Source organism: Macaca nemestrina, chromosome 13, assembly GCF_043159975.1.
Source record: "Macaca nemestrina isolate mMacNem1 chromosome 13, mMacNem.hap1, whole genome shotgun sequence".
Classification (NCBI taxonomy): domain Eukaryota; kingdom Metazoa; phylum Chordata; class Mammalia; order Primates; family Cercopithecidae; genus Macaca; species Macaca nemestrina.
Window position 1 is genome coordinate 12,228,117 of NC_092137.1, and position 144,179 is coordinate 12,372,295.

The 144,179-nt window shown below is 41.6% G+C and overlaps 1 long non-coding RNA gene across 1 annotated transcript; it reads left to right on the forward strand.

Moving 5' to 3' along the window:
* Positions 1 to 4,569: 4,569 nt before the first annotated feature.
* Positions 4,570 to 117,277, forward strand: LOC139358015 (uncharacterized). Its single transcript, XR_011612214.1, has 3 exons — positions 4,570 to 4,674; positions 93,427 to 93,568; positions 114,325 to 117,277. It is a non-coding gene; the product is annotated as an uncharacterized lncRNA (long non-coding RNA).
* The last annotated feature ends 26,902 nt before the right edge of the window (positions 117,278 to 144,179 follow it).

Here is a 144,179-nt window from a genome sequence, read left to right on the forward strand (position 1 = left end):
GCGTGTGTCCTGCTCACAATCTATCAGTGAGACAGAAAGGAACTCATAGTGACTTAGGCTAGGCATTTATGATTTTACTTAGAGTTTTTCTGGCAGTTAAGGAAGTGTTTCTATCTTTATTATCATTACAACTCTATAGGGCAGGTTTTCCTAACCCATTTTACAGTGGGAAACCTATGCCTTTAGAGACTTTAGGCAAGGTACGCACAGAAAATGTCAGAGCTGGTGGGGTGGAGGGCAGAAGTCTGTCTTGTTCTGCCTCGAGGGCTTGTACCGGCTACATCCCAGCTTCCTGCCTGGAAGAGCCAGCAAGACTGGGATAGAAACATGTTGTCTCCGGCCCGGTGCAGTGGCTCATACTGTAACCCCAGCACTTCGGGAGGCCGAGGTGAGTGGATCACCTGAGGTCAGGAGTTCGAGACTAGCCTGACCAACATGGCAAAACCCCATCTCTACTAAAAATACAAAAATCAGCCAGGCATGTTGGTGCGTATCTGTAATCCCAGCTACTTGGGAGGCTGAGGCAGGAGAATGGCTTGATCCCAGGAGGCCGAGGTTGCAGCGAGCCAAGATTGCGCCATTGCACTCCAGCCTGGGCGACAAGCAAAACTCCGTCCCAAAACATAAAAAAGAAAGAAAAGAAAAATGTTGTCTCCAGTGACTTGTTCTCAGGGAGGCCGCCCAGGAGGCCTGACTAAACTTGCTTCCCTCGGGCTTCCCCAGCACCCCAAGGGGCTGTCCTTCCTACCCCCAGCCCTGTGAGTCATCTTCACTGAGTTCCAAGAATCCCCACACAGCTGTGTGACTGTACATTGCATGCTGACACTAAATGAGCAGTGACCGGACGCTGCCTTCCATGTGGGACACGAGCCCTTGATGCCTGATAAAGCCTGAAAGCCACAGTCTGCCCTGGAAACCCAGCTCCAGCCTGCTTCCGCCACATCAGGAGGGGGTAGGTTCAAAACCGCGTTCAGGGCTGATGAATGAAATGCGTTATTAAAGATAATTCTTCTGAAAGCAGAGGTAATTATCCCAGCATTAACATTTATAATTTAATTCAACCCTGATTAAACTTTTTCTTTCAGAAGGAGGAAATTGAAAGTGTGAAACACCAGTGGGAGGAAAAGGTTCCTCTAACAAATGTGGTTATCAATGGGATAGAAGCTTTCTAGAGCTTATATATGGGGCCGAGTCATGCACACTTCATCATATTCACCAGGTGGGGCTTGGAGAACAGCCTCCGTCCTATATAGTCAGCTGAACTCCAACATTCTTTCCAGAGAGGAATTTTAAGAGGTTAATTTTGATTTTAGCTATCATGTGACATTCCCCTTGGCCCTCCACGCTGTGCTGGTCTTTGCTGGGCACCTCGCTGTTTCCTCTGTCCTTTGAAATCATAATTGTTTGGTTACCTCCTCTTCTTCCTCATTAGAGCCCCCCAAAGGCAGGGATAATGACGTAAGTACTTTTATATCCTCTAACTGAGAATAGTGTCTGGCATGGAGAAAAAACCCAATACATGTTTGACCAACCAATGACCGATGGCGCTGATCAACTTAAAAAGTTTCGTGTTTTCATTTACCAACATCCCTATATGCTCCAAAACAACTTATTTGTTTCTTGGTGTGAGAGCAAAATGCTTTAGCAAAGTACTTTGAGGGGAAGTGGAAATGGAGGTTAAGAAAAAAAGACCAACCCACTGGGAATAATAAAATGCAAACTTTATCTCCTGGATTTCAGAATGAAAGGTGGAGTTTCAGATCCCATTTCCCATATGAAATTCTTGGCTTGCTTTTTCCAACAGTCAGGCTAAAAAGGAACTTTTCACAAAAGAGGTATTTTTCTTCTTGGCCTGGAAAATCGATTCCAATGTTAATCTCGCTCCTTGGAATGTCCTCCCCCACCCTTTTCCACCTAGCAAAATACTCGTCTTTCATGGCCCAGCTCAGATGTCAGCTCTTCAAATAATAATCATCATTGCTAATATCTGTCGTGCATTAACTCTAGGGCAGGGGCTGTGCTAAGTGTTTTATAGAAATTATTTTACTTGCTGTTCACAAATCCGCATCAAATCAAGACTATGATTTATCATAAACTTACAGATGAGGAAGCTGAGGCCTATAAGGTGGTGTAATTGCCCAAGCTCAAGTGTGGATTTGAATGTGGGAGCCTTTAACCATGAGGACACTGCTCCCTCTGAAGTCTTCTGCCACTTTCTCCAGCCCTGCCTTTTGTGGAGATCCAGCACTGGCCCTGGCCGACACGTAATCCACATACTCTTAGGGGACCACCATAGCCTCTGATCCCCCTGACTTCAAGCTCAGCACTAGTGAACGTACCTTAAGCACCAATGCCAGGTCGATCTTCTTTGCACGCTGAACTCCCCAGCCTTGAGGTGGCTGTCCTTGTAGTTTCCTTTGCTCCATTCTCTGCTGGGCCTCTGCCCATCTGACACCGTACACATTCTGGTATTTACTTTTCTCAGCCTGGCTCTGCATCAAGAAAACAGCTTCCTGTCTTGTGTTCTCTCCCTAACACAGCATCAAGTGTGGAACACACACACTCACACACAACCACACACACACACACACTCAGCACTGTGCTAAAAACAGAGATTGGTGGACTTTAATTTTCCTCAATTCTTTGGAAGTCATTATTCCAACATAGTATTTTCACTCATTCCATCAAAACACTGATGTAGGACTAACTGCAGGGAGTTAGAGCTCATGGTAGCATTCAGGGGTCATTCTCCTGCCCAACCCTAACTTTTCTGACAAATAATTGCTTATTAGTCCAGATAAGGGTTGAGGGTTCATTTTCCTTTTCTTAAATCACATTTTCTTCATAAGACACTCTTCTTCTAGATGGTCTCACGATAGATATATTTGAGATTCTCAAGGATAAATGCATCAGCACATTAATTGTATTTGACCAAAATGCTCCCCAGGACACCACTATGAGATGTAGACAGGCAAAGCAAGAGAAAAGTCACTCTGGGCTCTGTTTTGCTGTTTCCATTGAAGACAAATATGAAGTATCCCTGAAATTCATGTCAAATTTTACCATATTGAGAAATAAATGGATAAAATGGTACTCTTTTCAGTAAATATAACCTTATAACTTGCACAATCACACGTACTTGAATTTTCCCATCTCAAATGCGTTATATAAGCCGAGCTTTTTCTCCTGTACATACTCATGCCACAGAAGACAACACAGAAGAACCATAAGACAGTGACAATGGTTAAGAAAACTGATATTCGGCCAGGCGCAGTGGCTCACATCTGTAATCCCAGCACCTTGGGATGCCAAGGCCGGTGGCACCTGAGGTCAGGAGTTCAAGACTAGCCTGGTCAACATGGTGAAACCCTGTGTCTACTAATAATACAAAAAAATTAGCTGGACATGGTGACACATGCCTGTAAGTCCCAGCTACTCAGGAGGCTGAGGCAGGAAAATCGCTTGAACCCAGGAGGCGGAGGTTGCAGTGAGCCGAGATCACACCATTGCACTCCAGCCTGGGCAAAAAAAGTGAAACTTCTGTCTAAAAACAAAAAGAAAGAAAACTGATACTTACTTACCAGCTGTGTGTCTTTGAGCAATACTTAAACTTCCCATTTAAGTCTCAGAGTTTTTATTGGAAAAGTGGAATTAGGAATGATAATATCTATTTTATTGGGTGCTTGTAAAGATGGAATGGTTTAATGTGCTCAATGTCTTATTATCACTACTAATACATGTTAGCCATTATTATGACTTAGTAGAGTCAGCACTGGATTGGGAGAAAGAAGACCTAACTCTTATCTCTGCTACTCACCAGCCATTGGTCTTAAATAAATCACTTAAGCTGGACCTGAAAGCTCTCCACAATCTGGGGCCTGCCGGCAGGTCTGGTTTCATGCTGAGCTCTTGTCTACAACACACTTGGTTTTCCAGCAACTCAAGCTGTTCCTAGGTTATCACTCTTGCCCCTGGTCCACGTCTATCCCCCCGTGGGGCCCCAGCCATGCTCACACCAGTGTGGGCTTGTGTGCGTGCATCAGCTTCAGGCTTTGCATGTCTGTGTCCAAATTTCACCTTTGTATAAGGACACCAGTCCCATAGATGGGATGAGGACCCACCCTAATGACCTTGCTTTTGCTTGTTTACCTCTGTAAAGACTCTATTTCCAAATGTGGTCACATTCTGACATGCCGAGCTTTAGGACCTCAACATATGGATGTTGCTAGGGGTAGGGGTGGGTAGGGATGGACACAATTCAACCCATGACATTTGGAGACTACGCAGACTTGGGGTTTGTAGCCTTTCTCTGGCATAGTGTTGGTGTTTTTATTATTTACACTGTTCCCCACCCCACCAGTGAGATTTCATTCCTCATGAATTTACAGAGAGGCACATGGCTTATATTTCCTGAATTCTAACTCTCTTTGTTGCTGCTGCAAAGCTGTTATTCTCTTTGGTTTCTCCTTTCATCAACCTGGCTGCCAACCAACGTCTAAAAAAAAAAAAAAAAAGTCCCCACACTGCAAGCTGAGTTCCTGCCTCGGGTCGATGTGGGTTTATTGATATTCCAGCATGGTTTGCTTCACGATTTATGCTCTGCAGTTTGTGAACCACAGACCCAAGAGGAAAAGAGATAGTGAAAGAGGGGATTTTTCGATCACTTTATATGCCGTAAGTGAATCTCAATTTCCTGCCATGTTATTTCAGAGTCCTTAAATATCCTTTTTTCTGCCTGGACATTAGAAACTATAAAAGCTCTACATTCTGTGGATGAAATATGAGTTCTGTAAGATCTATAATCAGAGCGACCTCTTAACAGTGCTGTGGTACCTGGGAACATATATATATCCCTGTGACGTGGAGTGAAGGGAGGATGCCTGTTCTGGGATGTGAAATGATACGAACATCTGCGGGTCTGTGAGAGATCTCATTATCCCTGTATCTCAAGGGCAGGAACCATACTATAACCCGCTTCCTCACTTCCCTTAGTGTACGTGCAAACTGAAAAACAGTGAAAGAATTGAACACAGTCATTGAGAATGCTGCTCTCTGTTCAGAGCAGGACTCTTAAAACAGGGCAAACCATGGTAGGGGTAATGAACTCCATAGGCATGTTTAGAATAGGAAAAAGCACACAGTGTCAGAGCCAGAGGAAGCCTTAGGAATTATTTTATGTGAGAGAAAACAAACGCCCATGACACTGTTTTTGAATGCATGTTGGTTTCATAGTGAGACAGAAAAACAAAACAAAACAACACAAAACACACACACACACACAACAAAACCAAAAAACAGGCTATTACTGGTAATGAATAAAATAGTGTTTAACATTCTATTTCTGGTAAAGCATAGAAATCATTTTAGGTGGTTTGCACAAACAGGGAGAGCAACAGAGAGGAAAAGGGAAAAGGAGGGTGGGGGATGACACTGGAGTCCCTGGACACACTAAATACAGCCCATTTGCAGCATGAGCCTCTCAAAGGGTTGATTTAAATAATGAGAACACATGAGAAGTAAAATGTGAAGTTGCCAAAGGGTTCTGCTCCGGGAGCTGCAGGTAGTTCATTTCTAAGCCTCGAGGTTTGCACAGAAATACTTATGTGCATGATAACTGCTTCAGATGCATAGCTCTTTAGAGATTTTTCTGGCTCTTGCACAGTCCTGTGAGGCGGGTGATGGGGGAGGCTCAGGGAGGCTGATTTGTTCCTGTCGTGAAGAGCACAGGTTTGGAGTCTGAGGTTCAGGTTCAGTTGGCTTTGTGGCTTTCCACTGGTAAACCCCAGGCAGATTATGAAGGAGTCCCAGGCACGACTGGAACTCGGGGCTCTTGGTCACCAGGGCAGGGCTGTGTTTCCCTTACCTTCTCCTTTTCCTCCTAACTGGGCCACGGGTTTTCTTAGGTCAGCTCTGTCCTGTGAATTCCTTGACATTGGGAGCTCTGTCTTGTTTTCCTCTGGTTTTGCCTGGTGACGTGCTGAGTAGGTAACAGAGAAATTGTACAACCTGAAGAACATCCTCCAAATTATTAATTTTTAATCTACCGCCTTTAAGATGCTCTTATATTTGTAACCAGAAACCAAAGACCATGTTCTTCAGCTAATTACTCATCATCACTCAGCTGGCTTCTTCCAAGGGCAATTCCTCCTCTGTTTTCTTCCTTTCACAATGATTTATTGTATACCTATAAGTGCTGTGTGCCCCTGATGGTGGTCCAGGCTATGAGTTCCAATCTAGTCTGCAGTATTCCACCTAAATTTACCTGATCTAATCATGCCACACCGCCAAATACAACTCCTCAGTAGCTTCTCCACCTGAAAAGTTAAAGCCCAAGCTTCTTGACAAGACAAAGTCAATAGGCTGTTGACACCAGGGCTGCTAGGGGAGCTGAAGTGGGGAAAAAGTTGGAGATGGGTCAAGGGCAGGTCGTGGAGGCCTGAGTGTGCCAGGCTAAGCAAGGCCATGGTCTTGAGAGCAAACAAGAGTCCATAAAAAGAGGAGTTGGCCTAATAATCTTGAAATACTCCATATGCTGCACACTATGCAATTTGATCCATGTTTAAAGCTTAAATCATTATACTCAGGACAACTGCCATGGGTCGAATTGTTACTGCAGTCCTGCTTTCTGCAAACTTCAATTCAGTTATTCCATTGCAGCATTGTGATGGGTGCTGGAAAATACCAAAGGAATACCTGACATGATTCCAGTCTTCTAGCAATGTACAATCATGGAAATTATAAGGGCTGCCATTATTGCTTTTAATATTGATGTATTGAAATATATGTATTGAATACTGTATGGCATTGGGTTATAATCATATTATCATTGATGCTGAAGTCAGACAATAGGGATTCAAATCCTGAGTATGACCCTTACTGTGTGACTTTAGGCAAGTCACTGATGCCCTGTTTTCTCATTTGTAAAGTGGGGATGGTAAATATCCCCCAAGAGGCAATGCCTGTAAAGTGCACAGGAAAGTGCCGGGCCCATGGCAAGCACTCAGAAATTACTTTCTTGCATTATTCTGTTATGATATATGGTGTTGGAGGTGATAGAATGTCAGGCAGACATGGTTCACATCATCAAAGGACAACAAGTAATGAGTGAATGACTATACACAGCAATTCCTATTGAAATTGGCACTGCAAAAGAAATGACAATGCTCTAGACCTTGCTCTAGAGAACAACAAGGCAGATTCTACTTTAGAAAGAATGGGGTGGCATGGGGCAAGGCCTTTCTGGAAAGGTGATATTTAATCTCCCATTTGACAGGTGAGAAGAGTTGGCCACTGGAAATGCCAGGGAGAGAGATTGCCAGCTGAGGGACCAGCAAAGCAACAAGCCTTTGAGGCAGGAGGAAGCTTGGCATGTTCTAGGAACCAGCAGAGGCTAAATGTGCCTGGGGCTTCATGAGCAGAAGGCCAGGGTGGCAGGAGATGAAGCTGGAAAGGACACTGGGACAGATCGTGCTGGGCCTTGTAGACCTCAGTCAGGAGTTTGGATGTTATTCCAAGTGGGAGGGTCAAAGCAGCAAAGTGGCATGATGTGATCTGCATGGCTTTGCTTAATATGTGCAAATGGTCGAGCTGGTGTCTTCCAGGCCCTCTGAATGAAGTAGTGGGTATGCAGTTTCCAGAAGGAGAGAACAAAACTGCAAGCCTTGGCAGTCAATGGGGATGTACTTATTGGGAATGAAAATTTCTTCATTTGTAGAAATATTACAAAGAAATAGGAACCTTCCCTCAGGAGCACCTGGCAAAGCATTCTCACTTCCGAAGGGCAGACACATAGCCATGGTTGGCTGCTTTTGGCAGGGCATAAATTAATTCTAAATGCATGCACAGGGAGAATCTAGTTTGCTATTTAGTATGCCAGGCCCTGAGCTGGGCTAAGGACACAAAGATAAACCAGACACACAGAGTTCCCTGCACTTAAGGAGCTCACTCCTCTGCTGTAGGAGACTGACTTATGGCAGATCATTAGTGTGTGGCAGGAAAGGTGGCTGTGCGGAGGGGAGTAGCTGAAAGATAATGTGTTGGCACAGAGAAAGGAGAAACCTGTTCTCTGGGGAACACAGGAAAGGCGTGACAAAGAGGTAATGAAGGAAGGTCATCTCCTTTGGGCATCTCTCACCTCCATTTATCTGGACGAATGGCTTTGCCCTCTATTCCATTTCCTCAGAGTCTAATTTTCTTCCCAGGTGAGAAAGTGCTAATTTGAGACGCTGGCCCATGTTGTGAAGGAAAACAGGCTCTGAGGATATCTTGTCTTCTCCCTCTCAAATGGAAAATTTCAGTCTGAATTGGGGCTACTTATAGCGGAAGTTCTTAGCTGAAAGATGAAAAAGTTTTATCATTGAGAATTTTTGATGTATAGCCAATAAACAGTCATGAAAGGTGAGGATGATAAGATGTTATCAGACATAAATGCTTCTTACAAATGTTTTTACATTCACATAGCATAATTTATCAGGAATACTTTTATTAATCTCATGTATTATTTGCATATCATCAATTAGCCAACATTTATTGAGTACTTGTTATAGATGAGGCATTGTGCTGATTCTGGAGGTTCCAACATGAATCAGACATCTCCACCCTTGAGGACCTCACAGTTCTAGGGATAATCAGATAAATAAACATGTCATGTTGAAGAGGAAGTCAGCACGTTCTGTATGACCCTTAAAACTCAGACCAACAAACGCAGATTGCCGGCAGATGGATTTCTACTCAGTATTAACAACAATTGTCCAACATTTGAGCTGGTCAAGAGTTGAGAGACTGTTCCTACTTCCATACAAGCTCCCTTCTCCCAAGATGGGAAGCACAAAGCAAATGTCAGCTCCTGGTACAGCTGGACCTCGTGGAGGAGCCTCTAGGAGGAACCCATCAGCAGCACATAAAGGGAAGCCCAGTGGCCACTGGCCTTGCAGTCCTGTGATTCTCAGATTCGATGACTTCTACTCTCACTAGCTGCTGTACTGGAGAAGTTTCACCTGCAAACCCAGCTAAGCCAAGACCAAGCCTTGGTATAGGCAAGAAGAAGACTCCCTGACATTCAGAAGATGAGGTTGGGTGACCCTTAAATGAAAGATGGGCAGGTACTTACAGCCCTGGGACACCTTGGGGCTTGCTGGACACCTTTGCCCCATGAAGATCCTCATGCATGGGTGAGATACACCCATTAATATGGGGAATCCTTTAAGGATCTGATGAAACGTGAACCCAGCTAGAAGCCACGTGGCTCATACATATCATTCTTATATGTATGAGAGTACAGTGAATGCAGAATAAAGACATGCTCAGGGAGGTCTTGGCAGAAAGCCCTACCTTAGCTTCTGAATATGTCTTGGGGATCAAGCCCAGGACTTTGTTATCAATCAGAAGGTTTCCCATGATTAGCTTCTACTTCTCTACCCTTTTTTGCACTTTCCGTCTGCTCCCACCCACCCTTTATGCTTTGCCCATAAGGAAGTGCTGCCTGTGCTCTACCTCCACCCAGTCCACTAAGAAGGAGCTCCTTCAGGGCAGGGAGCAAGTTCATGCCTCTTCGCTACTCTCCCGGTACCTGGAATAGCAATGAACAGAATGAGCGTCAAAAAATGTTTACATTTTTTTGCAAAGACAGGTCTCATCTTGTCTTTTAGTTATGGGTAGGGTTGTGGATGGGAAATGCATTTCTTTGAAGTGGTTCATTTCACTATTTTACCACTGAGGATCACACTGTTGAAATCAGAGATGACCTACATTTCCTCTTAATGGACTTGGGGTTGTTTAGTAGTGCTGGACCTTTCCTCTAATGGGGAGAGTAACCACTGCCATTTACTGCGGTTGTGGTGCCATGAACCCAAGTGCCTAAGCCATTCCCAAAATGGCTGTGTCGCTTACAAGCTCCTTGGGTAAAGGGTTCCCAGGATGGAAATCCTTAGGAGTTCAGAGGTGCCTGGATTTCAGGGAAGACTCTTCCCTGGACTGAATGGAGCAACAGATTTCTGGGGTTCTTTTGCTGGAAGTAAATGCTGAAATCACTTTTTTTTTTTTTTTTTTTGAGATGGAGTCTCGCTGTTTCCCCCAGGCTGGAGTGCAGTGGCACCATCTTGGCTCACTGCAAGCTCCACCTTCCGGGTTGACACCATTCTCCTGCCTCAGCCTCCTGAGCAGCTGGGACTACAGGTGCCCGCCACCACACCTGGCTAATATTTTGTATTTTTAGTAGAGACGGGGTTTCACTGTGTTAACCAGGATGGTTTCAATCTCCTGACCTCGTGATCTGCCCGCCTGGGCCTCCCAAAGTGCTGGGATTACAGGTGTGAGCCACTGTGCCCAGCCTGAAATCACATTTTAATGGATGCAATAGCTGCACATATGAATATACTGAGATTTTGCTCTCTCAAAACAACACCAAGGAAGCCAGTGCTTTAGAGTCTTGTGTTGAATGAATCCAGTGGATGTTTCAGGAGGGCTTTAGAGACCCCATTACATGATGGCAAACTTCAACCACAAGTTGGTTTAGGACCCAACTTTGCCACTTAGTAGTTGTGCAGTTCGGGACAATGCCTGTGCTTTGTGAACTGCAAGGTGGCCTCACCGCCAGCTTCCGCATCAGGTGGTGGTGAGGCCTCCAGGAGGTGCTATGCAAAGCGCCCAGTCTTGGAGGTGGTCACGGAGGGGCACAGGTGCTGTGCTGTCTCCCTCCTCCACCCCCTCCCCCTCACTTCACCACACAGGTCTAAAAGAGTTTCATTGAAACTCTGAGTTAAGAAAGGGATTCTTACGTACTGAAGGTTTATCGAGGATTCTTCATGATAATGTAAGTTCTTTTTCAGCATGTGAGAAGTCATTTCAATATTAATAGCTGTTCACTTTTGTGTGTGTGCTTCACAGTTTACAAGGTGCTTTCCTAATTCTCAATTAATTTACTTTTCAGGGTAACTTGCTGAGAAACACAGATGGAAGAGGGTGGGGCCGGGGGAGGCACGTGGGGACTAAGGGACTCTGTTACATGTTGAAGGGAGCTGGCACTCAGTCTTAGCAAGGTCTCTGCCATCAGACAGTGCTTGGGAATTGGGGCGTCTGTAGTTCGAGACCTTAGCCCACTTTTGCTTATTTGTGTGTTGCTAAGAATTCAAATCCTCCCAATCACCTTTCCTCATTTGTAAAATTGCTATATTATGAGAATTTAAAAAGTATGTCAATTCATTTCTTTAGTTCCAGAGAAATTTAAGTTGTTGATTAACCAAATAATGCGTATAAAGCATCTAGTACCTAGTGGCACTCAATGAATGAGGGCTGGTTTTACTTTTTGCTTTATTGAGCCCCTAGAAGTTTCAAACACTCTGCTTTGTATCTGAGCTCTGCTCAGTAAATGGTTACCTCCCCATTTTCCAAAAAAAAAAAAAAAAAAAAAAAAAAAAAAAAAAAAATAGGCTGAGACTTACTCAACATCACCAGCTAGTGACAGCTGTGATTGCAACCAAGTAAAGTACTTTTCCTCCTCCCCATAGTCAAAAGTTGTTCATTGATAAAAATATAATTTAGAATTGGAAAAAGGTTTTTGAGACTATCAAATCTAACTCAATAGGGAAACTGAGGTCCAGGAAAGGGAATGGCTTGTGCAAGGTCACAGGTACGTCAATATATGGCAGAGGCTAGAATCGTATGACTCCTTCCTCAGTGCTCCCATCAAAGATACGTGCTTCTGTTCTGCTGGGGTGCTTTTGGTTACATGCTTTTCTTCTAGGTTCTGGGTCATTGAAGGCCTTGACCAAACAAGGAAGGTCATGTTTATTAGATATATAAGTGGTGTCTTCCATGGATATGGCTATCCTATATCAATAGCAATGAGATATTTATAGCATTTAAAGATTCTATCTCAAAGGTGCTGTAGGTCGTATCTGAGGCAGGAAAAGCAAAAGCTCCAATACATATTGAAGCTTTTCACAAGGTATGTGATCATCTCATTGCAGTCTTAATAAATGTCAAAAGGAAAAGTGTCAGAAAAATTCTATACTCTAAAACATTTCAATGGTAGATCATTGAATGGTAGGTAGAGGCCAAGGTCCCAGCTGGCCTTTCCTCAGTAGGGGATTGTTCATGTGAGTTTTTGGGATGGGCACAGGATACAGGTGAGTGATCCAGGGCATCTATCCAGACAGAAGGGCAGGAAGGGCTCAGCTTTGTAGATTGCTGCTTGGATTTGCTTTGTGTGAACAAAAGCTAAGGGGGGTGTGAACTTAAATCAAACGCTAGGATTGCTGAGGAGGAATCTACTAAAGTCATATGTTTTAGGTTTCTTTTTTTTTGAGGTGGAATCTCACTCTGTCACCTAGGCTGGAGTGGAGTGGTGCCATCTCGGCTCACTGCAACCTCTGTCTCCTGGGTTCATGCAATTCTTCTGCTTCAGCCTCTCCAGTAGCAGGGACTATAGGCACGTGTGCCATCATGCCTGGCTAATTTTTGTATATATATATTTTTTTTTTTAGCAGAGAGAAGGTTTCACCATGTTGGCCAGGCTGGTCTCGATCAAATGGTCCACCGGTCGTGGCTTCCCAAAGTGCTGGGATTACACATGTGAGCCACCATGCCTGGCCAAATGTTTTAGGTTTCTCCTAATGTTTTTCAGATGTGCTTCTTGAATAGTACAATTGCTTTGGCTCTGTGACCATTAAGAATCTTACAGAGATAACCTCACAGCTGGGGACTAGTTGGTGGGCATTTCCACCATGGACAGGTGAAAGTGAATATAAAGCATTACTTCTCATCCCTGGCTGCACCTCATATTTACCTGGAGAGGTTTTAAAAAGAACACTGATGCCTAGGATCTAGAAAAAATATTTGAATATAATTGTTCTGGGATGGAACCAAGCTATCATTACTACTATTGTTTTTCCTTGAGTTCCTAGGAGTTTATTATGTGCATCTATCATTGGGAACTATGGCCTAAAACAAATAAGAATCAACTAGATATAGGGTAAAGCGGTGCCCTAGAGGAGATGTTGTTTATAAGAAGACAATAGTATCCTCCCAGCCAGTGGCTGGAATTAGGAAATTAAGTAATGTCTGACCGGGGTTGGTATGGCATCCGAAGCCTTCCACAGCCTGATTGTCACCTGCATTTTCAGGCTCACTTACTACCAGTCACCGCTACATCTTACGATGCAGTTACATAGGAGTATTCAATGCACTCCAAACATGATCCACATTTGTGTCATATCAACTCTGTGCTCCCAACCTAAGACCTCTGTCTACACAGCTTCACACAGTGAGCACTTATTCACTTTTTGAAGCTGATATCCACAATCCTAGAAGCCCAGATTGCTAAGAGTAAATTTCAAATGTTTTCACCACAAAAAATGTTAAGTATTTGGGGGTAATGGATATGTTAACTAGCTTGATTTAATTATTCCATATTTATTTCATGAATCCTGACAGTGCTGTGTACCCCATACATGGATGCAATTATAAACTGTCATTCTGTGATTTTTTTTTTTTTTTAAAGATAAACGAAATCTCATGCCAGCGTCAGCTTCTCTCTGAGACACTCTCTTGGTAACTGGCTTACACCTCAGAGCATGTGGTTGATGCTGAGTGGGTGCCCTGGTCTCTTGCCCCTTGATTCAGTATTCCCAGTCTCATCTGCCCTGTGGCCTATCCCAGAGTAGGCGCTTAATAAATGCACGTTAAAGGAATGAATGTGAACAACATAGCTGTCATCTCTGAGGGTGAACCATGTTTTTCCTAATACATTTTCCCATACTCCCAATCACACACGCTATGAGCCCTTCAGTCCTTGAATGTTCTGGCTCGAAGGGCTCTTTGTCTCCTCTCACAGATGGGGAAACTGAGCTTCTGAGAGGAGATATGCTTCTTCAATGACATCTCAATGGAATTGGGAAGAGGAATGTTAGACGTTTTCCTAGTTTTGGTCAGTTTTCTTGCATTCCATGAAGTGTCCTCCTCCGATGGAGCGCCTGACCATTACCTGTCCGGAGGAGCGTGGTGCACTGTGCTCTTGCAGTGTGGATGCTGCCAGTGATCTAGGATGTGAATGAGCCCAGCTCACTTCTGTCCACCCCCAGGGCTTCAACTTCTACCCCACACCCAGGCCTGCTGCGTTCAGAGATCCAGCATTGTCTTTGTTCACATAGCCAACTGCCTACAGGGCACCTTCCCTGTCATTTTCCACAGAGCCCTTAAATGCCGGAAAGGGACTCATCATCTTCTTTTTAAATTCTTTCTCCTCATTCCCTATCTCAGGAAATGAGACAGAAACATAGGAGTCATTCTAAGTCTTCCATTTCCCACACTACCCACATCTAATTGCTCGCCAGGTCTTGCTGCTGCCACTTCAGAACCACTATTTTTTCCCAATTAGGGACCTGGTGCCCTCATCTGGCCTCTTACAGCCTAGATCAATCTTTCTATTTGGGGATGCTTGTTATTTTTCCAATAAAGAGACTTTCAAAAAGTCAAAAAAGTGTTCCTCTTGCCTGGATTCACAGATGATTTCAAAAAGGATAATTACCTCTTCCATCTTCAGCTATGATTCTATTTTGGAATCCTCTTCCTCTAATTACAAAAAAATTCCCCAACTCCTAGTGCTATTTGAGTCTGAGTCATTTGTGCAGTGAAATCACCAAAGCAGCACAAATAAACGTGAAATGCAGGACTCAGGCTCCCCCGGCCTCCCCCTGGGATCGGACATCCCCACAAGATGCAGATGGTAGTTCTTGTGGTGCGCTCTCCAGATCCAGACCCAAGGCATACAAAGCATGCTGCATTTTGGGGAAAGTTTTCCCCCAAGCTTCTCTTTCAAATGCTTAGAATAGCTTCTGGCATTCAATAAATATATATTTTTCCTCCCAGCATGTATTATCCAGGGATTTAAAAATATGCATAAATACTGCTTATGATATGACTAATGCCCTAAGGCCATGAGCAGTGCCCAGTTTTCACTCTAGTGAGCATGCAGAGATGTCACCTCATCTTCTTCAATTTCATTAGTCATCAAGGAGTCATAAAAGCTAGAGTTGGGAAGCCCGTAGGGATCACCAAGCATGACCCCGATTTACACATGGGGAAATGGAGGTCGCGCACCTTATCGTCAGTTATAAAGGGGCACTGACTTTCAGAAACACACAACACATTAAATCTAGACCTTCCCGCTGGGAGAGCTAACCACAGACTGTTACATGTGACATGAGTGAAGTCGCAGTTACTTTGGAAGCACCTAAATGCGTTCTGAATTGCCAGTCATGCTGCATATATGACAGAGAGAAGGAACTGGTCTTGTTAGTTCGGAAGGAGGAGTTGGATCTTCATCAGATCGACATGAAGGGCAGAGAAGAACGAGTCAGAGGCAGGCCCAGGTTCAGCAAAGGCCCAGAGTTTAGGAAGAAAAAGTGGATGGGAGGAGACTGCATTGTAATGTTTCTATGCTTCTTTTCATACTCAATTTACTTCAACAACATTTTTTGATACCCAAAACCATCGGGCACTGTGCAGGGCATGAAATGGATCATATGTAATCACAGATGGTTGCAGCTTTGAGGAGTTCATAGATAATCAAGTAATCCTAGCACAAAGTGGCCATCTTATAATGGAACTCGCTGTGCGGTGCTGTAGAGGCAGAGGAGGGGCACTATTCCAGTTGGGGACAGCCTGGAAGACATCACAGTGGGGGACACTTGACTTGGGTGCTGAAGGATGAGTAGATTTTACCAGATATGCCCAAGAAGAGAGAGGGTAGTTCGGGAATAGGAAAGGTTTGTCCAAGGGCACAGGAGGGCTATGTGGTCCAGCGTATCCCTGGAGTGTAAACAGTAGGTTTGAGGCAGGAGTGGGCGGTGCTAAGAGGCGAGGCTGGGATGAGATGGTGCAGGAACTTAGACACTGGACATTGTCATGAACTAATTAAGAGGCAACACCAACACTGCTTCAGCAGAGGATGCTTCCCCTGTGTCTAATTGGCGTTGCCATGTTGGCTTGTCTCCTCTGCCCACAACCTTCCTCCATGGGCATTATCATTCAGTTGCTCCCCAGAAAGCTGGGGATCATTTTGATTCATGTTTTCTCATCTTGTTTCATCCAACTCATCCCTAGGTCCTGTCCATCTCCCTCCCAAGTCTACCCCTATTTATCCACCTCTCCCAGGCGCTGCTCCTCCTTCATAGTTGAAACATCATCATCTCTTGCTTAGCTGCAATCATCCCCCAGTGAATTTTCTTGCTTCCATTTACAGCTCTCCTGGTTTTGTCTGCTTGCATAGCAGACAGTGGTATCTTTGAAATTGCAATTCTGATCAGGTCACCATGCCACTTTTATTAAAGTAACTTAGTGGCTTCTAGGTAAATAACTTTCAAACCCCTTCCTGTAGTCTGCAAGGTCTTGCCTTACTGACTGCTTTGGGTCATTCCATCACCCCAGCCTCCTCCCACCACCAAATGCCCCTTGTCCTCCCTCACTCTTCACTCTGACAGTCCTTCTCCACCTTAGGATAGTCACACATGTTATTTTCTCTGTCATGCATGGTCTTCTCATGCTCTTGTGTGGATCTCAGGCCTCAGAACTTACGTTACTGCTCAGAAAGGACCGCCTGACACCACCCTTCTGTCCTACCAGTCTATTTTGCAGTGTCCATTTCTTGTCCTTGACAGCACTTATCACATTGTACACTAGTGTTTTTTAAACAATGTATTCTCAATTCCTAGTACAATACTTGATGCCTGGTAGTTGCTCAGTAAGTATTTCTGGAATGTATGAGTTGCTCATATACCTTGCTATGTTAGGCAGGGTTCTTTAGAGAGACAGAGCTAATAGGACATATATATATTTCCATATGTATATATGGGAGTTTATTAAGTATTAACTTACATGATCACAGGGTCCCGCAATAGGCTGTCTGCAAGCTGAGGAACAAGGAGAGCCAGTCTGAGTCCCAAAACTGAAGAACTTGAGGGCAGGAAGCATCCAGAACGGGAGAAAGACATAGGCTGGGAGGCTAGGCCAGTCTCTCCTTTTCACATTTTTCTGCCTGTCTTATATTCTCTGGCAGCTGATTAGATGGTGCCCACCAGATTAAGGGTGGATCTGCCTTCCCAAGCCCACTGACTCAAATGTTAATCTCTTTTGGCAACATCCTCACAGACACACCCGGGATCAATACTTTGTATCTGTCAATCCAATCAAGTTGACACCCAGTATTAATCATCACACTTTCTAAAGGCAGATTTTGGTGGTCATGATTTATGGCATGCAGCCTAGATGACAAGATCTGAGCTAAGAGAAGTAGAGGTGGCTGGAAGAAATAGATTTGAAAGATATTCCATTGGTAGAACTGACATGGTGCCAATAGATGTGAATGATGAAGAGAAGGAGTTGAAGATGATGCTGTTTTATAGCTTGAACCACTGAATGATGGGCCCTTCTATAAGTTGAGCTCTTGAATGAGGGATGAGTGTTATTGGAGTAAAGAGAATTGACCTGCATGTTCCACAACTCCCCCATACAAGTCATTCCCCTCACCCAGGCAGGCTGCCTGTCCATTTCTCCCTCTCCTTCCAACAATTCAGCAATGCCCACCTCTAAAGCTCAGGCTACTCTCCAGTTCAGATTGTCCCTGCACATTTTGACTTATTGACAGCTGCTTCATCTCTCAAGATTTATTTGATGTTCTCATTTCATAAGGAATTTCCCTTGTGCCCAGCCCTCTGACCAAGTGTTGCCCCAGGACTCTCATGACATTTAGAAACAGGGACCATGGAGACGTCTAGGTACATTCTATATACCATGCATGGTGTATGGAATTTCAAGACTTGGCCGGGTGTGGTGGTGTATGCCTGTAATCCCAGCTACTTGGGAGGCTGAGGTGAGAGAACCGCTCAAACCTGGGAGGCAGAGGTTGCAGTGAACCAAGATGTCACCACTGCACTCCAGCCTGGGTGAGTGAGACTGTCTTAAAAAAAAAAAAAAAAAAAAAAAAAGAATTTCAAGACTTGATCAATTGTTTGTATGTGTTGTAATAGAGACAAACTCTTTTGAGAAAACTCTTGGATTTTCCTTTTGGATAGACATTTGACCCCATTTTGCACAAAACAGATGATCCTTTATTCTCCTAAATGTCTTGGATAGAGTTATGACTTTTCACAAATGAATGGAAACCCTACTATTTTCTCGTTTGGGCTTTTCCTTCAATCCATGACATAAAGCAATGGCATTTGAGGCAGTGAATTAAACCTTAATCCTTGACTGGTTTATCAAAAGCCTGGATAATGGAAGTGATATTTATGAGGACTTATTTGAAGGGCATGCTGTTTATCCCTTCCTCTAGTTGTGCTAATTTTTATTCCTGCATCAAGCTGTGCACTTGGACCATATGTTCTTAGTCCCCAGCAGAATTTTCATGCATTTTAATGTTATTTCCTTGGCTTACATCCAGGGATATTATACATAATGGCTTTATGAAAACTATTACTGTGTGGGATGCCTTTGAGGTAGTGTGCGTTAGGTCATTGCTCCAGGTTCCTTCTAGATGAAGCTTGGAGCAGGGGCCAGGAAAGACTTCGCTTCCTCTGAGGAGCTGGGACACATTTTACTTTGTGGTAACAAGACCGACTATATCTTGGTTTTTGGATAGATCATCAGGAAGCTCAGAGCCAAATGTACAGGTGAGTTGTAGCAACTATGAAAGCCTCTAGGGTTTGCACAAAGGGAATTAGTAGAGTTTTACAGAGTGTTGGAAGCACCTGTGGACATTGCTAGCCCCACAGAAAGGGGGTGGGGAGAAGAATAGCGGAGACATCAGTCATTTAGGAGGCTGAGAGTTCTTGCTTCTGGCATTCTCCAATCCCCCCACGTGGACAGCTTTCTATTTTGATTCTCACCTGCTTTATGACTGTGGCAAGTAATCAACCTTTTCTTGACTTTGGCTTCTTGTAAAGTGAGGGCTTACATGAGAGGCTGTCTAATTGGAGGTTAATTAGAGGCCATCTCAGACCTTGTCTTGACGACGCCTTCTTTCCCAGGTCCTCCGCCCCCACCCTCCCTTATTCTCACTCCCACCTCTGCCTATTCTGAAATAACACCGGGGGCTTCTCCACACAGGTGGGTCCTGTCTACGGCAGGCGATCTGAAACTTAGCTACACAGTAGAATGATCTGGGGAGCTTTAAAACATTCCAGTGTCCCAGCTGCATCCTTTACAGAATAAATCAGTCTCTGAAGTGGGACCCTGGCGCATTTTTTATGGTTCTCCAGATGAGGCCATTGTGAAGCCGTGTTGGAGAACCTGCCCTTTTGTGACTTTACTGTCCCTTTGAATTGCCTGGGGATCTTCTAAGTGCAGATTCTGACTCAGAGAGGCCTGAGAGTTTACATTTTTAAAAAACTTTTAGATGATGTGATGTTGTTGGTTCCTGTGTCAAACTCTGAGTGGCAAGATGAAGACACATATTTGGTGGATAATGCAAAAAAGGAAGGACACCTGACTCAGTCCCGCTGGAGCCCAGGGGAGGGGGAACCAGCATGCTGAAATGAGCACAGCCATGATCTGCATTCTGTTTCACTGAGCTGTTGACAAAGTTCAGTTCAGTGTGAGACCCGGAGCTTTGGGGGAACCACGAAGCCAAGCATATTCTGTAACCAACGAGGCTGACAGCACCTAGAAACACATTCACTCTTCCAACTTCAGTATCTAAATCCTCATCAGTGTTTGCTAAATGAGTAAAGAGATGCGGAACAGGCACTCCCTTCTTTGAGGGCAGAAAAGGACCCATTTTTTTTTTGCTATAGTGTGACTTGAGACAAGGATTCTGTCTCAGGGTGTTTCACAAAGAAAAGATAAGGCTTGGTGTTAGATTCAGGGTCAGGCTCCAGCCCAAGCTGAGGTCCAAAGGGAGTGGGTGGCTGAATGGCAGATAGCTGAAAGAACACTTGGGGCGGGGCATAGGTAGGTGAAATACGGCTTTATTCAGCAGCTCTCTCAGCAGCAGCTCTCTTAAACTGCTCTGTCTCAGCCACTTGCTCTGGTCGCTCCCATGCACAGCTGTGCGGCTGGCTCTCCCTTTAGGGTCAGCAGCTTAACTCTCTCTCTGGGCATTAGTGCTCATGACTGATACTCTGTCTTACAGGAAAATGACATTTGCTATTATGTGATTCAAAGCATACTTGTTCATTATCATATTTTTAGCAGATACATAGCATCCATTTTTAGAACATTCAGGAAAAAAAGTCATGTCTTTGAAGACATGTCTAGGTAACAAAACTCAGGGTAGTCATATAAGAGCTTTCTTTTCTCTTTCTTCTCCCCCTTTACTTTTGGTCCATTATAAGCTAGAATGAAAAGATGTAGTTGACTTCAGAAAGGTGAAGTCCAACCAAGAGGGAGTGTTGCTGTATAACACTGCATTTTCAGTGGGTGCAGGAAGTGTGGTGGTTGGGGGAACCTTTGCCATGGCTATGTGATCTCATGTCAAGGACAGAGTCTGTTATGAACTGTTACCCCCTAAAATTCATATTTTGAAATTGATTCCCCAATGTGATAGTATTTGGAGGTGGAGCCTCTGGGAAGTGATTAGGTCATGAGGGTGGAGCCCTCATGAATGGGATTAGTGCCCTTATAGGAAAAGGCCAGACAGCAAGCACCTCTCTTTTCATCATGTGGGAACATAGCAAGACGTCAGAAGCCTACAATCTGGAAAAGGACCCTTGCCTGAACCTGACCATGCTGGCACCTGATCTGGGACTTCCAGCCTTGGAACTGTAAGAAATGAATTTTTGTGGTTCATAAGCCACTCAGTTCGCAGTACTTAGAGCAGTATAACTTAATAGTAGCCTGAATGAAGATGGAGATTGTGTTTGAAAGCAGGTAGATGTAGCCAACTGTATATTTCCAATAAAAGGAGTGGTAGTTTGATAAAAGAGAGGAAAATGAAGACTGACTTCATGCACTGAGGTTGGATTTACATTTTGATATCAGAGTTTATTTCCTGCTTTAAATGGAATCATTCATGGCGAAGAGTAAATGAAATTCTGCTTGAATTTTCACAATCAGGATTGGGTGTTTTCTCTAAGACTTAAAAAGGAGCCAAGCTCACTGATACTTCCTGTGCTGTCACCTGAAGCAAAGCAGAGTCTGAAATTCACCCTTAAAGAGACAGAGCAGGGGAACAGTAGATCTTGTTTCCAATTATAGACTCACTTTTTCCCTTTTCTCTTTCTTAAAAAAAAAAAAAACACACATTTCTCATTTTCCTTCTTTCTAATTTCCCTCTTTCTCCTAGATGGAGTAAAACACGAACTTCCAGAACTAAGTAGTGCAGTGAGCAAAGTGGCTGTATTTCTTTCTACAAATGTGCACTTCCCGTTCATGTTTTGCAGGTCACAGGAAGGCCTGTGTGGCTTCAATATGCCTATGTCCCTTCACTGTGGGGTAAACTAACATCAGGCATGGGGGCTGGCCGACGGCCTGCTGCTGACCTTTATTAAAACTTTTGTGTGTCATGTTGTTTGGGCCTCTTTCCTTCCAAGAGCTTCTACTGTAATCCAGCATGGAACCCTCGAAGATGAGCGCCGGTGTCTTGGCACTTGTGCGACTATGTTCTACTCCCATCGGGGTCCTGTCCCTCGGGCCTTTGATACAATTTCTTACTCACTTCAGAGGAGGATATTCTGGATAGTGCTTTATAAAGCATCTAACACGTGAATAAATTCTTGTTGGGAAGGGAGCCGTGTTTAGGGACTTCATCTGGAATGTGCAAAAAGCAAAACAAAGTAATTTAAAAAGAGTCAGTCAAGCCTTCCTATTTAGAAGAGTAGACCCCAAAGTTAGGGCTAGAATCTGGAATAGGGTTGGAGTTGAGAGTGGAAATTGATGTGCATAATTAAGTAACAGGAATTTGCGGGGATTTGGAGTCTTCCTCATGCATTGCATAGGGAAGGTGGAAATTACACGTGTGTGTGTGTATGCGTGTAGAGAATGCAGAGTAGTGCAAAGGAAATAGTGAAATAAAAGAAGAGGGGAAAAAAAAGTCTTGGTAATGAAAGGAAGCCCATCAATTTAAAACTAGAAACTGTAATTCTTGGCAAGGATGGCGGAAGAAAGTCAGGGTCAATGAAGAAAATAGGTGAATGAATTGTGTGTGTGCTATCCACGTGGTGCCATGGTTCACTATCAATATTCAGTAAGTGTCTGGTTTCCAGGAAAGCCTGGTATCAGGGTTGTTCTGAGGAATAAAAGAGAGAGTTTGAGTTGTACACCAAAGGGGCTGAGGTGATGGAAGAAGGCCAGCAGCCTTAGGGAGTGAGAAAACTAGCAAATCCTGGGAGTTATAAGAAGCAGGAACCTGGAGCCAGGGTGGGGAGGAGAAAGCAAGCCCTTGGAAATTTGGAAGAGATTGGGTTTTCTGGTGTATGTGGAATGGGGACTTAGGCCATTTAAAGTGGATCTAGTAGGAAAGGTTGAGCTCAGAATGCTGGAAGACTTGGGGACATGTGGGTTAAAAGGTTTAGATATGAAGACATTGAGCAGGACTCACAGTTAATAATCATGGCTAACACATGAAGAGTGTTTACTAAATGCTAGGCACAGTTTTAAGACTTCATTAACCTATTTTCTTCAACAACTGATGAAGCGGGTGCCTTTAATATCTACTTGTTAAAATTTTAAAAAATTGCAAATTAGAAAACTGAGGCTCCTGGATGAGGAAATCACTTAAGGTGACAGAGCTGGTTAGTTTGAGTGTTACCATTCAACCCAAGGGTTATGTCTTCTCCTACCTTGTGTCCTGGAACAAGGGACTCCACCCCTTCACAGCTTAGGTTGTCCTTTTCATTAGAATGAAAATCTTGGGCTCATTGATTGATTGATTCATTCACTCATTCATTTAAGGCATTAAATGAGAGTTTAGCATGCTTCAATAAGAGGATTTTCTGCCTGCTTTGGGGTTTGTGGCAGAATGCTGGTGGGAGCCTGGAACTCTGAGAGCTTCCTGATAAACTTTCAACCCTTTATTTCCACAGCATCTGCTACCCCTCACCCCTTCCAACACTCCTTTTGCCCTGCTTGAATCATTGGATCAGCCACCCCAAGTGCCTCAGGTCAGTTCTCAGCCCCAGACTCTGACCCCCACAAATATCTGTAATACAACTTTCTGTTTTTCATCAAATCTTTTCCAATTCCTGTAACTCTTTCCCTGTGATCTCTTCATATGGTTGGTCATCAATACAAAACACCTCTAGCATCTCTCTTTCCTGATGGTTCCCTTTACCTTTGATTCCCTGAAACTTGGCTCTCCCAGAAGGACACTGTCTCCCTCCCAAAATGGGCTCACATGTGGTGAGGGGGTGTCCTTGTCTCTTCTGGGAGACTCCCAACGTTTTTTTCTTTTCCTTCCAGTATTCTAACTCTCCCACCAGTTCTGATCCATGGTCCCAGTTTGTACCACCCAACACTTTTCCTTCTTGAAGTCATTTGCTGACTACTAGGTCACTCTCACACTGTTTGAAGTTTTTAGCTCCTGACTTACTATTAATAGGTGAAACATTGCCAGGGCGAGTGGTCTCAGCATCCATTTAGATCCTTTTACCCCTGGGGCCTTCAAATCCCTTGGCCTCCTCTTCTTTTTCTCATCCATGTAAATATTGATTCCCACAATCATATGTACGATTCCATCACTATCAGTGATAACGGCAACTTCTCCATGATCTCCCATTTTAAGCCTCTTTCTCTCTGTCCTTTGCCACCTTTTGGGCTTCTTTCTCTTAGTACCCTTGACTCCAACAATCATTTAACCTCACAGAATCCTGCAATCTACTAAGTCTATTATTTTTTTCCCACCGTCCCTCTCCCATACATCATCATGGCTCTATTCACACAACTGAAATTCCATAGCCTGTCATTTTAACCAGCTAGAATCTGGACTCTGCTGGAGAAAAACATTCTGGTCTTGCTGTAATTCATGATCATTAATTTCAAGTGGACGCTTACAGCAATGCAGCAAACATTTGATAATCTTCTAGTGCATTCTCTGTCCAGCAAACATTTGATAATCTTCTAGTGCATTCTCTGTCCAGCAAACATTTGGTAATCTTCTAGAGCATTCTCTGTCCCATGCTCCTATGCAGCAGCTTTATTACTCACCTTCATCTCTTTCCTCAAATCTCTGACACCCCCTCTCCCATCTGCAATCTCCACTGGTGATCTTGCTGAGAAAATTGAAGTTTTCAGAGGCAAACCTCTGCAAATTACCACCAACCCATCTACTCACCAGCCTGAACCTGCGTCCTTATGCACTGCTTCCTCTCCTGCCGTGGAGATGAATTGTCTGTGCTCACAGCAAGTGCTGTTCCTGAGGGGCATGTATTACATTCCATGTCCTCTTCCTACCAAAGAACATTGCTCCTGCCATTGGCTGATTGGTTGCTCTCTGACCTCACCATCACTTTTCCTTCTGTGCCTGCTCTTTCCCATGAGGATGCAAATGTACATCTTTTCAACACACACACACACACACCCTCTCTCTTTTCTTCTCCCTTTATTGTTCCATTTATCTCCCTCATTTATACCAAATATCCTCACAAAATCAATTGTCCTCGTTCACTGCCTCCATTTCCCCCGGTATGTATATATTTTGAATACACATGTACTTGCAGGATAGTTTCTGTGAGAATTATTTGAGTGGTATAAACAAGAGTCATTTATTTTCCTTTCCACCCTCATCTGCTGTGAGCTGACTGGCTCTTCTTGTTGTTTCTCCTCCAGGGGATGACCCAGAGCACCATTCTTCTCTGGTCTGACACCTTCATCCTCCACTTTCTGCCTCCTTTGCAGTGACCATACAGGTGCAGAGCACAAGCAGGACGCACAGGGGTTTATGTGGTCAGGCCTGCCTGGAGTTGGCACACAGCATTTCTGCTTACATTCTTAGGTCTGAAATCCAGCTCACAGAGCCCTAACATAACTACAAAGGATCCTGAAAAATGTTGTATTCCAGTGTGCGTCGGAAAAGAAAATGGGATTGATAAACTTTGATTAGACTACATCATTGAGATTTAAAAGTTTTTTGTTGAAGCTGCTAGCATTATTTATCTTGACTAATACAGAAATTGCTATTAGTTTTTGTGTAAAAAATACGTGACACTGGGGAGTTTGAGAGGTGAGAAAAAAAAAATAGATGCAGCATTCTGGAGAGCTAGAGATCCATGTTATATAGCAGCACTATATTTGGTAAATGTCCCTGTTTACTAAGATCGTAGCTCAAAGGTAAAGTGGGAAACAGAATGTGTGGACTGTGGTGTGTGGAGGCCCTTATTGTCTGCATGTGCAAGACATTAGATATGAAAGATGTGCTCAATATTAACTGCACAATTTGTCAACAAATATATAAAGCAAATAGAGTCTAGAGATATGTGATAGGCTGGGGAAAGCCTGCTTCAGTCTTTAAATAAGATAGAAAATTTAATAAGGCTTTGGGTGAAAACGTCACAGGACACTTCTCGGTTGAATAGAGAGACTCAGAGCAAAGATCAGATGACGAATGTAGCCTTCCTATTCAAGCCTGATAACCTGACTGTATCTGTCATAAAGGGGAGAGGAAGACGGAGTGAGGGAGAAAGGAAAGGAGGGAGGGAAGGGTGGGTGGAGAGACAGAGTTAAGGATTGTGCTGAGAAAGCAAAGAGGTCATATAAGAACTATGTGTCCAGGAATAAACTCTGGGTGTGTTCCTGACTTGTGAAACTGACTGGGTGAAGTAAATATGGGCCTCCTTTGTGCTCAGGAAGAAGACATAAGACAAACATCTCAGCCCTGGCACGTTGCTCGAATCAGGCTTTCCTCTGCCCCTACGCCCCTGAAGCTACTCTTGTCCAGGCACCCGACATGGGTATGCTGCTACATCAGAAGGTCTGTTCTCAGCCTTCATCCCACTTGGCCTCCCAGCAACTTTGAGCAATTGATCACTTTCCTGTTCTTTGAAGTAATTTCTGCCCTTGGGTTCATTCTCTGCTCACTTCCTTCTGTAAGACTCTCCTGGCTTTCTTAGTCTTCCTTACTAGTTTCTCCCCATCTCACTGATCTTTTCTTGTTGGGACCCCAGGGCCCAATTGTTGGACCTCTTCTCTTACTCTCTACATTCAGTCCCAAGAAGTTCTCATTAAGTCTCATGGAATTAGATACCATCTAGGCACCGGTACTTCCCAAATTCATGTGTCTAGTGTAGATCTCTCTCCTGGCCTTTGGATTCAGATTCATCTATCCATTGCCTTGTTATTTCACTTGTGTTCGTTATCTCAAGCCTAATGTGCATGCAGTGGAATACCTGATCGTCTGCCCTAATCTTTCATGATTTTCCCCATCCTAGGAAATGGCCATTCCCTTCTTTGAGATACTTAGGGTAATACACTTGTAGTCAACTTTACCTCCTGTTTATAACTCATATTCTTCATGCAACCTACTGGCTAATCTCGCTGTCTCTACCTTTAAGATATTCCCAGCACCTGAGCAGTTCTCAATAGCATTGTGGCTACAGCCAGGTCAAGCTGTCCTCATCTCTTACTTGATCACTGCGGGAAACTGATGGCCCTGCTTTTGCGGTGCTGCCTTTTCATCCGCTCTCCATGCAGTTGCCATGGTGATAAGAAATAAGTCAGATCATGTCTCTTCCCTGCTCAGACCTTGTGATGACCCCCTTGCCAAGGCCACACCCAGAGCCCTTTCAATGCCCCATGGCTCTGAGGGCCCTGACTGTCTCCTACCTTTCTGGCCTCTTCGGTTCCCCCTTTCACTGATTCCTGTCTGGCTACCCCGGCCCTCTTGCCAGCCCTTGACTGTCCTACACATGCTCCCACTGCAGGACCTGACCTGCCGTCCCCTTTCCAGATCTTTGCTTCCACGCCCCTTTCACAGGGAGGTCTTTCTTCAGACTCTTGGGTAAGCTGCTTCCCCAGGTCGCTGCACTCCCTACACGCCTTCCTGTGTTACTTTCCTCCGGAACACTTCCCGGTTTCTACCTTAGCAATAGCTTGCCCACTTATTATACCTGTTGCCTGTCTCTCTCCAGGAAAATAGGGACTTAAAGAGGTAGAGATGTTTGCTTGGTTTATTTCATGTCCTGCCCAAGTGCCCAGAAGAATGCCTGGCACAGACTACATATTCAACACATATGTGTAGAATATTGAATGAAGGAATAAATTCACACATTTATGTAAACAGTGAAATACATTGAAGGGACAGGTGATCCAGGCTGGTGGGAGAAAGAACGCCAAGCTGCCAGGGCAGGCCTGGGCTCTGGGAAGTCAGAGGGGCTCAGGCTGCCAGGCAGCCCCCATGTGCCTTGTCCTGCTGTGAAACTCTCTCCCACGACTGAACTGCCTCTGCCCTGATGCTGAGGCTTCCTGCTCTCTGCAGACCCCATAGCGCTGGCATCATCTGGCTGCTTGGCCTGGGGGAAATGAGGAAATATATTGGTTCCCTTGGGGACATGGGCTCATGGTAGAGGGAGATCATCCTCCCTCCCTCTCTCCATCTTCCCTTGTCGCTGTCCATCATTGTCATCTCTTTTTTTAAAATAAAATATTTTAAGTTCTGGGTTACATGTGCAGAATGTGCAGTTTTGTTACATACGTATACACATGCCATGGTGGTTTGCTGCACCCATCAACCCATCACCTGCATTAGGTATTCTCCTAATACTATCCCTCCCCTAGCCCCCCCACCCCGCATAGGCCCTGGTGTGTGATGTTCCCCTCCCTGTGTCCATGTGTTCTCATTGATCAACTCCCACTTATGAGTGAGAACGTGTGGTGTTTGGTTTTCTGATCTTGTGATAGTTTGCTGAGAATGATGGTGACCAGCTGCATTCATGTCCCTGCAAAGTACATGAACTCATCCTTTTTTATGGCTGCATAGTATTCCATGGTGTATATGTGCCACATTTTCTTAATCCAGTCTATCACTGATGGACATTTGGGTTGGTTCCAAGTCTTTTCTATTGTGAATAGTGCTGCAATAAACATACTTGTGCATGTGTCTTTATTGTAGAATGATTTATTATCCTTTGGGTATATTCCCAGTAATGGGATTGCTGGGTCAAATGATACTTTTGTTCTAGATCCTTAAGGAATTGCCACACTGTCTTCCACAATGGTTGAACTAGTTTACAGTCCCACCAACAGTGTAAAAGTGTTCCTATTTTTCCACAACCTCTCTAGCATCTGTTGTTTCCTGACTTTTTAATGATTGCCATTCTAAATGGTGTGAGATGGTATCTGGTTTTTGATTTGCATTTCTCTAATGACCAGTGATGTCGAGCATTTTTTATATGTCTGTTGGCTGCATAAATGTCATCATTTGAGAAGTGTCTGTTCATATCATTTGCCCATTTTTGATGGGATTGTTTGCTTTTTTCTTGTAAATTTGTTTAAGTTCTTTGTAGATTCTGGATATTAGCCCTTTGTCAGATGGATAGATTGCAAAATCTCCCATTCGGTAGGTTGCCTGTTCACTCTGATGATAGTGTCTTTTGCTGCACAAAAGCTCTTTAGTTTAATTAGATCCCATTTGTCAATTTTGGCTTTTGTTGCCATTGTTTCTGGTGTTTTAGACATGAAGTCATTGCCCATCCCTATGTCCTGAATGGTATTTCCCAGGTTTTCTTCTAGGATTTTTATGATCCTAGGTCTTAGGTATAAGTCTTTGGTCCATCTTGAGTTGATTTTTGTATAAGGTGTAAGGAAGGGGTCCAGTTTCAGTTTTCTGCATATGGCTAGCCAGTTTTCCCAACACCATTTATTAAATAGGGAATCCTTTCCCCATTGGTTTGTGTGTCAGGTTTGTCAAAGATCAGATGGTGGTAGATGTGTGGTGTTATTTCTGAGGCCTCTGTTCTGTTCCATTTGTCTATATATCTGTTTTGGTACCAGTACCATGCTGTTGTGATTACTGTAGCCTTGTAGTAAAGTTTGAAGTCAGGTACTGTGATGCCTCCAGATTTGTTCTTCTTGCCCAGGATTGTCGTGGCTATGTGGGCTCTTTTTTGGTTCCATATGAAGTTTAAAGTCGTTTTTTCTAATTCTGTGAAGAAAGTCAGTGGTAACTTGATGGGTAAAGCATTGAATCTATAAATTACTTTGGGCAGTAAGGCCATTCATGATATTGATTCTTCCTATCCATGAGCATGGAATGTTTTTCCATTTTTTTGTGTTTTCTCTTATTTCCTTGAGCAGTGGTTTGTCCTTCTCCTCGAAGAGGTCCTTCACATCCATTGTAAGTTATATTGTTCTCTTAGTAGCAATTGTGAATGGGAGTTCACTCATGATTTGGCTCTCTGTTATTAGTGTATAGAAATGCTTGTGATTTTTGCACATTAATTTTGTATCCAGAGACTTTGCTGAAGTTGCTTATCAGCTTAAGGAGATTTAGGGCTGAGATGATGGGGTTTTCTAAGTATACAATCATGTCATCTACAAACAGAGACTGTTTGACTTCTTCTCTTCCTTTTTGAATACCTTCATTGCTTTCTTTTGCCTGATTGCCCTGGCCAGAACTTCCAATGCTATGTTGAATAGGAGTGGTAAGAGAGGGCATCCTTGTCTTGTGCCGGTTTTCAAAAGGAATGCATCCAGTTTTTGCCCATTCACTGTAATATTGGCTGTGGGTTTGTCATAAATAGCTCTTATTATTTTGAGACGCGTTCCATTGATACCCAGTTTATTGAGAGTTTTTAGCATGAAAGGCTGTTGAATTTTGTTGAAGGCGTTTTCTGCATCTATTGAGATAATCATGTAGTTTTTGTCATTGGTTCTGTTTATGTGATGGATTACGTTTATTGATTTGCATATGTTGAACCAGCCTTGCATCCCAGGGATGAAGGCTGCTTGATCATGGTAGATAAGATTTTGATGTGCCGCTGGATCCAGTTTGCCAGTATTTTATTGAGAAATTTTGCATTGATGTCCATCAAGGATATTGGCCTAAAATTCTCTTTTTTTTGTGTGTGTCTCTGCCAGCCTTTGGTATCAGGATGATGCTGGCCTTATAAAATGAGTTAGGGAGGATTTCCTCTTTATCTATTGATTGGAATACTTTCAGAAGGAATGGTACCAGCTCCTCTTCGTACCTCTGGTAGAATTTGGCTGTGAATCCATCTGGTCCTGGACTCTTTTTTTGGTAGGCTATTAATTATTGCCTCAGTTTCAGAACCTGTTATTGATCTATTCAGAGATTCAACTTCTTCCTGGTTTAGTCTTGGGAGGGTGTATGTGTCCAGGAATTAATCCATTTCTTCTAGATTTTCTAGTTTATTTGCATAGAGGTGTTTATAGTATTCTCTGATGGTAGTTTGTATTTCTGTGGGATCAGTGGTGATATCCCCTTTATCGTTTTTTATTGTGTTTATTTGATTCTTCTCTCTTTTCTTCTTTATTAGTCTTGCTAGCAGTCTATCAATTTTGTTGATCTTTTCAAAAAACCAGCTCCCGGATTCATTGATTTTTTTGAAGGGTTTTTTGTGTCTCTATCTCTTTCAGTTCTGTTCTGATCTTAGTTACTCCTTGTCTTCTGCTAGCTTTTGAATTTGTTTGCTCTTGCTTCTCTAGTTCTTTTAATTGTGATGTTAGGGTGTCAATTTTAGATCTCTCCTGCTTTCTCTTGTGGGCATTTAGTGCTATAAATTTCCCTCTACACATTGCTTTAAATGTGTCCCAGAGATTCTGGTATGTTGTGTCTTTACTCTCATTGGTTTCAAAGAGAATCTTTATTTCTGCCTTCGTTTCGTTATTTACCCAGTAGTCACTCAGGAGCAGGTTGTTCAGTTTCCATGTAGTTGTGCGGTTTTGAGTGAGTTTCTTAATCCTGAGTTCTAATTTGATTGCACTGTGGTCTGAGAGACAGTTTGTTGTGATTTCTGTTCTTTTACATTTGCTGAAGAATGTTTTACTTCCAATTATGTGGTCAATTTTAGAATAAGTGTGATGCAGTGCTGAGAAGAATCTATATTCTGTTGATTTGGGGTGGAGAGCTCTGTAGATGTCTATTAGGTCCACTTGGTGCAGAGTTGAGTTCAAGTCCTGGATATCTTTGTTAATTTTCTGTCTCATTGATCTGTCTAATATTGACAGTGGGGTGTTAAAGTCTCCCCTTATTATTGTGTGGGAGTTTAAGTCTCTTTGTAGGTCTCTAAGAAGTTGCTTTATGAATCTGGGTGCTCCTGTATTGGTTGCATATATATTTAGGATAGTTATCTCTTCTTGTTGAATTGATCCCTTTACCATTATGTAATGGCCTTCTTTGTCTCTTTTCATCTTTGTTGATTTAAAGTCTGTTTTATCAGAGATCAGGATTGCAACCTCTGCTTTTTTTTGCTTTCCATTTGCTCGGTAGATCTTCCTCCATTCCTTTATTTTGAGCCTATGTGTGTCTCTGCCTGTGAGGTGGGTCTCCGGAATACAGCAAACTGATGGGTCTTGACTCTTTATCCAGTTTGCCAGTCTGTGTCTTTTAACTGGGACATTTAACCCATTTGCATTTAAGGTTAATATTGTTATGTGTGAATTTGATCCTGTCATTATGATGCTAGCTGATTATTTCACCCATTAATTGATATAGTTTCTTCATAGCATCAGTGGTCTTTACAATTTGGCATGTTTTTGCAGTGGCTGGTACCGGTTGTTCCTTTCCATGTTTAGTGCTTCCTTCAGGAGCTCTTGTAAGGCAGGCCTCGTGGTGACCAAATCTCTCAGCATTTGCTTGTCTGTAAAGGATTTTATTTGTCCTTCACTTATGAAGCTTAGTTTGGCTGGATATGAAATTCTGGGTTGAAAATTCTTTTTTTTTTTTTTTTTTTGAGACGGAGTCTCGCTCTGTCGCCCAGGCTGGAGTGCAGTGGCACAATCTCAGCTCACTGCAAGCTCCGCCTCCCGGGTTCCTGCCATTCTCCTGCCTCAGCCTCCCGAGTAGCTGGGACTACAGGTGCCTGCCACTATGCCCGGCTAATTTTTTTTTTTGTATTTTTAGTAGAGACGGGGTTTCACCGTGGTCTCGATCTCCTGACCTTGTGATCCGCCCGCCTCGGCCTCCCAAAGTGCTGGGATTACAGGCGTGAGCCACCACACCCGGCCGAAAATTCTTTTCTTTAAGAATGTCGAATATGGGCCCCCACTGTCTTCTGGCTTGTAGGGTTTCTGCTGAGAGATCCTGTGTTAGTCTGATGGTCTTTCCTTTGTGTGTAACCTGACCTTTCTCTCTGGCTGCCCTTAACACTTTTTCCTTCATTTCAACCTTGTTGAATCTCACAATTATGTGTCTTGGGGTTGCTCTTCTCGAGGAGCATCTTTGTGGTGTTCTCTGTATTTCCTGAATTTGAATGTTGGCCTGCCTTGCTAGGTTGGGGAAGTTCTCCTGGATAATATCCTGAAGAGTGTTTTCTAACTTGGTTCCATTCTCCCCGTCACTTTCAGGCACATCAATCAAATGTAGATTTGGTCTTTTCACATAGTCCCATATTTCTTGGAGGCTTTGTTCATTTCTCTTCACTCTTTTTTCTCTAATCTTGTCTTCTTGCTTTATTTCATTAATTTGACCTTCAATCACTGATATCCTTTCTTCTGCTTGATCAAATCAGCTATTAAAGCTTGTGTATGCTTCACGCAGTTCTCATACTGTGGTTTTCAGCTGCATCAGGTCATTTAATGTCTTCTCTACACTGGTTATTCTGGTTAGTCATTCATCTAACCTTTTTTCAAGGTTTTTAGCTTCCTTGTGATGGGTTAGAACATGCTCCTTTAGCTCAGAGAGGTTTGTTATTACTGACCTTCTGAAGCCTACTTCTATCAACTTGTCAAAGTCATTCTCCATCCAGTTTTGCTCCTTTGCTGGCGAAGAGTTGTGTTCCTTTAGAGGAGAAGAGGCGTTCTGGTTTTTGGAATTTTCAGCATTTCTGCTCTGGTTTCTCCCCATCATTGTGGCTTTATCTACCTTTAGTCTTTGATGTTGGTGACCTACAGATGGGGTTTTGGTGTGGATATCCTTTTTGTTGATGTTGATGCTGTTCCTTTTCTCTCTGTTAGTTTTCCTTCTAATAGACTGGTCCCTCAGCTGCATGTCTGTTGGAGTTTGCTGGAGGTCCGCTCCAGACTCTGTTTGCCTGGGTATCACCAGGGGAGGCTGCAGAATAACAAATATTGCTGCCTGATCCTTCCTTTGGAAGCTTCATCCCAGAGGTGCACCTACCTGTATGAGGTGTCTGTTGGCCCCTACTGGGAGGTGTCTCCCAGTCAGGCTACACAGGGGTCAGGATCCACTTGAGGAGGCAGTCTGTCTGTTATTGGAGGTTGAATGTCATGCTGGGGGAACCTCTGCTCTCTTCAGAGCTGTCAGGCAGGGACGTTTAAGTCTGGAGAAGCTGTCTGCTGTCTTTTGTTCAGATATGCCCTGCCCCCAGAGGTAGAATCTAGAGAGGCAGTAGGACTTGCTGAGCTGTGGTGGGCTCTGCCCAATTCGAGCTTCTCTGCTGCTTTGTTTACGCTGTGAGCATAGAACCACCTACTCAAGCCTCAGCAATGGTGGACTCCCCTCCCTCCCTCAAACTTCAGCATCCCAGGTTGATCTCAGACTGCTGTGCTAGCAGCGAGCAAGCCTTCGTGGGCATGGGACCCACCAAGCCAGTCACGGGAATCTCCTGGTCTGGTGGTTGCAAAGACGGTGGGAAAAGTACAGTATTTGGACAGGAGTGTACCGCTTCTCCAGGTACAGTCACTTATGGCTTCCCTTGGCTAGGAGAGGGAAATCCTCCAACCCCTTGTGCTTCCCAGGTGAGGCAATGCCCTGCCCTGCCTCAGCTTGCCCTCCATGGGCTGCACCCATTTCCAACCTGTGCCAGTGAGATGAACCAGGTACCTCAGTTGGAAATGCAGAAATCACCTGTCTTCTACATCGATCTCGCTGGGAGCTGTAGACTGGAGTGGTTAATGTTTGGCCGCCTTGGAAGCAACCCCCTGTCCCCTCTTCTTAAAGGGGAGATTGCATTAGGATCCTTAACATGGCTTGAGCACTGCATCATCCATCCTCCCTGGCCTTCTCCTTTGCATTTCCCGTGGCTGGAGCTTTCAGACAAAGCTTAGGATATGCAGCCTTTCCTGGAAAGCATATTCCATTTACATGGTCAGTCTCAAGGTAAAAACTGTTTGCATGACTTAAGCATGGGTTGCACACAAACTATAGCTTCTGTTCTGGCAAAGATATGCAGTTTTTACTTTGCACAGAAGAGATTTTTATTTGAGAAGGGTGTGTGCTTCTGTGTGTATGTGTGTGTGTGTGTTTGTGTGTGTAGTGAGGGAGCTCAATCTGGCACATGCATGGGGCCTCAGCTTTCTGAAGAAAACACAACCTATGAGAAAAGGAAGTTAGTTAGCGACCAAGGTTTAGTTAACTAACAGAGCCTAAGGGAAGAGCTACTCAGGATATAATATGGTACGTGTCACTTGGATTGTCCTCAAGCAGAAAACTGATATCATTACCACCATGTTGGACAGAAGGAGCTCTGCTCTAGTGCCCTGACTGCAAAGTGTGAGGCTGATGGGATGAGGAAGGCCTTCTTCTTGCGTGAGCCCTGCTGGTCAGCTTGGATGTACAGAGGGCTGGACCTGGAGGTGCCTGGCCCTTCCATGGCCCCTATGGGAAGCTAGCATGTGGGTCACCCTCATGGTGGTGCCTGGAAAAGGTGACACTGGGGCAGGTTGGGGGAGGAAGGAGAAAAAGGACGTATGTCATGAGATATGTACAGTGTATCCTGGAGTATTTCCGAGACACTCTCCGGGAACCTTGAGAAATAACACCAGGGTGAGGTGGGCATTGCAGGGAGCTGAGGATGTCCCTCCAGAGTTGGGAACAAAGCCTGTGAAATGCAGATGCTATTGTTAACACCTGGAGAAACAGGCTACATGTGAAATAGGTTAGTAAGCTTAGGTAAGGTGCAGATAGACCTGTGTTCAAATCCTGCCCTGCCATTTGGAGCTCTGTAATGATGAGTTTCTTAACCTCCCATGCTTTAGTTTCTTTGGCATAAAAACGAGGGAAAATAATCTTTCCTTGCAGTGTTGTTTTGAGATTTTGAGCTAATGAATTTTAGGAGTGTAGCATAGCATAGCAGCTTCAATGAATGTGGCTATTCTTATCATTATTTATGCTGCAATGACACCAAACAGCAAAGGCAGTATGTGGTTTACGTCTGAATTCCTGGTACGTGGCACAGCACTTGACCAAACTCACCTTTATTCACTCACATGTATGGATGAATACCTAAGCATAGAGCAGTGGTAAGTAGAAAGGTCCTGGTGTCTTTATGGAGGTACTTTCCTAGCAGCTGGGGAGCTGGGAAATGTGTTCCTTCCCTTTCCCCGGGGTACTCTCTGTTTGGGCCTCTGGCCTGCTGCTTGGGGCTCTGGCAGTGTGCTACTGCTCAGAGCTGTGGCACACTGGGCAGATATTCGTACTCTGGTGTTTTCAACTGTGCCACTGATTCACAGCAGCCACAAATGTCTTTTGGAGTATTTTCAGAATCCCTGGATTTATGACTTCATTTTACCTCTCTGGATCTAATTGGTTTAGCTTGAAAGAATCTTCTGAGGTTCCTTTTTTTGTTTAGCCACATTCATTGTACGGATGGAGTCAAATTAGACATCATCAAAGCACTCTTGAAGCCTGTGGACAAAGCTCGGTTAGACTGTGTGCATGCATATTTGTGTGTGTGTGTGTGTGTGTGTGTGTGTGTCTGTGAAGGGGGTTGGGGAGAGGGTGCTGAAAGGAGAACCGCCATGGCCATTGACATTCTTGCATTTTCCACAAGCCCAGTGGGGCCTCAATTCTCCAAGCTCTCAAAATCCAACCAGATGGAGAACCACGATCCAGAATTTGTGATTGCTGCCAGATATTTGTCCTTTAAAAAGCATCCTCCAACAAAATGCAGCCCCCCATAAAGATATATTCACACAATGCTGTGTCCTTATGCATCCCTACATATGCTCATCCCGATATATCTCTAGACGTCCTGGAAATACTGTTTATGTCTTTTTGAGAAATAAGCTAAAACATTAGTAATATGCTCAAATTTTTATCTGATCAGTAATATTTCATATGCAATTTTTAAGCTTAGAATACATTGGACATGACAAATATGATTAGATATAGTGATGTCATCTTTTTTCAGAGTATAGAAAAACTAATGAAACAGGCAAGATACTGCCTCTTAACATACATTCTGTCTCTAGAGTTCCCTGCGATTGTTTTGAAGTCTTTATATCTCCATCAGCACATAGGTAGTGCCCTTTTTCAAGACACTGGATTGCAATTTGACATCCTCATGTTATTTAAGGCTAAATGCACTAGCACTTTATCTACTGGAGAGAAAAAAATGAATTAAAATCTAAAATTATCTCTGAAAGGGAAGAGTCATTTTGCAGGGACTTTGCTCTGTGACCACCAGATGAAAACTGATGACATAAGCCTGCATACGCTAATGCCTTGATTCAATGAAGAACAGACAATTTTTGAGTCTGTTTACTTTTTTTTTTTTTACAAAGTAATGATGAAAAAAATAAGGTGTTGTTATTTAATTTTTGGAGAAGCAGTAAATGCAGTTTTACTGAAAGATGCACTTCCTGTGTAATTCTCAGGGAGGGTGCAAATATTCCCTGTCCCCAAGAGGCAACATTTTTTGGGAGTTGAGGTCCATCAGCCAAGTCACTCATTTACTCACCAGTAAATGAGGGCTGGGAGTTGGGGACACCCAGTTTCTGCCCCAAAAGGGGTCAGTGTAGTTAGGAGAGCCAGACAAAGGAGCTGTTCATCATGGTCCGTGCAATGAACAAGAAGGGAGATTCCACATCAGCGAGCAACAGGATTCTAATCAGGGCCATTGTTAATGCAGGAACAAATCCTGTCTCCAGAGGCTCAAGGTTTCCTCTTAGCCTCAAGAGCTTCGGTGTCTCGACAAAGAAGATGAGGATTACAATCTAGTTTAAAAGTGGAATCTAGGAAAATAGATTTTTCTAAAGGGAAATCATGCATCTTATGGGATAAAGGTATTTAGAAGTGAGGTGGCTCCAGTGAAGAGATGTTTGGTGGTTAAATATCACAGACATAAGTATGTCTCAGAAATCAAGCATCATTTTCTACACACCAATGGACTTGGTTTCCTCTATTGCTATGACCGTTATCCTTGTCTGAAAGCCTCTAAGCATTATTCATATCTTTCTTCTAACAGCACATAGTCCAGCTAATTAGCAATTAGATAGGTAGTGGCAAAGACAGGGGGAACATATTTTATTCCTAATTACATGTTTGATCCCTCTGAGACACGCCAGCAAAGAGCAATACCTTCTTTGTGCAGACATGGGGTTTGCATTGCTTTTTATCTTTCTTTGTTTCTTCTCTAATTTCCAGCCGTATCCTAGGACCATTTTCTGCTGGGCTCCTTACAAGCTACAGTTATTCCTATGGAAATCATGTCTTTGCTTTTTCAATCTTCACCCTAGGCTTCGAGTGTCTCCTGTTTAAACTTCATCTTCTGATATCAGGGCTTCTAGGTACTAGACAATGTGTAGGGTTAAGTTCTGAAGATTCCAGGGGTGGCTGTCTAGAAAACATCCTTTGTCAAATCAGTGGCATGGGGAACTTTAACCACAAACTCCAAAGACCTCCTGACTCAATGAGATTTACAAACGAGTTCAACAAGGGCTACATCTGGCAGTGGCTATCCTGGGGTCTGTTGGTGGGAAGTCTTCACCATCAAAGGTAATAAGACCCAGCGAGCTTCCTTCTCACTGGACAAACGAGAGGCTAAGGAGGAGTTAGGGAAGATGAGGACTACGTTCCCTTGTCCTGCCCTGGAATCCCAGATCCAGGAATCTCTTTAAAGCACTAAATGCATCGTTTAAGGGACATCATTAATGGATAACTTTATTTAAAAATCACATATCGTGTACCTAACATGTTCCAAACACACTGACAGGCCAGCAAATATTAAAGTGAGTTGTACATGGTCTTGATCTGCAGGATCACATGGGAAGAAATGATTATAAGGGAATGCACCACCATTTTACATGAGATTCATTGGCTGTAAGGGAAATACATGGGACGGGTGGGGAAATGCATTCTTTCTGGGGAGTTTCAGAAATTGTCATTGCCGAGGTGAGCTTTGCATGGGGATATTGTTTGATTGGGATTGAGAAGGTCATATGTTAATAGTTTGTGGAGCTTTTTAAGCTTGAAAAGGAAAAAGCAGGGGGCAATGAAGAGGTTCCAGGGTTTATGGGGGGCACAGAGAGGAGAAGTGGGGGTCAGGAGATGTGGCTGGAGAAGAAGGCGGGGTCACAGCACAAAGGACGCCCAATGCCAATTTGCAGAGCCTGAGCTTCATTCTGAAGGTGATGGAAAGTCCTCAAGGGAACAAAGGTGAAGCAAGGCTTTCCTTTCCCCACTGTAAGAAGTCACTTGGACTTTCTGTTCCATGGGGGGCCAAAAATGAGCCACTCCTCAGCTCCGATGAGAGCACAATGAGCAGGTGGCTCTGCAGACCCCCCAGCTTTACTTTCTCAGCCTCAGGACACATGGTGCCGTGGCTGAGGAATGCCTGCACTGTGAGAAGAGCTGTGATACAGGGGACTTGGCCTTGAGATAGAAGCATCAGGGGCATATGGAAATTACATCCACAAGCATCACCCTTTTCAGCAGCTCAGGCAAGTTTTCTGGGCCAGTTTCTTGGTCTTGATTCAATTTACAATTTCAGGACATGGGACGTATTTTACAATCCTGGGATTTAAATGAAGCCTTTAAAAGGGTAATAAAAATAATGAGCCTGTTTCTAGCCTTTCCTAGTGAATTTCATTCAGCAGAACTCCTCAATATTGGATTCAGGAGAGCCAAGTGAACTCATTATGAAGTACCTCACTCAAGATTTACTTCCAGTTCTCCTCTTATGTTTAGAAGCATAGAAGGCTTTTGGTTAAAATATGTCCCGCCTCAAGTCTGGAGTGCACACCTGTCTCTACCTGCTGCCCCACACCTGTCAGCGTCTGCTCTCTTGGGTGCGCTCTGTGTTGAATACTGGCCTAAGAACTTGCTTGTCAATTGGACTCAGGGGTTCAGGACCCCTTGGAAAATGGAGGGAGTAAGATCCTTGGGGACTTTGGAATCTGAGAGAAATGGCCTGGCCACTTTCCAGTCAGCTGCATGCTCTTGGGCCAGGTGTTTCTTCACCGTGAGCCAGAGTTCTGAGTAAACTGGGGCTATTATACCAAATCCTCCTGATGCGAGGGGCCAGAGAACGGGAGGACGTCTGCAATACCACCTAATAGATTAATTACGGAATGCTGTTTCCCTTGCTCCCTACCCCACACTCTGTGACTGCAGATTTCCGCCTCTTTCTTCTGGCATGAAGGCTTGTCATTTTGCTCTAAGTGAGTCAGTAGAGATGGAACAAGGATACATTTGAGGAGAGAACTGTGTCAGCTTTACTGACGAGAGGTTCTTATACACTGGGCTAGTTGAATTCTCTCTCTCAAACTTCACTGAAGTCCTGACCTTAAAAAGTGCTCAACCATCAAAGTGGATCAGAATTGTCCTCATGGAAGCCGTGTACCTTCTGGATTTGAATAGAAATGTTGTCCAATGAAGTTAAGGGCTGAAATATAGATACCAGCCTGGTAAAGCCAAGTGAGAGAAAGGAAAAAGGTGAAATTTGGCTTGTAGATGTCATTGGGAGTGAGCCACCTCCCACTCCTACCTTGACTAAGGTGAAATTTACTGTCTCCAAGGGTGACCAGGAGGGCAGAGTGACTGAGCAATCAAGGGTGAATATATGAGATGCTTAAAACGAGATTCGATTCTGGTTTTGAGCCCAGTACTGCACACCAGACAAATGCATGCCTCTTAAACCTTCTTCTTCCCGCCAGTCTCTCCCCATCCAAACTGTCAGTCAGGAAACAGAGATACCCTGTGCTTTCCACGACAGAAAGGGTGTTCATACTGGGAAGCAGTGGCTTACAGAACCACTGGACAGCTGGGAGAAGCAGTCAGGGAGTCCACACCAAGGCCTGCAACCTGCAGCAAGGAAGATGGGCCTCCTGGAAAGTGTGCTTAGCCCCTCTGTGAACCACTCCTTCCACACACTTTCTGGGGGGCACTGTCTTCTCTCAACTTTCCATGCCTCTCTGAAGTTGCATTCCCTGCCATCTGGAACCCAGAACCAGCAGGCGAAAGGGGCCCTGGGAAATGCAGTTTCTGGTTCCTCTCCTGCAATGCAGAGGCCTGAGAAGATCCGTGAAAACAGTCTCTTTCCTCTCTCACAGGGTGCTTCTGACACTGCATGTGTGGTTTTCTCCCTCACACTGACCGATTCTCTGATGCCATCTGGGTGTCCTACTATTTAATTGAATTCTAACTCCATTTACCTGGAGTTAGTATCAGATCCTGCAAGGTAAACCTCAGTCCTGCAAGACCATAGCCCCTTCCCATGCCAGTGGCAAGTCTGGTCCTCCCGTGTGTTTGACTGACTGGCTGTAAATCGGAAATTCCCATCACTGACCCTCTCCTCAGGTTTGATAATTTGCTAGGATGGCTCCCAGAACTCAGGGAAAGTTTACTTGTGTTTATGCGTTTATTATAAAACATACCACAAAGCATACAGATGAACAGCCTGAGGGGAGAGGTGCAGAGGGTTGGTGCAGAGGGCGCTTCTGTGCACCTCCACGTGTTCAGCAGCCTGGAAGCTCATCAAGTCTCATTGTTCAAGAGCTTTTATAGAGTTTCATCTCCAGCTGACCCCAGCCCCCAGAGGTCAGTGGGTGGGGCGGAAAATTCCAACTTTCTAATCACTTGATCTTTCCGGTGACCAGTCCCATCCAGAGGCTGTCTTGGGGCCCCAACCTCAGTCATCTCATAAGCATAAACTCAGGTATGATCAAAAGGGACTCATTATGAATAGCAAAGGACACACCTGTCACTCAGGAACTTCCAAGTGTTTTAGGAGCTCTGTACAGCAATCGGGGACAAAGACCAAATCTATTTCCTATCATACTACAGAAGGGCTCAGGGTCATGCTAATGCCAAGGTCATGACCTATGGCCCAGTGCATGGCCCAGCACATGCCTGGGGACTCTAGCAACAGTCAGAGGGGATCGCTTCAACAATGCAGCCTCCTGTTCAAAGTCTACCCACTGTTTGTCTCGGAAAGTACAGCGGTAAGAGCTTCTGCAACCATTTTCAGTCTCACCTCCCACCATGGCCTCTTGAACTTGCCTCTTCTGTGAGCTTGCATACACCTTGCAGCCTTCCTCCCTGACCCCTCTGCAACCCTGCCTGGAGGATTGCCCTTTATTAAAACCCTTCCCTTTCCCCATACTAGTTTTAAAAAATACTGCTTAGTCTTCATGGAGAACTCAAATGCCACCTCAAACATGGAGTAATTGCATTGTAAGGTAATAAGCATTTTTTTTTTATTATTGCAATCAGAAATGATTTCTATTCCTTATGAAGCCCAACAGTACTTATTGTGCAAGCATACATATGGCAGCCACTTCTTCTCTAACCTTGGAGACCCATGATTCATCTTTTTTTCTGGGGTGGGGAGGACTCAGTCTCCCTCTGTCATCCATCCAGGCTGGAATGCAGTAGCATGATCTTGGCTCACTGCAAACTCCACCTCCTGGGTTCAAGCAATTCTTCTGCCTCAGCCTCTTAAGCAGCTGGGATTACAGGTGCTCACTACCATGCCTGGCTAAATTTTGTATTTTTACTAAAGATGGAGTTTCACTATGTTGGCCAGGCTGGTTTCAAACTCCTGACCTCAGGTGATCTGCCCACCTCAGCCTCCTAAAATTCTGGGATTACAGGCGTGAGCCACCATGCCTGGCCTTCATGACATAATGTAAACTTTTTAATACTACTGTGTTTCTAAACTTTGAGGCCATGAGTTAAATGATTCAGAATAAAATTATTCAGTATTTGAGTTTGAACTGTTTTTAGAAAGCCTGATAAGAAATTCCCCTCTCTCTTCAGAAAAGCACTGAATGTTCCGATGAAATAGTAGACACCAAAAGAAAATCATGCAGATTTGTTAAATGGCATATACAGATATAGATATAGGCAAGAGTGTAATGCAATTATTCTGAATTAAATTTTACTGAACTGTGAAGTCTAAGATGCCATTCATATTATCTTCAATGTCTATGTATATATCGTTTTATTTTAAGGACCACATAGTATTTCTGAACGCTTTTATAGATTCACTTCCAACGACTATTCCCCAAGTCGATTTTACTCATGAGTTCTTAGGTTTCTTCAAGCAAAGACTTCTTTCTTGTGGTTCTCAGAAGTAGAATTCCCCCAACTGAGGGGAGTACACACGTACATCGCAAGTGCAAAGCGATACTGATTTTGGAGGTGCACTCACACCCATGATCCCAAAGCCTCTGGGCCCCTATTGGACAATGTCGCACGTGGTGTCCACCCATGGGAATAAAGCATCCCTGTGAAACATTCATCAGCTGAGCCTTTCTGTGCACTTGATTCACAGTGATAACTTGGCTATGGAACAAAAGTAGAAGTTTCTATTCTCCTGATTACCTTGTGAGTGAATCAAGCTAGTGCAAAATCATAGTTTTAAAACATATAAATGAAAAGAAGGAAAGTGCTGAGAAAAATGTCTTTGAGAATCTATCAGGTCCAAACTGTTTGAAGAGCTGGTAGATTCTAATGCTATATCCATTGGACTGGCCAGCCTAGAGGCTTGGATATGATTGTTATGTACATCCTCTGAAACCGTGGATGATACTTCATCATGTATACAAACATATATAAATATATACACATTACATAATGCACATATTCTAGAATGTCCTTCCACACAGAATTGATTAATTTTAGACAAGTCATTCCATCCAAGTCTGCTTATTCTCCTAAACTAGGACCAGTGTGTGAAATACTAAATTAGTAAGCAATCCATTATAAGACCCCAAATTTCCTACCTCTTACCTCATGGCTGTCTATATGAAGTGAATTTTTTTCCTTTCTTCAGACACGGAGGTGGAAAAGCCTGGCAGTTTAGTGAAGTGTGACATATGGTAGAATCTATTATCTAGATTGAAAATACATAGTCACTTTCAGGCAGACCCTCTGGGGTAAACTTGAATCTCTCAGGGTCTCCATTTCTTTAACAATGCAGATCTAGCCTCCCAGGGTCATTGTGAGAATCAAAAGGATAAACTCAGTCATACAAACTGCTTTCTTTTGAGACGGAGTCTCGCTCTGTTGCCCAGGCTGGAGTGCAGTGGCGCACCACAACCTCCGCTGCCTGGGTTCAAGCAATTCTCCTGCCTCAGTCTCCTTAGTAGCTGGTGTTACAGACGCATGCCACCATGCCCGGCTGATTTTTGTATTTTTAGTAGGGGTGGGGTTTCACTGTGTTGGTCAGGCTGGTCTCAAACTCCTGACCTCATGATCTGCCTGCCTTGGCATCCCTAAAGTGCTGGGATTACAGGCATGAGCCACCGCGCCCGGCCAAACTGTGTTTTATATAACTTCCGCGGTTATGTAAACTGTGGAAGTGCTGCACAAACATTAGTTACTCTATTCCAAGATGTAGTCTTGAGCTTCAGTTAAACTACTTTCCTCTGTTTCTTGGTAGAAACGACTGACTCCCGTCCTTCTCTTCTCCTTGTAGGACAGGTGAGGGATACATGAAGCTAAAACCCCAGGTAACATCCGATTCCCTTTGGAAATCACGATCACCGTCAGCATCAAATTGTGTATCTGACAGATCTCATGGACACTCCCCTTATTGAGAAGTTGGTAAATATCAAAAAGCAACTACTAAAATAATTGCAAATAAGAGTCAATCTGAGTTTCCTGGCATGCTCCACAGTTCTGTTTGCATTACTGATCTCAGAGATCATCTTTAATAGGATGGCTCTGTACTGGGAATTTCCAACTTCTCTCCCTTATCTCAGGGACAATTCAAGCCCTGTAATTGAAGTTCCAAGAAAATTGAAGTCATTCATCTCTTTTTATCTCTAATGTAAAAAATATAGAAATACTGTAACTTTTGCAGAATACCCCCCACAACTGCACAAAATTATAATAATTGTCTCTGTTTGTCTTCATTTAACCAGCTGGGAAGATGATCTGGTGAACACAGCAATTTTCTAAATTCAGAGATAGTTAATTCATGCGAACAGCTGTTGCCCAATCAAATCCCAGCGCTTCTTTATTTCATATGAAAAACCAAACGAAGTCCAGGCTGCCACACAACCCAGGAGTGCAATAGGGGTCTGCTCTTCTGAAACAACGGCCCATTTTTCCCCTGTGCTGAATCACTTTTTTGGTGTTTCCTGGAAAGTTCCACTAGATAAAGAAAATCTGAGGTTTGGGTTCACCAGGAAAGGATGTATGATAGAGTTTTGGAAGACAGCCCTGTCACACTCTTGGACAACATCACAGGCTTATCCAGGAAGAAATTCCCAAGCAATCATGGTAGCTCACATGACTGTGTTTCAAAAATGTGTCAGCTTAAGTTTATTTAAAATGGTGTTCTTAAACTGTGTGTGTGTGTGTGTGTGTGTGTGTGTGTGTGTCGGGGAGGACCTGGAGAATCTTAAAATGTAGAATTCTGGGCTTTTGCCTCTTAGATTCTGAATCTGTCAATCTGGGTGGAGCCGGGGAAGCTGCATTTTTGTCTGTGCTCACCAGATGATTCTGATGCAACTTCTGTTGCACCTGCTTCTCCCCATATGCACCTGTTAAGCTGTGGATTCCCTGCTCTGCTGTCTGCTCTTGGGCACTCCAGTTGTTTTCTGTCTCAGGGAGGTTGTGGTTGGCTCTGCTCTTTGCCTAGAATGCTCCCACCTCTTCACATGGCTGGTTCCTTGTCCACATGTGGGTTTTAGCTCAAACGGCACCTTGTCACAGAAGCCTTTCCAAGTCACTTTCATTAAGCAGCCTCCCCTCAACTCACTCTGGCTCCTGCTGACTTTGTTTCCTCCTCAGGCATCAGCACCATGTGTCCTCTTTTTTCTAGACTGTAACTGCCATGAGAACAGGGATCTCATTGCTCTCACTACCAACTGTGCCTGGCATATATCAGGAACTTTGTAAATGTTTGATAATGGAAATGTGAATAAATGAAACATTATCTTAAAGGTAGGAGAAAGTGGGTGTCTGCAGGTCAGAGCTCCAAGCATTCTCTGCTTATGAAAACGCTTTTTAGAATGATTCCTTTCATCTTTAAACATATTGCAGTGAATTTTGCCTTCTATCCCACAATACAACCCAGTTTTTAAAATATAAGATTAATTCTTAAAAGGGTTTACCATGAAACAAAATCAACATTCCAGGAAGATGGGCCACATCAATTTCCCAAATTCCAATATCACTGGCACATCTCCAGATATATTAGGGAACATGAATAACTCAATCAAAGAACCACTATATAAGGATAGGGCCACTCATTTTAAAGCAAAATATAGGATCCTCCAGAAACATAGAACTAAATTATAGAAGGACATTGTCTGGCTCCAGGGCGGATAGTGACTGGGCAGCCCTGCCTCTGCCGTCCTGGGTCTCAGCCCAGGCCCTCTGGGGCCCCACCCTTTACATGCAGCACCCACTGCTGTGCAGAGACCCAGGTGCACCCCGCTCTCCCACCCCATTATATTTTGATTCTAGTCAGAGGCACTAACACGCCACATCTTCAAAATCCGTGTTCAGAGCCTGGGGAAAAATGAATCAAGAAAATGGAAAAAGAATACATTTTGTCTGGTTTACTGGTTACTGGTTTCTGACCATTGCATGGACAATACATTTGACAGCTGGCGACCTCACCACCTCCTGTGTGTCTTCCTCCTCTGGACAGAAGGACATCATTGCACCTAAGGGCCCACACTTGCTTCTGCTACTTTGCCTAACTCTTCATCTTTCGATGTCTCATTCCAACAGAATGTGAACTGCACGAGGGAGATTGTTCATTGCCTTCCCTCCTGGTGTATTTTAATATCTGGGGTGGGTCCACGGATCTTGTATCTTATCATCAGCCAGATTAAGTATCCATTGTCCAGACACCTAATGAATGACAAACTTTAGTTTCCAAAATGCTGCTTCCCCTTCACTGCTCTTCTTAGAGGCCAGACTAAGGTGACTAATATAGCCTGCTGCGGCCTGCCCTTTGGGTTAGAGTTCGCTTAGGGGACTGGCCTCATCCTTAGGATGGACGCAGCATTCCTCAGACCACCACCTAGAAAGCATCTGTAAAACAGTAACAATAACAAAAGACATTCACGTGGTAAAAGGAAAGTTGTCTTATCTGTTGTTAATTTATAATCTGATGTTTTAGCTGAGAAAAATAGGGGCTGGGCTCCAGGTGGCTGTGTGTGTGTGTGTGTGTGTGTGTGTGTGTGTGTGTATGTGTGTGGCCATTCATTAGGGGGTGTCTTCTTTAAATAATTATTTACTACTTCTTCTCTTATCTGTTAAGAGGCATTAATAGTTATCTAATAGAAATGTTCTAAGTATTAAATGAGATAATTCATGAAAAGCAGCTAAATCAGTAGCTGGCAAAGTAGTTGTTAAAAAATCGTAAGTGCTGCTGTTAACAGTAGCAGTAGTCTTTTCTTACTATCTAAATATGGACTTGTATGTCTGCTGGGGATATGGCAAGAACATTTTGATTATTGGCAGTAATAAATTAATATCAATCAACAAGTATGCACTGCGTATCTGAAACATTAGTAAAGTGCTTGCTTGGAAATAACCAGTCTATGTGGTATGACCAAACTCTAACTTCAGGAGTATCTGTAGTCATTTCAAAATTAAAATGTTATGCTTTTAGGGGAAAATCTCAGTTTTTGAGATAGGGCCATCTGGCCTTATGAAAAACAGAAAAAAAGCTGGCTTCTCATTGAATATGGCATTTTGAATACATTTACCTCTACTCTCCCTGTAGCACTATTAAAATGGCATTAATCGCAAAAACATATATAACAGAACGGGAAGGGAGAATATATCAAAAGACTTGGAACCAGAAAGCTGATGGACAAGTGATAATTGAATTTACAGACTTTAAAAAGCTTAATCCCATGGAAGAAATGGGGAAAAATAAAAAGGAAAAGCAGTTTGCAGTTCAGAACCTGAGGAAGGCTTCACCATTGGAGATAGTAGATGTTTCTCAACGTAGGGTTTGTGATGGAGCTAAAAATAGGCAGAGAGGTTGAAAGGCTGTGTAAATACCAATTAGACTCCCATATCCCCAAACACACACAGGCGACTGTCCCTCCCTCATGTGACAGAACTCTGCAGGGGTATTTTCTTTTCCTTCCTTCCTCCCTTCCTTCCTTCCTCCCTCCCTCCCTCCCTCCCTCCCTCCCTCCCTCCCTCCCTCCCTTCCTTCCTTCCTTCCTTCCTTCCTTCCTTCCTTCCTTCCTCCCTCCCTCCCTCCCTCCCTCCCTCCCTCCCTCCTTCCCTTCTTCCCTTCTCTCCCTTCCTTCCTTCCTTCCTCCCTCCCTCCTTCCCTTCTCTCCCTTCCTTTCTTCCTTCCTCCCTCCCTCCTTCCCTTCTCTCCCTTCCTTCCTTCCTTCCTCCCTCCCTCCTTCCCTTCTCTCCCTTCCTTTCTTCCTTCCTCCCTCTCTCCTTTCCTTCTCTCCCTTCCTTCCTTCCTCCCTCCCTCCCTCCCTCCCTCCCTCTCTCCCTCCCTCCCTCTCTCCTTCCCTCCCTCTCTCCCTCCCTCCTTCCCTTCTCTGCCTGCCTGCCTGCCTGCCTGCCTGCCTTCCTTCCTTCCTTCCTTCCTTCCTTCCTTCCTTCCTTCCTTCCTTCCTTCCTTCCTTCCTTCCTTCCTCCCTCCCTCCCTCCCTCCCTCCCTCCCTCCGTCCCTCCCTCCCTCTCTCCCTCTCTCCCTCCCTCCCTCTCTCCCTCCCTCTCTTCCCCCCTCCCTCTCTCCCTCCCTCTCTTCCCCCCTCCCTCTCTTCCTCCCTCCCTCCCTTCCTTCTTTTTTCTTTTTGAGACAGGTTCTCACTCTGTTGCCCAGGCTGCAGTGCAGTGACATGATCACAGCTCTCACTGCAGCCTCAATCTCCTGCTAAGTTACCCTCCCACCTCAGTCTCCTGAATAGCTGGGACAACAGGCTTACTGTATTTCCCAGGCTGGTCTTGAACTCCTGGGCTCACACGATCTGCCCACCTGGCCTCCCAAAGTGCTGGGATTACAAGCGTGAGCTACCACACCTGGCCTGCAGGAGCATTTTCTGGAAAGAATAAATCAGAGGAAAACATTTTCATTTAAATCTTGAAGATGTGTCACTCTGAATTTTCCTTCCTGGTCCTTCATTGACTTTTATTCTTCTGTTTACTTTTAAGAAAACATTGACAAACTTTAGAGCTGTTTTAGGTTCACGGCAAAATGGAACAGAAAGTACAGAGAGTTCCCACTGTGCACAATCTCTTCTACTATCAACATCTCTGAGCAGAGGCACGTTTGTTACAGTTGACAACCTACCTTGATACATCATCATCACCCAAAGTTGATAGTTTGGGTTCACACTTGTTGCTGTCCACTCTTTGGGTTTTGACCAACATATAATAACATATCCATTGTAGTACCTTACAGAATAGTTTCACTGCTCAAAATATCCTCTGTATTTCACCTATTTATCCCTCCCTCCCTGCTAATCTGCAAATCCCTAGTAGCATTAATTTTGTTTACTGTCTCCATGGTTCTGCCTTTTCTCAAATGCCATATAGTTGAAATCATACAGTAGATAGCCTTTCAAATTGGTTTTTCTAAGTAATATACATTTAAGTTTCCTCCATGTCTTTTTATGGCTTCATAGCTTATTGCTTATTTTATTTTATTTTATTTTACTTTATTTTATTTTTTGGAGACAGAATCTCACTCTGTCGGCCAGGCTGGAATGCAGTGGCACAGCGTCGGCTCACTGCAACTTCTGCCTCCTGGGCTCAAACAATTCTCCTGCTTCAGCCTCCTGAGTAGCTGGGATTACAAGCGCCTGACTAATTTTTATATTTTAGCAGAGGCGGGGTTTCTTTATTTCTTTCTTTTAAAATTATGCTTTAAGTTCTAGGGTACATGTGCACAATGTGCAGGTTTGTTACATATGTATACATGTGCCATTTTGGTGTGTTGCACCCATTTTTGTCATTTACATTAGGTATATCTCCTAATGCTATCCCTCTCCACTTCCCCCACCCCACAACAGGCCCTGGTGTGTGATGTTCCCCTTCCTGTGTCCAAGTGTTCTCACTGTTTGATTCTCACCTACGAGTGAGAACATGCAGTGTTTGGTTTTCTGTCCTTGCGATAGTTTGCTGAGAATGATGGTTTCAAGCTTCATCCATGTCCCTCCAAAGGACATGAACTCATCCTCTTTTATGGCTGCGTAGTATCCCATGGTGTATATGTGCCACATTTTCTTAATCCAGTCTATCATTGATGGACATTCGGGTTGGTTCCAACTCTTTGCTATTGTGAATAGTGCCACAATAAACATACGTGTGCATGTGTCTTTATAGCAGCATGATTTATAATCCTTTGGATATATACCCAGTAATGGGATGGCTGGGTCAAATGGTATTTCTAGTTCTAGATCCTTGAGGAATCACCACACTGTTTTCTACAATGGTTGAACTAGTTTACAGTCCCACTGACAGTGTAAAAGTGTTCCTATTTCTCCACATCCTCTCCAGCACCTGTTGTTTCCTGACTTTTTAATGATCGCCATTCTAACTGGTAGGAGATTGTATCTCATTGTGACTTTGATTTGCATTTCTCTGATGGCCAGTGGCGATGAGCATTTTTTCATGTGTCGGTTGGCTGTATGAATGTCTTCTTTTGAGAAGTGTCTGTTCATATCCTTCACCCACCTTTTGATGTTTTTTTTTTTTTTTTTTTTTTCTTGTAAGTTTGTTTGAGTTCTTTGTAGATTCTGGATATTAGCCCTTTGTCAGATGAGTAGATTGTAAAAATTTTCTCACATTCTGTAGGTTGCCTGTTCACTCTAATGGTAGTTTCCTTTGCTGTGCAGAAGCTCCTCGGTTTAATTAGATCCCATTTGTCAATTTTGGCATTTGTCGCCATTGCTTTTGGTGTTTCAGACATGAAGTCCTTGCCCATGCCTATGTCCTGAATGGTATTGCCTAGGTTTTCTTCTAGGGTTTTTATGGTTTTAAGTCTAACATTTAAGTCTTTAATCGATCTCGAATTATTTTTTGTATAAGGTGCAAAGAAGGAATCCAGTGTCAGCTTTCTACATATGGCTAGCCAGTTTCCCCAGCACCATTTATTAAATAGGGAATCCTTTCCCCATTTCTTGTTTTTGTCAGGTTTGTCAAAGATCAGATGGTTGTAGATGTGTGGTATTATTTCTGAGGGCGCTGTTCTGTTCCATTGGTTGATATCTCTGTTTTGGTACCAGTACCATGCTGTTTTGGTTACTGTAGCCTTATAGTATAGTTTGAAGTCAGGTAGCATGATGCCTCCAGCTTTGTTCTTTTGGCTTAGGATTGTCTTGGCAATGAGGGCTCTTTTTTGGTTCCATATGAACCTTAAAGTAGTTTTTTCCAATTCTGTGAAGAAAGTCATTGGTAGCTTAATGTGGACGGCATTGAATCTATAAATTACCTTGGACAATATAGCCATTTTCACAATATTGATTCTTCCTATCCATGAGCATACAATGTTCTTCTATTTGTTTGTGCCCTCTTTTATTTCGATGAGCAGTGGTTTGTAGTTCTCCTTGAAGAGGTCCTTCACATCCCTTGTAAGTTGGATTCCTAGGTATTTTACTCTCTTTGAAACAATTGTGAATGGGAGTTCACTCATGATTTGGCTCTCTGTTTGTCTGTTATTGGTGTATAAGAATTCTTGTGATTTTTGAACGTTGATTTTGTATCCTGAGACTTTGCTGAAGTTGCTTATCAGCTTAAGGAGATTTTGGGCTGACATGATGGCGTTTTCTAAATATACAATCATGTCATCTGCAAACAGGGACAATTTGACTTCCTCTCTTCCTAATTGAATACCCTTTATTTCTTTCTCCTGCCTGATTGCCCTAACTAGAACTTCCAACACTATGTTGAATAGGAGTGGTGAGAGAGGGCATCCCTGTCTTATGCCAGTTTTCAAAGGGAATGCTTCCAGTTTTTGCCCATTCAGTATGATATTGGCTGTGGGTTTGTCATAAATAGCTCTTATTATTTTGAGATACGTTCCATCAATACATAATTTATTGAGAGTTTTTAGCATGAAGGGCTGTTGAATTTTGTCAAAGGCCTTTTCTGCATCTATTGAGATAATCATGTGGTTTTTGTCTTTGGTTCTGTTTATATGCTGGATTACGTTTATTGATTTGTGTATGTTGAACCAGCCTTGCATCCCAGGGAGGAAGTCCACCTGATCATAGTGGATAAGCTTTTTGATGTGCTGCTGGATTCAGTTTGCCAGTATTTTGTTGAGGATTTTTGCATTGATGTTCATCAGGGATATTGGTCTAAAATTCTCTTTTTTTGCTGTGTTTCTGCTAGGCTTTGGTATCAGGATGATGCTGGCCTCCTGAAATGAGTTTTCTTTTTCTTTTTCTATTGATTGGAATAGTTTCAGAAGGAATGGTACCAGCTCCTCCTTGTACCTCTGGTAGAATTTGGCTGTGAATCCGTCTGGTCCTGGACTTTTTTTGGTTGGTAGGCTATTAACTATTGCCTCAATTTCAGAGCCTGTTATTGGTCTATTCATCGATTCAACTTCTTCCTGGTTTAGTTTTTGGAGGGTGTATGAGTCCAGGAATTTATCCATTTCTTCTAGATTTTCTAGTTTATTTGCATAGAGGTGTTTATAGTATTCTCTGATGGTAGTTTGTATTTCTGTGGGATCAGTGGTGATATCCCCTTTATCATTTTTTATTGCGTCTATTTGATTTTTCTCTCTTTTCTTCTTTGTTAGTCTTGCTAGCGGTCTATCAATTTTGTTGATCTTTTCAAAAAACCAGCTCCTGGATTCATTGATTTTTTGAAGCGTTTTTTTTTGTGTCTCTAACTCTTTCACTTCTGCTCTGATCTTAGTTATTTCTTGCCTTCTGCTAGCTTTTGAATGTGTTTGCTCTTGCTTCTCTAGTTCTTTTAATTGTGATGTTAGGGTGTCAATTTTAGATCTTTCCTGCTTTCTCTTGTGGGCATTTAGTGCTATAAATTTCCCTCTACACATTGCTTTAAATGTGTCCCAGAGATTCTGGTATGTTGTGTCTTTACTCTCATTGGTTTCAAAGAGAATCTTTATTTCTGCCTTCATTTCGTTATGTACCCAGTAGTCATTCAGGAGCAGGTTGTTCAGTTTCCATGTAGTTGTGCGGTTTTGAGTGAGTTTCTTAATCCTGAGTTCTAGTTTGATTGCACTGTGGTCTGACAGTTTGTTTTAATTTCTGTTCTTTTACATTTGCTGAGGAGTGCTTTACTTCGAACTATGTGGTCAATTTTGGAATAAGTGCGATGTGGTGCTGAGAAGAATGTATATTCTGTTGATTTGGGGTGGAGAGTTCTGTAGATGTCTCTTAGGTCCGCACTGGATATCCTTGTTAATTTTCTGTCTCATTGATCTGTCTAGTGTTCACAGTGGGGTGTTGAAGTCTCCTATTATTATTGTTTGGGAGTCTAAGTCTCTTTGTAGGTCTCTAAGGACTTGCTTTATGAATCTGGGTGCTCCTGTATTGGTTGCATATATATTTAGGATAGTTACCTCTTCTTGTTGAATTGATCCCTTTACCATTATGTAATGGCCTTCTTTGTCTCTTTTGGTTTGAAGTTTGTTTTATCAGAGACTAGGATTGCCATGGTTCACCATGTTGGCCAGGCTGGTTGATAGCTCATTTTTTTCTAGTGCTGAACAACATTGTATTGTCTGAATGTACTGTCGTTTATTTGTCCATTCACTTACTAAAGGAAATCTTGGTTGTTTCCAAGTTTTGGAGATTGTGAACAAATCTGCCATAAACATCTGCGTGCAGGTTTTGGTGCGGGCCTAAGTGCTCAACTCATTTGGATAAATACCAAGAAGCACAATTACTGGTTCATATGATATTCGTATGTTTAGTTTTGTAAGAAACTATTGAACTGTCTTCCGAAGTGGCTGCACCATTTTGCATTCCCACCAGCAGCAGTTGTGAGCTCCTGCTGCTCCACATCTTTCCTCTTGTTGCTCTCAGTGTTTTGTTCCTTGGTGTACTAATAGGTGTGTCATGGTATCTCACTGCTGCTTTAATCTGCAGTTCCCTAATGTTACATGATATGAAGCATGTTGCATACGCTTATTTGCCATCTGTATACCTTCTTTTGTGAAGTGTCTGTTTAGGCCTTTTGCATATTTTAACAGTCAGATTGTTCATTTTCTCATTGCTGAGTTTTAGGAGTTCTTTGTATATTTTGGATAACAGTCTTTTGTTGGCTATGTCTTTTGCAAATATTTTCTCCCAGTCTGGGGCATGTCTTCTCATTCTCTTGATGTCTACTTTTAAAATATTTGATTATGCAGGGTTTTATAGCTCTCCACAGTTTTTCCGACTTTCATGATATCCATGGCTGTAGCTACCTACAAAGCCTACTGATTTTTAAAAACTTTCACTTCCAAACCTGACCTTTCTCCTGAGCCTCCAACACTGAGGAGCATGCAGAAGCATACCCTACTGTCCACTTAACAACAACAGTGGTATCTTCTGAAGCACCAAAGTTTTAACAAGTGCCCCGCAGGCCCTTGGTATACCACACGTTACAAATAAACTTACTCTTTTTCCATCCCCAACGTCTTTGCATCTCATTCTTTATCTCAGTGTCTTGTCTTACCTCCCACTGTTTCCCCCAAGCTACAAGACTTTGAGTAAATACCTCCTTCTCTCTCTTCTCCCTCCACAATTTGTTATTTATTATGAATTCTTTCCTGTGTTTCCCACTTTGTCCAAAGGATGACACCAAATAAATATGAAAAAGTGCCAGGCCTGAAAGAATCTGTGGTCTTTCCAGGCCACTGACTTACGAACAATTCTATGGCATCGGGACAGAAATGCTTTGAAACATATATCTGTGAGGTTCCTCAGGACAAAGAGAAGGAAGTGACTAACCTCTGGGTGGAGAGCAATTTGGAAAGTTTTCCGAGAGCGGATTATATTGCAGCTGAGGCTTGAAGAAAGAATAAACATTCTCAGAAGGAGAAGCCAGCACAGGATGCAGCTGAGTGCCGGGCTGACCCATGGGTGTGAGTGGCTCATTTAGAGACAGGCAGATCATGTGATCCCAGACCATGGGCTGCACAAGGAAACCGGAACCTAGTTGAGAGGCTTTAGTACGAATATAGATGATAGGGTCGATGCTAGGCTTGGGTGTCTAAACTTTATGCCAGAAGCAAACAGAGCCTACAAGGAATAACGAGCAGAAAATTGATTATATTTTTTGAAAGATTATTTAGGCAACAGTGGGGAGAATGTACTGGATGAGTAAGACTAGACATGGATTCCCAAATTTTTAGAGTAATGATGGAGAGTGCAGTGAGGCAGGTGGGTTCTCCTGAAAACTGTGTCCTTGACAGGAGAATGTGCATGGGAACAGATGTTGTATGCCAATGATGATTTAAATGGAGACATTTTGATTTTTCGATTCTATTTTCTTTGACTTGGGTCAGAGTGCAGGATCTGGCGTTGGGCATCATGCAGGCCAAGAACTTCATTTGAAAAGAAGACAATATCCTTTTGATGTCTAAGTGATTGTCAAATTAGCCTGAAGATCTCTCCAAATACACTTCAACCTGGCATCTCCCTGCAGCCTTTTGCTGTGTGTTTTATATAGTGGATGTTTGGCCCTGCGGTTAAAATGTACTTGTGCCTTAATCCATGCCCAGAAGAGATGACCCTGGAAAGTAGAATTGTCTAGCAGATAGAACAAGTAGAGCTGAAGGTCGTGCTACTCCACAAAACTATGGATTCTTACAGAACCTGTATTCAAGGAGATCTTGTCAGCCTGAGTTCAAACACAGTTCTGAGTTAGCTCTACTGCTGACATGTTTCCATGCCCAGAGGTTTCTGGAAATGGAGAAAGCAGCTCTGTTACTGACAAGAAAAAATATGTCTTATCTGAAAATACCAGAGAGTATTTTCTTCTCTTTTAAATTGGGTCAAATGCACTCAATCTAATTGGAAAATTTTATAACAAAAAATGAGAACTCTTCTACAAGTGGGCTTTCTGCTTTAAAATGCAGCTGAGAGCATTATTAAATAGACTATATATTAGTTATTATGCAGGTCATCTGAGGATGGGCTTTACTTATGCCTGGTAGAAGGAAAGAAATAATAGTCTCTGAAATGTATATATTATGGGTTGCAAAAAGAGGTGAGCATTTCCTAGTGAATGGAACTGCATAGTTCAGGGGAAGCTTGACACGGAGTTCTCTCTGACACGGGGAGCTTCAGTTCTCAAAGGGTGGGCAGAAACAAACTTGAGATCCAAGGTCTCAGCTCATGCAGCGTGAGAGACACAGAGGACATTCAGTGAGGTATTTAAGGGGGTTTTGTTCTCTTTTATTCAGAGTGTCTCTTTTTTCTTTTTTTTGTTGTTGTTTGTTTTTTGTTTGTTTGTTTGTTTTGTTTTTGAGATGGAGTCTCACTCTGTCACCCAGGCTGGAGTGCAGTGGCGCTATCTCGGCTCACTGCAACCTCCGCCTCCCGGGTTCAAGCGATTCTTCTGCCTCAGTCTCTTAAGTAGCTGGGACTACAGGCGCCCACCACCACACCCAGCTAAGTTTTGTATTTTTAGTAGAGACAGGGTTTCACTGTGTTAGCTAGAATGGTCTCGATCTCCTGACCTCATGATCCACCTGCCTCAGCCTCCCAAAGTGCATGAGCCACCATGCCCAGCCTTTATTTGGAGTTTCTAATCTGTTTTTAAACATAGCTCATTTATAATTTACATTCCATGAGACTCACCTATTGTAAGTGTACAATTCAAGTTTTAGAAAATTTACAGAGTAGTGCAACCATCAAACCAAATCTAGTTTTAGAACTTTTCCATTACTCCCCTGTAATCCCTTTGACTTTGCAGTCAACCTCCATTCTCACTCCCAGCTTCAGCCAAGAACTGATCTGCTTTTGGTCTCTATCAATTAGTCTTTTCTGGATGTGTCATAGAAATGGAATAATATGGTATATAGTCTGTTCTGGCTTCTTTACTTTTGGCATAATATTTTAAGGTTCATTTGTATTGAAGCAGGTTATCACTATTTTGTCCTTTTACAATGCTGGGTGGTATTTAAGTATACAGCTGAAATGCATTTTGCTTACCCATCCATTGTGTGACAGACAATTAGATTTTTCCAATTTTGGCTATGAAGAATAATGATGCTATATTCATGTGCAAATCTTTGCATGGATATATATTTTTATTTCTCTTGGGTATATTTCTAAAAGTAAGCTGTTGGGTTCCATGGTAAGTTTGTGTTTAACATTTTGAGAAACGTTCAAACTGTTTTTCTAAAGCAGCTGTATCATTTTGTGTTCCCACCAGCTACGAGCACATGGCGGTGGGAGTTTCCAGTCACTCCACATCTTTGTCAACACTCGATATTGTCTGGCTTCTAAAATTCCAGCTATTCCAGTGGTTGTGGAATTTACCTAATTACTAATGATAAACACCTTTTCAGATGTCTATTAGTCATTTATATGCCTTCTTTGGTGAAATATCTGTTTAAATCTTTTGCCACTTTGTATTTGGCTTTTTGGGCATCCTCTTTTTGAGTTATAAGAGTTTTCACATTTCTGATGCATGTCCTTCATCAGATACATGGTTTGCAAATGTATTATTTCAATGTTTCTTTCATTATCTTAATGGTATCTTTTGAAGCACAAATGTTTTAAATTTTAGTGGAGTCCAATTTATCATTTCTTTTTTCCGTTATGGCTCATGCATTTGGTGTTGCATCCAACAATTCTTTGTCTAATTAATATCTCAAAGGTTTTCCCCTATGTGTTCTTTTTAGAAGTCTTATCATTTCTAAAAGTTATATTTAATATATGATCCATTTTTTGTTAATTTTTGTGTATGGTGTGAGATAAGAGTCTAGGGGTTTTTTGTTTTTATTTTTATTTTTTATTCATATGAATCTTCCATTTTCCCAGCATCATTTGCAGTTCATTGAAAAGATTACCCTGCTGAGTTGCTTTGGAATCTTTACTCAGTCAGTTGCCTATAAATACAAAGGTTTTTGTAGACACCAATTCTATTTCACTAATTGATGTAGCTATCCTTCCACACTGTTTTGATTACTATAGAGTTATAGTAAGTTTTGGCATTAAATAATGTCCTCTAACTTTGTTATTTTTGTTTTCAAAACTGATTTGACTTTTCTAGATCCTTTGTATTTTCATATAAATGTAGGTTAGTATGTCAATTTCTACTAAAAATTCTGCTAGGATGTTGATAGGGATTGTGTTGAATCTATAAATCAATTTAGTAAAAAGCACCATCTTTACAATACTAAGTCTTCAACTCCATGAGCATGAGATGCCTTTTCATTTCCTTCTAGCAATATTTTGTAGTTTTCAGAGTAAAAATTACGGACTCCTTTTGTTCATTTTTTTTCCCCTAAACATTTTATTCTTTTTAGTGCTATTATGAATTACATTTTTTCTTGATTTCATTTTTGGATTGTTTATTGCCAGCATATACTCCAACCTGCTAAGCTCATTTATTAGTTCTAGTAGTATTGTTGTGCATTCTTCAGAATTCTTTTACATATAAGATTGTGTCATGTGAATAAAGACAGTTTTATGTCATCCTGTCTAATCCTTTTTTCCCCAGTTTTCTTTCTTCCTAGTTTTTCCTTTTTTCTTCCTTCTTTCTTCCTTCCTTTCCTCCCTACCTCCTTCTTTCCTTTCTTCTTTTTTCTTCCTTTCAATATAATGCTAAATAGAAGAGATAAAATTTACATCCTTGCAGTTATTGATATTAGAGGGAAAGCGTAAAGTCTTCACTACTAAATATAATATTAACGGTAGGTTTCTTATAAATGTCCTTCATCAAGTTAAGGAACTCTTCTTCTATATCCATCTGGTTTAGAGTTTTTTGTTTATTTTAGTTTTTTTTGTTTTTTGTTTATCATGAATAGGCGTTCGATTTTGTCAAAGGCTATGCTAAAAATGTTTATATTCCTGGGATAAACCACACTTGGTAATAGTATTTAACACGTATTGTAAGTTGCTGGATTTAGTTTTCTAATATTTTGTTAAAGATTTTGCATCTATGTTTATAAAGGATATTGGTTTGTAATGTTCTTGTTTTGAAATGTCTTCATCTGACTTTGATATCAGGGTAACAGTAGTCTCATAGAATGATCTAGGGGAATATTACTTCCTCCTCTATTTTTTAGAAAAGTTTGTGACAGTTTGATATTAACTTGTTCTTTAAATATATGATTCATCAGTGAATTCAGCTGGGTCTGGGATTTTCTACATAGAAAAATTTATAATTTTAGTTATAGATATATTAAGATTTTTCTATTTCTTCTGCAGTCAGTTTTGGGATAATTTGTGTCTTTCTAGGAAAGTGTCCAGTTCATTTAAGTTTCTTAATTTGTTGGTAGAAAATTATTCATAATGTTCCCTTATAACCCTTATAATAAAAAAGGTACTCACTTTTATTTCTGGTTTTGTAATTGGTATCTCTTCTCTATTTTCTGTTCCAGTCTAGCTAAGGACTTGTCAATCTTGTTGATCTTGTCAAAAACACAACTTTCATTTTCACTGATTTTCTCTATTGTTTTTCTGTTTCTATTTCCTTGATTTCCAGTTTTTATTCTTTTTTTTTTTTTTTTAATTTTTGGCTAGGTTTGCTCACCTCTCACGTCTGCTGGGTACAAAAGAGCACATGGGCTCTGAAGACCAGGACTATGCTCCCGTCTCTGTTGTGCATGTGAGTGCCCTGTCGTCAACCCAGGATGTGCGGGCAGCTTCTCAAAGCCCATCACCATCACTTCACCCCATCCCCTCATAAAATCCCTCACTTGTCCACCAGTTATTAATTCCTTGACTATTCCCTTGGTCCCCTGCTTGCCCCAAAAGGACCTCAGTCTCAGGATGGTGGAGCCACCTGCTCTCACTGTTGTTTGCCACTCGAACCTACAACACCTCAAATCACATTAGCTCTCTGAAAGTGGTAATGGATGGAGCTTATTGTTTTCACAGCCTCTGCCTCTGCCCATGTCATTGAATTATTGACAGAGTTGGGGGTGGAGATGGAAGCAGCTCTGGAAAGAACATCCCAGATACCTGCTGTTCTTAAAAGAAATTTGGTAATTTTCTGAAAAACTGCTTCTCAGTTTGTTGTATGACTTGGGTTGGTTTCCAGAGGACTGAAGCGGCTGTTTTAGGCAGGTTTGTCCAACTTTATTGTTGCTTTATGGGGAGATGATTTTATCATGATGGTGGTTGTGCTCATGCTTGTTTGTTTTGGTTTTTATTTTAGCTTTGGATGGTGTCCTTTGTTCACATTAAGTCTCCTGTGGGAGGCAGGAGCTCAGAACCCCGAACAGACAAATGTGGAGGTGCTTACATTGCAGACAAGAGATGTCCCATGCCTGCTCTCCTCCCATCCATCTCCCAGCTGCTCTCGAACTCCCTGTGCAGGAGTTGCTGCAGCATGGTTTGAAAACCACTCAATCCAATCCAGGAACTTCCTTTAATTTGGGAAATCAAGGTCCCCAAAGGGAGGGGACTGCCTCAGGTTCATTTGTAGAGTGGCTGAGGAGAGGATGTCAGGACGCCAGCATGTAGCAGCTGCAACTGGAATGGGCACCTCCTTGTGCCATGAGGGGCCTGCACTTTCATCTGTTGTTGGGAGAGGGTGGAACTCCAGCTTTATTGTCTTGTCCTTTTTAGGTGGAAGCCCACAGCAGTACTTAACACTGGGAAATAGTACACAGTACCTAAGAATTCCTGGCCTTCTTTCCTCTCCTCTGAGCTCTGCCATCCTTCCTCAAGGCCATAATCACCACCAGTGAGGGTGAGAGTCATGTGCGCATCATTGCCTCAGTATGGCTTATATACTGGGCACCTAGTGTGCGTCAGATGAAACAGGGCCAAGGCCTAGTCCTCAGCCTGCTATGTGAAGTCCTTTTGTGTGCTGGACACTGAAATCAGGTTTTTTTTTTTTTTTCCATATTTTCCCATTCAGCCTTACAATATCTTCTAACTTGTATTGCCCCCAGGCTGTAAATGTGATAAATGAGACTCAGAGAAGTGACAAAACATGCCTGTTTCTCACCCAGCTCTGGCTGAAGCTGGAATCTGACTTGGAGTTTCTGCATTTCAAAGCCTGTGCCTTATTCCACACCATGATACATCTTCCGAAATATGGAGGTCTCAGGGGGACAGCGGGACCTCCAGCCAAAAGTTAGGAAGACAATGGGATCCTTCATTATGCTGTGACCTCTGCAAAGGAAAGGTACCACACCACACACACACACACACACACACACCCCCCACACAACACAAAGACACATATGCCACACACCTGCCCAACGACACACACACACACACACAAACCACATACACAACACAAACACACATACCGCACACTCCTAACCCCACACACATACAGCACAAACACACATATATCACACGACTCCCAACCACACACACAAACACAAACCACATAACACACACACCATACACATACCACCACATATACCACCTTCTACACACATACACCACACACATATGCACATCACGCATATATCACATACCACACACACATACCACACCACATACCACACACACACACACATATAAACCACAGACACACACACCACACACAACCACACCACACACTGCCCATACCACACACAGGCAGACACATTCCAACCTACCATTTATACAACTGCAGCTATTGCAGCACTTTGGGGTCAGCGCCTAATTTTGTCAACTAAGGTATAATTAGACAGAGTTTTCAAAGGCATAATTTTCTACCAAGGTGCACTTCAAATGCACCCTGGGGAGTAGTGCAATTTTTTTTTTTTTTTCTAAGACAGAACACCCATTCTTCACAGCTTCTCTGCCTTGGGAAGAGAGAGCAGGTTGGTGGAGGAGTTTAGCAGATTTATTGACATGAACATAGTGTCTGAGACAGAAGGCAAGCTGTCATAGCCTGACATGCAGGAAACTTGGGATAAATATTTCTGTTGACTTTCCATGGATTCGTTATCCTCACATGCCCTGGTACAGGGGTTCTTCTATTGGCATGAACTCAGTCAAAGGAGTTCTTGTCCTGAAGGAATTAATGGAGGTGGTGGCATGGGGTAGGGGAGAGGGAAGGATGGGGAGGACATTCATGAAAATCACTGAAAAGTAAATCAGAGGTGGAATGGGGACGTAACAGTCATGTATTTACGATTACTCTCTCTTCCAAAAACAAACCAACCGTGCATTGAAGAACACAAATAACAGGTTACTATGTTTGAAAGAATAGCTCATAATAGCTGACATTTATACACTGGATACATTGCTAAGCATGTAGCACATATTCATTCAGCAAATTTTATTAAACATGTACTATGTGTCAGATTTGGTCAAAACTCTCATTGCACTTACATTCTTGGGGAAAGGGTAGAAAGGCAACAGTATACATGATGAAAAGGGAACTCTCTATCATGTTATGATCAATGCTAGGATGCTCACAGCTCACAGGACAAAGTCCAATACTGGCAGCGAGCACGGGACCCACCCCCAGGCTTGGGACTGTCGTGGTCTCCTCTCCACTGTGCCCTTCACAGCCCCACACTGCAGCAGGGGGCTGCCTATGTGCCTGTCATAGCCCATGTTTGCTTGCACCCCAGGGGCTTGGATCATCTGGTTCCCATTTTCCTGTAGAAGATTCTCTTTCCCCTCCTTCATTCCTCTTCCTCTCAGTTTCAGTGCCTCTTCCACTGCATCTCCTGCCTGCCCTCAGCCACCTCCTGCCATGCAGTCTCTGGGTCCATCCTTGCTGCCCCCTATCATGCTGTGCTCTCCTCTCTTGTGACACGTCGCTCCTTTTATCCCACAGCCAACTTTCCACTGTCTGAACCACTCAATACCAGAACCACCCTGTCCCCGACAGATCTCAGAATTACAAAAACATGTTCTTTAGACTTCACCTCATTTAGGATGCTCTGCAACCTGCTGTGTGACAGGTGGCCCTGGGCACTGAGCTTGCAAGCCAGAGGCGCAGGAGCAGAAAGCTGTTGAGGTTATTTCTACTCCCCTTTCTCTACTGGGCCCTAGCTTCTTGCTACACTAAAGCTTGCATGCTTGTTCTCAAGAGCTCGCCCCCCACTGATACCTTCCTAGGGGTTTGTCCTTCTCTTGCTCCTGGATCTCAGCTTAGCTCCTGACATGCCTGCGCTCACACATGCTAACATGGGCCTGTAACATTGCTGTTCCTCCCGTGGAGGCTGGGTCACTCCTGCTTTTCTAGGTCTTTTTTTGGTCCAGCTGAGACTTAGCCACAGTCATATTCAATGATGATTCTGTTCTCCTTGTGCAGAATGATGGCAGCTTTAGAAAATAGATGAAATGGTTCATGTAATGATGGCCTAAGGGTTTGCCCATCGTTTGGATTCCTCTGTTTGTCAGGAGACTGGGGTACCTGGAGCGCTCAAAGCTCTGTAATGTGATGCAATTATAGGTTTATTTGTCTGGCCCTTCCACTGGCTAAGACTCTTTTTCTGAGAAAGCAAACAGAATTTTAGCTCCGGAATATGAGCACCCGGGTTAGCACATTGGTAGGTGCTCCCTGAATCTTTATAGACTAAATCGCTATTCAGATAATCTGAAATTTACATTGTGAATTCCATAAAGTTAAGGTTCATTTTCTTACTTATTTCTGAATCCCTAGCATATTTGCCAACCATCCGCTGAGTGTTTAACACGTGCCAGAACCTGCACTGGCACTGAGGATGGAGAGATGTATGAGACAAGCAGGAAGACCTCGGATGGGGCAGAGGCCCATATGCAGGTATCAGAAGAGAGCCTAACACCAACACGGGTAGCAGCGATGCGGAGCAGGAGGCTGTTTTCTCCTCTCTGAAGTGGTTAAGAAAGGACTCATAAGATCCTTCGGTATTTTTTTTTGAAATAGAGGTGGGAGAAAGAGCTTCAGCTCTGAACCTGGATGCTATTGGTGTGGTGCTTGCTGTGATTATTCTTATAGATAGCATTGACTGAGTGCTGATGGTGTGCTGGGTACAAAGCTAAGTGCTCTCTGAGATCATCTCATTTATTCTACTGTGAGGCAGACTGCTCTGTAAGGCAGACTCTAATCATCCCCATTTTGCTGGGGATAAGTGAGGTTAAGTTATTTATTCATGTCATAGGCAGTAAGTGGTAGAAGCAGAAGCTTTTCATTATTCATTCCAGTTTGGTGACCTTGAACCTCGTGGTCTCTACAAAGCCTTCGCCTAATGATTGCACATCTTTGGGAATTCTCCTTGCCTTGAATTATCATGGTCCTCTGAAACTTTTGCTACACACCATCCTTTCCATCATTGCACATTAGTGATGCTTCTCTAAGAGCTTAGTAGTGGCTAGTCCTACTACCCAATCTGGTAATAATTTTTTTTTTTTTTTGGAAATGAAAGAAGTAAAGTCACCCACAGGTGAGCACTGGCACAAAACACAGTAGCGTTCTAGTCCCTTGCACATTCTCCTCTCACCTTGTTCACCACAGTAGCTGCAATGAATATATTTTAATCAGGTATCCTGACCCACGTGTGTTCCTCCATTGTGATTTTGGACAAGTTATATGACTTCTCTAAGATTTGATTTAGTTGTCTGTGCAAAAAGGATACTCTCTTCCTTTGGGGTGACTTGGGAATTACTGGATATGGTGCACATAAAGCAATCAGCTTTAATTTCCTGACTTTTTTTCCCTTGAGATAATATGCAAAGCTGAGTGTTGCTTCCAATAATAGGGGAAATGATCTAGTATTCCGTTTATACAGCAGAATGTTGATTTGGGAATATAATTAGACTCAGATCAAGAAATCAAGGCTCAACCAGACAGGGTGGCTCACACCTGTAATCCTAGCACTTTGAGAGGCAGAAGTGGGAAGATCACTTGAGTTCAGGGGTTCAAGGCCAGCCTTGGAAGCATAGTGTAGACTCTATCTCTCCAAAAAAAAAAAAAAAAAAGAAAAGAAAGAAAATTAGTTAGGCTTGGTGGCATGTGCCTATAGTCCCAGCTACTTGGGAGGCTGAGGCTGAGGCTGAGGCAGGAAGATCGCTTGAGCATGGGAGGTTGAGGCTGTAGTGTGCTGTGATCACACCACGTGTATTAGGTTCTCTAGAGGGTCAGAACTAATGGGATAGATATGTAAAGGGAAATTTATTATTAACACACATGATCACAAGGTCCCACGATAGGTCCTCTGCAAGCTGAGGAGCAAGGAAAGCCAGTCTGAGTCCCAAACTGAAGAACTTGGAGTCTGATATTCAAGGGCAGGAAGCCTCCAACATGGGAGAAAGAGGTAGGCTGGGAGGCTAGGCCAGTCTCTCCTTTCACATTCACATTCTTCTGCCTGCTTATATTCTAGCCTCACTGGCAGCTGATTAGATCGCGCTCATCGCGCTCACCCAGATTAAGGGTGGATCTGTCTTTCCCAGTCCACTGACTCCAATGTTAATTTCTTTTGACAACACCCTCACACACACACCCAGGATCTATACTTTGTATTTGTATCCTTCAATCCAATCAAGTTGACACTCAGTATTTACCATCACACGTCTATACTCCAGCCTGGGTGACAGAGACCCTGTCTCAAAAAGACCAAAATCAAAACACCCACACAGAAAAACAAGGCTCAATTCCTAACTTTAGTAGCTATTAGCTATGCAATTTGGGACATGTAATTTATCTCTCTGTACTTTTCACCCTTTATTCACAAAACAATTATTAAGCAATCCTTATTTTCAGGACCCCTAGAGCAATCAACAGACAGACAGAGCCCTGCTTCATGGAGCTTCTGCTCTCTCCTTGAGCTCACATGCTGACGCAATGCCTCAGGTTGTTGGAGAACCAGCAAAAGCACTATGAAAACAAAGACTATTTTATAAATATAATTAATAGAAAGAACACAGTATTCGGAGTCAAAGGACTTGGACTTGAAGCCTGGTTTTATTCTTCCTGAGCTAGTGGCTTTGGAGTGAATGCAGGCAATTGGCTTTAACTTCTTTATTTGTTAAATGAGACAATACTCCCCTCCTCACAGTATGATAGGACAGTTAAATGCAATGTCTGTGAAGGCATTTTATGAATAGGAAAACAACCTGTGAATATCAGTCATTTGTTAATTATTAGTCATTTAAAATGAAGCATAGGGAAATCTCTTGTCTCAGAACTTAAAATATATCTGCAATCAACAATTGCTCAGAGGACTGTCACATTGGTAATTGATAAAGCATATTAGGAAACTAGTAAGCACTGGTTAAAAGGTCCAGAGATGCCCACCAGGGTAGGCTGCCTGCAGAGCCAACAGAAGTTGGCTTAGTGATAAGCGATCTCTGGATGATACAGACCCATGGGGTCACTCAGAGCCCATTGCTGTAGCTCTGGCCTTCCTAAGAATGCCCCTGATGCTTAGTGCATTTCTCACTATCAGGGGAAGGACAGTCCAACAGTTTCCATGGGGAACCTCAGGCTAGAACTCTCTTCTCCAGTAGAAGGCGAGAAATTTGCATAAGGCACCTCTTTTGTTTTGTTTCAGTTGCCTACGAGCTTGATTAGTGTGGTTCTCACCCTCTAGTGCCTCCTGATTTAAGGAGAAAATAAACTTCTCAAATACCCAAAGCCGAGGGTGAACTGCCTGCCCTGGGTGCTGCCTGCACAGGCCATCTAGCACCATCTCCTGACGACCTCAGAGGGTTGCCCCAGGGGGCAGCAGAGACCACTGGCAGGGCTGAAACAGGGTCCTTGTCTGGGGAAACAATGGCTCATTGTGCCCAGGGGCCTGCTGTATTCTAGGCACTGTGACTGGCCAGGAGCGAGTGGTCACTGTGCATACGGTTTACAGACACAGAACAAAATTCATCTTTACAACACTCTAGGAGGCGGGCAGTTGCAGATCCTGAGTGAGAGAACCAAGGGACTCACATGAAGTTGGACAATTGAGTGTAACATGTGTCTTCGTCCATGCACAGCCCTTGTTTTAGATGTTATCTCAGGCAGGATGTTCAAGGAACAGAGGGATACATGAAGGAGAAAGACGGGAAGGAGCTCCTAGCCCCCAGGAGTAAACCAAGGCCCCAAGGCACTATGCTAAATGCCACCAGAGAGGCAGATGTCAAAGGTCAGAGAAACAAAGGTCACACCTAGCCGAGGGCATCAGGTCAGGCTTTTTGGGGGAAGGAGCACTGCCCTGAGTCTTGAGGAACAAGACTACGTCAGGTGGAAAGAAGATGACTGAATAGGCATTCCAGGAGAAGGAATGGTGTGGGCAGCGCTGTCCTGGAAAGCTGAAACCGTAAGGTGAGATTTGACCGAGAATCTGAGAACACTTGTGTCTATTTCTTTTGAGGGACATATTCTAAAACTGCAAGGTGGTTAGGAAAATACAGCCAGATGTAAATTAACACAGTAATAGCAGTATACTGGCCCTGAGCAAAAGAGAGCACAGCTATCTTCTGAAGAGCTGAACCATGTCAATTCACCTGGTGCCCAGGGCACTTCTGACTTTGGAAATCCCATTGACATTGATCAAGCTGAACCAGCCTGGCCTGAACACGATGACAGCCACAACTCAGCCTCTGCTCTTCTCAGACTGGACTGGAGCTGCACAAGCTTTGCCTGACCGCTTCACATGGTCTCCTGCAAAGTCAGATCTGAAGCAAAGAAGGCCACAGGGGGCCCAGAGAGAAGAAGGTGAACTTTAGGCCCTGGCTGGATCCGATTTGGAGTTGAACGGATTAAGTTCCAGGATTAGAACCAGACTGTCCTGACTGTACAGGCGTAGGGAAGTCATCTTAAGCTTTGCATGTTAAATTGCAGCCTCTTTATCTCTAAAATAGAGATGATGATTCTGCCTTCCAGGTCTGACGTCAGGATAAGAGGAAGTAACACAGGAAAAGCAACTAGCAAGGTGCCTAGTCAATGGGAGGTGCTGGAAAACATTAGTTTCCATTGCCACTGTGGAATAGTTAGAAGGAGGCAATCATATAGAAAAATAATTAGACTCTTTCCTATCCTCAAAATACTCAAGTTCTCTGAAAATGGAATGTGATTATTTTTAATCAGCTGATTGGGATCCAGGATGACTTCATAGTCTTGTGAACCTAATTGAAACACATCCAGCTCTTATTGCTGTGAATTGGAGAACTGCAGGCTGCTCTGAACTCACAGTGACCCCTGCACAAATGACCATTTCATCAACTGCCTGGGGAGGAGGTTCAGAGGCATGAAAGGGAGACACACGCAAGGACATAAGCTCATTTCCTTCTGGGGCTTGAGGAGTTCGTCAACAACATTTTAGTTATTCAGTAATGAGTTGCTGATTCCCTAGAGGCAAAACAGGTCTCATGCTTCCCTAGGGAGGCATGAGACTACCAGAAGATAGTTTCCCATCTCATACCTCATCTCTTGATTTTACCGTCTGACCTTTTGAGTTTATCTTTGTATAGTTTCCAGCTCCTAATTGCATACCCTGGCATGACCCAGCCACCTCCATTGAGCCCTTCGTGGCACATGACTGCACCTTCCGGCTGTTTTCAGGCTGGCAAGAGGGACCCTTTTGTATTTATCCTCTTGGTAGCACAGTCTTCTCTGCCACTGAAGATAGAAGCCAGGGTAGTGATTCCAAATGACATTTCAGATGTCACTCTTCAGCTACCTGAGATGAAAAATTGGGATTCCTGTTTCATACAAAGGAAGCTTGAAATGGTACCCAGGGTATGGGGAGATGCCAAGATAGTGGAAGCTACTGAGTGCTGGGATCTTATAAATAAGTAGAGGCTCAGAGAAGTTTCAGTGACGCGGCTGGTGCCTCAGAGCCAGTCAGAGCGGGACTTAGGTCAGTGTGATCTCACGTCCAGTGCCTCTTTCTTCATCTCAGACTCGCTTCTGAGGCCAAACCAGGGCAGTGACAGCAGGAAGGAAGGGGAGGAATGGTTCTAGAATTCCTTGTGGCATGAGAGGCATGACGTGCCACACAACACGTCTCCTAAGGCTGTGTGACTGTGAAAAAGCCTCTAACTATTTTATTATAAACCCCAGCAAATGCCAGGGCAACCTAATGACTTGGATTCTCCACAAAGAGAGAGCTTTTGGCACTGAAACAGAGACCTTCAATCCCCCTAAACTTAAAATGAGCCCTAAATTGGCATTTCAGCCCTCTTTCTTTGACTCTTTAGTGGTTTAACTTTGAAATGAAAACACACATTTCTTGGGGGATTTTTGTAAACTGGTTGCAAAGAGCAGATGACCAGTGTCTCCGGCTTCTGTGTGTTTAGACCCCGTCATCACAGCCTGTGTGTCCGTCCAAGTCTCACTGCAGGGACTCAGGCAAAAATAGTAAGTAAGGTCAGACCTCAAAGGAAAAAAAAGCCCTTGTTATCTAAACAGAAGGAATCAAATCATCTTTTAAGTCTAAGGTTAAGAAATGCCTTACTCCTACTTGGATCTGTGTTTGTGGATGAATTACTTAATCTTTCATTCATTGCTACATGGGCTCAGAATGTCCTCTGCAAGCCAGATGCCAGGGAGGATGAAATGGGGGTCTGGCCACAGCAGGTTTGCTGTGAGGCCAGTGGTGCTTGAGCTTCAGGGTACCTCACCACACTCCTGGTCTCTTCCAAGGCCAGAGGGGCCTTGGTGGTGTGGCACACGGTCTTAGGATTTTATAAAACACTTATATGTAACACTTAAACATAAACACTCCCTCAAAAGGCTTTAACTTCCGTGAGACCTGAGTACCCTCTAGTCCTTTCCCATGAGTAGCCTGGGTCTTGTGGGAGAGACATTCATGCAAACAAACGAATTCCCAAGCACATCAGAGGCACTAAGGTAGAAGTCAGGCAGGGCACAGGGGGACACAAAGGAGGGACCCCCGACCTGCTGAGAAGACTGTTCCTACATCTAGAGCTTGGGGCGCTTGGGGCAGGGTTCCATCCTGTTTCCACGCCAACTGGGTGGTTTGCAATTCAACGCTGATCTAACTACCTGGAATTAGTGTAGGACTCTACATGTTAAAGGTTTAGGCCTCCACAAGACTGCCCTGACAAGACTCCAGCCACACTATGGGAGTCCCCAGGTCATTGCACTTCTATCCAACTGGTTATAAATTCAAGGGTTCCTGTATTAGTCCATTCTTACACTGTTCTAAAGATATACTAGACACTGGGTAATTTATGAAGGAAAGAGGTCTAATTGACTCAAGTTCTACATGACTGGAGAGGCCTCGGGAAACCTATAATTATGGCAGAAGGGGAAGCAGGCATATCCTACCTGGTGGCAGATGAGAGAGAGAAAGAGACAGAGAGAGAGAGAGAGAGAGAAAGAGAGAGAGAGAGAGAGGTAAGAGCCCCTTATAAAACCATCAGAGGTAAGAGCCCCTTATGAAACCATCAGATCTCATGAGAACTCACTTGCTATCAGGAGAACAGCATGGGGGAAGCTGCCCTCACAATCCAATCACCTCTCTCCCTCCACATGTGGGGGTCACAGGTCCCTCCCTAGATACACGGCGATTACAATTAAAGATGAGATTTGGGTGGGGACACAGAGCCAAACCACATCAGTTCCCATGACCCCCTCAGGTTTGATAATTTGCTAGAACAACTCACAGAACTCAGGCAAGCGCTATACTTTATGATTACAGTTGTATTATAAGGGGGATACTTAGGGAAAGGTCTGGCAGGGAGTGCAGAGCTCCTGTGCCCCCTGCTGTGGAATGGGGGTGCATTGACCTCCTGTGGAATGGGGGTGCATCGGCCTCCTGTGGAATGGGGGTGCATTGACCTCCTGTGGAATGGGGGTGCATCGGCCTCCTGTGGAATGGGGGTGCATCGGCCTCCTGTGGAATGGGGGTGCATCGGCCTCCTGTGGAATGGGGGTGCATCGGCCTCATGTGGAATGGGGGTGCATCGACCTCCTGTGGAATGGGGGTGCATTGACCTCCTGTGGAATGGGGGTGCATCGGCCTCATGTGGAATGGGGGTGCATCGGCCTCCTGTGGAATGGGGGTACATTGACCTCCTGTGGAATGGGGGTGCATTGACCTCTGCAGCACATCCATGTGTTCCCCAGCAGAAACCCCTGCCCTTCCCAGTCCTCCTCATCAAGTTGTGTGTGTTTGGCAGACGGAAGATCTGGGGTTCTTGAGCTGGAGCTCTGGTCCCTGGGTGACATCCCCTAAGCTCCTGGTAGCTACCAGCCCTGCTGGATGCTCTGCTCAAATCTTGGAGATGATTAAACTCAAGAAAAGTAGGTGGCTTGGAAAGTAAAACCTCAGGATTCCCCTCTCTTTGGCCACACTGAGCCTGAAAGCTGATACGGTTCTGCTGGGGTTGGTGAGGGCAGGAGACCTCTTGTGCTGTCACTTTCCTTGTCCCTCTCTAGTACTGAGAGGGGAATGTCTAGGCAGTTTCAGCTTGACCCGTGCTTGTATTCTCTCTCCCTGTCTCCTTCCCACCATCCACTGGCATTGGACAAGGGTGAGCTTTTGGAGGAGGAGGATAATTGCCATATCCTCCTCCTCCGAGCAGCAGCAAGCCCAAACCTTTGCTGTCAGAGGAAGAATTGAAGAGGTGGCTTTAACAGGTGAACCTCCTTCCGCAGCACCCCATTCCCATGCCTGTGATCCTATCTTCCATACCTGAAGCATGCTTTTTTTAGTTTTTAAAATTAATTTTTTAATTTAGAGATGATTTTGATTCACATGCAATTGTAAGAAATGATACAGAGACCCTGTGGTGTACCCTTAACTCAGTTTTACCCAGTAGTAACATCTTGGACAACTATAGGAGAAGATCACAACTAAGGCATTGAGATTGATGCAGGCAAAGCATAGAACATTTCCATCATCACAAAGAGCCCTTCTGTTGCCCCTTTGTAGCCACACTCATTTCTCTTCCATTCCTATCCCCTTCTTAACCCCTAGTAACCATTAAGCAGTCCTCCATTTCTGTGAAGAGAGCCCCCTGTAAACACAGGTGTACAGGCTTTTGTGTGAACTTAAGTCTTTATTACTGTGGGATAAGTAGAGGAATCCATTCCGTAAGACGTTCTCACGTCCCCTCTGGAGGGCGGACACTTGGCAGAACCATGGCCAAGGTTAAGTACTTAGGAAAACAACAGGTAATACATTAAACATGTAGATATTGCCCACTCAGACATTTATTTGCCTGTGTTAGAAAATACGATGAAGATGTTTTTTCCAATTGCATATAATAAAAATACTATGTAAGCATAATTATAGAAAAAATCATTTGGCGTTTAGTACTACTTTCTAAGCACACATAGGCAGGAATAGATCCAAAATCCCTGGAGAGAGTGAAGCTGGTAAGTAAGAAAGATTTATTCTTCACATGTTGAAGGGAAGTCCTTATTGCTATCCCTGGGCTGGTACCATCACACCAAGTGTCAGGGAGAGACACCAAAGGAGATATTTTCCTTTCAGAGCTCTAATCACTAGTGAATCAATCCCTCCCTTTCCTTCTGTCTCTCTCCTTCCTTCCTTCCTTCCTTCCTTCCTTCCTTCCTTCCTTCCTTCCTTCCTTCCTTCCTTCCTTCTCTCTCTTTCTCTATAACTTTGTTTGTCTATCTATCATCTCTGTCCATCTCTATCCGTCCATCTATTTGTCTATAACTATCTGTTAATATATCTGTCTATCATCTATCTCTGTCACTCTATCACTCTATCATCTACTTATCTATCATCTATCTATATAATCTACCTCTATCTATCTATCTATCTATCTATCTATCTATCTATCTATCTATATCTGTCCATCTGTCTGTCTAATCTATGAATCACTACTACTACAGCTATCTATCTATCTATCTATCTATCTATCTCTATATCTATCTATCATCTATGTAATCTATCTATTTTTTTCCAATTTGAAGGACTAAAGGAGCAGAGGGAGAATGCTCCAGTCACCCAGTGCCCACTAATCGCTGGGATAAGGACTATGCTGGGCAAGAACGCAGGCATAAATATGAGTGGGATTTCATCTCTGTGGAAACTCCTTCCAAAGGGGAAGTGGGTCTCTCTCTGGGTCTCTAACAGCCTCATCTCTGGAGATAGTGAGTGGCTTATGTCTTTCTTCCTTTCTTGGAGTCCTAATCCCTCAAGCATTTCTGGATACTGAGTTATTTGAGACCCAACACATCTAGCTCTTTCTCAGTTCTTTTAGAATTTCCTCTTTCCTTCAATTTTTTTAGAGACAATATGTGGATAGAAAGAGTACTGAAAAAAGACTTAACTTTCTGGTCTCCTCATAGCCTCCCTTCCTGAATTGCAGGCAGTACAAAAGTCACATCCCAAAATGATCACAGGACCAACTGCTCAGAGAAAAGTGATAGTTCAGCATTTCTGCATGGTGGCCGTCACCAAGTGCAATTTATCCTTATGGTATTTATTTATTTTTGTTGAGGTATTATTGCATCTAGTAAAATACACAAATCTCTCAAGTCCAAAGCTAGATGGATTTCTTGTATCAGTGTGTACGTTTGTAACCACTGTTCAGTCACGATATAGAACATCGTCATCATCCTGGATGGTCCCTCAGGCCCCTTCCTACTCAGTATGCATCCCCTCAAGGTTACCACTGTTCTGATTTCTGTATTCAGGCTGAGTTTTATACATTTAGGTTTAAACTATGGTTGAAAATTTATAGCAAAATGCATGCATAGCAACACATAAAAAAGGAAACATTTTAGAGAAATATAAAAATGTTAGATTTAGTATTTGATGAAGTAAAAAATCTGCAAATAGGTGAGCTGCGCCCACTAGGAACCCATGAGGCAACAATGAACTAGATGTACAGATAGGAGACCCTTGGTCCAAAGGTACACGGAAGGAAGACGTTTTCTAAATTACCTTTTGGGTGTGCACTTGTTATCCATATAATCCCCAAACGTCAGAGCTGGGAGAGAATGAAGTCAGCATCTAGGTTCATCTCCTTTCTTTATAGAGTGGGAAACCAAGACCCAGTGGAGCTACGACATTCACACAGGCCTCAGAGCATGTTAATGTCAGCACTGTGACATTACACTGTCCATCCTTCAACAGCAGGACATTGCAGCCTCTTCCGCTTACTTATCAAAGGATTAAAATAAAATGTCAGTAAAAAATTGAGAGACTTGGACTGTTATGGGCTGAATCGTTCTCCCCCAAAGTTCATAGGTTGAAGTCCTAACTCCGAGTACCTCAGAATGTGACTGTTTTTGGAGATGGGGCCTTTGAAGAGGCAATTAAGGGAAAATAAGGCCATGGGGTGGTATTAATTCAATAGAACCCATGGCCTTACAAGAAGAGGAGTTTGGAATCCAGACATCAATAGAAAGAAGACCATGTGAAGATGCAGCAGGAAGACGCCATCTACAAGCTAAGAAAAGAGGCCTTAGAGGAAGCCAGCCCTGCCAACACTTTGATTTCAAACTTGCAGCCTCTAGAACTGTAAGAAAAATACATTTGTGTTGTTTAAGCTGCCCAGTCTGTGGTACTTTATTATAGCAACTCCAGAAAACGAATACATGGGCTGACAAAAGTAGCTGGTAACTATTTGCTTATTCTATCTGTTCAATCATACATTTACTGAGAACCTAATATGTGCCTGTTATTCTGGGAGATGTTGTGCTAAGGAATTTAAATATATTCACTCAATTAATCCTGAGCACAGACCTCTGAGGTAGGTATTGCTATACCCATTTTATAGATGAAGAAAGCAAGCAAGACAAACTGAGAGAATTAGTCAAACTGACAACCCAGCAGGTGGTAGAGTCACAGACATGTAAACATTTGCAGTGTGGCCTGACAGAGTCAGTTGTGGGAGACAGAAGTCAGTAGGGACATGGAAGAGAATAATTCTCCCAGAAAAGGAGTGGAGATTTAGGGAAGAGAAACTGAGGCTTGAAAAGTGAACAAGAGAGAAAGACTGAAGGTGGTGGTTAGTGGTATTTCGGTTTCAAGATATGCAAAGAGGCGTGAAACAACACGGCAATTTGGGAGAATTGTAAGTCGTTGTGCATTTGTTCAAGGAGAGGTGTTGAGTGAGAACACAGAGGCCAGATTACTAGGATCTTGGACGATGAACTACTCTGGATGGAAGTGATCCCCTGCGCACTGGAAGACCCTGAAGAGGGTTAAGTAAGAGTAATCAGATTTGAATTTTATAAAGTGTTCAAGGAAGTGTGGCAGGGACTGAGGTTAGAGGCACGCAGCCCATTTTCCAGGATGGCAGTGGTCTTGGCATGAGAAGGGCAGGCCAGAACAGTGGTCAGCATCTCACAGGGGATGAAGAAGAAGGAAAAGGTATCTGATGCTGAGAAAACAGAAAACGCAAGGCTCAGTTTGCAGCAGATGAAGGAGAGAATGGGTCCAGAATCATTCCCAGTGTTTTGGATGACTTGGCCAGGAGGCTGATGCCAGACAGCAGGAGGGTTACAGACAAAGGGGGCGCACACACTGGGACCCTGGGTGCCATCGTGCAGAGGCTGCTGGCTCTCTGGAACCTGAGCTCAGAAGAAGGATGGTCTAGAGGGGAGACAGAGGCATCAGTGTAGAGATGGGGACCCAAGGCAGGAGAGTGAGTAAGATCCCACAGAACGCAGAGGAAGTGCAGCACAGAGTTGGGGCAAGTTGGGACAAAAATCTGGGTGGCCAGCAGCATCGAAGAGAGGTAGAGACAGTGGAAGCTGGAAGAAAAGTCTGGAAGGAATGATCTGATAAACAGGAGGAAACCAAGATATGAACAGTCTCACCAAAACCAAGGGAGATGTTGTTTGTAGGAGGGGGGTCTCTAATGTTAGCTGCTGTAAAGAGATGCCAGATGGTGAGGGCTGGACAGGTCTGGGCAGTGGCTCTATTGGAGAAAGTGAGCTGCCCACTCAGTTTCATCCTCAAAAAGAGTGTTTTGTCTTTTATGATTGACGTGATTCTCTGACTGATGCACCTAATTCAAACATGATTTTTTTTCCCACAAATGCACATAGAGCTTTGAATGTTACCCAGGTAAGCAGTGCAGCAGGCTGGCTGCAGGCTCACATGTTGACACTCAGGTCCCACATGAGTACACGAGTGTGACGCAGCATTTCAGAACAAGAAAAAACGTGAACGAAATGAAAGAAGGAACTCCAGCTATCAATTTGATACCCAGAATTTAAAAAGTCCCCAAATCTTATTAGAAATCAATAAAACTATGCCTAATTAGATGCAATCCATCTTTTCTTTTGAGAATGTAGGTTCGTGGTCTTGTGGAACCAGTTCCTCCTGGTTTAAACAGAGTTATTGAAATGCAAGAAGGATGCTGGATGTCTGTGCTGCTTTTTTGCTGAAAGGAACCTCTCAGTCCCTGGGTGACCCTGTGCTAATGAGTCTCCACTGGTGAGTCATCTCCCAGTCTGGACTCAGAGATGCTATCAGTTTCATTAAAGTCCCCACAGTCACCTCGGCTTCTCCAGCCTGCAACAACTACAGGAAGGCCATTAGCTCAGCCATGTGCCCTCCCTCCCCACACCACCCCAACCTGTCCCTCCTCTAATGTAATATTTGCAGACATGCCTGGCATTCGTTCCTAAAATGTATTATTCTACACACAAACACCCTTTGATCAGCTTGACAGGAAAACCAGAAGCATCACGTATGTATTTGGTTTAGCAAAGCTGTAACGGGAACAGATGTCTCTGCAAAGACTATTTCAGAATGACCCTGAATGTGTCCTCTTTTTTTTTTTTTTTTTCCTGCAGAGAAATCGTGGCCACATTTTAAATAATTCTTTCCAACTTGGAACTCTGCTGAGAGGTATCTCATTCATTCTCAGCCAGATTCCTGGCTCCTGGGCCGCAGTCCCGTGCAGGCTATAGGTTACTTGTTTGGAAGCATTTTCAGTGAACGAGGCCAGTCTGTGTTGTCCAGCTGGCGGGAGAGCAGCTGTGGACACATGGGGGAAATTGCATGCTTCTCCCTGTAACTAACATGAGCCTGAGTGTGTCTCTTTCCTCAGGCAGCCAAGCAAACCTTCTGCTAGACCACACAGGCCCCGGTCACACTTCCCTTGGGGCCCAACGCACAGTTTTTTAGCTGCTGATAGGAAGAGTGTTTTTCTCTCTGGTTCTGTGAAGTCTGGAACCATGTGGCAGATGAAGTGGTCGCCTCAAGTGGGTCGCTGTTTGCTCTTCATGGCCTTCCACTGCGGAGCCATCCCAGGGGAGGCCCAAATGTGAGGCCACAGACTGGGCTGCCCATGAGAAAAATGAACTGTTGAAAGAGCTGGACCTATTTGATTTGAACATCTGCGCCATATCTTCCAGGATATTCTATCCTGTCTACGTTGTGCCATTGACATGCCTTAGGTTGAATGACGTGATAGTGATAACAGATCATGAGAGTTTTCTTTGTTATTTTTATGTTATGAATGGTTTATTGAAGTGCAGTTAATATCCTCACTTGCTCTGCCCTCCTCCTGCCAAAGATGATGTTCCTATCTCTGCCCTCGAACTTTCTAGGTGAGGACTCTGGAGGCTGTGTGAAATTCTGGGGACTGTGCATTTGGTGGAAAGAATATGGAATTTGAAACTATGTAGTTGTGGTTTCCAAGGGTGGCTTTACCTCTTACTAGTTGTACGGACTTAGGCAAGTCACTGAAATGTACTGAGCACCAGTTTCCTCATCTGGGAAATGGAGATAACTGTCTACCTTGAGAGATGACGTATTCAACAGCTCGGCATCACGCCTGGGGCTTGGTAGACAATTCCTTCCCATAAGGCCCACCCCAGAGTTATGGGGTAGTCAAAGGGATGGACCCAAACTCCCTCCCTGTGTGCAGGAGCTGCTGTCCTCCAGGGGCGGTCAGTCGGGGACTGGCTTTCAATCCAATTCAGTCGAGCAGTGGAAGCTGGACTTGTGAGATAACAGCAATTAACACGGAGGCGCTTATTATGTGCTCTGTTCAGACCTGACACACATTAACTCATTCAATGTTCACAGTAATCCTGTGAAGCAGGTCCTCTTATTATCCTTATTTCACATGTAGAGGAACAGACTTTCAGAGCCATAACAACTGGCTCAAGTCCACATGATCAGTAAGCAGAGGGGCTCAGCATCAAACTCTGGCAGACTGTCTCCAGAGACCAAGCTCACAACTGCAACTCTAACTACCTCCCTTAAAATAATCACTAAAACAATCTCAGACTTCAATTATCATTGCAGAATACATTACATTCCAGGGCGATCACCTGCTACACATAACAGATCTTGACCTTTTACCCAACCGTTCAGGACATGCAGTAGGTCCTGCCCTCTGACCTCTCTTTCCAGCCTGTGTCCAGGGAATATATGCCTTTTTGCTGAAGCTGCAGGATGAAGGTGGTCCCACACTTCAATTTGGCTAGAAGACCGTCCTAAAAAATGAGAGAATGGCATAGCTTGTATTGACAAGTGTTTTCTTTTTCCTTCTTTTTTTTTTTTTAATGCTATGCAGTTTTCATTTCTAAATCTTGCACCAAGAGCTGTAATTATAAGATGACCATCATCATCCAAAAAAAAAAAAAAAAAGAATAAGAAGTACTACACCTACAAACATCTAATTGTCCATGTAAATTAAGAGTTGTGAAATGACTTCTACCTCTGCCTGGTGCACATTTCCCTATGTATATTTTCAAGAGAGAAGTTGAATGCCCTCCATAGAGAAATTCTCCTCTAATTTTATGAGCTAAAGGGGGAATTAGGGTGTGTTTTTCTCAGAAGCAATTTGGCTTTCTGCCTCTACCTTCTGCCAGACCCCAATTTCTGAACTTAGCCATGTCTCAGGTTCTGATAGTTTGAGGAATGTGAGTGCATGTGTGTGCAGATGTGTGTGTGTGTGTGTGTGTGTGGTTTAAAAAGGGATTCAATATAGAGCTCTTCCAGGTGCTGGCATGGCTTTGATCTTGAATCCCACCTGGCCCTAGTGAACGGGCCTCTCCCTTGATTTGGTTATCTCATACCCTGGATTTGGTTCTGTGGCATGTCCAGTCCTAGCCTCAGAGGCTTTGCTTTCTTACCCTTTAACATGGAGGAGGAAAGGAGTGTGTCACACTCTTTCAGCTGAAAGATTAGTGCCCTCACAGGCCAAATACAGGTTCACAGTCCCTTTATTCATAGTTTTAAAATCCAAAAAGCTCTGAAAACTAAAAACCTTCTTGTAACTCATACCTGACCTGAACATATTTGGCAGGAAAATCTGATGTGAACTTCAGCTGTTTATGGTCCTTATTCCTTCCGGTTGGTATAGTATTCATATATTTTGCTGCATAAATATTAATTTATTTGATTATATGGGCTGCTGTCCTGGCCCCTCTGAGCCTGTTACATAATATGTTACATACACACCATATTACTTTTTTTAAATCTAAAAATATTCTGGATTTCATAATACATCTGGCTGCAAGTATTTTGGATAAGGGACGAAGGGTCTGTGATCTCATTTAATCCTTGCCAACTCTGTTGTGAAATAACCATTATATCCATATTAAGATGAGAAAGCTGATATTAGAAAGACTGGTTAATTTGTCCAGGGTCTTAGAACAATTATGAGGAAGATCAAGGATTAAATATGTGCTTTTCAGATTTCAAAATGCATACCTTGCCCACACTCCACGTGGTTGGTCTTCCTAGCTTCTTTAGGCAGGTAAGCCCTAGGTGTGAATAATGAAGGCAAGACAGAAACAGGACCATGAACGAGAACACGGGCCTGCCTTAGAACCTTGCTGCTCAGAGAGTAATCCATGGACCAGCAGTGTTGTCTGAGAGCATTTCGTTAAAAACACAGAATCTTGGGGCACATTCAGGACCTACTGAAACAGAACGTGCATGTTATCCAACATCCCCCACTTCCAGGATTTCATTTGCACATTCAAATGTGAGGAGTCTTTGGCTAGATGTTTGGAGGAGGAAGATAACCCATGCTATTCTAAAAAGGGCTCCAAATGCCAGAGTTGTCATCTTTTGCCAGGATCATGCTAGAGGGTAGAGACTCTGCTGGAAGCAAATTTGGAGGGAGTGGAAGGTAATGATTCCCAGTCCAACAGTGATTACCAAAGAGAGCTATGTGCCCATGAAGAGAACATCATTGTACATTCGATCTAAGAGAATAACCCATTGCCTCAACAATTGATTTCCCAAACTAGTGCTATTTTTTTGTTTATGAAAGCACATCTTGTAACTGTACATTTATCTTTGGGAAAACTCCGGTAACTGTTCTACTAAAAAATGTATCAAATCAATCAGAATCATAATGATTGATTATGTGTTCATTAATGGTATGGCCCCAGAGAAGGGTTTCTTCAGTTTCACCACTGGCATTATGGACTGGATAAGTCTTGGTTGTGGGGGCTGTCCTGTGTAACATGGGATGTTTAGCAGCATCAGTATCCTCTATCTTCTAAATGCCAGTAGCAACCCCCACTCCTGGTCATGAAAATAAGAAATGTTTCCAGCCATTGCCAAATGTCACTGGAGAGTGGGAGGGGGTTGAAGGAAGGAGGATATCACTCTCAGTTGAGAACCACTGCTCTAGAACATTTTTGAATTCACTCTTTTCTACCTGGTAGTTCATAGAGCTCAAGACTTGACTTCCTGATCGTCGGTCAAGTAATCAACACTTAGCTGTTATTAAGAGGGGTTCTTCAGACAGAAGGTTTGTGAGTGAATGGACAATAGACAATACACATATCTGATATGGTGATTGGACTGAGGACAGTGCCTTTGAGAAGAATCCTTGTCACGTGGATATCAATTCTCTTAGCCAACCGTATTCAGGAGTTGTTTATGAACTGTGAAACTTGATCTGCTCGCTTTGGAGTTCTTGCCTATTTGGATGTGCGGAGTTCTTTTTTAATGATAAATTTTACATTTGTTGAAATGTATGAAGTATGAGAAGCTGGGGCTGAGAGTCAGGCTCCTTGAATACAACTCCCAGTGAAAAGCAGGAGGCAAGGCTGCCCACACTTTATAGGATGCAGAGGAGGCAGCCTGCACATCCACTGATGGGACAGAGCTGAAGCATGTGGGTTCTGTCTTCTGCCTCAGCTCGGTGATTCTGGCTAATAGAGATTGTGCATGGTTGGCAGCTCTCAAATGTCTACTGGTGAAGTCCCTGGGAAAGTATGTTCTTTCTTTTCCTTCAGAGACTATAAAATGAGAAGGGCAAGATTCTAAAGAACCCCCAAACCTATTATTTCTGGGCGGAAACATTTTCCTGCCACTTCAACAGTTCCTGTTAACCAACCGTACTAGCTAGAGGTGGCATGAAGAGGAACAATAGCGGGGCCGACACATTAGCAGCAGATCAATTTACACATTGAGAGCATCAGCAACAATGGTGGAAAAGAAATCTCTAAGACAAATCCGTTAGGAATCACCATGCCTATAGAGACCCTATAATCTCACTGGATGGGATCATCAAGTCAAATGCAATTCTGATTGTTCTCTGCAAAATGAGTGTCTCACTCTTCCAGATTCCTACTTAAATCAGGGCAGGTTAACTTGGGTGACATATTCAAGGACGTATAACCAGTACCCCGACCTTCCTTCTTAAGGAGGAAAGAAAACGCCATTGCTTCTCCCCATGGAACTCAGTCTAAGGAGCTCATATGCTGTATAACTACGTTCCAAGTGATGCCAAGCACATAGCTCATGTATAACCAATTAGCTGTGTGGATGCTACAGTACTGATCAGAAGTTTAGGGGATGCTGTGATGCTCCCACCATCTCATCCCTTCTCTTTCTTCTCTTTACTGTCTGCTTAGTTGCATATTACTTTGCACTGTGTGGATTTGCTTCCCTCTTGCCCCCATCACCAGGCAGAGTTACACCATTTGTGTTTCCTCCATTCTGGGTTCTCTATTTCTCTTTAGGTTGAACTTGCCTTTCATAGCCACTCCTTCCACTGCCACCCAGAGAAGGTCTCAGGCTGCCCAGCCTGGTCCAGGGCATTGCTACTCAGAGCGTGGTTGATGGGTCTGCTTGTTACAGAAATTAATACAGAAATTAAGAGTAAACTGTTTGAAACTTTTAATAGCAAACTGACAGAGCAATTTTATAATCTAATACTAATATTAATCTAATATATTAATATAAATCTAATATAATAATACAAACCTGACTTTTGTATTTCATTTCATTTATTTTTCTTTCTTTTGGTAATTCATTTGGAATATATTTTTCAAATTTTGGCCTTCTAAGGACTAAGGACAAACTTGCTCTCTCTACATGTGATTTGAGAAGCATGGGTCTGGGGACCCCATCTGGTTGCCAGACCAAAGCGACTTTATCCTTCATCCCTCATCTTATCTCTCTAGTCATTTCCTAGCACCCTGGCCACAGAATGACTGAAGCCACTGTTCAGAGGGGCTAGCATCACTGATCTCTCATAGTAAATGCAGTATGTTTTAGATTAGTGCTGCTCAGGTTCTGTGATGAGGCTGAGCTTGTTACCCTTGTGGTGAAAGATGAAGGGAACCATCTTCTTAGAAGAGGATGGGAAGAGAGCTGGTTCTTTTTGATCTGCTTTATTGCTATCCATTCCGATCGGCAGAAGAGCTGCTGAGCCAATCCTGCACTTTTGCGAGGAGGAACCGCCATAGATATTTATCCCTTTCATAGTCTTCGCTCACTGGGGGGAAGTTACAGCTGCACTCAATGAAGTACCCCACAGACCAGCAGATCTCATGGAATGGAAATGGCAAAAATAATATGAATATGCAAATGGGAACAGTCAGAAATGTCAGATTACACATCAAAATGAGGATTTTGTGTAAATGTTGAAGTTTTTGTGAAAAATAAACAAGGAAAAACTGATAATATGAAAAATAAACATGTTCAAAACTTTTTAATAGAATTTTCAGTATAACACCTATCAAGATACTTTGGGAGACTGAGGTGGGAGGATTGCTTGATGCCAGGAATTCAAGACCAGTCTGGGCAACATAGCAAGACCTCGTCTCTACAAAAATTTAAAAATTAGCTGAGCATGGGGGCACAGCTGTGGTCTGAGCTACTTTGGAGGCTGAGGTGGGAGGATTGCTTGGGCCCAGAACTTTGAGGTTACAGTGAGATCATGTCACTGCGCTCCAGCTTGTGCAACAGAGTGAGACTCCTTCTAAAAAAAAAAAAAAAAAAGATACTTGTTGAAGGAATTCCCTAGGAAGATCCTGGCTGAACAGTTAGTGGGTGGAATAAAAGAAACAGCAGGGGTTTAGAAGTGACAGCTTGACACTCCCTGTCCATGTGAACCTGGAAAAGTCAGATTATTTATGTCTCTATTTCCTCATCTGTGAAATGGGGATTCTAATGCCCTCTACTTCATGGTTGACGTGAGGATTGAATAAGTTAATACAAACACATAAATTACTTAAAACGGTGCTCATACTTAAGGCGGGCATGTTAATTACAGGCTGAGCTTCAATGATCCAATCTGTAAAGTGGAGAAAATGAGACTCTTGAACTCAAGGGTTATCCTCGAAGAACACCTGATACAGTCCAGCTACAGTTTTCTTTTCTCCAAATAATTCCTAAGAGTCTTCAGGTGCTGAGGATTTGCCTGATTTCTGTATGAGTTGCTCCTCAGGTTCAGCCAGCAAGTACTGTCAAATTGCTTTCATTTTTCCAAAGTGAATTAAAACCAATGGAGGTTCCTAATAAGCCCATTCATTCCATCATTTATTCAACAGGTACTTTGAAGGCCTACCCTGTGCCAGCCACTGTTCTAGACGCCTGAGATTTATTAGTGAGCAAACAAGGGTTCCTACCTCCAAGGAGCATACATTCTGGGGGAAGGGAGTGATCAGATCAGAAACGGAACCCAACTTATACTTAAATTATATAGCATGTTAGAAAGTGGTAAGCTCTGTGTTAAAAGGAAAAGGTAGACCTGGGTAAGAGGGTAGGAATGAAATGCAGAGGGTAGGGGAATGAAACAGTTGCTGCAGGTATTTAATAGGGTCCTCGGGGTGGGCCATGTGTGGAAAGTGTGATGGAAACAAACTCTTGAAGGAAGTGGGGAATTAGCAAGTGCAATCTTGTGGAAAGCGCTCCCAACAGGAGAAACAGCAGAGCAAAGGCCTTGAGGTGGGAGCACATCTGTTGTGTTCAAGGGACAGCAAGGAGACCAATTTGACTGTAGTGGAGTGGGTGGCTGAGGTGAATTGTCTAAAACCCAATACCAGGCTCTCTAGTGCTCTTCCTCCCTTGGATTCTCCATAAACTCTGGGGCTCCGGAAGTCCTGATGAAACTTCTGCCACGGGCAGCAACCTATTGTATGACATTTTGGTGAGGCCCTTCCTGCCCTCTGCAGTTTAATGATCCTGTGCTGTTCTACAGCAGTGCAGATAAAGCCGCTGGTTCAGGCAACATCAATGGCTGTCTCATCATCTCCTATTGAAGCTGGAAAATTCCCGTTACTCTAAGTCTAGCTTGGCCTCTCAGGTAGCCTCTTCACAAAGAGCCAGACAGGATGTAGATTCCTGTCCTCGCAGAATCCAGAGCCATACCACTTTCTCTAGTCTTAGGGGTCCACACCCTTGTTGGCAAGCTTTTCTTTGCCATTCTTGAAAGATGAAGGATCCTGCACCTCCATTTCTCAGACAAGCTCCACTGCTTCCATGAGTCTAGGTCAGGAGTTCCAGATTGATAGCTGGTGTTACTTGCCAAGATACTGTGTTTGTGAGGCAGAATATTACTGAAAATAAGAAAAGGTTGGCTGAAGATACAACATTTCAGTTAGACAGGAGGAGTAAGATCAGCAGATCTACTGTACAACATGGTGACTACAGTTAATAACTATGTATTGCATGCTAGAAAATTGCTAAGAGAGTGGATTTTAAGTGTTTTTACTACCAAAAAATGATAAGTATTTGAGGTAGTGAATATGTTAATTAGCTTACTTTAGCTATTTCAGGATGTATACATATTTCCAAGCATCATGTTTTAAGTAATAAATATATACTTTTTTTTTTGTCAATTGAAAAAATACATTTAAAACATCTTTTTGGAAAAGGATTTGATGGTGCTTGATGGGCAAGCACTCGTCCTCCTGGGGCAGGCAGGCCTGCAAGGGGCTATTCTCTGCACACCTTCATGGCTGTGGACAGTCGCAGGTCCGGAATCATGAGAGGCTGCCCACTTTCCCATGGGGACTGGGGTGTGATATCTCAGATTGTTCAACTCTCCCTAGAGGCTCTCACTCACGTCTTCTACTGAAATAAAATACAACGATTAAATGAAATAAGACAGAAGGTACGTGGCTGGTGGATGGCCCTGTCTTCTTTGAAATCATGGCCTTTTTCTCTGTAGAAGAGGGCTGTGGATCATGAGGATCCCGGGGAAGTTTCCTCCTCCAGCACCACCATTTTACGGTCAGGGACCGTGAAACATAGAGAGATCAACTGGCTTTGTCTGTGGTCCCTCAGTTGGTGGCCAAGCTGGGAACAGAGTCCAAGCCTCCTGCCTTCCAGCCCAGAACTCGTTTCAGAATATTGCAACTCCAAGACTCACTTTTTACCTCAAGAATTTTACTGTTAATTTGTTTTTCTTCTTATCCCATTAGCAGATGTAGTTTTTCCCCTCCAGTTTTCCTGTCAACTCAAGGCCAAACAGTTCCTTCCACATTCAAAATAAGTCACATATTTGCTACTATCTATGAGGTCCTGTGCGAGAGCTCGGGGAACATTAAGGGTGAATAAAAAAGAAATCTAAATTCTCAAGACATATACATTTTAGCGGGAGAGACATGAATAACACACATAAACATACAGCAACGTGCTGGGGATAATGCTAGGGGATGTTCAGGTTGTAAAGTTCAAGGATAGGAAAATTTTACTAAAAGAGAAAGGAGAGAGAAAAGTGAGCTGGTAGCGGGCCAAGCCAGGTTTTCATCTAACGACTCCACTTATGAATAAAAAGCTCTGTTTGGAAACTCCTCTTGTCATTAGGAATTATCAGCACTCTGGGTTTCCATGTTGGTGGGAAAAGCTGTGGCTGTCACAGGAATAGGGTGTGGATATTTTAAAATGACAGCCTGAAGAAAGCGTCTCGTTTTCCATGCAATCACCATTTTGGGCTCTGAACAGGAGCCCCACATTGCCTGTAAGTTCATCTTTCTCCTTGAAGTTACTCTTCATAAATTTTCTGAGGGCCTCCTCTTTTGAATATATGAGGTGTCTATCAAGGCAGCACAGACAGGACCACCTGAATTTGCAACATAGAACAGAAAAAACAAAAAGTTACGTTTCAGATTAACTAGAAAATTTATCCAATGGAACATTTATGCTTTACATAAAATGTAATATTCTAACATACATGGCCCTACATTGTAAAATAAATAAAATGTTTCCAGGATGAATTAAATAGGATTTCCTCTGTGTTCCCACAGTATCTGTGCATGCCTCTATTACTCAGTGATAATTTACCCAGTGTTTATTTAACAGCTACTATGGTAATAGGTAGTGTAGTAGACATTGAGGTATAGAGACTTAATGAGAAATTGACACGGTATTCTCATTAGTACTGAATATAAAATTGTAACCATAATTATAAGGTGCTGTGGGAAGTGTAACAAACCCTAAAAATATAAGTGGCTCAACACAATAGAAGTTCATTTTTAACACCCATGAAGTCTAAAATGTGTTTCTAATTAGTAGGAGACTCCCCTTTAATTAGTAATTCAGAGATCCAGTTTTCTTTCCCATCCAGTGACTCCATTATCTTCAATATCTGGCTTCCAAGTTTATCTGGAGTGTCAAGAAATGGACAGTAGAGAGGTAAGAGCGCATCTTCCTCAGAATTCCCTTGGCTTAGAAATAGCCACTCGTCTCTGTTCATAATCCATTGATTACTTTTAGCTACTAGAGAAGCTGGGGAATGAAGTCCCTGGCTAGGCTTTGATTGTTTTTGGCCTTCCAACAACAGCTCTATGCTATGCAAAGGGAGCAAGAATCTTTGATGGCCACCTACCGCCCATGCTGCTGTCTTGAGTTTGGTTTGTATAGAAGTTGTAGCGTCCAGCTTCCTGTGTGACTGGGGGATAGCCCCATAACTAAGTTCTGGCCAATGGGATAAATGTGGAAGTGTTGAGGAGCCACCTTCAAGAAATACCTTAATATCAGCTATGGCTCTGTTGTCCCTTTCTTCTTGATTCGTCTCTACTCTGTTGGGAGTGGCAGCTGGAGCCACAGCCGCCATCTTGGATGCTGTGAGGTTGAGGACCACATCCAGGATGGTAGTGGTAGAGGAGAAAGTTAAAAAATGCCTGAGGCTGTGAAAGTGTTTGGAGCGGAGCAAATGACCTGGACTACCCCTCTCAGATTTTATGCAAGGAAGAAATAAATTTCAATCTTTTTACAACATATGTGACTGTGGGATTTGCTAATTCCAACTGAACCTAATCTTGAGTGATTTAGAGGGTAATGTTTGTAAAAGGCTTGGAATTATATGGCGCTTGGAGTTACATGGGAGTTCTGAAAGTGTTAAGAATCTGATGTTGCTATGATGTAAGGCACATGGCCTAAGGCAGGGGAAGGCAAACATTTTCCATAAAGGGCCAGCTAGTGAATATTTTAGAACTTGCAGGCCATATGATCTCTGTAGCAATTATTCAACTCTGCTGTTGTGCTGTGAAAGCAGCCATAGAAAATGGTGTAATGGAATGGGAGTAGCTGTGTTCCAATAAAACTTTATTTTTAAAAATAGATGGAGAGCCAGATTTGGTCTTAGAGAATAATCACATGGTATTGTTTCATCATTGATCATTTGTTTATGAGCCCCTCAAAACCTTGTGTGATTTTTTTTTTTCTAGTTATACATACTACATACAGGTACGTGACATGGTGTCAGGAAGACAGTAAAGGTTCGACTGGCATCTGTGTCTGGTCAGATGTGTGGGCTAACCCAACCCTCCAGCTGTGCTTACTTCCACCTACTCTAGGTGTTGAGGGGGATAAACATCTAATTTCCTCCTACTGACAGCTTCCAATTTTGACCTTTAATAGGAGCTTTCAGCATTTTAAGCAAAAGAGGAGACTAGTAGTGGAATGTTTCTAGAAGCTTGAAGTCAATAAAGGTGGGAAGTTTTTGGCCGGGCGCGGTGGCTCACAGCTGAGTCCCAGCACTTTGGGAGGCCAAGGCGGGTGGATCACTTGAGTCTGGGAGTTCGAGACAAGACTGGCCAATAGGGAAAAATCCTTTCTACCAAAAAAATACAAAAAATATCCAGGCATGGTCGCACATGCCTGTAGTCCCAGCTACTCTGGAAGCCGAGGTGGGAAGATAGCTTGAGCCTGGGAGGTGGAGGCTGCGGTGAGCTGAGATTGTGCCACTGTGCTCCAGCCTGGGTGGCAGAGCCAGACCCTGTAGGAAATTTTTATCATTAGATATCTGAGCTTTTTGGAATTTCTCTCTACTTATAGACCTGAATCGATTTGAGAGATCTCTTTATCTTCTCTAATAGAGCATTATTATATAAAAAAAGAAAATGTTGCAGTATTTTGGGGTATGCATTCATGATGAAAAGTACTTTGAAATAAGGGTAGGTGCTCTTATTTGATTTTTCACTTTGCTGGGGCAAAGTGGCAGGGAAAACCAGTTATTCCTTCTAAGCCTTAACATATTCATCTTTAAAATGGTGACAGTGCTATCAATTTGAGAACTTTGCTGTGAGAATTTAAGTAAATTTAATCAAGACTACAAAGTGTCTATGTGATAAACAGTGTCTAAATATGTCCTTGTGGCTCAGTGGGTATTGCAAAGAAATTACATGGGTTTATTCCTCAACACCAAATCATAAATGATAAATGATTTGATTCATCTGTTTCACTCAAACTAGTGAGAGGCATTTATTTAACAAACATTTATTAAATTCTTCCCATCTGCCGGATGGTATAATAGAGATTTGAGTTGATTTCTAAAGTGTGGAATCTGATACAATTGGTAGAGTCTCACGGGACTCTTTGTACGAGCTGTAGGAAGATGTTCGTATGAGTTTGTACATCTTTGGGTCGTGGCTAATTGCTCTGAAATAAATGTCTAAGAAAACACAGAAGAAAGACATTCTACAAGGTGAAGAGGGAAAATTGACCTTTGAAAATACATTAGGTTTTATGCAGGAAATAATTCAGATCATTGATCTATGGTCAGGAACCACACAGACAGGAAGCAACAATGTTAGGAATTCAAATGCTTAAACAAAATGGGTCTAAGTAAATCAAAATGGAGTATTTCTCAAATTGATCTAGAATGCCTTATATTGGGATTGGAACAAACATTTGGAGAACTGGAAAGGGTAGAGACTCTGCAGATGTTTTCCACAGACTCAGTATACATTAAAGAGCTGAGCAAACCCTAAAATTCAGGAAATGCTCAGATAAATAGAAAAATTGTTAAGTAGAGAAAAGTCTGTTTGCTTTCCCGACACCCTTTCTCGTCTAAATCAATTATGAACATTCATCTAACCCATGCATATAGGTCATAGAAACTTACACTGCTTAGAACTCTGAGAAGGTCTGGAAGCTGAGAACTATTAACTAAGCTTTTATCATTAATTGTTATGCTTCTTTTTTTTCCTTCTAAGCTTTTATTGAGAAAATTTCCCCAAAGCTATAATTACACTGAACAATGATAGAACTTATTTAATGAAGCAGAGAGCAGAAACTTTTTGAGACAGCAAAATTTGCAACCAATTAAATATTAATGAAATATAGTTTGTCTCAGAATCCTTTTTTCACATTCTTTTTGTCTCATACTTGCATTTAATCTACAGAAAGTTCAATCATTATTTATATTAGAATTAGTGAAATAAAAATGTATGATTTATTTCATGATTTTCCCAAGAGCAATTTTTCTGTACCAGTTAAGAATATGAATGGAAAAGAGGTTTAAAATCACTGTAAAGGACCATACATTTCTAGATTATTAAAATTGATGCTATAAAATTGTCACCACAATGAGGACAATCTTTATTCCTTGCTTTTTCCAGTTGTTGATTTCTATGAAAAAGTTTTTATCTGTTAGTTGTAGAATAGATACATTTTGTTATCTATTTTATGCGTAGCATCTCAATCGAGTCCTGTTTCATAAATTGACCAGGTAGTTTATTACATGGAGTATGATATGTTAGGGTGCAAATTCCCCTTTATTTTAGTTCTACAAATACTATGCATAAAACCCAAACTTTCTTACCTTAGGGTGATTTGAAGAATTTTAAGTAACAAAAAGTACACAGTGAACAAATATCATATGAGTAGACTATGCATAGTAACTAAGAATTGATGACAAAGGGTATATCAAACCATCAGGTGCACAGGTTTCCTGGATTCCATGTGGATACCAAGGCGGGAATTCTGTCTTGTCTTCCATAAGTTCACAAAAGAATGTCTGGCATAGAACAAGCAAATTGAAAAAGTATTCTTAATGATAGGACTATTTCCTATAACTCTGGGGTTTTAAAAGGGGCCTTCTGCCAAATCACTCTTCCAATCTTGCTAATTTCCATATTAAATCTCTGTGTATCATGTATGGTTATTTTTGTTATATTTGGATTTGTCCACTGGAAATATTCATCCTTAACTGTGGCAAGCAATATTCCAATGTGACCATTAGCAACACACTAGAAAAGTAGTTGAAGCTGGCGGGGTGCGGTGGCTCACGCCTGTAATCCCAGCACTTTGGGAGGCCAAGGCAGGCGAATCACAAGGTCAGGAGATGGAGACCATCCTGGCTAACACAGTGAAACCCCGTCTCTACTAAAGATACAAAAAATTAGCCGGGCGTGGTGGTGGGCGCCTGTAGTCCCAGCTACTTGGGAGGCTGAGGCAGGACAATGGCGTGAACCTGGGAGGCGGAGCTTGCAGTGAGCTGAGATCACACCACTGCACTCCAACCTGGGCGACAGCGCAAGATTCTGTCTCAAAAAAAAAAAAAAAAAAAAGGTAGCAGCCACACTAGCCACTCACCACTGACAAAATAAATAAAACTAAACAATAATGGCTGAAAAACAAAGACAACTGGAATCATGTTTAACCAGCCTGAGCACTGAGGGACAGCAATGGAATCTAGAGCTTCAAGAATATTTCTGAAATGTTTTCAAAAAAGGAAAAGGCAAGGTTTGTTCATTTTGTCTCATTAGATACAAATGGACATAATTATTCAGTTACAGTCACAATGCTGTTGTGTACGATGCCACTGTGTACAGTACAGTACAATAGGGTACTTTGTTTTGAACTTAAGAAAATATCGTCATAATCTTTCATTGTGCTCCTGGTGTTAACTTCTTACTGTTTCCCTTGCTCACTATATTGAAGTAATGTAATTTCTAATGGAAGCTAAGCCTAGAATTTGATATGGGACAAATCAGATGAATTTCTGGATTTATACCTTCATCAGTTTTGCTCATTTTGTCTTTCCATCTTTTTTCTAAAGCTATTTACGCACCATTTCCTTAAAAATTCTTCAAGTTCCTCTCTGCTAACCAATTCTTCTAATATCTGCTTCGAAACTCGCTTTTTGAAATACTTCAGTCCAATTTAATTTAAGGAATTGATTGTGTGCCCACTACGTGCCAGGCATTTTGCTGGGCACTGAGGTTAGAGTATGAAACAAAGCAGCTATGATTTCTGCTTTCATGGAGTTAGAAAACATTCTTCTAAGGCCTGGGATTAAGTTCAGAACAGTCACTTACCTACATAGCGAGATTATTACCAGGATCAAATGAGTTTTGAAACAAAACAGCAAAAAGCATTAATAAAATGAGTAGGAATAGAAACATATTTCCTTAACACAGTAAAGATTCAAATCCATAGGAGAATATTCTGAACAACCTTATCCCAATAAATTTGAAAACTTAAATAAAACTGATACTTTTCTGGAAAAAAGCATATGTTTATTTTTAAAAGAGAAGAAAACTGAGTAAATTCATAACTGTTAATTAAATTGGGTAATCAAATTAGGTTACCATAATTATGCAATCAAAGGTTTCCTTAGCAAGTGATGCCAGGCTTCCCTGGTTTTCAGGTGACTTTTATGAATTCTTCAGGGAATAGGTGACGCCCGTGCTAAAGCAACTGATTTGAGAGTAGAAAAACAGAAGTTCCCTAACTTATTTTGTGAGCCAATGTAATTTCAGCACCAAACCAAAAACAGAAAATTGTGATCAACTGCTTATGTTAAAAATCCTCAATACTATGTTAACAAATACAGTCTATTAATGTACGCTGCCGCATTCACCTTCTTATCTTTGAGCTGCTGTTGTTTCCTTATCTGACTGTGGACAAAATACATACTTCACATGATTGTCATAAAAATCACACAAAATACTGCCAGTGAAAGTGCTTAAGAATCTGCAAGTTGTTACTGCCTTTTAATTACTGAGCTTGCCTGGTTGGCTAAGAAAGACAAAGCACAGTGAAAAACAAAATCCAGACTGATTTAAAGCAAGGCAAAACAAAAACTGGTAGAAAACAGGAAATGATGTCAGGCATCAAACCTTGGCATCCTTTCCATGTTTAGAGCCATTTCCCATAAAGGAATATATATAACCGAGTGACTGGCAAACCGCAGGAAAGCTTCCATTTCCTTCCCTTCCCCACTTAACTCCACTTAGTGCTCAGCAGTGGTTCCTCTGAGGCACTGCAAGGACCCATACAGGGGATTTGCCCTGAGGTTCATGGTTATTATCCTTGAAGTTGAAGAGGGCATGGGAGATGTTACTGTGTTTCCTTAGAGCAGGTTTCTGCAGTTAGGCATCACCTCCACTCAACCCTCCAGCCTCTCAGAGCGCAGTGACAGCTCTGCCAGCAAGAATGCAAAGAGCAACCCACATCAAGTGAGCCCTTTGGGCTCTGCAGGAATTCTGACACAGCTAAAGGGACAATATGTTACCAACTGCCCCCTGCCCTCCTCCTGCGTAAATCATTAATATATGTTTCCATTTTTTTCCAACCAGAAGAGGGATTACAAGTTTCTAGCACAAACTAATGTCTGTCTTGATAACCAGAGTCTTTTTTTTTTTGTAAGAACACTTAACTTGAGATTTACTCTCAACACATTTTTAAGTGTACAATATAGTATTATTAACTATAGGCACAATATTAATAGCAGATCTCTAGAACTTAGTTATCTTGTATAAATGAAACTTTATATCCATTGAACAGCAACTCCTCATTTCCCCCCAAATCCCTACTACTCTCTGCTTCTGTGAGTTTGACTGTTTTGGATGCCTCATATCTGTCAAAATTATATGGTATTTGCCTTTCTGTGACTGGCTTATTTTACTTGGCATGATGTCTTCCAGGTTCATCTATGTTGTTAAATATGACAAGATTCCCTTCTTTTTCAAAGCTGAATAATATTCCATTGTATGTATACATCACATTTTCATTGTTCATTATCCATAGTTGGACATCACTAATCATCAGGGAAATGCAAATCAAAATCATGAGATAGCATCTCACACCTGTTAGGGTGGCTATTCTAAAAACAACCAAAAAACAAAAAACAAACAAAAAAACCCAAAAGATGGTGCTATGGTTTAAATGTGTCCCTCAAAGTACATGTGTTGAAAACGTGATACCTATTGTGAAGGTGTTGGGAGATGGGGCCTTTAAGAGATGTTGAATGCCATTATCATGAGAGTGGGTTCCTTATAAAAGGATGAGCTCAGGCCCCTCTTTCTCTCTCTGTCACCACCTCTTTGCCCTTCCACTATAAGATGATGCAGAAAGAAGGCCCTCACAAGAGGCTGGCACCTGATCTTGGACTTTCCAGCCTCCAGAACTGTGAGACATAAATTTCTGTTCTTTATTAATTACTCAGCCTGAGATATTCTGTTATAGGAGCACAAAACAGACTAGGACAGTTGGCAAGGATATGGAGAAATTGGAAAACTTGTTCACTGTTGGTGGAAATATAAAATGGTTCAGCCATTATGGAAAACAGCATGGAGGTTCTTTAAAAATAAAAATAGAATTACCATATATTCCAGAAATCCCACTTCTGGGTATATAGCTAACAGATGTGAAATCAGGATCTTAAATATTTGTATGATATCTGCACTCTTATGTTCACTGCTACATTATGTATAATAGGCAAAATATGGCCACCTTTGAATTAGTGCTGAAAGCTTACTTTAATCTTTTCTTCCAGATCTGGGGTATTTCAATTCAAGTCTCAAGAACAGGGATCTGCTTTTCCTGTATCTGACTGTGCCTTTAACTGGCTGTACAACCTTGGAAATCATCCTCTCCATGCTGTAATTTCTTCAATGAGGAAACAAGCATAGTCATGGGTAGGTGATCTTTGGCATCTTGTCCCATAAATATATCTTCTCCAACATCATGCAGGCTGGAGCCATCACAGGTACCTGAGAACCATGTTGCTACCTTGGCTAGGGACAGGTATTCAGGGATGTGTGCAATCTTCTATTCCAGAGCAAGGTAGCTAGTTCCACTGCCACTTACTGCTCTGTGGTGTTCCTAAGTGGGGTTGAAGCAACTTTTATATAGAACGTGTTTTAATTCTACTGGCTTTAATAAAGGGAATTTCCCAGATGGAGCAAGATTGAATTGTTTGGTGGACACAGTTTCCATGCCACAACATACACTCACCCATGATCTCCTTCACAAGAAAATGAGAATGCATCATTGTTCTTTTGCACTCAAAAGCATTGGCAATCGGCACTCCTGTCTGTCACAGTGACATGGATTGACCTACCCTCCGCACTCTATGTGACTCCTAGGAACCATTGGACAGAAATTGCAGTGGTCGAGAGGTCTCATGACATTCAGCTAGCCCATTCATCAAGGTCTCCACTTGTTTGCAAATTACACTCTGTTGTTCTCATCAAATGAGCCAGTGACTTCAGGACATGCGTGGTTTTTGCTTTAAAATACAAATTGAAAATGGCAGAAGGGATCTTGTCAGACAAGACATTAATGAAAAATTTGAAATATTCTGTGAAATAGAATGTTGTACCATTTCATTAACATTTAGTGAACTAATTCCAATATAGACATTTATAGGTAGTAAACATTTTTATTACTGATTTTTATCTTTTATGAGTTTAAATTGATCTAAATTTCTCAAAGAAAGGCTAAGAATAAAGAAAAGAGCAGGCAGTAGAGGCATGTGAGAGGAGTTGCTCGTACTAATTCTGAAAATGAGTTATCACCTTCATTTGTGTAGTCCTGCATATAAACATAGAAAGATTTACCAAAAAACAATTTTCATGATGATTTTAAAATATCTTGAAGCAAAAACACAGCCATCAATTTTCATAACATTTTTGTATGATTAGATAGTTAAACAGCATGAGGAGAAAGTGGTACATTTGGATTGGAAGAAAGAATAACATAAACAACTCTAGAACATATTGAGAATGCAGGTTGTCTGGGGCTCAGTGTCTCTTTGAGAGTCCAAGTCACCTCTTTCTGCAGAGCAAGAGCTTGATATTTGAAGCCAGCTTGAAGCAGCTCTACCTTTACAGCGGAGGCTCACAAAAGCCTAAATATCCTCTTTATTTGTAAAATGGGATTATTGCAGAAACCATCTTGTAGAGTTCAGTAAGAGTCAAATGCAATACGACCTGCTAAATGCCCAGCACTTTGTGAGACCCTTGATTAATTGTAACTATGATATACTTCATCTTTCCCAGGGTGGCAGCTGTAGTCTTCACTTGAAATTCTGATTCTTATTCCATTCCCAAGTAGACATGATAAACTATAGCTAATTAAATGGTTGTGTTGTATAAAATGAAAACAATCGGCAACCTAGAAAATAGCACCCCATCTTGAATATAAAAAGCATAGGCACAAACTGTGTCTAGTGAGCATGAAATGGTTTCTTATTCCCAGCTGGGAGATGTTGCCAGAAAAAGAGCATTTATTTCTAGCCTTTATAGTTCAGGAGATATTTGAAATTGAGATATAAGGGAAAAAAATTAAATCCAGTACTAGAAGCAAGTCATTCAGACAGAACCCTATCTTCTCGCCAAGGGTAAAAGGAGGACAGTAATGTCCCTCCTACCTACCCCCAACACACACACACACAGTAGTCAAGCAGAAGGCATTTGGATGAGAATGCACAAGGAAGTCCAGCTTCCTTGAACAATTTTTGTGTGCTTGCAGCATAGCAGTAAAAATATAACTGAGCAATGGAAGCGGTTTGTGTTTCAGCCCTGAGAAAAGAACTGGGACGTCAGTGAGGCTGAGAAGTTGCCAAAGCAAAAATGCTGGAGACAAAGGTCACTAGTAAAAATGAGGTGAAACCTAGACACGGAGAGCAGATGTACTTCAGTAGTTACTCACAGCCTAGGCAGTGGATACTGGTGCTTGTCATTGAGTATAACTGAGGGGTAGAACAGTGCCTACTATGCAGTTTGTTGTATAAATGAAATTTAGTGTTTTTTTTACCCCCTTCCCCTAATTTTCCCCCCACCTTTTAAAATTCTTAGGAAGCTTAAAGTTAAAGATCTTCTATAGGTAGGTGTATTAGTCCATTTTCATGCTGCTGATAAAGACATACCCAAGACTGGGTGAATTATAAAGAAAAGAGGTTTAATGGATTCACAGTTCCACATGGTTGGGGAGGCCTCACAATCATGGTGGAGGGAAGGAGGAGCAAGTCACATCTTACATGGTGGCAGGAAAGAGAGAACTTGTACAGGGGAAGTTCACTTTATTAGAACATCAGATGTCATGAGGCTTATTTATTATCCCAAGAACAGCATAGAAAAGACCCGCCCCCAGGATTTGATTACCTCCCACTGGGTTCTTCCCAGGACACATGGGAATTGTGGGAGCTACAATTCGAGATGAGATTTGGGCGGGGACACAGCCAAACCATATCAGTATATTTAAAGAGAGAGGCAGGAAATGAATGGTTTTAGTAGTATTGCTCACACTTAGCATTTCAGTGCTGTGACAGGGTAGGTAGTGCAAAGTGAGGGAACTAAGTTTGTGGGGAAACTGCTATCTACTGCTATGTGCTATGTGACAGTATTACCACAAACCTGGAAGCTGGAAGCCACAGACATTTATTATCTCAAGAGTTTCTGTGGGAGTCTGGGCATGGGTTAGTTGGGCCCTTTTTAAGGTTGCAAACTAGGTGTCAGCAAGAACTGAGTACTCATCCGAGGCTCAACTGGGGAAGGATCCACTTATAGGCTTGGATGGTTACTGATAGCATTAAAATCCTTGCAGGTTGCTGAACTGAGGGCCTCAGTTTCTTTCCGGTTGTCCTCAATTTTTTTTGCCATGTAACTGTCTATAGGGCAGTGCACAATATGACAGCTTGTTTTCTCAAAACCAAGAGGAAAGAGAGTTTTTTGGTGTGATAGTCATTACAGTATTATACAACATTGCAAAGGAAGTGAAATCTGTTCCTTTCGCTGTATTCCATTGGTTAGAAGCAAGTAGAACGTCCCACCCACAGTCAAGTGTGTGAGTGCTACAGCAACATGATTCCAGGAGGAGCACATCATGGGCACCAACTGAAGTCTGGTCAACAAAACTACTATGGATTGGGAACTGTAAAGACGTTGAATAATTAATTTTTTAACTTCACTCTGAGGCACATGTTAATATGATTTTACAGATGAGTAAGCTGAGCTTCTCAAATGTGAAGACCCTCATGACTCCTCACTTGATTCATAGCAACTCCCTGTAAACTTGTTTCTTTCCTTCTAGAAAATCCTCTCCAGTTCCATGTTCTACACAGCAACTAGAATGACAAAACAAATGTGATCACATCCATGTTCTGTCAAACAATCTTAGTGCTCCTCTTACCACTTTGACATGACGGATACCATTGGCCCTTCATTAAATTGTCCTCAGATTACTGAAGCCCCTAGTTTTTGGGGTCCCCTGGTGCTGTCCCCACAATGCACAATGCTCCTACACTTCCCCCATCTGAATGCAGACCTCTTTTCCCTGCACACACTGAACTTCATCTTCCTCACCCTCAGAGTTATTTGAGGCTCTGAGGCACCTGACCCCAGGTTCTAGAACGTGAGATTCTCCATTATTTCCTCTCCCCACAGTCCCTGGGCCTCATCACCTGAAGACGATCTAGAGTTCTCAGCATACTGCATGAAGCACCTCCAGGTTTCAGTGGAACCCAGCTCCTGGGAGGCTCTCAGACTCCTTAGGAGCAACCCCAGTAACACCTTTCAGGCTCTGGTGCTACTGCTCGTGCTCATTTCCTTCACTAGTCACTGCATAAACACGATTTATTTGTTGTACACAGAGGCAACAGAAGCATTAGAACATTTGAGCCCCTTTTCCTGGTTGGCTGGAGGGGGCACTTACTTTTAGTAAGCAAGGCATTTAACATCTCATCTCAAGTCTCTCATACGCCAATTATTTAATAATAATTTTTATATATGCAACATTTGAGGACTACGATTTGCTTACCTGTAAGTCCTTTTCTATCAGGATAGCATACTTTCAATAGCCTGGAGAGGAACATAGTTTTCCTTTTAAAAATAACAATTCCTACGACTGAAGAATCCTGTAAGCATGCGAGCAGAGAAGCTGTACTGGATGAAGAAATCCTGTGCCCCTTTGGGTTCCCTTCACTATCTGACTGTCTCCTTTCTTCTAAAGCACAGCTCGCCTCCCAGACCTGCTTATCAACAACCTCTGATGGTCCATGAGACAGCTGGAAGTCCCCAGCCTGCCTGTCTCACAAGCCCTGCACACCAAGCCCATCTTCAGGGAGATGCCTGTCTTCTTCCAGTAGTGGATGAGGCACAGTGTGCAGGGTCAACTGTGCATGCAGTGCTTCATCCACTACCAGAAGTATCATGAGCTACTGCTCAGGGGTCCAGTGCAACCTGGAATTCGGAGGGTGTTAACTCTCCAAGTGGCAAATGGATCAATGGAAACAAGAAATAGGAAGGAGCTAGCTGGGCTATTCTCCTGCCTTTCTCCAATGTGCTACCCCAAGACAGAGATATTCGTTGTCATTTTCCTGGACAGGCCTAGGGCTGCCTGTTGTAACTTGAAGGCTTGTGGGGAAGGAGCAACAAGGCAATGCATCACTGCACCTGGCATCCCAGATTTCTTTGCCTTTACTTCGCTTCTTCCTCTCTATCCTGGGTTTGCACATCCCAAATAAAGTCTTAGGTTTTGTTGTCTCAATGGCTCAGGCTAAGACAGAAGCCCGACTGTGAAGGCTACTCACGTTCTCACCCTGCTGTATCGTAGAATGGAGCTGAAATACAAAATTGAGATTCAACACATTCGGTCCCAATGAGAAACATTTCAAGGAAATCTGTGCTCACAGCAAGATTGAGTGATGGGACACAGCGCTTGAGATTTCAAGGCAAATGCTTTTTGTGTCGTACTCAAGATGATTAGCTTCACACATTACCAAAAAAAAAAAAAAAAAAAAAAAAACCAACAAAAAACCCCCACAAAAAACTGACTCATAAAACATGTATTGATGTTGCATTTGGGAACAGCTGCAGCCAGCCTGTGTGCAGAAATACACAAAAATGATTATCTTCCTAAAATCAATCTTTGCAGTTCTGGAAGAAGAGAGAAGACGGAAATAGCTCTTTGTGGAGCTGAGTAACATGTTCTGGCCAGGCGTTCTTTGTTAATATAACAGATGAGAATTAGACAAATTGGAGCTGGAAAGCACTCCTGTCATAATGTGGCTGATGGGTCTGTGGAATAGCAGCAGCCACGCCTGCAGAATGTGCTCACTGCTTTCCTGAGCTCCTTTTAAATAATCCAAGCTGTGACACTTCCCTAAGTGGAAGTTGATCTCCAAATTAGGTGAAGTGTTAATATTATGTAGTTTAATCCATCCTTGAAGTCAGAGAGGGTGCAGTGGGGGTGGCTTGGGAGGCTCCTGATGGATTGTTCATTCATTCTTTCAGACATTTATTCATTCATGTATTGAATTCAGAACTGCCCAGTAGAGCTTTCTGCTGTGATGAAGTGTCCCATAACAACGCTTTCTGATACTGTAGTCGCTAGCCACTTGTCACTACTGAGCACTTGAAATGGGGGTACAAGATGAATTTTTTTGTTGTATATGATGTCAATTAATTTAAATTTGAGTAGCTAAGTGTGGCTAGTGGCTACCTTATTGGATAGTGTAGCTAAACATTCATTCACTTAAAAATATTTACTGGATATCTACTAAAAGACCTCTCAGAAGGTGCTTGGTAAGTATTTTGCGGGAATAGTGGGTACTCAATATATATTATTTTAGTGATATGAGGAAGGCAAGCTGGGTCCACAAAAATTTTTAATAAAACAGGGACTAAATATTGTAAGACACACATACAATTTTGTGAGACTGGATATACATATATCTGATGATAGAATAATTTCTTTTATTAATTTATTTTTAATTCTATTGGTTTAGAACTATTTAAAATGGCCAAGGCAAAGATTAGGTATATCTTCATGTCAAAGACATATTTATATTGAACCCAGAATGGAATTCCAAGCAGAGAGAACAGAGAAGCATGAGTAAAGGATCCCAGAAATAGCTTTTTGGTGCATAGTGGAAAGGACAAGAAAGGTCTAATGGTTACACAAAGAAGCATAAGCATTGTGCATTATTTCCATCCGGGAAATATAAAGGCAAATTTTCAGTATGTTCAGATTAGAAAATTTATTGCAAGAAAAAAAAAAAAACAGAGAATTTCCGATTAGGATACAGAAGTTGTAATCATAAGTTGTTAATCAATCTTTTGTCATCTCCAAACAAACATTGGTAGCTTTTTCAGTGGCCTAGGCCTACCGACTGAATTATGGAAAGAGAGTCTCAGGCAAAAATCACAGGAACCCCTGTCCTTAGCAGATTGTTTCAAGCACCACTTACTTAAATGGTGGATAGAGTCAAGTTTCCCATAAACAGCAGACTGTGATGTGGCCTGCTGTTCAAATTTGAGGAATTATTATTTTATACTAGTAGCAGCGATAAATTTTTGAGTATAAGTAGTGATGATCACATTCTAATTGAGCCACAATTTAAGTTTTTGAAAATGGAAATCGTGGTGTGGGGACACAATTTCTTTATCTTCAAAGTAGAGAAATCTTTGCAAAAGTCAAGTCATAGATGACTATCATCCAGTAACAGGAAAAAGGAAGCAATCTTCCTGACCTTCCCTTTCTGCCTGCCAATGTTAACAAGAATAGCAGGAGAGCCATGTTTGAGCTCATGGTGACCCTGCACATGGCAACTAATGTTGCATTTAACCTTCACAGTCCTATGAGGTAGATCAGAAAAGTCTGAATTTATGGGTAAAGAAGTCTAGCTCTGCGCAGGCTCACAGCATTTTTTAAGGTCGCACCGTGAGTCTGTTTCAGACGAAGTGAAGTTGGTCCTACTCCAGATCTGTTGTCTTTTCATGACATCATGCCTCTTTTAAGCTACCCATTGCCCACAGTCTCAAGTGTCATAGTAGAACTTCACAAGCTGATGAGTAGGAAAAAATAATTATCTAGATGATGATAATGCATGGTGGAGTGTGACAATATCCTTAAAGACAATGTTTATGGAATTTAAGTCCAAGCCAGGATGGGGACACATGTGGTTGAATGGAACAGGGGGTTTCATGGAGGAGGTCAAACGCAGGTGAGATTCGACTGTAGAGTAGGGGGAGTGTGTGGGTTGCTGGGGAGAGAGGCAGGCAGCCGAAATGACAGAAATACTTATTGAAATATCTGTGTCCCTTTTGGCTGGAGACTGAGAGGGAGACTACATCTGTGAATTAAGTGTAACAGAATGCTCTGTGGCTGAAAAGAATCCTCACGTGTACTTAATATATGTACAGTTAGAAGAAGGTAAAACCTGCCATTTCGTAGCTTACAAATCTGTGTGTGCGTGTGTGTGTGTGTGTTTAATCTACCAAAGAATTCAGAATTTAAATCGGGGCCAAATTAATTCTTTGTTTCATTCAAAGATATTAATTAAGCGAAGTTGGCCAGGCACTGAAGATAGGCAAAGGAGAAGAATGTGGCTCCTGCAGCCCTGGAGCTCAGGAATCTGTTTGGAAAGACAAGCGTTGCCTGTGTTATAAAGAAACGCAGACATATGTAAGAATGGTGCAAGGAAAACAACTGGTTTCAAATATGTAAAGAATTCCTGGGGGAGGATGCTGTTCAATTTTCTCTCTCTAGGGAGGATGGAAGAGGAGTGAATGGTCTTACATCAGAGCCAGTGTGTGCAGTTATTAAGTAGGAAGGCCGATCCTGTTATCAGCTCTGATGTAAACATTGCAGAGGCCAGAGGTGGTCCTAACATTGCTTGGGGATGCTGGAGAGGAGTCCTCAGAAGGTCACCTGGAGGTGCTTGAAGGACAGGAGGAGTTTGGGAGACTTGGGAATGAATGGGTGGGATGGAGAGAGACCGTTTTCCAGGCAGATGGAATAGTGTGTGTGAAGCTCTAGTGCTGAGAATCACTTTAGCTTCTTAGCGTTCTTCAACAATGGGAAGGAGGCCCTTGGTGCTGAAGTGGGAGGATAGCAAAGCAGAGAGCAGCAGGAGGAGGGGCTGGAGAATGTCCAAAGGCCAGAGTGCTCACAGCTTTATTGGGGGGAGAGAAGATTTTCTCCTGAGCACGATGAATCTGTCTGTTCTACAGTTGTAAAGCAAACGCCGCCTATTATTCTTGGGAAAACTAAAATCATCTTGAATCCTAACACAGGGAAAATAAATATTCCAAAAGTTGCAATGAAGTTTGCAGAGAATACAGTTCCCTAAAAACACAAAGAATTTGCAAACTGTAAACCTAGCTCCTCAATGTATGCATCAGAATTCAGGTCAATTTTGATTTGCTCTTGGGGAGAGTAAGCCTCTGCATGTTTTTGTTCATGCGTTTGCTTATCGGAGCCTGAGTACCAGGAGCCATATGGCTAAAGGCAAAGCATGCATGGCTGCTTTCCATTTACTTCTAGCTGGAGACCATGTAGAAGGACAGAATCAGAGTTTTTCCTGCTGCACAGTTGATGTCCTGGTCACAGTATTCAAGACTAAGTAACCACAAATGTACTGGAGTTCAAACGTTTTGCTCTGATGAAATTTTATTTTCCTTTTTGGACTATAATTCAGGACCACATTCTTGTGGGTGATAATGGGGCTTCCCCCAAAGAGAAAGTAGATATTTCCATTGTCAGTCCTGCTGGAATTGGGGATAAGAAATTAGGGTGGTGGGGGGCAATGTTGGACCAGAGAAGACAAAGCTCTTTCCTCTTTGAGATCACATGAGAGTTGGGCACGAGAACTTTCATGAGAGACAAAGCAGCTTGCTCCCTGTGATATGAAGGCTGACAAGGATCACAGACAGTCAGCCCAGGATCACAGAGAGAGAGAGGCCAGGATCTCAGAGCAAGAGTCCCATCAGAATTACAGAGGGTCAGGCCAGAATTGCAGAGGGAGAGGCTGGCCAGAACTACAATGAGGATGCCAGGATTGCAGAAAGCCACACTGCATGGGATGGAGAGATGGTGGATCTGAGTTTGTGAACATTGAACGTTATCAGATCTTTTAACGGTTGCAACTTATCCTCTGTGTTGTTCTTTTATTCTGTTATCTGGGTAGTGTATTGCTTGCATAAGGGAAAAGCGTGGGGGCTGGAAATGCAGCTGAGCAGAAAAACTTGAAGCACTTGTTTCTCATCTCACATGAAGTAGGGGAGTTAATGGGAACCTGGGGGTGCATGGGGCTGAAGGATGGGGATCTTGCTTTGTAGTGTGAGAATGTGAAAGAATATGACCTTCTACTGTTTTCCTGTGTTGGAGAGGGCTGGCCAAACCCCAAGGAAGGTGGAGAGAAGAAAGGCATGGAGGGGTCCTGCGGAGGGTGTGGAAAGGGAGGGATGTGTAAATCCCAGCGTGGGTTTGGAGGACCTAAGTAGGTTGGCTTCTCTGGGGTTTAAATCACAGAGGTGTTGGGAGGTGAACCCGAAATGGAAATAGGCCACATCTTGAAGAATCCCACGTGCGGTGCTGAGAAGTTTGCATATGGAACAATGGACTAATTTTAAACGGGGGAATGGCATAGTCAGATTTGGATTTCCGACAGATTGCTCCAGTTTCAGTGGAGAGAATGAAGCAGAGGCGGGATCTTTGGTGGCAACTGTGCAGGTGCAAGGCAAGGAAAGTGCAGCCTAGGTGAGTGAGAGTAAAGCTAGGGAGGAAGAGTTGGGTATCTGATATGGCAGGAGTGGAACCATAGAAACTGGAGATTCATCGGGTCGATGGATGGAGGCTTGAGTTTCCCAGTAAATGGACGTACTTCTTTGCAGCCATTTTGAGCAAACAGCATTATCTATCTAAAAAGGATGAACAAATGTTTCTCCCTGTCAAATTGTCTAACTTCCTAGTTAGTGTGAGTTTATATCTAGGTTGTTCAAATATTCATCAAGCAATTATTAGAATAAAAGGACCAAATTCCTGTTTCAAAACAGAATGCTTAGGTGTTGCAGCAGATCCATGGAAAGGTGACAAGGGTGAAAAAGGGAGGATTTCTGCTAACCCTTAGGGAGTAGGGATCACATGGTGAATAATGGTCCAAGAGGCAAAAGGACTGAAAGCCAGCTAACTGGAATGTTTAAGACTCAAGTTCGTAGTTACATTTAGATGTTTTCCATGATAAGGCCATAGGAAACAACTGGTTTCAAACATGTAAGGTGTTCCTTGGGGAGGATACTGATATGGTTTGGCTCCATGTCTCCACTCAAATCTCACATCGAATTGTAATTCCTACTGTTGGAGGAGGAGCCTGGTGGGAGGTGATTTGATCATGGGGATGAACGTCCCCCTTGCTGTTCTCACGATAGTGAGTGAGTTCTTATAAAATCTGGTTGTGTAAAAGTGTGTAGCATCTTCCCCTTTGTTCTCTTCTTCCTCCTCCAGCCATGTAGGACGTGCCTGCTTCCTTTTCCCCTTCTGACATGGTTGTAAGTTTCCTGAAGCCTCTCCAGTCATGTTTCCTGTATAACCTACAGAACTGTGAGCCAATTAAACCTCCTTTCTTTATAAATTACCCAATCTCAGGTAGTTCTTTATAACAATTTGAGAATGGACTAATACAGATACTGTCCAATATTGTTTTCTCTAGAGAGGGTGGAAGAGGAATGAATGTTGTTGCATTGGAGCCAGTGTGTGTGGTCAGTAAGGGGAGGATGAATCTCATCATCAACTCTGATTAAACCCTGCAGAGGCCACAAGGGAGGATGATGTTGAGACTGATGTACTGGAATGTCCTCAAACATCTACAGCTCTCCTGGATGCTTTAAGAATTGTCTCATCTGGAAGTAGGAGACTGAACTTATCCCTTCAGGAATCTATTCAGCTCTAATATTTTGTGATATTCATTCTACTGTGAGAATTCCCCCTCCCTTTTTTTTTCTTTTTTGAGACAGTCTTGCTCTGTCGCCAGGCAGGAGTGAAGTGGTGTGATCTCGGCTCACTGCAACCTCTGCCTCCCAGGTTCAAGCGATTCTCCTGCCTTAGCCTTCTGAGTAGCTGGGACTATAGGCATGTGCTACCATGCCCAGCTAAATTTTGTATTTTTGGTAGAGACTGGGTTTCACCATGTTGGCCAGGAGGGTCTCCACCTCTTGACCTCGTGATCTGACCGCCTCGGCCTTCCAAGGTGCTGGGATTACAGGCATGAGCCACCATGACTGGCCGAAGATCCTTTTATATTTGCTAAACAGTAAAGCCAAAGCATCTTTAGGAGGAGAAATTGTACTTTGGCTCTAAATAAAGGTTATCAGCATACATATGATACTACAGTATTTGCAATGCTCCTTATCCTTTTGAAGAAATAGTCATTGGATACCAGTGAGCATTAATGACCTGAAGAAAAAAAATCTTAAGTTTAGGTCTTATTAATTTAAAATTTGTAATTATCTGAAGTAAAGTAGATCTAGAAATTATGTTTGCACCATCTTATGGAAAAAGGGAGGACATGATGTAGTTGTGGAAACAGGTCTGCTGAAAGGTAGTTCACTTTCATCAAGTGCACTTTTAAATTATTCATAATAAATCTATAAATATAATATCCATCTCTTGTGCTGCCCTGGGGGACACGTGTACTTTCTGTAAGTTGCCTTGACCCTTTTCCTCCATGTATTGGGAAACATTAACCTCCACCTTCTCCCATTACTTTCTGTACTTCTAATGCCGAGGTTGTCACATGACATAAGTGACATAGTTTGGCTATGATTTGTTCCCACCCAAATCTCATGTGAATTGTAATCCTCAGTGCTGGAGATGGAACCTGGTGGGAGGTGTTTCTTTGGATCACGGGGGTGGATTCCTCATGGCTTGGTGCTATCTTTATGATAGTGAGTTTCCATGAGATCTGGTCATTTAAAAGTGTGTGGCACCTCCTCCCCAGCACTCTTTCTCTCTTGCTGCTTCTTTCACCATGTGATATTCCTGCTCCTGCTTCATCTTCTATCATGATTGGAAGCTCCCTGAGGCCTCCCTAGAAGCTGAGCAGATGCTGGCTTTATGCCTCCTGTACAGCCTTCAGAACGGTAGGCCAATTAAACATCTTTACTTTATCAATTACCCAGCCTCAGGTATTTCTTTACAGCAATGCAAGAACGGCCTAACACAATTAGTGAGCTGTATTTATGGGTCTGTCTCCCCATTAGATCCAGAGCTCCAGGATATCATGGGGCAGGACTTAGTACTCTCTGTATTACTGGCTTCAGGCCTAGTATCTTACATAAATTAGAGGTTCAGTCATTACATGTTGCATAGAAAAGTTGTTCTAAAAAATTGTTAATGATGAATTGATAGTATTATTATTCTATCTATCTGAAGGCAAAATAACTCTATAGCAGAGTACTACAAACTGAAATGCTGTGTGTATATATAATGCATATATATGTATATGTGTGTGTGTGTATATATATACACACACATATATTATATATATACACACACTCACATATATATGGTGGCCAGGGTGAAAAACAAGAAAGGTTTATGTGGTCATGTGGCCCATGGCCCAGGTGGGGAAGGCATACCTTCCCTAAAGACCTTCTTAATTAAAAGACAAAGGAAGAATGAAAGCAAAGCACTAAGGCATTCATGAGCCACCTTGTACATTCAAATTATATAAGAATGCAAGCTCCATGAGGCAGGCATTTGGTTTATTTTATTCACTGCTGTATCATTAGAACTTATAACATAAGAAGTATTTCCTGTATGAATGATTGAAAGAATCAAGTGACTGAGTCAAATAAGACATGTCTGCAGCTTGATTCAGCCCCTGGGAAAGCCAATTGATGACTTGTTTTAGAAAGCATCCTCTAATTCATTCTTTTCCCTAATTTGGACTGGCTTTATTCTTCTATAATCTCTATCTCCATTAAAATCACGGAATTTTAGCACCAAGTAGGCCTCCTGAAATTATTTCAATTAGTATCCCTTGTTTCTGTTGGTCTTGGCTTGGCTCTATAACTTCTAATAATATTTGTTTCTTAAAAAGGAACCAACAAACCAAACAAAAAATAGCCATGGAACCCTTTAAATGGGTTATTCTGGGAATCATACAGCTTCTTTGAAACTCTGGGGCCTTTGCTTTTTTAGCAGTGGGATGTTGAAAGACTACAGACTCTAAAACATTGATATTTACACTCTAAGTGGAAGAATTAACTGAGTTTTCTGGTGTGGCATAGATCTAGTCTCAGTGCAGGTGGCACATTATTGTCAAATCAGATTTCCATTCAATGTAGCAATAAAAATACCCCAAGAGTTAGGCAAGATTGGATAATTGATAATATTAAGTAAATATTTTTAGGTGTGATGAGAGTATTGTGGTTATGTTTTTAAGAGATCTTGTATCTTAATTACACACATTTAATTATTATAGGTGATGTGGCTTGGTATTTACTTTCAAATAATCAAAGAAAAAATGGAAGTGGTGGAGTTAGTACATTAATTACACCATTCTCTCTACTTGTATATGTATTTAAAATTTTCCACTTTCAAAAAAGTTAGTAAAGACAAAACATCCAAAACAATATATTCAGATGCACTACTGGTGATCAGATTGTCAATTGGATCTATGTCTTAGCTTAGCTGCTGATTTCTACGATGAATCCTAATGATTCAGCAAGAATATAAGGTCGTCATATTTAGCATCTTCACTTTATGGGGCTCAAAGATGTTAAGTATTTGTTCAAGGTTGTGTTGGTTAGTTTCCCAGGTTTGTGACCATGAGTTGAAGTCTGGAGTTGAGTAGGAAGAGAGTGTACTGAACCTAGCCTAGAAAATCAAGTTGAGTAACCTGAGGGAAAGTGGAGCCAGAACATTTCTAGAGAAGAAAGGAGACAGTGAAAACATTGCCATAGGAAGATGATCTAATATGCAGACTGGACATCAACTGGGGAATCTGCCTCAGGCTTTATAGTTCTTCAGATCCAAGTCCCATTGACCTCTGATTCCAGAAGTAGCTGTGAATATGGAAAGGAAGAACCTCGCAGACGGAGCAAGAACCCCCTCTTAGGGGCTTGTGCACCCCTCCCCCACTGCCCCAAGCTTGAAAGTAAAGGAAAATCTTAAGTTCCTTCAAGGATAATTTCAGAAGCCTAGTTAGCCTTGAGAAACAAATAAGTAACTTGTGGAGTTATGATATATGTTGGGTTTTGTCCATGGTTCCTGGCTCATAACTCCCATGGCTATTGTTAGTCTTTTATTATAATGCTGGCTGTTAGGCCTTAGGAAACAGAATCTCTCTGGTTTTCTCCTGCATTCCTTTCACCTGTACAAGGCAGGACTCTAATCATCCCCTACCTTTCTAATTGTGGGTCTTAAGACCCTCTGGAGAGAAGGTCCCGCCCTATATTCTGCAGAAAGGAATGCTGATGTGATGAAGCTTCCATAAAAACTGAAGAGCATTGGGTTCAGAGAACTTCAATACAGTTGAACACCTGGAAGTCCCTGGAGGGTGGCAGCTGGGGAGGGCATGGAAGTTCCACACCCCGTTTCCTATACCTCACCCTATGCATGTCTTCATCTGTCACCTTTGTAATATCCTTTATAGTGTGTTTCCCTGAGTTCTTTGAGCCACTCTAGCAAATCAATCGAATCCAAAGACGGGGTTGTGGGAACCTCAACCTGAAGCCGGTTGATGAGAAGCAAGTTCTGGAGGCCCACAACTGCAACCGGTTTCTGTGTCGGGGGTTAGTCTTGGGGACTGAGAGCCCAACCTGTGGGACCTGACACTATCTCCAGGTAGAGAGTATGAAAACTGAATTGGAGGACACCCAGTTGGTGTCTGCTGCTTGGTGAGTGGGGAAAACTCCCACACATTTGGTCACAGAAGTCTTCTGTGTTGACGATGGTTGTTTTGGTGGTGTGAGAGTGGAGGAAAAAGTTAGAGTTTTCCCTATAAATAGCTTGATAAGCAAGAAGGTAATAGTAGCTTAAAACAATAAGCAAGGAAGTTATAGTCAGAGATATTTGATTCCCCTGTGGAAACTAAAGATAACATCTACATGTTACAGTAAGTAGCTGGTCGGACATGAGCAGGGTGGGAGAGAGCTCCCCCGACTCCCACCAGGAATGTCCGGCAAACATTAGGTGATGGTCGGGAAGTTATTAAGCTCTCCCTCTAAAAGAATAATTGGTTACAGGCAGCACCAAGGAAAGGCAGTCTCTCCATAGACAGAAAAACCTGAAGCTGGTGATCAGCTTTCTGATAAGATCTCAGGAGCTGGGTAAGTGGGCTTGAGCGTGAGCACTAAGAGGCACAACGGCAGCATTTAACTGATATATGACCTTCTAGGGACACTGTAAGGGAAGAATGCCCACTAGGGACATTGGTAAGGGGAGAATGCCTCAAGGAAGCATGTGTACAACTCCAGTAAACACTGCACATGCGGCCCCTCCCAAGTGCTGGCAGTCCACTGTGCATGCGGGTAGCTCACTTCAAGAGAAGAATCAGGGGAGAAGGGACACAAGTTCCCAGCATGCCAACATATAAAACCCCAAGTCAAAAGTCAAACCCTGCACTTGATGTCTCAAGTCACCTGCCTGGGCCTCTTCCAAGTACACTTTCCTTCCTTTTGTTCCTGCTCTAAGGCTTTATAATTAAACTTTCACTCCTGCCCTAAAACTTGCCTCAGTCTCTCCCTCTGCCTTATGTTCCTCAGTCAAATTCTTTCTTCTTAGGAGGCAAGAATGGAGGTTGCTACAGACCCATAGGATTCACTGCCACTAACATACTTTGGTGCCAAGTGACTTTGGTGCCAAGCTCCACTGCTAACAATAGCATATGTCCCTGAGTGGTTTATCAGAAGCCGGAGAGAAGGTCCTGCCCTATATTGTGGAGGAAGGAATGCTGATGTGACGAAGCTTCCATGAACACCCAAGAGCATTGGGTTCAGAGAGCTTCAGGACGGCTGAACACCTGGAATTCCCTGGAGGGCGGCACCTGGGGAGGGCATGAAAGCTCCACACACCATTTCCTATACCTCGCCCTATGCATGTCTTCATCTGTCTCCTTTGTAATGTCCTTTCTAGTGTGTTTCCCTGAGTTCTGTGAGCCACTCTAGCAAATCAATCGAATCCAAAACGGGGGTCATGGGACTCCCCCCTCAAACAAATCTGCTGCCTCATAGACCTCAGATAAGGGGGAACTGAGGTCTGAACTCTAACTTTGTTTTAAATTAACTTCCTTAGGAGCCTGGAGGAGGTCAGGCCCACAAGCCTCACTAGCATTCTTTTCTGCTGATTCCAAATCTTTAGACAAAATTTCACCTCCCTATACAACTGCAGATCAGAAAATGTTGGAATTCTCCTATGACCCATGGGCCCCCACGTTAAGATGCTCCATCTTTTTAGGCCAAAACCAATGTGTAAACATCATGCATAGATTTATAATTTTGCCAGTAACTTTTGCTTTCCTGAATTTTACCCCGGCTCTTAAACACCCTCACCTACAAGCCATCGGGGAGGTCAGGACTTAAGCATGAGAGCCACCTGGTCCTCCTTGGTTGGTGCCCTGCAAATAAACACCTGGCTATTTCCCACGGCAAACCTTGGTGTGGATATCTGGTCTCACTGTGCTGGCCAAACGGACCTCAGTTCTGCTCCATAACATCTAGGAGAACATGCTGAGGCCTTATCTACAGGCTTTGTGGTTAGTTAAATTTACAGGACAAAAGAGAGGAGAAGAGAGTGGAAAGGATCCTTGTTCATGTAATCTCAATTACATTTGACCTCTTCAGAGAGAAGATAAGAACCAGTGGCTATGTGCTCAAATGCAGCAAAGAGAAAACCAAAATTATCCTCATAGAAATGAATATAATAATTCACTCAAACCTCATACACCTGTTATATGCACATAGTACCAAAGTTGTACTTGCTTAAAAATAAATAGATGCTACTTATCAACAACACAAAATTAAATATTATATGTACATATGCTGGCTGAACAACAGCTGTGTTTTGCTGCTTTCAACTAGAACACAGCAGGCATTTTCCCACACCATTTCAGTTCTAAGGAAAAAATCCATAGACACAGCGGGAAAATGGACAGTAAGCCACATGTTTGCATTTACTTTGAAAAAACCTGGTTTTTAAAGAACCAGAGAAATTAAGATGGAGACATATATTCCCATTCCTGTTACCCCCTGATTACTTACAAGAAATAGAAATAAAGGTGTCCAGGATTATACTCTAAAAGCTTTCCCTAACATTGTATCATGCCTTCAAAATGGGCCAGTCTGTATTTTCAAGTATTATTTAGTTAAACAAAATTGCCTTTGGAGTCAGCGAGGTTAGATTGAATTTCAAGCTAGATGAGCAGAGGTAAATTGCTTGACGCCTCCGGTTTCTGACTGTATAATGGGAAGGTATCATCCACCTTGCATCAGGCTAGATGAGCAGAGGTAAATTGCTTGACGCCTCCAGTTTCTGATTGTGTCATGGGACGATATCATCCACCTTGCAGGTACTGTGAGTGCCTAAAGGGTCCCTACTTTAAGGTTCTAAATCATGAAAAAATTTTTTAAAACTCCAGAGGTCAAGTTGGTTTGCTTTTGAAACATGAGGAATATCGATATGTAGGTTTCATGTGAGAACGTACATCCCTGGACCCTATGCCAGGCTCAGTGCCTGCAAGATGGATGGATGCTCAGTAATGCCTAAGTGCCTTGGTTAAAAGAAAAATAAAATTATTTGTGCAGTTATTTGTATCATCAATTGATGAACTCCATTCCTTTTCTATTACATTCCAGGGATCCAAATCTTGAGAACACACCCTTAAGTATGTCTTTTTCTGAGAAGCAGAGATTAATATCAACTGCTAAAAATACATGCAGGCATCAGGCTAAACGTACTAACCATGCCAAAATACGATGCGATTGACAGGAGAGCAATAATACACAAACATTTCTTCAAATACCCATTTCCTTTCAAATAGAAGGCTGATTTTTTTTTTTCATGCTTTCCTCAAACAGAAACCCTCATGCCTTGTTATGTTCCAATGTCACAAGCAAAATGTACAGTTATAAACCACCAGATCCAGCAGGACCAGCCTGCCATCGTGTTCCAATGCCACAGGCAAAATGTACAGTTGGAAACCACCGGATCCAGCAGGGCCAGCCTGCCATCGTTATTTTGCAGAGGGAAGGGTACCATTCTCAGGAAGCTTTGTTCCGACAATATAATAAAGGCTACACGTGGTGAATATTATCTGTGGCAGGCAGAATGACTCCCCAAAGAAATGCCCAGGCCCTGTTCCCTGGAACGGAATATGTTACATTGCATGGAAGGAGGAAGTTGACAGATAAGAAAATATTCACAGACGTTAAGATAAGGAGATTTCCCTGGCTTACTGGGATGAGCTCAATCTCATCATCTACCCCTTAAAAATGGAAAATCTCTCAGCAGAAAAGTTAAGGCAGAAGGAGAAATCCGAGAGATTCCAAACATGAGAAGGACTCCATCTGCTGTTGTTGGTTTGAAGATGGAGGGGGCAACTAGATAAGGAAGGCCTGCAGGAGCTGAGAACAGCTCCCAGCTGACAGCCCGCAAAAAAATAAAAGGAGGCCTCAACCCTATGGCCAGAAGGATTGATTTCTGCCAACAGTCTGAATAGACCTGGAAGTGAATCATCTCCCAGAGCCTCCACATAAAAGCCTAGCCAGCTAACACCTTGAGTTCAGCCTTGTGAGACGTGAACAAAAGACCCGGCCAACACTATCTGGGCATCTGACCTACAGAACTGGATGATATTACATTTATGCTGTTATAAGCCTCTAGGAATATGCTAATTTGTTATATCAACAATAGAGAACTACAATAGAAAAATAGTGAAAATACAATACAGAATCATGGAAAACTGGGCTTGGAGAGTGGGATCCTATTAGCAACAGAAGTGGACAGTCCTCAGGAGGCTGAAGTAGGGGAATTGCTTGAACCTGGGAGGTGGAGGTTGCAGTGAGCAGAGATCGCGCCACTGCACTCCAGCCTGGTGACAGAGCAAGACTCTGTCTCAAAAAAAAAAAAAAAAAAAAAAAAAGAAGTGGACACTCCTTTATAGTGATCTAAGTAACTTATGAAGAAGACACCAGAGACACAAAAATGGTCCAGCAGTTTTGGAAATGCTTTTGGAAAATATGAAGTTTGTTGCTGGTGGTGATTGTGAGTGTGTGTGTGTGTGTGTGTGTGTGTGTAAAGAAAGGCTTCAAAACTGGAATTAAAACATAGAATATTTGAAATAACCATTTCTGATTTTGCATACCTTTCATGAAGGTGAAGTCATGTTAAATAAGTTTTTATAATAAGCACATATTTGAATGTGCAATTTATTTTAAGTAAACTCTAATTACACATTTGTATGTTGAATTCATTGTTAAAATGGTTTAATTTTTGCAGCAATCGAAGTGACAATGTTCTGAACTTTACGCAATCAATATTTCAAGATTTAGCAAACCTTTCTTGAATTCATATGTGTATGTATTTATGTGTGTGAGTGTGGAGCAGGATGTCTAAATGGTGTGAGCAAATGGTATGAGGGTATACAGCAAAGCTGCTTAAAGCCACCAAAGCCATCGAGTATTTTCATTCCTCAGTGAAATACTGTTTAATCTGTGCTTTGAATGTGAGATAGTTCTGAAGGTGGGGAGTGGTAAAGGCTGGAACCACATCATTCTAGGGAGTAACATCTGTAAAGTCACAGAGGCACATATGAGGATGGCTTGTTGAGGTGATATGGAAACACTGTGAACTTTCTTCTGGGGTCTCCCCTCTAAGAGGTTGCTCCCTGTCTGGTACCCTGCCCAGCAATTTCATTCCATTTATTTCCACAGCTTTGAACTCTGATCTGATTCCTAAGCTCATTAGGCCTATGATGTTCTCTACTTCCTCTCTGCCTCCCCGGGCTATAGTTAGGAGACTGTCCCTGAACAGATTGCTGGATGAAGGTGGGGCCTACCACATGTTTTTATTTTATTTTATTTTGAGATAGGGTCTCACTCTGTCACCCCAGCTGGAGTGCAGTGATGCAATCACAGCTCACTGCAGCCTCACCCTCCCCAGGCTCAGGTGATCCTTCCACCTCAGCCTCCCAAGTAGCTGGGACTACAAGTGCACACCACCACGCCTGGATAATTTTTGTATTTTTTGTAGAGATGGGGTTTTGCTATGTGGCCCCGTCTGATCTCCAGCTCCTGGACTCAAATGATCGGCCTGCCTCGGCCTCCCGAAGTACTAGAATTGTAGGTACTTCGTGGCTCAGCCCCACATGTATTTTATTCTCTAAATCAGGCATCCCCGGTGCCCAGATCATGAACCAGCACCAGTCCATGGCGTGTTGCGAACCGGACCATGCAGTAGGAAGTGAGTGGCGGGTGAGCAAGTGAAGCTTTATCTGTATTTACAGCCGCTTCTGATTGCTGGCTCTGCCTCCTTTCAGATCAATGGTGGCATTAGATTCTCATAGCAATGCAAACCCTATTGTGAACTGCACATGCGAGGGATCTAGGTTGCCTGCTCCTTATGAGAATCTAATGCCTGATGTTCTGTCACTGTCTCCCATTGCCCCCAGATGGAACTGTCTAGCTGCAGGAAAACAAGCTCAGGGCTCGCACTGATTCTACATTATGGTGAGTTGAATAATTGTTTCATTATGTATTACAATGTAATAATAATACAAATAAAGCGCACAATAAATATAATGTGCTTGAATCATCCTGGAACCATCCCCTCACCCACCCCTTCTGTGAAAAAATTGTCTTCGACAAAACCAGTCCCTGGTGCCAAAAAGGTTAGGGAGTGCCGCTCTAAAGGATGACGCTTTTGCACTCCCTATTAACCAATGCCTAAAACCAGTCACCTCAAAACTATCTGTTCGTTCGTTCACTCATTCATTCATTCATTCCAGACGGAGTCTCATTCTGTTGCCCATGCTGGAGTGCAGTGGTGCTATCCCAGCTTACTGCAACCTCCGCCTCCCAGGTTCAAGCAATTCTCCTGCCTCAGCCTCCTGAGTAGAGTAGCTGGGATTACAGGCGTGTGCCACCATGCCCAGATAATTCTGTATTTTTAGTAGAGACAGAGTTTCACCATGTTGGCCAGGCTAGTCTTGAGCTCCCCACCTCAGGTGATCTGCTTGCGTTGGCCTCCCAAAGTGCTGGGATTACAGGCATGAGCCACTGTGCCTGGCCAAAACTGTTTTATGTTAATTTTTTTTTTTTTTTAATAGTAAGAAGGCTAGTCTGGTACCAGTTAATTTCTTAAAATAAGAAGCTGAAGCCAAATGTTTTTGAGTAAAATGATGGCATGATGAAATTTCTATTTTAAAAAAGTAGCAATTATACCAAAGAGAAAGGGAGAGGATAATGCTTAATGGGATGATGGGTAGTGGATAGAATTATCGATTTAATTGAGTGTGAGGGAATTGGAGGAATTCAGAATGACAATGAGAATTTTAGCAGAAAATTTTGTATACAAAGGGGAAAATCCCAAAATAAGAGCAAATTTCATTCGGTAGAGAGATGACTGTGATTGGAAAAATCTCAAAAATCAATACAAATTTCCTTTCTACCACCTTTTCTGATCTTGTCACTTTGGCTTAGGGATGAATACACTATATGCTGTTGAGTGCCTGAGATGTTTCACAGACAAACATTTTGACTACAATTATCCAACATTGCAACAAAATCATTAAATTTCCACTTAGAAATCCGCAGAACAAATTCCATTAAGTCATTTAAATTCTTAATCAGTGTTCTATACAGGTCACTCAAGCTGTTTCAAATATTTTCCACTTTCATTTTCCCTCGGATCCATTATTTTCTCTGTAAATTTTTACAATAAGGATCTTTTTTTTTTTTATTGCTGGTTTTGGTTTCTAGAAAATATGATGTTATAAATTTTGCTATGTGCATTTTAATGTGGGGTTATTATTTCTCATAAGTTCAATTCTTCTAGGTAACATTTTACAAGTCTAAATTCTGTCAATATTGTTTCCCCTGTCAGTTGAAGTGACTATTTAATTGTATCAGTTAGGTGATTTTTTTCCTGTCATCTTTACATTGGTTTAATATTTCTGCTACTATTGTTACTGTGTACTGGATAAAAGACTAATAATTTGTATTCATGCCATAGCTAACCCATGAAAAAATGGAAAATAATTTCAGCATCACTGTATTATTTAAACTCTTTGCCTGTATCAAAATTACTTTTTCAACTTTTAGGTATTTCAGTTATCCTAGTCTTGTTCTCCCTTAAGTAGGGCTGCATATAATTTTATCCTCTTTGGGGACAGGGTTTCTCCATTTCACCAATTAGCTTCCAGACTGCAGGACACCTGCTTTGGAATTTGCTTGCATGGATAAAATGCAACTTGGAAAATATTTAAATTTACTTCGTCTTGGTTGATCTTTCATATACTGACTAGACCTGGAGGGGAAAACAAGCAAATTGCTAAGTCCCAAGATACCATGGAAGTCATAAATGAGTATATTTGGAACAACATAAGATTAGCCGAAGCCATCTGGCATGTTGACTGCTGACTCTTGAAAGCACAACAGGTCAAAATGAACCCAGATTTGAAATTGGCAGGGTTAAAACATTTTGCTTCACTCAGAAACTATTTCTAGATTCCAAGAAATTAAGAAAAACTGATTTCTCACCTCTAGAGTTGTAAAGACAAGATAATGTTCTAGAATGGGCATCCCGAAAAAGCAAACTTTATGGCCACAAATGCATTTTTTCCCTGAAAATGAGTCAGTTAAAAATGCAAATAGCAGTCAAACCCTTGGATATAGCTTTGCAGCTTTCCCCATGATCAACTTTGTTAAATGCGTCACATTTTCTGAGAATTTACTTTCAACAATGGCTGAGGCATCATTTTAAGTCTCAGTCTTATGAAAACAAAGATTTTCCTGAAACAGGGTTATCTTTTTAACTGTATGTCTTATTTCTTGATACGTTATGTTTCCAAAATCAGTCAACTTCTTCCATGTGGTATGGAAATCAGAAAGAAAGAGAGAAAACAGTGTCTGAAGAAAATATTGCTGCCTGTGTGATCCAGGGTTTTGCCGCTATTGATGCAAAGGGTTGAGTGCAGTGGGAGCCAGGTGGGTCGATAACAGGAGCGCAGGATGCATTTTTGAAATATGTTTTATATTTCCAAAACTAAATCTAGGTGTGCTGCTAGCTGTGCAGGTCTAGGAAATGTCATTATGTTTCTGCCTTTTAATTTTTTAACCAGAATATTTGTAACAGAAAAATTCAGAACTCACGATGCTACTACTATTTTGTATACATATATAGCGAATCTTACAATTTAAGCCTCATTGTCAAAGTCATCACTTCCTTTAAGCCCTTCTACAAGAGCTCTTTGTTAGCTATTAGGATTCCTGCTTAGGATGAAGAAGTGGTTAAGCACAACGAGGACAAGATTTTCTCAGCCATTCTTTTAACAACTGTACTGTTCCATCTGGCTTGCAATCTCTATCTCTTCATCTAAAATTATTATAATTTCCAATTTTTTAACCAATTTTTTTAACAGAGTTTTTTTTACAATTTATTATTTTTTTATTTTTATTTTTTGAGACAGAATCTCACTTTGTTGCCCAGGCAATCATGCAGTGGTGCGATTTTTGGCTCACTGTAACCTCCGCATCCCAGGTTCAAACAATTGTCTGATTCTCCTACCTCAGCCTCCCGAGTAGCTGGGATTACAGGTGCCCACCACCATGCTTGGCTAATTTTTTTTTTTTTTTTTTTTTTTTTAGTAGAGATGAGGTTTCACCATGTTGGCCAGGCTGGTCTTGAACTCTTGACTTCAAGTCATCTGCCTGCTCCAGCCTCCCAAAGTGCTGGGATTACGATGGGGAGCCACCACGTGTGGCATTTTTCATCAAGTTTTATTGCTTGTTTTAAATAATGAATGCTATACACTGAATGTTTGTGTCCCCCAAATTCATATGTTAAATCCTAGTCCCCAAAATGTGATGGTGTTAGGAGGTGGGGACTTCGGGAGGTGATCAGGTCATAAAGGTGGAACCCTCATGAATGGGATATGTGTCCTTATAAAAGAGGCTTTAGAGAGCTTTTCGGCCCCTTCTGTCATCTGAGGTTATAACAAGAAGACAATCATTTGTGAACCAGGAGGCTGGTACTGAATATTCTGGCACTTTGATCTAGGAATTCCCAGCCTCTTGACCAGTGGGAAATAAATCTCAATTGCTTACAAGCCACTGTTATGACTTTTATTGTTATGTTTTCTTTCTAATTTTGTCTTGAGGTCTGTCTTGAGAGTGGCCATAAGCCCAGATAACCACTTTCTAGGAGAGCCCTGACCAGGAGATGGTCAGGTAAGATTCGAGCAGGAGGTGAAATAAAAATGCACAAAACAGGAGAAATTAATTGCTTACAGGTCCTGGAGAGGTCGGGGGTGCTGATGGGAGACTGATGCGAGGTCTGTAGGTTGTGGGGAGCTCAACCAGTGGGTGAGGGAGAGAAATAGAGAGAGAGAGAATGAGATGAACTGAGACATGCCTGTATTAGTGTTCCGTGGGCATTATTCCGAGGCTTTCCCTTGATGGTTGTGGATTGAGCAGTTTAAAGAAAATGCCCACAAAGCAGGGAGCTTATTAACGTAACTGTGGCCTTGACCATTAGGTTTTTCTCTTGGTCAGAAGCTATGGAGTGTTTGGAACTTGATCCAGATGAGGAACAGGTGGACCCTATGGCAGACAATCACACAGGGAGGGAATGTTTTCACTCAGTCAAAGGTGATGGGATACAAGTGGGTGTCAAAAAATTTATGTCAGGCCTAAAGACGGATGCTGAGGCAGCAACTGTATTGAACAGATTCAAGACAGCTACCCAGTCTTTGGTAGTTTGTTATAACAGCCCAAACAAATGCAGACAGTGAATATCACGCTGCCTTCAATCTGTGATATGAGAAGGGTACACGGATCAGCAGCAATACAAAGCTAGGTGGTTTCCACATCCTGCCTTACCAGTGAGAATGCCGTCAAGCCTTCACTGTTCACTGTGCGCTCTTCTCTGACCCAGTTCCATCTCTATCCATTCCGCACCCCACATGACCTCCACCCTGAACTTTCCGTCTATCATCAAGCCCTAACTTTTCTCTGTAGTTTATTCGCTGATGAATTCATCTATGGCTAATATTCAACGATTAAGCGTTAGTATGCCTGTTTGTTATACTTGTATTGAAATACTTCGGCCGGGCGCGGTGGCTCACGCCTGTAATCCCAGCACTTTGGGAGGCCGAGGCGGGTGGATCACAAGGTCAGGAGATCGAGACCATCCTGGCTAACACGGTGAAACCCTGTCTCTACTAAAAAATACAAAGAAATAGCTGAGAGTGGTGGTGGGCGCCTGTAGTCCCAGCTGCTGGGGAGGCTGAGGCAGGAGAATGGCGAGAACCCGGGAGGCGGAGCTTGCAGTGAGCCAAGATCGCACCACTGCATGACAGAGCGAGACTCCGTCTCAAAAAACAAAAACAAAAACAAAAATACTTCCTGACCCGTTGGTAAATAGTCACATCCCAAGCCCTGGAGGACCCACCTGCCCTGGCTGTTCAGACCTATTGTTTGGGCTTTTCTGGACCTTCCCATGATCCAGAAGGTAAAAGATTTCTTTTTAGCACAATCAGGCACCTCCAGGAACCTTCTCCAGCACTGTGACTGACATCTATTCTGTCTGGTCAATGCCCACATGGTATCATTCATTAAATATTTTGAGGATCCCCCTTCAGAATATTCTCAAATAATACGTTGTTTAGGTTTTCATGGCTTTTGAAATTGTTTGGTTGTTTTTAAATGGCTGTAGTTGATTGTCATTTGTGTCTGCTGTTCCATTGTATGACTATTTCAAAATCTACTTTAGTAAATATTTGTGTTGTTTATAATTATTTGATAATATGACAACTTCTATGAATATTTTTATATATTTCCTAGTGCACCTGTGTAAGGGTTTTTCTAGGTAAGTGAGTCTGGGAGATTGATAGGTTAGTGGGTTTGTGGGTCTTCATATTGTCTTGAAAATGTTGTTATTTTTCAAAATGGTTATAACAATTTACATTCTCATCAGTATCACCCCAAATAGTTCCTATTACCCACATCACTACCAATACTTGATATTACCAGGCTTTTAAATGTGGGCCAAATTGGTAAGTGGAAATGGTATCTTATTGGGTTTTAAGCATTTCCCTGATTACTGGTAAGATCAAACAATTTTACATATTTATTTCCCATCCATGCATTCTCTTCTTTGAAGTTCATATTCAAGTATTTTTGTTCTTTTTGTTATCAATTTACAGAATTTTTTGATATGTTCTTGATACAAATTTTTTCTGTTATGTGTTACAGTCATTATCTCAAGGTTTTCAATTTATCATTTCCCTTTCTTTATGGTATCCTTTGATGAACGGAATGTTTTTAATTTTAATATGGTCAAAATTATTACTGTGTTTACTTTTAAAAATTTGTTGAGTGTGTATATGTTTTTCCCTGACTTTAAAATATACAGACTTTTTTGTGTTACCTTCTAAGAGTTTTCTATTTTTATTTTTCCCACTTAGATCTTTAATCAACCTATATATTTTTAATGTGATGTGGAGTAGGAATGCAATTTTATCTTATGTTTTCTAATACAGATAACTAATTGTTCCAGTATTATTCATTTTTACTTTCTTGTCTTACATCAGTAAGATGTAAGCCACGTCTGTCAAAACTGAAATTTCAGTAAGTATTTTTCTGGGTTCCTTTTCTCTCTTCCAGTGGTTTATATACTTTAATGTCTTAATTACTATACCTTCATAATAATTAGAAACTCCTAGATTGACAAGTATCAGAGTATTATCCTTTCATCTTTACAGATCATTTAAAAATCAGCTCTACGGAGGTATAATTTACATATAGTAAAATACACTACTTTAAAGTATATAATTCAATAACTTTTGACTCTGGAGATACCTGTATAACAACTGTCATAATATTTATGAAACAACTCTTTTTGGACCTGTACAACAAGCATCCAGGACTATACCCCTCAAGAGACGAGATCACACCAGACATGTCTTAATGACTGCTCTGGCTTTCTGCCTAGAAGCACTTTCAGGAACATGGGAATGTGGTGTAAATATGGAGAACCCAAGCAGATCACAACAATCTTGCTGGATTAAGAAAACAAAGACTGGGATTCAAGAATGTGGTAGCAGCTATAATTTTTAAGACAGAGTACTGAAGAGGAGGGAGCTACATAGAGAAAGCTCCAGAAACCTGTGTAAGGTTCTTCATGAGTTTGTAGCTAAATATCAAACCAAACATGTAAGCTGAGCAATTCCAAGAGCCCCACAGGACTAGGAGACAGAATTCTGACCAGACTGAGTAGAAAGATATCACTGAACACCTGGGGCATTCAGTAGCGCTCCAGAAGGACCATGCCTTAGTGGCATGTCTGTATCTAAGACTATTTAAGATAAGACAACAAAATTTAGCTCTCAGGAATGTAACACAATGACCAGCATGCAATAAAAAAGTACTAAATATACAAACAGCAGAAAATGTCATACACAGGAGGAAATTTTAACATAGAAACAACCCAGGAATAACAGAGTTGATAGGATTAACACACAGGAATTTTAAAATGTTGTTTTAAATATGCTTAAGAATGTGATAGAAAACATAAACAGTACAAAGAGAGAAATGAAAAACAGAAAATATAAAACTTGTAAAAACGAAAAATACATTTCATTTTTACATTTCATTTCATAAAATGAAAAATACATTTCATTTTAGTTACAGTGAAATAACTATATTGTACGAGATCAGCAGATCAGACACTTTTGAAGAAAGGGTGTTTTGTGGTTACAGATTCTCAGGATTTCTCTCTGCCCTACCCTAATATTGAGATGGGCAAGTTTCCTTACTTTCCCCTTCTGTAAGGTATGCATTTTTAATTCCTCTGATATGGTCTGGCTCTTTGTCCCCACCTAAATCTCATCCTGAATTGTAATCTGAATTGTAATCCCCATGTGTTGCGGGAGCAACCTTCGTGGGAGGTGATTGAATCATGGATGTGGTTCTCTTATGCTGTTCTCATAATATTGAATGGAGTAATCATGAGATCTGATGGTTTTATAAGGGGCTCTCCCCTCTTCACTCTGCACTTCTCTCTCCTGCTGCCTTGTAAAGAAGGACATGTTTGCTTCCCCTTCCACCATGATTAGAAGTTTCCTGAGGCCTCCCCAGTCATGTGGATCTGTGAGTCAATTAAACCTCTTTTCTTTTAAATTACCTAGGCTCAGGTATTTCTTTATAGCTGTCTTAAAACAGACTAACACAGTAAATTGGCACTGAGGTAGTGGGGCACTGCTATAAAGATACTTGAAAATGTGGAAGCGACCTTGGAACTGGGTAATAGGCAGAGGTTGGAACAGTTTGGAGGGCTCAGAAGAAGATAGGAAGATATGGGAAACTTTGGGACTTCCTAGAGACTTGTTGAATGGTTTTGACCAAAATACTGATAGTGATATGGACAATGAAGTCCAGCCTGAGATGGTCTCTGATGGAGATGAGGAACTTGTTGGGAGCTGGAGCAAAGATCACTCTTTAGCAGAGACTAGTGGCATTTTGTCCCTGCCCTAGAGATCTGTGGAACTTTGAACTTGAGAAAGATGTTTTAGGGCATCTGGCAGAAGAAATTTCTATGCAGCAAAGCATTCAAGAACTCACCTGGTTGATTCTGAGAGCTTTTAATTATATACACTCACAAAGAGATGGTTTGAAATTAGAAACTTATGTTTAAAGGATAAGCAGAGTGAATAAGTTTGGAAAATTTGCCGTCTGACCATGTAGTAGAAAAGAAATACCTGTTCTATGGGGAGGAATTCAAGCCGGCTGCAAAAATTTGCATGAGGAGTTGAATGTTAATAGCCAATACCATGGGGATAATGTCTCCAGGGCATGTCAGAGACCTTTAGGGCAGCCCCTCCCATTATATGCCTGGAGGCTTAGGGGGAAAAAATGGTTTCATGGGTCATGCCCGGGGCCCTGTTCCTGCTCTGTGCATCTGCAGGACTTGGTGCCTTGCATCCTGGCCACTCCAGCCATGGCTAAAAAAGGCCAGGGTACAGCTCAGGCCATTGCCTCAGAGAATGCAATCCCCAAGTCTTGGCAGCATCCATGTAGTGTTGGGCCTGCAGGTACACAGAAGTCAAGAATTGAGGTTTGGGAACTTTCACCTAAATTTCTGAGGATATATGGAAATGCCTGGCTGTCCAGGCAGAATTTTGCCACAGGGGTGGAACCCTCATCGAGAACCTCTGCTAGGGCAGCGTGGAAGAGAAATGTGGGGTTGGAGCCCTTACACAGAGTCCCCACTGGGGCACTGCCTAGTGGAGCTGTGAGAAGAGGGCTACCATCTTCCAGACCCCAGAATGGTAGATCCACTGACAGCTTGCTCCCAGATGTGAGACATGGAATCAAAGGAGATTATGTTGGAGTTTTAAGATTTAATGAGTGCCCTCCTGGATTTAGGGCTTGCATGGGGCCTGTAGCTCCTTGGTTTTGGCCAATTTCTTCCATTTGGAATGGGAACATTTATCCAATGCCTGTACCCCCAATGTATCTAGGAAGTAACTGACTTGCTTTTGATTTTAAAGGCTCCTAGTCAGAAGGGACTTACCTTGTCTCAGATGAGACTTCGGACATGGACTTTTGAGTTAATGCTAGAATGAGTTAAGACTTTGAAGAACTACTGGGGAGGCACAATTGTGTTTTGAAATGTAAGAAAGATGAGACCTGGGAGGGGCCAGGGTAGGAATGATATGGTCTGGATATGTGTCCCCACCCAAATCTTATCTTGAATTATAACCTAAATTGTAATCCCTATGTGCTCGGGGAGGGACCTTATTGGAGGTGATTGGATCATGGGCTGTTTCCCCCATGCTGTTCTCATAATAGTGAGTGAGTTATCATGAGGTCTGATGGTTTTATAAGGGGCTCTTCCCTCTTTGCTCTGTCTGAACTTTTCTTTCATGCTACTTTGTGAAGAAGGATGTGTTTGCTTCCTCTTCCCCCATGATTTAAGTTTCCTGAGGCCTTCCCAGCCATGCAGAACTGTGAGCCAATCAAACCTCTTTTCTTTATAAGTTACCCAATTGCAGATATTTCTTTATAATGGTATGAAAATGGACTAATATATTATTCTAAGAGAAAGCATACTTATCTAGTGTTCCATATTTACATTGAGATGTTCTATTTGTCTCTGTGCCTTAGGGGAGTTCTCAACTTTATTGACTGCTATTGCCACCTTATGCCTCAAAACAAAGGCTCAAATTACCATGATGTGACTTCCATGCTTTTATGCAAAAGCAAATTTTAATGCTTGCTTACCTCCCAAAGTTTCTTTTTTTACAATATTTTTAGCATGTGTGCATTCTTTACTTTCTTGCCAGGTTCGTGATTCCTTTGAAAACGTTGTCTTAAACATTGTTTTCATCAGTTTGAGTTGTTTTTACATGATAAGCACTCATGGTGTCTGTATTAGTCTATTTTAACATTGCTGATAAAGACATACCCAAGACTGGGTAATTTATAAACAAAAGAGATTTAATAGACTCACAGTTCCACATGGCTGGGGAAGCCTCACAATCATGGTGGAAGGCAAGGAGGGGCAAGTCACATCTTACATGGAGGCAGAGAAGAGAGAAAATGAGAACCAAGTGAAAGGGCTTTCCCACTATAAAACCATCAGATCTCATGACACTTATTCACTACCACATGAACAGTTTGGGGGAAATCACCCCATAATTCAATTATCTCCCACCAGATCCCTCCTATGGCAGACACATGGGAATTATGGAAGCTACAACTCAAGATGAGATTTGGGTGGGGACACAGCCAAACCACATCAGTGTCTAATTGATCATGCTGTCAGAAATATAACAACTATAATAGTTTTTTCAAAGAACACCCACTTCATTTTCATTCCATCATGTGAAACATTTAATCTCTACATTGTAGTGTTACATTATTTTTCTTTGTCTAATGTAAGCTGTGGTCCCTCCACTGCACTGGGTCCTTGGGATGTCCAGGAACAAAGGTGTATTTAACTTCTGTACCACAGAGCAGCTGATTTCAGACATGTGAACACAACATAGAATTATCCCAAGAAAAAAATGATGGTTTACTAACTTGGTGATAAGAGACTATTGACATTCTGAGCCAATAGACAGGGCAGAGGCTCACAGAGAGGCAGCATATTATATGGGCAAAGGACTATGACAGGCCTCTAGTGTCAGAAGACTAGGTTTACACTTGGCCACTGATATGGTTAGGCTTTGTGTCCCCACCCAAAATTGTATATTGAATTATAATCCTCATAATCCCCATAATCCACATATGTCAAGGGAGAGACCAGGTGGATAAAATTGAATCATGGGGGTGGTTTCCCCCATGTTGCTCTCATGGTAGTGAGTGAGTTCTCATGAGATCTGATGCTTTTTTAAGGGGCTCTTCCTTCTTTGCTTGGCACTTCTACTTTCTGCCACTTTGTGAAGAAGGTACCTTGCTTCCCCTTTACCTTCGACTATGATTGTAAGTTTCCTGAGGCTTCTCCAGCCATGCTGAACTGTGAGTCAATTACACCTCTTTTCATTATAAATTACCGAGTCTGGGGCAGTTCTTTATAGCAGTATGAAAATAGACTAAAACAGCCACCTACTGCGCTTGACATTTTGCCCCAGATGATGAACTCTTCTGAATCTCAGTGATCTCATTAACAAAGAAGTAAAGAATCATATACATGAAAACTCATTGGCATAATACCTTATAAATCATGTAGTATCAGTTATTTTTGTATACCAGGTGTGACCAATGTCACTCACATGGGATTTAAATGAGATCTTTTAAATTTTTGAATTAAAACCTGTTCATGGTTTCATGTGCCAAATTAGTAGAGAGTAAAATCTTGTCTCCTGTGAATTCTTTCTTCCCTAAATTTTCCATGAAATGTATGGATTTGTCCAAAGAGGTTACTCTTTCCTCTAACTGCCATGTAGTGAGACAACTGATGAAATAGAGCAGGTCTCAACTTTTCAGCTGCCATAGCTTCTGTTTTGTCCTAGTGTCACTGTATAAAACTGTTTCTGTATCGTCCAATGTAGCTTTGTCTGTTATTGGAATGTCCAGATCCCTGTTGTATCCACTGCTGGTCTTTGAGAGAAGACAGAAACACTTTCACAATGTCACCCTCAGCCAAATGTACTTGTGCTTGGTATCTGAGATTAATAGTTTCTGCAAACAACCTAAGCCACATGGCTGCAGCATTGGCAGCAACACACCCTGTCATGACCTACTGTCACATCCTTTTGCCTTTCCTTACCTGATTTTTAAGAATCGTGACAAAAGAAATTTTTTTCCAAGGTGAAAAGCTGTTTCTTTTCAGGAAAACAACTGGTACATTCCAAATTACATACTTTTCACGAATATTCCATCTAACCAGGAATTCAACTGCACCATTATGTATGTAGTCATGTTGATGGTGGAATGAAAATAAAGAGAGGCAGATAGGGAGGTATTCTTTTTTGTTTCTTGAGACGGTGTCTTGCTGTGTCATTCAGGCTGGAGTGCAGTGGTGCAATCTTGGCTTACTGCAACATCCACCTCCCAAGTTCAAGCAATTCTTGTGCTTTAGCCTCCCAAGAAGCTGGGATTACAGGTGCATGCCACCACACTCAGCTAATTTTTGTATTTTTAGTAGAGATGGGGTTTTGCCATGTTGGCCAGGCTGGTCTTGAACCCCTGGCCTCAAGCAGTCCACCCCGCCTTTGGCCTCCCAAAGGTCTCGAATTACAGATGTGAACCACCATGTCTAGTCAGATAGGGAGGTATTCTAATTACATTAACAATTTCTCTAGGTCCTTATAGACTACTTGAACTGAGTTTCCATGGGGCATTCACAAGTGATTATATCTGAAAATCCCTTAGGAAAATCCCCTTAATAGGTAGGGTCTGAGACCCATGACACCGTCATGTAATACTCTCTTTCTTATAAGAAGAGTACAGACTAATGGACCATGGTAGTTTTTCTCAGTAAAAGGACCTCAAGGTCTATGTGTACTTTATTGAAAGGTTGCATTTTGAGATGCATATTGAAGGTTGGTGAATATGGAATATGATTATAACTTACTACTTAATGCTGTCTAACTTAGAAACCATGCTAGCTTGATTTTAAGGTTCTTATAAAATTAGGAAAAATTATTTTTCCTTGCTTCAAAAAATTTTTTTAGAAAGATATGTTGGTTGTGGGTCCACAATTTCTACTTTGAGTGAATTAATAAAACGGGCAAGAACGCCTCCATCCTCTTCTCTTTTTCCTGCAACTTAATATTAGAAACTATGGGGGGAAACACCCTCTATTTTCTACCCACATCCCTAAATGATTCATGTCAATGTTTTGCAGAGTACAAGAATCCTATTTTCAGTGGACTGGAAGTAGCAATTCTTGGCATATTACTCACAGTAGGCTAACTGCTGTAAAAACAACCTCCAAGTCTCAACAGCTTAACACAAGGCAAGTTTCTATCTCTCTTTCATCATATTGATGAAAGTCTTCGGCAGAAGTCTCTGGAACCCAGAACATTTTGATTTTACCCTTTTCTAGACGCTGAGATTAAGAGTCTTCTCCATTCAGGTGGCCGATGAGGAGTGAGAGAGAGAGAGATGGGTGATGGGGTGATATTTCATGGGCCCTGCCTGCAAAGGAATGAACATCATTTCTACTCATATTCCACTGCCAGCACTTATCCATATTGCCACATGTAAGTGCAAAGGAAGCTGGGATATGCAGCTTTGATATATGGCCAGAAAAAAGAGCACATGGAGATTGATGAGCACGGAAAGTCTCTGCCACAGTTCACCAATTTAATCACCAAATACTATATCCATTGCATTTTTCTTCACACTCACCCGTCTCAAGGTGAGACAACATAAATTCTATCCAACTAATCCAACGATATCCAGCTCAAAGTCCAGGATCTCTGGGGAGTATGCAGTTTCCTCCTTCAGATCTTACTTGCACATTTTGTGGCTTGTCAACCTGTGAATTAGGGGAAAGACATCTGCCCAACCCACACCCAAAGTTTAATAATGGTAGATCAAGTTTAGGATATAATGATTGTTACTTAAAAATGGGAGAAACACATCTAGCAATGATGCATAGCATTTGTAAAATCCCACTAAAACAAGCACCGTGAAGGTATTCTACCACGGAAGCAGAGGAAGTTTCTTTCGTGGACCCTGATTCTGCTCGCTGGGAGAAATCTCTTGTCCTTTTATAATCATGGCATTTTAATCTGCTTGCGAGAATTTCTTTGTTGATTGTTTTTCTCCATTGCTTCATGTGAGGTGTTGTAGAATATGCCTTCCTTGAAGGCAGCTTAAGCTTCCTAGCTCTCCTCCTGGTAGTGGAATATGGGAGACCTAAGTTGTTCAGTTCTCAAAAGGTCAAAGGCATTTATTTATTGTTGATTGATGGACTGGCTGATTCACTGTGTAGGCTTATGATTTCATTGGCAATCCAATTTCCCCAGATACTTGGTAGGCAACTCATCTTTTTCCTTACAGTTGCCTCTTTATGACAATAGCCACACATCATTTCTAGAATAATTTTTTAACTTTATGTATACTTTGGCTTTCTGGTCCACCGTTCTCTTTAAACCTAATGGAACTACCCTGAGTCTATCTGTGAGAATGCGCTTTAGTGGAAATCACACTCCTAATTTTATTTTCGACATAGCGCTGTGTTTTAATGGACATTTGTTACTCAAAACACTTTTCCTACCTTTTGGTACTGTTTTAGGTCTAGAAGCTGAAATTTGTACCAACCTTTAAATTCAAAAACTTTTTATCTCATTCATTCTCTTTCATATCAAGCAATTTTGATCCAAACTTAAGACTTTCTTCTAATTCTTTGCTAAGTGCAGCCAATAATATGCAACAGACAACATTGACCTGTTTTCCAATCGAGTCCAGGAGGCATTTGTTCTGCCTTCCAAGTTATCAGTGGAAGAGTTTTAAATTTTTTTCCCCAAATCAAAGGGCTTGTTGAGCCTTCTGTTTTCTGATCTTGGTTTTCTTGCTGCCTACTACTAAATTGCTAAGTCAATGCCACATACTTTAGTTTTTGTTGCAAGGCCAATTTCTCTATTACTTAGCACAGGCTCACTTTTGTAACAAAGAAGCCCATATCTATGGCTTTCCACAAGAAAAGTTTATATCTTTTCTTGTGCCATAGTCCAATGTAGTTATTCTAGTTGATAGACTACTTTAAATGATTATTTAATTAATAGAAATTTTGATTAATAGGGAATAGTTGAAGAATAAAATATTAAATTGATTTTAAGCATTTGGGTCTTCTCATTTTTGTCTCAGTGTGGTAACAACAGGGAGTTAAGAGAGGTCCAAATTTGGCAGGCCAGCAGACCTAGTTGGTGCTCATAAAATGCATAATCTGTAACCAACACTGCCCAAAGAACTTTCCACAATGACGTGAATGTTCTAGATCTGTACTGTGAAATATGGTAGCTGCTAGCCACATGTGATTAATAAGCACTTGAAATGTGCCTAGTCTAAGGAATTGAATTTTAAATTTTATTTTTTAAATTAATTTAAATTTAAGTAGTCACATGGGTTGGAGAGCACAGAATATCAGTCCAAAATTTTCAGAGGCCAGGGCGCAGAGTCCTGTTTTTTTGTTAGAACTTTCTTTGAAATTTTTTAATAGAAAAGAGGTTGTGGGTAAGTGAACAGGGCTACCTCTTCCCTGCTGTCAATATTAGCTATGGAAAAAAATTGCTCTCATCTGACAGTATACTTCCCATACACAATAGGTTCAGTAAAGCTAACCAATCAAGTGCAAACCCTTTCTCTGACTGTGTAAGTTGGTACATATTTGTCTGAGTGTGTTGGATTTGATCTGTTCTACACCAGGGGTGTCCAATCTTTTGGCTTCCCTGGGTCACACTGATGAGTCAAAAAAAAAAAAAAAAAAAAAGAATCGGATAATGTTTTAAGAAACTTAACGGATTTGTGTTGGGCCACATTCAAAGCTGTCCCAGATGCATGTGGCCCACAGGCCATGGGTTGGACAGCTAGTTCTATACTTTCTCCAAAATAAAGCCATCTGAGAGACAGGAGAACTTTCTTTGTCTTAATTGAGTGGTACCTCCATGCCACACCCTAGATTTGCATTTCTACTGAAATCACTGTGAAATATACAAAGACAATCCTGCAAGAAAAAGAAACTCACAGACTCCCCTGAAACCTGCATATAGGTTGGCTTCAGAAAAAGCCATTTGGCTGTGTAATGACAGCCCTTTGATTCCAACGGCACTTTCCTTCATCTGGCAGTAGATTCAGGATCTTATGTGGGGCACATCAGTCAGCAAACATCCTCAAGAGTGTTAGAATATTTGTTCAGAAGTGAAACCATCTAGTCTTTTAACAAATGTTCATTGAGTGTGATCCCTGAATAACCTATGCTCAAGTAATTTCCTGGAGCCTTTCAAAAATATTATCTCTTTGGCATAAATAGAGATAAAAACGATGGGCATTGCAGCAATTCTCCTAGAAGCCACAAGAGAATGAGAAACTTGAAACTCTCCCCACTCCTGCTTACCCCACTTAGTAGACTAGTTATAAGTTTCAAAATACAAAGAGATATTTTTAGAATTAGATCTGTACACACATTGTACCCAAGATGGGATTTGAGTGAACTCCAATACAGAAAAGTCCTCTTACAATCTGGAGCCATACCACGTGGGGAGATGTGTTAAATAATACTTTTCTTTCCAAAATGATTGTATCTTGTATAATGAGTTCCTTACCTCAAATTCATTTTTTTGTTGTTTAAAAAAATCATCTTCAGCTACCACTACTAAGTTTTAACTGTGGTTAGGCAAAGATCACATTTCCATTGTAGATTCCAAATGCCTTTGCATTTTACTCTAATGGACTCTTCAATTAGTATCTCTTTTATTCTGCTCCAGCATTCATACCACTACAATATTTATCGAAGTTCAATTATGTGCGAAGGCCTAACCTAACATAGATGGCCCAATAAGGTCACTTTGTGCTTTGCTGTTCTTTATCTTCCCAAAGGCTCTGTAAATGGGCCCATGAAGCCTCTTAGGGTTATGGGATTTTTTTTTTTTTTTTTTTTTTAAGACGGAGTCTCACTCTGTTGCCCAGGCTGGAGCACAATGGTGTGGTCTCAGCTCACTGCAACCTCTGCCTCCTGGGTTCAAACAATTCTCGTGCCTCAGCCTCCCAAGTAGCTGCGACTTCAAGCAGGAGCCACTATGCCCGACTAATTTTTTTATTCTTAGTAGAAATGGGATTTCACCACTTTGTCCAGGCTGGTATCAAACTCCTGACCTCAGGTGATCTGCCCACCTCAGCCTCCCAAAGTGCTGGGATTACAGGCGTGAGCCACCGTGCCAGGCCTGGATTATGTGAATATTTAATTGAGATAAATATTGACCGGTGTGTGTCCCACCGGTCAGTGGCCGAGCCAGGGCTCCACATGTCCCACATCTGCTCATACCCAAGAGCGAGCTTTCCTCGACTTCCTGCTTCATCCTCCATTGTGTTTGTTGAAAAAAACTTGAACCAACAGTTCAACAATAAACCAGAGTATTTTACTTTGAGTATTTTCTTCTTTCCCTAGATAACTTTTTATTATCTTGAGAGACTAGGGCTCTGTCTTAAAGAAATATTTTTCAGAAAAGGGGAAGAAGAACACTAGGTAAAACACAAAACCTCAGGAGAAAGGTTACCGTATTTATTCTGGATGCCAATTCTACTGAAAGTTAAAGTCTAAGCATCTGTTAACCAGCTCTGCTGATACCTTTGACACCTGCAATCAAACGCTGAGAAGAACTGTGGTGAAATGAGTTTTCAGTTCAGAAAGGGAATCTACATGGAAAGAAGAAGCAATGTGGAAGAAGTATTCCAACCCCAAGTCCCCACCAGATACTGTTTTTAGAACTGTGCATTTTCAAAATATTTAGAGTTTAGTATAGGTATTTAATTATCCCTTTTCTTTTAATCTATAGAATTCCAAGGTAGAAATTTTAGTGCCTGGAAGGCAGCCTGTGGCTGGGTCCTAGTCCAACTTAAGCACTTATTTGTTTTATTTGTAGTATGTCACTTCTCACATCTGTAAATCTGTTTCTAAATCTGAGGACTGCAGATGATGAAATACATTGTTATTTCTGGAAGATTGATTAAATGAATCTTTTGTGAAAGCAATTTACAAATGCAATACAAATGTATGCCATTTTTCAGAGATTGTTTTCCTATTGTATATCATAAAATAATTCACTATTGTTATTTGTAAGGTGACATTTAAAGACAAGTGCACGTTCATTCCATTTGTCACCTTTGCCTTTGGTGCACAAGAGGATACCACTAGTTGAACGACCAGGTTGGGTGATCATAACTTCAGATGTGAGTTATTCAACTCTTAAATGAGTGCCCTGCAGGCCAGCCTGACTCCTCAGTCCTCCCCACATTATGGAAGTCAGTGGCCAAGAAGACTTGGCTGATTCCCCTGTTGCACAAGATGATGATGTAAACTCCTTATTGTTCCTATGAGAGATCCATTGATATCTTGTATATCTTTGGAGATGATGCCTTTGAATACTTGCAGAGCACCCAAGTTTATATTCATTCCGATGCTTGTTAAAATTAGAGGAAAAATTCTATATTCTAAAGAGGAACAAGAATATGTACAAATTTTATGAAAAACTACAAAACATCGAACAACAAAGGGTAGGGAAAATATTTGCAACACAGATGACAGAAAAAAAAATGTTGTTTTTCTGTTACACAGAGCTCCTGAAGATTGATGAAAAAGAGACAAATAGGAAGATGGGCAAAGTACGTCACAATTTGTAGGAGAGAAAATGCAAATGACCAGTATACATATAACATTTCATTCATTCTCCCTACTAGTCAGATAAATATAAATTAAAGAAAAAATATGGTATTTTTTAACCCTCAGACTGACAAAAATATAAAAAGGATGAATAGGGCTGGGCACTTTTGTACTGGTGAGAATGTAAATTGCTATATCTCCTTTAAAAAAAAACTATGTGCTAAAATTAAAAATACAAAAATACTTTGACACAGAAATCTCCATTTTGGGAGTTTAATAGCAGCTAAAAAGGGGAGTGAGAATGAAAATGAATGGAGAGTTGATTATTATCTTGGTACATTTTTGCATTCTGTTGCTTGATAGAATAAACAAGTAATACTCATGTGATTTAAATCCATATGTATATATGTGTGTGTGTGTGTGTGTGGAGGACGGCTATGTGTATGTGTATGTGTGTGTGTGTGTGTGTGTGCACACGCACGTGTGTTTATGATCAGAATGAGTATGCCACAATGTGTATGTCCTCAAAATTTTAGAGCCAACCTAGGTTGCTTCAATAGGTATTTATTCAATAGAAGTTCAGAATAAGTTATAGTTTTTCCCATTATCTGGTGGACAGATCATATATTGTGTCAGCTCAGTTCTAAATGCTGGAGGATGACATAGATATTCACAAACTAAAGAAATTCCAGAAAGGGGAAAATGAGATGAAGAAGGACTGGCAGTCATATCTCCTATGTGATTGATTACCCAGTGATCTAAATCAAGTTTCCTTTTCTTTACTCCTCACCCTTCTGCAGGGAGGTAGGCATCAGGCCTTGTGATACCACATCTTATTCATCAAATCTATAGGCGATTTTTCTTGTCTGGGTTGTTTATAGCATTTGATAATATTAATAAAGGCTTCCTTCTTTTTTTCATGTATTTACTTTGTAAATATTAAGTGCTAATGTGCTTATAATGGAAAGCAGTAGTCCCTTTCTTTAGTTACCCTAAATTCTACTGTATATTAAAAATATAGAAATAATTTTTAAAAGTGATTTCTGATTTCAGTTTTTCTGATGGTCACCTCAGTATTTCTTATTCTTGAGTTAGCAGCTTTCTGCATACTTCAATGACTTGGTCCTAGGAAATCTGAAAATATCACTTATACTATGCTATGTTCAGTTTTTTTCCAATTTTTTTTCCAGTGTGTTTTTTTGGTGAAACAAATGCTGCTAATTGTCCCCAAATATCATCACAGCAGAATCTAGATCTTTTTTTTTTTTTTTTAATTTTAGATTTGGGCTGGGTACAGTGGCTCATGCCTATAATACCAGCACCTTGGGAGGATAAGGAGGGAGCATTGCTTGAGTCCAAGAGCTCAAGACCAGATTGGGAAACATAGGGAGATCTGGTCTTTATATATAATAAAAAACACTTAGCTGGGAACAGTGGCACATGCCTGTAGTACCAGTTACTTGAAAGGTTGAAGCAGGAGTACTGCTTGCGTCTGACAGATCAAGGCTGCAAAGAACCATGATTGCACCACTGCACTCCAGCCTGTGTGACAGAGTGAGACCCTGTCTCAAAAATAAATATAGATATAAATAAATAAATAAAACACAATTTAGATTTATAGAATAAGTACATTCAACAGCTTTCCTTGTAACTACATGTGGCCATGTGACCAAGATTTGACCAATAACATTAAGAATCAAAGCTGTGTGTCAGCTTCTAGGTACTTAAAAAAAAATCACTTTATGTGGAGTGTGGGTTCTTGTTGTATCCTTTCCTTCTTTCTGCTGGCTGGAATGCAGACATGATTGCTGAAGTTCAAGCAGCTATTTTGGACAATAAAGTAAACTTGTGAGGGATGACTCCCACAGCAGGGAAACAAAACGAAATAAATCTAAGTCCCTGAGGACTTTGTAAATTACACTTGCCAGGCCTGTTCTGGACTGCTCTCTGCCAGGTTTTTACATGAGAGATAAATAAATTTTTATTTTGCATAAGCCATTGCTATCTGGGGTCTTTGCTACTTGCAGATAAGTTTAATTTTAACTAGTACATTTGGTTGCCTTTATAACTTTAAATCATCCACTTAAATTTCTATTTTATGATCTTGCAGATTTGAGTACCTCTGAAGATAATGCTGTTGAGTTCTTGTGAAAGCACCTAAGTTTTTATTCACTCAAATGCTTGTCAAAGTATATACTTTGATTTAAAAATAAGCAGAAAACTTTATCGATACATTCTACGAGAAAATGTAAAAACCCACAATATAATTGACCAGTATTTACAATACAAAAAGCAAAAAAGAGACAAATATCTCTTGGCTTGCCACTGAATTTCCATAAAAGGCCACAAAAGTGTCTCGGTATCTCCCTCTCTCTCTCCTTATTCTCTTGCACTTCCCAGGCTCTATCAACTTTAGATGACACTTGTATTCTGATTTGTAACAATTAGTCCTCCAGGTTTTGTTCACTTTTTTCTAAAAACTAAAAATGAATAAGCAGTATTCACATCATTATGACTGTGAAATAGGATTCACTGCAAAGCCATGAACTGTGCTGACTTCATTTCTTTTTCTATGGATCTAATGTTAAGATTTGTGTGACTTTAAAGCAGATGTTTCTACCATTCAGGGTAAAGGGATTCTTTTTACTAATAGTTAATAAATGTCTTAAAATCATGCCACATTTTAGTTTGCTTCATATTTGAGTCGTGGCTTTCTGTATTTTTGTTGCTGTTAGTGCTTTGTTTTTCCTAGACTATTTAATTGATTCTCTTTTATTTCTTGACGGGAGAAGAGCTATGTGCTTTCTTCACTGTGCCACTAAATCACTAATCTTATCTAGCTTCTTAGTCATTCTATTTATTCTTTGGATTCTATTTCATCTTCATCTTGAAGACATTCTTCTTGGAGCCCATTCATTTTCTGCTTTAACTTTGGTTGCCTTCCAAGCTTACAGTGCAATTAACTTCCTGGGATTTAGTTTGCTGAACTCCTGAGTTATCTCATCATTTTTTCCATCATATGTTTTCTTTGCTTTATTTTTCACCTTCATTTGGATGGTATATGAACTCAAGTAATTCACTCAGAAAAGGCAACTAAAGAATAAACAGTCTTGATCTAATATGTCTGAAAATAACCTTACTTTGTCATTATAATTTGCTGTTAGTATAGTTGGCTTTAGATTGTGACCATGGAAATGATTGTCTGCTAGAACTTTAAAGGTCATTTCCTCCTTGCAGAAAGAATGGCTGGCAAAATTAGACCTTTATGTTCTTTTTTTAGTGATCCCCAGTCCCTGAGCCACATGAGATAAGTCCTGCCCAATTCAGTTTCTCTGCTCACCACAGGCCCCCAGGTTTTCTACATCCCAAGTTGATCACACCCATTTATTAACAATCTTTCAGATTTCTGTGTACCTTCAAAGACCTATTTGAAACCAAGAAGTCATTTTGGTTTATTTGGATGTACCAGTATATATCTAACATAATCAAATATTCATTGATTTAAGAAGTAAAACTCTTAGTTTATGGGAAACATATCATTTATTGCAACTCCAAGGCCTCCAATATATACGTTATAGTGTATTATCTTTAGTCTTAGCTCATAGGCCTTACGTGGACTGTGACCTTATACCATATATGAAACCTTCTTTACAGTCGAAAATTTTAAGTGGTTGAATAACATCCTGGGCCTAGATAACATCTCCATTTTTCTGATTGGCATTCAATTTCTAATAAGCACTTCCATTGGATACTGCACTACTCTTTTATCTTTGCCTAACCATAATAGAATCTAACCTAATATGTATCTATACATTTGAATTGTGTTCAGCTTGAAAACACATATAGCAAGAACTATTGCATTTTGTAAAAACTCATGTGTGTTCTAATACCAAGAAAATTGGCTAAGATAGGGGAAGTCCAATTTTATAAATTTTTACTTTTGTAGAAAAATATCAATGCAGTATAGTGTTACAAATGTGGGTTTTTGGAATAAAACTGTTAAATCGAATGCCAGTTTTATGTCTTACTAAGTTTGTGGTCTAAGGCTACTTCCTCACATCTAACATCTCAGTGGCTCAGTTTTCACATCTTTAAAGAGTGTTTAATAATATACCTGCCATTTAGGACTATTGCAAAGATTATATGAGATAATAGCTACAAAGACCTCAGAATCGTGTCTGGAAGGTAGAGAAGTCTCAATAATTAGTATTATTATTGTTGGTGTTTTGGGAGGGTTCCAATAAAAAGCAGTCTTCTACTCACTAGTTCTAAATTCAATGGCAAATAAGGCAGGGTGTTGTAAGATGGAGACCAAAACGTCATCTCAATGATCACTATAGACTAAGATCGCAAATGTACTTTCTGAAAGTAAATATCAGAATTAGTGAGGCTCATCTATCTTTGGACAAGCCACAGTAGACCAGTGAGTTTGTCAAGGTCTGGATTCCAGTAACAAAGAAATATGTGCCTTTGAGTTTCCTTGTTCCCAAGATAAAGAGGAAAATGGAAAAACATGAATGTCTCCTTTCAGTTTTCAAACACCAATCTGATAGCTCAACCGCCTTTTCCTGGGACAGAGTGGGCAGAAGAATGGAGATGCCAGGAGTGATAAGATGACAAAGACCATCATCTTCTTGACCTCACCTTAAGCTGGCTCCTCTGAGCCTTCCTTGCAGAATCCAGTTTTAGCACGAATACTGCTGTATCTGTTTAGTGAAAATCCTCCACCCTTGTTGTCTAACTACCCTTGATAGCTGATCAGATTTTTTATTTTCCTTTCTGGATATGCTATCATCCAGGCCTGCCTTCAACCATAATCCCATCAAGCCTGTTTTGACCAAATTCCCCTGACCACTGATGTTTTCTCTTAGATTTCCATTCACGGATGCCCATCCAGCTCCTTGGCTGCAAATCTCCATCTGGCCTTTTGGTATTGGGAGTTGAGCCGAGTCTCTCTTCCCCACCACAAGACCCGCTTACGGGGGTTCCTATACCTATCACAATAGTTACCACTTGATTAAAGTCTTCCTTAATGTCTTTACCAACTGTCATTAATACTTCTTTCCTTTGGCAAAGGTAATGAACTTCCTCCACATGGAAGGACACACCTAGAATGGGGAAGAATCATCTCCCCAAACATATAATTAATGCAGTGACTACATTCTCTGGGTCTCAGCTCACACTTGCACTAGATCTATAATGTTCTATATAGGCTTAACAATGTAGATCTACGTTCTGTTCAAAGATAAGAAGAATGATTTTTGAAGGAAATCTGAAAAAAACACTTTGCTCTTCTATGCCACATGCACAAAGATAAACACAAGAAACTTGATTGCAAGGAAGTGATGAAGTGTCTCTCAAAAACATTTTACAATGTCTCCACATGAGTAAACAACTGCTGAACAAAGAAAACATTACAATAAATGCTTTAAATCAATAAAATGTTGACCAAGACAGTTATTTTAAGTTATATTAAAATAAATTGAATGACAGTGGGTCTCATTCAGCATGGCCAAATTGGAAAAACAAATTAATTATTGGTTTAAGGTGCAATAGATAGTAATTATTGTTTTGAATGGATTTTAAAACATTTTCTAATTATTTTAAAAAGTTATAGTGCACACATTTGCATTTGTAAGCCAAAATAATTTCCAAGTCAAATTTTGGAGTGTCTCCATTGTCTTTCTTCATCGATTTCAGGCAATTACAGAAATTAATTCAAAACTCTTCACCTGTAGTTCAAGGTTAGCAACTCAAAAAGTAATATTAATATTGCTTTTATGCTCAGAAACTTGTAAGAAAATAAAATTGCTTCATGTTATGAAATAGATACACATCATTTCATCTTTTAAAATAGGTTCAGATTAGTAATAATTACAAAGTGTTAAAATTAGCATTTTTCTATACATGGATGATTAAAGGGAAAATTTTTAAGGAAGTATATTTAGAAAAGACTGTTTTATCTACTAGAAGAGTGGAGCATAAGTTCAAGACTGGAAAAACTGTCATTCCAAAAAGTGTAGCGATGACAAAGTAAGGAAGGAGTACAGGCTGTTGTCAGATACCTCTTACTAGCTTTGGCAATTCAAGCAATACTTCTCTGCTGCATAAATTTCTGTAGTTTATGACCCTTGAATCAAATGAAACCTACCATGTTTTCCTGGTGTTGGTTAACTGGCCTAGACGTCAGTGAAGAGCTACCAGAAAAAGCATGAGGGAAGTCAAAACATCAGAAATGATGTGGCAGTGACCATCCATGTCGGATAGTAGCAACCAAACCCATGTTAATGATAAATCCTGTCTTCTTGGAGGCAAAGATGTTGGGGAAAAAAAAGAGAAGGTGGATTTCATGAGTCAGTTTATATTCTGAATACAGATGAATTACATTTTTCTATGAGGTCTCTGAGTTTGGGACAACCATATGACTGTTGAGGTGACTGCTTCCGATACAGTTTCTCATTTTCCTTTATTCTGGTAATTAAGTCATCATGGAAGGTAACTTAGGGTTCTTGTATCTTCATGTCCTAAAATAGCCTGACATATTCATATTGCTGAGTGCAGTTGCAGTATTTTTCTTACATGATCTTTCAGCAGCATTTGGCAGAGTTGACCATCCCCTTCTTGAGAAACTTCCTTTTCTTGGCAAGCCCCTTTGCAGACTACAGTAATTTTCTCTCTACATGTGCTCTTCTTAAAGAAACTCAGCTACTCCCGTTGCTGAAACAACCATCTTTTTGCAGATGACAACCAGATAAAGATATCCCATTTTTTCTGAACCCTAGACCACAACTCAAATAGCTTATTTGTTCCACAGACTTCACCAGCTTAACATGAACTGGTCTGAACTGATCACCTTTCCCCACAATCTATTTTTTCTCATTTTTACCCCAATTCAAAGATTGATTCTGGAATTCCTTCTCCATGTTCCTTCTCTTTCCTCTGTGTTGTATTACAAATCATGGGCAATATTTTCCCAAGTTTCCTTAGGCCCCAGATACACTAATTATCTGCAATTTTGATTGACTCATTTTAGAAGTAAGGATCTGCATAATTCAACTCTTATTCATATTTTTAATAAAAATTGAAATAATTATTTCTATCATGTAAAAATATATAAAGAATATGGCCATGTACCAGCTTAAGAAATAGTTTAATTGAAGTGCCCCATGGTTTCTCCCTTCATCACATTCCCCTCTCTCGAATCCCATACCAAATGTAATCAGTAACCTGGATTAGGTGTTTATTATTCACATGAATTTCCATTAACTTTTATGAATATATGTCTGTATCACTAATAAAATATCTGGTATTATTTTGGACAGTTGATATAAATGGCTGCATTCTAAATGTGTTCTTTTGTAACTTGATTTTTTAATGTTCAGTGTTTCCTTTGTGCAATATATTTGCGTGTGTGTGTATACACATTTCTTTGTGTAAGATGCAGTTAATCCTTGAACAATGTGAGGATTAGGAGTACCAACTCCCCTGGGCAGGTGAAAATTTGCATATAATTTTTAACTCCCCCAAAACTTAATTACTAATTGTGTACTATTGATCAGAAGCCTTATTGATAATATAAGTGTCCAATTAGCACATACTTTGTATATTATATGTATTATATACTGTATTTTTACAATAATGTGAGAGAAAAGAAAATGTTATTAAGAAAATCATAAGGAAAAGAAATTATATTTACTACTTATTAAGTGTAAGTGGATCATCATAAAGGTCATCATTCTCATTGTCTTCATGTTGAATAGGCTGAGGAGGAGGAGGAAGAGGGATTGGTCTTGCTCTCTCAGAGGTGGTAGAGCGGAAGAAAATTTGTGTATAAATGGACCTGGAAGTTTACATCTGAGTTGTTCATGGGTGAATTGTACATGCATATGTAAGTGAGTGTAGATAATATTAGCTAAAGTTGCTTTATTTTCATTACCTGGTAATAGTCCATTAAATGAAAATCATTCTGCTTCTTTGTTCATCTTTAGATGTAAACATATGTAACTTCTGACTTTGGGGTATTAAAATCAATGCTGACCTAAACAATCAGGTACACATCCTTTTGGACATATGTTTACTACTCTTTCTAGGGTATATGTATCTACAAGGAAAGGGCGAGATTTTAGAATAACGGATCTTTGAATGTATTCGTTATTACAGTTTCTCTTCCACTTATACTCTTATCAGTTATTGTCTATTTCTCCCTTCAGTTCTGTCCATTTTGGGTTCTGTTGTTCAGTGTGTATCTAATTATTGAATCTTCCTGATGGATTGATTCTTTTTTATTATAAAATATCCTTCTTTGTCTCTAGTAACAATTTTTGACTTAAAGTCTATTTTTTATGATATAAGTATAGCTACTCCAGTTCTCTTGTAGTTAATGTTTGGATGACATTTTCTAGCCTTTCAATTTCAATTTGTTTTTGTCTTTAAGTTTAAAATATGTCTCTTGTAGATAGCAGACAGCTGAATTTTTTAAAAAGCCATTTTGCAAATCTCAGTCTTTTGATTGGAATTTTTAGTCCATTTAAATTTAATGGAAGTACTGCTAAGGCAGGATTTACATCTATCACTTTATTTGTTTTTGATAAGTCATTTGTCTTTTTTTAAATCTATTTCTCCATCACTGCCTTCTTTTATGTTACATAGATATTGTCTAGCTTACAATTTGATTTTCCTTGTCACTTTTTTTTGTTTTTATTTTTTAAGTTATTTTCTTTTTGATTGCCCTGGTGAATAAAATTGACATCTTAAAACAATTTAGTCTGGTTAATATCAACCTAAATTCACTAGTATGCAAAAACTGCTCCAAACACCTCCATATCTTACCTCTTTCTTTATGCAATCATTGTCATTTAGATTACATCTTTATAAATTGTCTTCCCATCAATTTTATACTCACTGCTTTATACAAGTTTCTCTTAAATAAGATAGGAGAAAAAAAAATGAGTTACAAACACAAAGTTACATTTACACTGTTATTTATATTTACCTATATGTTTACTTTTATCAGTGCTCTTTGCTTCATTATGTGGATTTCATACACATCTATTGACTTTTTATTTCATCTTGAAGGGCTCCTTTTACAGTGACAAGTTCTCTGTTTTGTTTATCTGTGATCGTTCTAATTTTTTACTCATTTCTGAAGCATAGTTTTGCTATATATGGAGTTTGTTTGTGGTGAGCAGGTCTGTGCAAACCTACCCCTCAAAGCCGAGGGAGCTGAGAGGCTGAAGGCTGACAAATCCAGTTTCCCAGAAAAAAAGCATTTAATAGGGACTTACAAAGAGAAGCCACATCTTGGGTGGTTGCAAGATGGTGAATTCTGTACCCGCCCTCCAGGAAGGAGTCTTTATAGAGCAAGCTTTGAGGGTAAAGCATGTGCAGATAGTCACATCTTCAGATTTTCCTGCCAAGACTTGTGACCACTGGGGAGGTTAGAGAAGCATCTTTATGGGGGATTATTTATCATACAGTTATTGTTCAAGATCTTACTGCAGAACACGGTGGTATGTGAGGGTCAAACCCTGGTCATCATAGCATCACTCTCGTCATGCAACAAGCTACGTTCCCATAGAATCCTTAGTTGACAGTCTTTTTCTATTAGCATTTTGACTATGTCATCTCACTCTCCCTTCCTTCACTCCATCCTCCTCTCCTTCATTTTTAAATTATATGATGACTATCTTGGTTATTCCCTTTCCAGAATGACTACAGGAAAATGACCAGAGAACCAATAGTTTACATACAAAGTTCGCTCTGGAAAGGTGTTAAAGTAAAGACCAGGAAGGGAACACAGCCAGTAACAATTACATTATCAAGTTATTAACACAGAATGGAATCAGAGAGTAATCCTACTCGGGGGAACCATGCGAGGTAGTGCAGAAATGGAATCTCAGATTTATCCACTTGAATGGTGAGGGGGGCAGAGCATTTATATACCAAGTCATATTAGTCATTGTTTGAGGGAGTATTATTTCTATTCTTTCTGGATTGCCATTGGCAAGAGAAAGTGGATTCCATTCCTCCCAAATATTCTTATGCAATTGGGAGTCACAGTGCCTTGCATCACAATGGTTTTGCCTGAGGAGTTATGGACAAGGCTTTGACACTGTCTACCCAAGAGTGACGCCCTCTTGAAGCACAAGCACCATGATGACCAGTGTTTTACCCTCACATACCATTGTCCAAACATCATCAATGAGGAATTTATACTTTTTCTCATTGATTTTCTACACCAATTCTGTCATAGATCAATATCCATTATATAGGTAGGGAATGTTTCTGAGCTTTCTACTCTGCTCTATTGATCTGTTTTCTATCTCAGAACAAGTCCTACACTGTGTCCTTTGTCTCTCAATACTTGTAATGCTTGTCTTCTCTCTACTTTTGTCTAATTTGTTTGGCAAGAATTGCATGAATTTTGTTGGTTGCTTTAAAGAATAAGCTTTAATACATGGTTTTTCTATGTTGATTATTATTTTCAATTTTATTTATTTCTACTGGTGAATTTATTGTTTACATTCTTCTACTTTTTAAAATTTAATTTATTTCCTTTTTTCCTCTCCTTAATTTAAGGTGGACACTTTGTCCATTTATCTGTTACTTCTCTCCCAATATAAGCATCTAACACTGCACATTTCCCTCTAAGCATTACTTTAATTGCATCCTATAATTTTTGATATGTTGTGCTCTTATCATTCAGTTCAAATTATTTTTGAATTCTCCTTGTGATTTCTTCTTTGGCCTGTAGATGATTTTGATTTTTAATTTTCAAATTTTGGAGATTTTCTAGATTCTTCTTCGTTATTGATTTGTAGTTTAACAATGTGGTTCTAGACCATACTTGGACATTTTCATTCCTGTTTTCTTGTTTTCTTTATTCTTTTTCTAAAATTCTGCTATTTGGACATTGGGCTTTCTAAATTGATCTTCTAATTGTCTGACTTTTTATTTATTTATTTTTTATTTTGCTTTTTATCTCTCTATTCTACTTTCTGAGAGACTTCCTTTACTTCATCTTCTGCATTGTACTAAAATTTTTATTATCATGGTATCCATTCCTTTTTAATTTTATTTTTAACAATTTGATTTTGTGTCTTATAAGTGAAAATTCAGTTAATATTTATCTTGTGTTACTTATATAATTAAATTTCTATCTCCTACGCTGTATTTTATTTTCTATACATTCTGCTTTTTTGGTCATCCTTCCTGATTTTTTTTCTTAATTGATGGAAGGTTTTTAAAAATTGTATTTCTCCACTAGTTTTGAAGTTATAACCTCTATGCCTATTCCGCTAGTGGTTACTATTGAAATGGTAATATGCATACCTATCTTACAAAATATATAGTTAATAAATCTCTCTGTCAATCACCAAAATTACAAAGACTTCAGCAGACTATTTTATCTTTGGTCGTTATCTCTCCTCTATACATCATGATACTTTTTATGCTTATGAGTTCTTAGAAGAGACT